The sequence below is a fragment of the Gobio gobio genome, assembly GCF_949357685.1.
Source record: "Gobio gobio genome assembly, chromosome: 7".
Lineage (NCBI taxonomy): Eukaryota > Metazoa > Chordata > Actinopteri > Cypriniformes > Gobionidae > Gobio > Gobio gobio.
Window position 1 is genome coordinate 15,245,992 of NC_137103.1, and position 144,179 is coordinate 15,390,170.

Consider the following 144,179-nt stretch of genomic DNA (forward strand, 5'->3'; position numbering starts at 1 on the left):
TTGTTTGTTTATAGTTAAGTCAGATTGTGTTTTTCTGTAATTGTCATTTAAATTGAGCTCACACCACATTTTATGAATTATCAATGCAGATTTTCAAGAGGTGGTTTCCTGGACAGGGTTTAAATTATGCCAAGAGTAGGCCTTAATCTAGTTAATCGTGAGTTAAAAAATTGTTGCCTGGAACAAAGATTAAGCACAGATTACTAACACCTGGACTATGAGTCCTGAACTAAAATAAACTGGATTCATTTACAGTTTTATCTAATTGCTTACACACAATTTCTGAAAATATGGCTCCATTTCTTGTAACTCTACACACAAAACATCAGACATCTCTTGCAAAAGCAACACTTTGTGCAAAACTATTTTAACTATTTCCAAAAATGTTGTTTTTGCATATATCTAACTACACACAATGCACAACTGAGGAATTTACAGTTGAACTGAAATCAACTGAACTGAATCAACACTGAAGTCACTTGAGCTGAATATTGACACTATATTGGCTTGTTAGAGCCGGTTTACAGCAGAATTTGTTTTGAACTTGTTACTGAAGCTGCTATGAAACAATATATTTTGTTGTATGCATATTCTTTCTTTCTCAAACCTTAGTTTTGATTTCTAAGTGATCAATTTATGTATGTGTTTTCACACATGATCATTGGCTGTATGGGTCCTCAGTAAATGAATGTGGCATTTAAATGGCAAAAGTTATTCTTGTCTCTATAACTTATGGCTTCCTAAAGACACGTTTATGGGTAAATAAAATATTAATAATATAAATAAAATGAATATCAAAACATATTTTAAATATAATGAAGTCATTTTATTATAGCACTCATCAGATGTTCCTGGAAACAAAACAGAGACAGAACAGTATAAACAAACTATACAACAAACTAAACACCAAATTACAAAAACATTATTATGTGAAAGTGAATAAAGTTGTGTGTGTTTTCAGTTATAAATATGTGCTGTGTAAATTAGCCTATACTTTTAGAAATTATATATAGCCTAACTTTAAAAAACAAACAATAACCCATATAGATAAATTATAATAATTGTATAATATTAAGCATTTACTTAATATACATTGTAACATTAGGCTACTTTACTCTAGCACAGTAGTCAGTTAAGCAATTAATTAATATCTTATATTAATCTGTATGTAGCCTAAGCTACATCTAAAGGTAAGTCTGCTTTAAAAAAAAATATTACACTTCGACATGTACAGAATGTGCGCGTTAAGAAACACGTTCAAATGTGTCTTCTTAACATGTTAAAACTGTGCGTCGACTGTGCGTGTATGCCTGTTACACGACCAGAATGTGCGTGTCTACACCATGGGTCTCAACATACAGAAGACACACGTAAAAAATTGCTGCGTTGAAGCGGAAAACAGGGCGTGTTGAAGGTTGAAACGATTATAAGTCACGCGTTTCGTATAAAGAGATTTGGCCCCGGGCGCGTTCCTTATTATAGCCCTAGTCCAATGAGGTGCGAGGTCGAGGTCATGGCCATGACGCGTAGAAGACGAGCTTTAAACTTTTTTTTATGTTTTTTGCTGCTTTCCTTTTTCGTGATCAACAATGACAGGACACCGTCTTCAACTCAATCTCTGCATGGACGCGACGAACTTTTTGGACTCATTTTCAGGAGGCTGTCTTCGTCTTCATAACTCTGAGGCAAACTGCAGTCGCTATGAACCAGAGCATGGGTATGTAACGTTACGATTTAAAGAATATGCTTTTATTCAGCTGTATAAGGAAATGGATGCGTTAATAGATCCGAGCTTAAAACTGCACATTTTGTTTACACAGACTATCCTCGCCTCATAACGAAGCCGTGAGCTCTTATCTGCTTGGAGCGATTTCCGCGAGTCCAGATTTAACCGCTGATCATGACGACATTGTGTGTAAGTAAATTCTAATGTGTTTCTCATTCCTTGTTTAATTTTAACGTGACTGTTTTTATTAATACCAGTCTCATGTAATTGTTTTCCAGCTGCCTGTAAGACGTATTATGAATCGACACGCTGGAGCTTCAGATACAAACAACCTGAACTTAACGTTACATAGCAGGCGGAAACTGCGAAGTTTAGCTCGGAGTCGATCAAGAAGAAAAAGGGTAAGATTTATTATATTAGATCCGTTTTTTGTCAATGTGAGTATTTTTCAGGTTGCTTATTGTCTTTATGGATTGTATTACAGTTGCTGGAAGCGAGAGAGTGCTGGATGAGGATGAGGTGGACGTTTGGAAGTCCGCGACCATTGAACTCATGTTTGACGAGGAAGACGGCTTTGTTGACGGGGTGTCTGGATGGATTGTGCGGCCACCGCGCTCTCGCAGCCTGGAGCACGCCGAACTCTACATTACATTACGAGACATTACTGCTGCACTGTACATAGTTGTGTGTTTAACAATAAAGCTCTTTCTTTAAGTAAACCGCTGTGTTTTATAAATGAAGCCCTTTCTCTTGAATGAACAGCTGTATGCTTATAAATGAAGCCCCTTGTTTGAATAAACGGCACGGTCCGTATAATTTTCCCATATATTCCTTGATGGTATGAATACATCATAGCACAATAACATTAATATGAAACAAATTATTACAACATAAATTATATATTTATTATTATTATTGGGGTTTACATTTATAATGAGCCAGGGGGACCAATAATGATTGGTTTGCAGTGATCTGCCAACCAATCACGAGGGATTTTTCTTTTTTAAATGTAGTGGCTTCAGCCAATAGTGAGTGAGTAAATTCAAGTCTGGCCGTTGACTCTCTGGTTTCGCTGCTATTCATATGCAAATTAGAGGCGTCGCACCTCCGCGCGGTCTCTCAGCGGGGGGCTCTCCACCTACGTCATGGTTCGTTTACGACAATTTGTGGCACAGACAAACGCGACGTTCGCTGCCTCTAAATTGTCGAAAACTGCCGAAAATTAGGGAGATTTCCAGGAGTATACAGGCGTTTACGGGGTCGAAAATCCCACTTTTCATGCAGTGTCGTTCCCTGCTGCATTTGTTTATTGTTGACAGACGCAGGAGTATTTTATCCTGGTCCTCTTTTGTAGCGTTGTTATACATTTTTGTGAAGTTGAAGGCTACATCTTCATCTGACAGTTTGTCGGCATGACACAGACCAACGTTACTCGCAGTCGCACGATGACCACAATTAATCTTTGGATGTTTTCCCTCCCCTGAATGCCTTGCCCGTTTGGTCTTCTCCCTTTGATGATTTTCTTTAGATCCCTTCCTTTTTCTCCCAACAGCAGCTGGAATGACCGGCTCCAATCCGTCATCGAAATCCATAACGCGTTTAATTAGCTAATTAGCTTGACTCTGAAGCTTTGATACTCTGACTGACAGACAGCTGTTGATCAGTGACGTAACCTACGTGACTGACAGCTCGCCTACAGTATAAACAATTAAATGGTAAACGTTTTGTAGTTAGCCTATTGAATCCTCTTTTTAAAAATATGTTTTTTGTTTTGATATTATGGTTAAATCACTGAGCAAACTCGGAGCACTTCACCGGCGGTGACTCTCTCCTCGCGTGACATCCTGAGCTCGCGCAGCGTTCTATATCGCACTTTGTAAAGAAACTGGGCTGGCGGATATCGCGTTTTGTGAAAAAATACATTTTGTAGTAGGCTTAAAATGTACATTTTTAAATCTTATTAATGGCAGCAATTCACACATAGATAAAGGTACATCTAAAGAGTGATTTCCAATAATAAAACCCAAATGTCAAAAAATGGTGTTTATCGCGTTTTGCAACCAAACTCTTCATATGTCTTCTCCTCTCGTGTGTGTTGTAAGTGCTGTGATGTCATCAATGAAATCTTTCTTCTCTGCCTGGTAAAATCTGATGTATACCACAAGCTGAGCATTGTCATTAATATCAGTCGATTCATCAACTGCCAAAGCTATGCAAGGTGCGGTCTGAATAGCAGCATCAAGTTGTGACTGCACATCCTCTGCTAACATTTCAGCTCTTCTTGTGGCTGTTGCAGCTGAAAGTGGGGTTTGTTTAATTTTTTCCTTCAGTTCATTTCTTTCTTTTCCATCTAAAAGTGTTTCACATGCAGCCTCCATGCCCTCCTTCACTATTTCCCCATCTATAGACGGCTTATGTTTGCCTAAAACCCACTGTATTCTCAGTGAACACTCTTATGCTCACTGCTGGGTGGTGAATGAGTGAGTGAGGACCCGTTTAGATCGTTCATATTGGGCTTTGAGGTAATTTATTTTCTGCGCCCTTACCTCGGACTGCTGAGGATAAGTGTCTTCAAAGTGTCTATGTTTAGCTTCGTAATAGGCATTTAATATTTCCACTTTTGACGACCGCAACAGACTCGGATCAAAGGAGACACACAGGCCTCATACAGGACGCAGGAAGAATAAAGGCACATTTTTCCACTCATTAATCACCCATTAAAAGTTTTCAGTGTCAACTTTACTTTTTTTCGAAAATGCCATCGTTTTTGCGCACCGCTTTCTGCTAAGTCTCTTCACTGCATGCGTGACTGCAAGTCTGAACGTAGCAACAGTGAGCATAGTAAGGCCCTGATCACACAGAACGCGTTTTTGCAGCACTTTTTAATAGATTTTGGTTGGCAGAGAGCGTTATGCATGTGTTTTAACCGCCTGCTGCACCTCGCATTTTAGAAGGAGGTCTCTGAGCGCCTGAAGTTGAAAAAAAAAGCGCCCGACATCATTGCGTTTTCTTTCTATTGTCCAATCGAATGAATGGAGAGGCGGGTCTTCCGTTGTGGCGACTGTTACCTTGATTACACTGACAGGACAGCTGATTCTGGGGTTGCCTAGCAACATAAAAAAAAACAGTGCACTGCTATTTTCTAAATGAAAAACGTCAACCAAAAAAGGCAGTATGGTGCGCCTCACGTTTTCGAACCTGAAAAACGCATTCTGTGTGATCGGGGCCTAACGTAACTGTCGTCGCAACCGTGGCGACATAGGACCCAAACGGTTCTACTGAGCTGCCTGATATGTGATTTTATTTATTTATTTTAAATGGCATTTGGCATTAATTTATTTCATTACGTCAAAAGGCTTCGCGGTCCGGATGGACGCATCTCGTGGTCCGGATTCGGACCAGAGTCCGCTAGTTGGCGACCCCTGGTTTAGAAGACTTAGGGCCCTATTTTAACGATCTGAAACGCAAGTGTCAAAGCGCGAAGCGCAAGTAACTTTGTGGGCGGGTCTCGGCGCTGTTGCTATTTTCCCGGCGGGATAAATGGCTCTTGCGCCCGGCGCAAATCTAAAATGGGTTGGTCTGAAGTAGCTTCATTATTCATAGGTGTGGTTTGGGCGTAACGTGAATAAACCAATCAGAGCGTCATCCAACATTCCCTGTAAAAGCAGGTGCGCAAGTTCCATTATGGATTGCTATTATTATGGCGTATTTACCAGGCGCACGCCAGGAGCGGTTCACAGCCGAGGAGACTGATGTTCTTGTAAGAGCAGTGAAAGACAGAGAAGTTGTGTTGTATGGGGATGGGAGAAACCCACCCAAAATAGCGTCGGTTAAACAGGCGTGGGAGGAAATAGCCACAATTGTTTCATCAGCTGGCATCCCCAGGACGTCGCACCAGTGCCGCAAGCGCTACAATGACATCAGAAGACGGGGAAAGTCCAAGCTTGCCAGCATCAATCAGACACGCCGTGTAACGGGAGGTGGATCTGCCTCTACTCAGGACCTGACGCCAGCAGAGGACATCGCTGCGTCCACCCTCACCGATTTTTTTTCCTGGTTCTTGACGGACAAACCAATTTGTTAGATGTCCTTATATACATATATGTCTTGCCAGAAGTTGCCACTATTGGGCAAACAGGTGTCCTTAATTATTAGACTACAATTAGCCTGAATAATTTGTAAGCTAGATTTATGCCTATTTTTTCACATCTTCGTGGCACACCACAATGATTTCCGTCATCTCATGTGTTAATATTTTTTAGTGTAACCATTTATGATTTGCAAAAATAACTGTTGCATCTGTGTAGATTACATGAGCAAAGTGTATGCGCGTTGTGCACGCTATACATTATGGTCAAGCATGCGCCCTTAAAATAGCATAATGAACAACGCGCAACGCGCCACTGACTTTAGACTAGGTTTTTTCTGGTCAGTGGCGCAATTGTTTAATGGAACAGAAAAATAGCACCAGGGATTGTTTGCGCCGGAACACGCCTCCTTTTTTGCGTTGAACCGCCCAGGGAGCGCAAGTTCATTCACTAGTTTAGCGACGTGCTTCTGTGGAGGGAAAAGCGTGCTTTGCGCGGGTGCAAAATAGGAATGACACATGCGTCGGTGTACAAAGTCAATTGCGCTGGGTGCAAGATAGGGCCCTTAGTATGTTAGTGCAGAATTCTGTTGACTATTTTATGGTGCCTTTCTAGTGGTTATAGTATTTGTCCTTTCAGGAGCTTAACATCTGTCATTTTGTGGAATAGAACTCCAATTGTTTAAAAATTATATTGGGAGTACTTAATAAAAAAAAAATTACAGAATATTATAATGATTTCTGCAGGATCATGTGACACTGAAGACTGGAGTAATGATGATAAATTCAGCTTTGATCACAGGAATAAATTAAATGTTACAATATATTCATGACAGCTATTAGAAATTGTATTAATATTTCTTAATATTGTGTTTTACTGTATTTTTAATCAAAAAAATGCAGCATTCTCCTTTCAAAAACATTTAAAAAGTCTCAATTATTTCTAACTGTTATTGCTAGTGTGTAAAATAATGCATGTGAACTAACTAGCATATTATAGCCTATATTTATTTTAGTAGGCTATATGACACGTTCCTTCTCAGGACATAGGCTACTTGAATATGAAAGTTGCCAGTTTTACCATTTAGTGAAAATAGTATTTTGAGTTTTATGAATCATTTGAATCATTGAATCACACAAATGACTGTGATATTACTGAAGAAAACCTGTAAACAGATACACAAACATTCACTCGGATATGCTGAAAACTGCTATGTTAATGTTTTGTTGTGCATTGTGTGACGAATAACGTAAATGGCATTACAATCTCAAGGTCAGCAGTAGTTTGCATCCCTGGAAATAAATGTCCATTTTTTTTTTACATTTTGACTCGTCATGTTCAGCTGTTTATCTTACCTCGGCTCGCATTCAAGCTGCTCGGTTTCTGTGGACAATAAATCCCGCCTCCTTCGATTTGATTGGATATCTCAAAAATTTTGACATTGAGTGCTTTTAGACCACTGAGACTGATAAGGCTAAATAGATTAGAGTTTTTCCCTCAAGTGGGCCGCCTGAGCCATTCGTCTGGGCTGACAGAAGGACATAGACTAGACTAGATTAATGTACTATTATTCATTCTTCATATACATTTATGTAGCAACGGGCAGGCCCACATTGTCCAGCGGCCCACGGGAAAACTCCTGGTGCTCCTGATGGCCAGTCCGCCTCGGCAAGGCTCTATCTAGTGTTGCACCAAAATACATAAATGACCTTCTGATTCCTTACACTCCCCAAAGAACTCTTAGGTCTTGTACTCAGCTTCTTTTAACCGTCCCACGTTTTCACTGTAAAACTAATGGTGGTCGGGCCTTCTCTGCTGCATCACCTAAACTCTGGAACAGTCTACCCTTCGATGTGAGATCTGCTCCTTCATTAGCCAGCTTTAAATCGGCTCCTAAATCTCATCTGTTCTCTCTGGCTTTTGATTAGATCGATGTTGGTAGATTTTATAATATTTATTCATTTGGATTGTATGGGGTCTAATGTGTATCTGCCTTCTTTCTTTTTAGGCTTTATTTTAAATGCACTTTGCCTTACTGTACAGCACTTTGGCGTAACTCTGTTGCTTTTAAATATGCTATAGAAATAAAATTTGACTTGACAAATGAAGAGGACCCTTTCCATATCTTAATCCTGTCACCTGAAATGGATGAGTGTGAAGGTTTATTTGATGTGAAAAAAAAGCAAAAGACAGAAATCCTTCTGAAATATCCTGGTGTGGAAACACAACTGAAAAACCACATGAGATGCAGATGGGAATGTTGCTGTTTTTGAAGCAGTTAAACTTGCTATTAGTAGAGATGTTGCTGCTGAACACTGTTGTATTTCATATACAATTTCCTCAAACCTCAATTACTAGCGCTAAATGTTTTGGAATTAGGTATGTGTAAGAAAGTATTTACAAGAAATGTACTTAAAATGACAAAAACTTGACAAATGTCTTGAAAGAATGTTTTAAAGGATGGACAAATTGACTCCATTGAATTATTAAGTTGGCTTAAAGCACATACTGATATACTATTTAAACTTCTGAGACTACAAGTTTGTGACTAACTCCTCCTAGAGCTCTATATCTACAATGCCCATCAACCAGAGTACTGTACCCTCTGTCAAAATTAACACATTTTTATTTTATTTTATTTTTTATATGTGGTTTACTTAAAGGGTTAGTTCACCCAAAAATGAAAATTCTGTCATTAATTACTAACCCTCATGTCGTTCGACACCCGTAAGACATCCGTTCATCTTTGGAACATAAATGAAGATATTTTAGTGTAAATCCGATGGCTCAGATAGTCCTCCATTGGCACAATGCACTGTACACTCTCAAGACCCATAAAAGGTACTAAAGACAGTGGTTCTACAATAACTTTAAGAAGCGCCGATAATAATTTTTGTGCAAAAAACAAACAAACTAAATAACGACTTATATGGTGATGACCGATTTCAAAACACAGCATCATGAAGCTTCGAAGCGTTATGAATCAGCGAGTTGAATCATGATTCGGATCGCGTGTCAAACCGGCAAACTGCTGAAATCGCGTGACTTTGGCGATCCAAACCGCTGAATCGTCGTTATTTAGGTTTTTTTTGCGCACAAAAACTATTCTCATCGCTCCATAACTGTAGTGAGATGGACTTTGTAACGATGTCTTTAGTACCTTTTATGGGTCTTGAGTGTACAGTGCATTGTGCCAATGGAGGTCTTTCTGAGCCATCGGATTTACACTAAAATATCTTCATTTATGTTCCAAAGATGAACGGATGTCTCACGGGTGTCGAACGACATGAGGGTTAGTAATTAATGACAGAATTTTCATTTTTGGGTGAACTAACCCTTTAACAAATGACAGCTTAAATTTCTGACTACATAGTAAAATAAGTAAATGAATTAAAACAAATTCATCCTTAAACTCACTTTGTGGTGAGTAATTAAATGTGCTGAATCCCAATAACAGTATGAGGTGATCTGATCTGATCAGTATAAATGACTGGACAATAATAATGACTGTAAAAAGTAGTTTACATTCATTATTATTGTAATGTTATGTGGTTTGAGACACCAGGTAAATTAACGTCGATTGGATGAATATGTTTGGTCCTTAGACTTCCTCAAAAGATATACAGTATGTGTGTTTTAACATTTACACTTCTAATATCGATTGCTATCTGGATGTGAAGAGAGTTTCAAATAGTGTAACAAAGTGTTTTAAATCAAATTGCCTACCCTACCTTTAAGGTTAACGTCAACTGGACATTGATCATGTAATTTTGACACTAACAACATGGCCACCTTGGAGAAGACCTTCAGATTTTTCTGACTTGGTGTGTAACAGGGATGCCACAATTCTCAATATAATATTGAACCGTTCGGTACGGCATTCACGGTTCAATACGCGCTTATGAATTGCGTTTTTTTAAGGTTTTGCATTGAATTAATAATTTTTCTACAAATTCTATCAATTGCCTCCATCCCAATATACTGAACAACGCGAAATACATTCCCATCACACGTTAGTGGTAGAGTTATACTTACGGAACTCTATAGATATTCACAGTCAAGAAAGTTCATTACTTGCATGCGTTTTAAATAGGGGTGTAACGATTCATCTACTACATCGATGTATCAATTTATTTTCCTACGATCTAACTACATCGATCTGTGCTCGGCAAGTTGGCCTTCCGGACGACATATATCGATCTAACATCGTTTTAAAAGGTAATCAATCGATTGTATCGATCATAGGAAATAACGCATTGGATTTAAGCACGTCAGACTTTAAATGGGTGTTTTTTCTTAGCACTTTTAATGATAAAGGCGTTAAACGTTACTCGATTCAGTCTGCCTATCTGTGACATCATCGCAACGCACGCACCAGCAGCAGCGCTAAGAAAACAAAACATAGCATGGCGTATGGCAGAGGAGAAGCCAACCAGCGAGAAATTATCAAGTCACCAGGAGAAAGAGCTAAGTTAGTAACGTGTTACCTGTACTTTCAACCCTTGCTAAATGTTACCTGTGCATTCCTGGGACCAGTGTGCCAGCAGAGCGAGTTTTTAGTACTGCTGGCAACATAGTGAACGCACAGAGAAGTGTTCTGCGGTCAGATCATGTTGATATTTTTGAAAAAGAAATATGTAGAGTCATTGAAGAGTAGTTGGTTACATTTTATCTTTTGTCAAATATTGTTTGTTTATTAAACTGAGAGTAGTAGCAGGTTCAAATGTTGGTTGCACTTTATTTTTGATATTAATATTGTATTTGTATTATTTTAATGTTGAAAAACAACAGCAAAAGTAACAGGTACACCTACTATTAATTAAACCTGAAGAGAAGTTAGTTGCATTTTATTTTTGATATTAATATTGTAATATTATTATGTTGGATAACAAAAGCAGAAGTAGCAGGTTAACCTACTGTTGAAATGTTGGTTGCACTTACTGTGCTTTTATTGAAAATGTATTGAATATTGAAAATGAGAGCAGAAAAGGTTAACTTCCTGTTAATTCAACCTAAACTGTTGGTTGCACTTTATTCAAATAAAATTTGAATGCATTTGCCATTAATTGTTGTTTACTTGTTTGTTTATATCCATAATTAATTGATACCTGATTCCCTTACAAGAAACAACAGGAATCTAGGAAACTTCACCTGCACTGACCAGTATCCAGATATTTATTTCAGTCACACAATTTTTGGCTAAAAAGTTACTGAATAGATTTCAGGTCACTGAATCGTTTCGGATCGTATTGTTCTAAATGAACCAAAATCGTCCTTGAATCGTATCGACAACCTCAAATCGTGATACGAATCGAATCGTTGTTAAAACGAATCGTTACACCCCTAGTTTTAAAGCCTTGCCGGCTCATTCGCGCGCGCGCTTTTCCGCCTGTCAAACACGTGATTACTGAACTAAGTAGTCGTCTTACTGCGCTAATACTGTCAAATACACACAAGGTTCACATAAACACAGTCGGTTATGTCTAAAGTGAAAGTAAAATCGCGTGTGTCTGTATATTAGATGCACAGAGGTCTTAAATTGACAGCAGTGCAGTAGTGACCACGGTCTCCTAAAAGGGACAGTTCACAATAATGTCATTATTTACTCACTCTAATATTGTTCCAAACCCGTATTCATTTTTCGATGACAGAATTTTCATTTTTAATGAACTATCCCTTAAATGTTAATACAACAACAAAAGACAAAGAGAAAATCACTCTTTCCTCTTGACTGAAAAACTAATACAGTATAGCTTTAATAAGAATCAATGTATATTTTATAGTGAAGTCTATGTAGTGTTTTATTTTTACATTTATTCATTCAATTTCATACTTAAATGCTGCTGTACAGCTCTGAGCTGCCAGTGTAAATCTTTATATATATATTTATTTTATATTTTACAATACACTAGGAATGTGTACAAGGGTTTTTTTTAAAGTAAAGTTTTAAGTTTAAGTAAGGGTTTACAATTCTTTTAAGTAAAATAAAGAAAGAGTATTGCAATAAATTTTTTTTTATTTTTTCTCCTTAACCTCTTGCTGTTCCTGTTGCCTAAGAATAGAATAACAAAAAACTGATGTGACAAGCCATCAGAACCGAACCGAACCGAAAACCGTGGTTAAAAACTGAGGTATGTATTGAACCGTGGACTAACTGTATTGTTGCATCCCTAGAGTGTAATATCTTTTCTAACTGATCTGACTTCGTATAAATTACAGAACTCCAAATGTTTATTACATTGGCTGTAATACTAATGCTGACCTATAGAGGGGGCCACAGGATACACTATCAGTTAAAAATGACAAATAAAGAAACATCAGTAGAGCAGAAACTACTGTCAATGCAGTTCTGTGATAAATTAATAAAATAGCTTAAAATAGTTATAGTATATGTCTTTCTGTTTTTGAAGTAACTAAAATCCGCAGCTTCACTATAAGTAGAGAGCCAACACATAAGATTAATTCACAAACACAACCATTAAAATATACGATTGAGTGAGTCTCTCAATTGTCCTCAATGTGAAAAGATGAATCTCAAAATTATAGTCACTGCTGAAAAGGGCTCAAATATGCAGAAGATGCTGGAAAACTGCAGGACCTGGAGGATTTTTCTAAGAACATTGGGCAGTTTAACTGCTCAGGACATACAAGTGACTCAAGAACAACTATCACATGGATCATGGTCGTGGATCATCCAGGGAACGACTCACAGTATTAAAGGGGTCATGAAGCTTTTGACATATAAGAGGTCATCAGACTGTGAATATCCTGTAAGTTTCAGAACTGAAAAACTTCATTGTTAGTCCAATGAAAGCTTTTATTGACACCAGGCCCAGCAAACGACAGGGTTTTCAAAGTGGGGATCAATGACGTCAAAGAGAGGCAAGCATCGTCCCTGCAGAAGAAAATCAACGCCTACTTCATCACTGCCTGTTTAGCCAGATGTTCTTTGTCTGCGTGTCAGTAAATCAAACTAGTGACCAAACGTCAACTTGCTTTGTTTCTCCTAGTAGGCTGAATCTGTTATTTAACGGTGATTAAATTCTATAAAGAAAGCGATCAAAGAAAGCTTAGTTTGCAATCGTTGGAGTAGCGCGTGCTGCAGCTGTCAATCAAACAGGAGAGTTTATCAGTGACTCCCGTTTTATTCAACATTCTCTTATCTATATCCCGTTTGCACTGTTAGTGAAGATGAAAGTATTCGTTAGTGTACAGAAACTGAGTTGCAATGATGAGATCACTGCTTTCACACGCTGCTACCTTTCATGCCACAATCTTAATATAATGCCATCGATCTAAATATAATGCTTGCCATAGATCCATAGATCTAAAAATAATGCCTGCCATAGATCTTAATATAATGCCATAGATCTAAATATAATGCCATAGATCTTAATATAATGCCATAGATCTTAATGTAAGGGATGATTCAACTTCCGAGGCACTCGGATGGTGTAGAAAAAGTTAAAAAGCCTTTAATTCATCATGGCTTATTCTTTTAAAAACAGGTGACAAGTAAAAATACACAATTACAAAATATAATGAATTGTGTATATATTTTTTTCTTCTTTTTTTCATTCTTTCTTACATTCTATATGCATATCTGAGGGGATCAGCTGACAAAAAGGTCTGTGAACCCCTGACTTGACACATCACTCACCTGAGGAGCACAGCAGCAGACAGCTTTACAGGCAAACGCTGACAGATAGATGGAGATGATAAACTCAACGAAGGCCAATAGCAACAATACAGTACCGGTTCCTGAGAAGAGAGTCTGAGAGAGACTTCAACATTAGCACAAATAATAATGAGGAAAAATAATTAATAATTAGCACTCATACAGTATAGGTCAAACTGAGTTTACAATTCATGTATAATGTCAATGTTTGCATTGTGAATGATCAGTAATAGATCTATAAACTACTTCTGAAATGTTGAAAAAAAGACTGGACAGATAAGTGCAGATTGAGGCTTGACTTTTGAAAAGTGTACTGACCACACATTGTAATTACTAAATAAATGTAAATATAAAAGTTGGTGACATACCTGATACTTTCTCATTTCAGTATGATAAGTTTGATAACAATTATAATTATAATTATAATCGTTGCAGTAACTGTTCTTGATGCCCAATGGCCCTATACCCAAATCCAGTGCAATTATGAAAAAGGAAATGCCTGCAGTTATAGCACTGAAAATGTTCATTACAAGCGAACCTTTCACCTATAGGTGGGGGGAAAAAAAACATAAAATGGATTAATAAATCAACAAAAAATAGCTTGTTAATGTATGTGGAAAAGTATATGGAGTGTGATAAAAAATACCACAACTAATATATATATATATATATATATATATATATATATATATATATATATATATATATATATATATATATACACAACTGATGAGTGAACAGACAGCAATTTACACTGAACGAAATTATAAACGCAACACTTTTGTTATTGCCCCCATTTTTCATGAGCTGAACTCAAAGATCTAAGACTTTTTCTATGTACACAAAAGGCCTAAATTCTCTCTCAAGTATTGTTCACAAATCTGTCTAAATCTGTTAGCGAGCACTTCTCCTTTACTGAGATAATCCATCCACCTCACAGGTGTGGCATATCAAGATGTTGATTAGACAGCATGATTATTGCACAGGTGTGCCTTAAGCAGGCCACAATAAAAGGCCACTCTATAGCTGTGTCTCATTTAATTTAATTTTGAAGGCTGCATCCTCTGGAGGACACATCCTGTGAAGGATGCGGTATACGGAGTGTCCTTAAACAGAATGAAACGAGACGTCCTCCGTAGGACACACAGGCAGGAAGTATCATGTTGCTATGCCAACACGTTCACAGTGGAGTTGCGCTCTCACACCAGTTATATGAATGAAAATTATTTATAACTTGAAAATGACTATGAAATGTGTCTTGCCTTGACAGCAAAGTACTGTTCTAAACGTGTACAAATAACTAAACACTTGTAATCCTGTTTACCACAACTATCTATTTGAGGTAATACAGCTTATAAACAAAAACAAGCTTGAAACTACTTAAGTTTAAACACCACATCTTCGCTTGCATGTATATCTGCCGGCGGCGCCATTTTTTCAAATAATATTTAAAAAACATGACAGTTGTTAATGGCGACGCAAAGAATTGTGGGTTATCTGCAGCAGCGAAGGATACACCTCATGCACACTCCGAATTCCTGAAAAGAAGGGCGCATTTGAAGGTCGCATTCGGAGTGTCCTACTTACTTTTCTGAAATGAGACAGCCTTGATGACGCATGCAGCCTTCAAATGCGACCTCTGGAGGACGCAACCTTTCGAAATGAGACACAGCTTATAACGTTTTCAGTTATATACTATTACATTGGAACCTAGATATAACAATTTATAAATTTGTAATCTCACACTAATCAGCATCTTGATATGCCACACCTGTGAGGTGGATGGATTATCTCGGTAAAGGAGAAGTGCTCGCTAACAGATTTAGACAGATTTGTGAACAATATTTGAGAGAAATAGGCCTATTGTGTACATAGAAAAAGTCTTTGAGTTCAGCTCATGAAAAATGGTTTGAAAAAATGTTGCGGTTATAATTTTGTTCAGTGTAAGTAGGAAGGCAAACAAACTAATGACAAACACCTGTGATTATTAATGAATCTCCATAGTAACTAATAAGTGGTTGGTACTAGACAAAGGACAACATTGTGACTGAAAATAAAAAACTAAAAGTCCATGAAAATGAAACTAAGAACAAAAAAAACAGAATGTTTGTGACACCGCGAGCATTAATTATCAGGGTCCAAGCATCAGTGAGTGCGTTTACATGCATGTTCTTAAGCCGATTATGCTTAATAAGCCGACAACGAACATGGTCATGTAAATGCGGTAACCTGTTTTCTTTTATCGGAGTAAGGTCATAAATGGCTTAGGCATAAACCGGTTGGAACAGGTAGTTTTTTGCCTCTTATCCCGATTTTGCGCGGCATGTAAACGTATTAACCTGCTTTCTGTCGGCTTATTGAAGTGCGCATGTGTGATAGGTGACAGAAACGCATACTCAGAGCAGATTTAAACACATCTAGACAGAGCGAGCATTTTGCATGAAAGAAAGAAGGAAATATATCACTAACGCAGACTCTTTTAATTGTCTTTTTAAATTGTATAAATGTGTTCTCATCTCTCGTGCAGTAGAAGTGGTTCAGTCAAAACGCTGCATCTGTAACCGCATGAGAGAGTATATGAGCCGTAAGTTTCCCGCTGACACATTTTAAGCTTTATTTAACATCACAACTGACATAACATATGGAATACTCTGAGTCAGATACGCAAATTATTATTTTTGACGTCACTACAAGGAAATTTATGAATAAAGTCATGTAAACGCGGTTTACTTGCGTTGTCAGTTTACTGGTTTGCATGTAAATGGGGAAAACTGGTTATTTCAATAAGCTGATATTTGTGAGTTATCATCTTACTGGTCAGGGCCGTGCACAGACCTTTTGAGGGGCATGTGCTGAAACTGAAAAAGGGCACCCCCTCTGTTCACCCGCCCCTAAAGGCCTTTGCACACTGAGTCCGAAATTTCCGCATGCGTTTTTTCGTATTCGTGATCCGAAAAATTCGTCACGCACAGAGACCTTGCACACTGAGTCCGATGCGTATTAATGAATGCGTTACAGAAAAAAACGCAAAACAACACAAAATGCCGTCTTCCACCTGCTTATCAAGGAGCTGCGGATTATCCAGACCGATTCAAAGTTGAATGTCAGTGGCTCCGTTTGATGCTTTGCTAGCGATACTGGAGCCACATATTAAAAAGAAGACCACCAATTACCAATCCTGAACAGAGACTGGAAGTATATCTAGGATCCGCGCGCACACACACACACACACACACACACACACGGTTTACAGGGAATTGGTGTGCTATAATTATAGCTGTGATATTGTAGTATTTTTGATACAATAATATTTGTATATTTAATTGTAGGTATCTGAGGAGCACTGGCGATTCATTCACCAGCATTGTCAGCAGTTTTAGGTTGGGCATCAGCACTGTAGATGGGAAAATGGATGCGAAAAACGCAAAAAAATCGAACCTGTTCCGATTTTTTTTTTGACGGACGAAAGTTTCGGAGGCTTTCGGAGGCAAGCGTGATTGACATAACGTGAGGTCGAATTAATTTTTTGACGTGCGAAAATTTCGCATGGGAATTTCGGACTCAGTGTGCAAAGGCTTAACACTTTATTATCAAACACACATGACATGCTTTATTTACATTTTTTGAAGATTTTCAATATTTTTATTGGGGGGAAAAATGCCTTTTTGAATTTCTGTGTGATGGGAAAATTAAGTAGAGCAAGTTCGGCAAAACGCGGATTCGAACCGTGATCAATTTGCGTCAAAACTAAAACAAGCCATGCGCTTTACCCCTGTACTATCACAGATATAATTTACATGGTGTCTTCTGCAATTCTGACTGACCCAACCAGACCTTCTGTGAAAAAGACGGCCTATTTGCACTTAATGTAACGACAACATTACTGTAACCATGTTTTACTACACATGGGAAAGTATAGAGATTCAAAAATTAGAGAATATGTGCATATATCAACAACGTAAATGAATTAAACATGCGACCATGATATTATTACATGTTAACAAATTAATTGTATTAGCAATCATAAATCCAAGAACAAATTTCTACAAAATATATTTGACCTAGATGACGAGGATCACTCAGTCACTTTGTGTAAGTTCCAGTAGGAAACAGCGCGGGCGCTCTTGGCGGTCTATGGGCGCACCTTTGCTTATTTATGATTTTTTGGTGGCAAAAACAAATTAAATGTGGTTGTATTACTTATCAATATATTATTAACATTTTACAAAAGTCAAACTCAAATGCACTTACCAAAACTATTGATTTATTGAAGCAGGAACAAAAAACACTACCACCAAAAAAAGGGCACTTCGGAGTGTAAGGGCAAAAAGGGCATGTGCTCTGACCAGGTTGAGCCCTACCTGTGCACGTGCCTGTTACTGGTGTGTATGTAAACGGGCTCAATTATCAGGGTGCCAACACCAATGGCTCATGAGGATGATAAAGGGATATTACTGAAATGTATCTTTAAATTTTTGTTTTGTTTTTACAAAGTCCAGTCAATCTTCACTAATAATTTAGGTTACAGCAAATATGCTGGTGTCAAAAGGGACAACTGGAAATCCATAATATTACATATTTGTATACATTTATATAAATTTATATATATATATATATATATATATATAATCTTTTCCTATTATAAGATATGTGATCATAAAATATATGGGGTGTATGTGGACTTGTGTTAAACATTGGCATTTAGATGAATTGCATGTCATATTACGTCATAAGTCAATTGTGAGTGTAAGGCAATGTATTGTGTCATCCTCAAGAGGCCGCTATAACGCTGTTGCGTTATAACAGATTTGAGTAACTTTAGCGTTTTTTGAGCCTTTTGATTTACCGTAGTGTTGATATGTTCTTCAGTTCATTTGATTAACTCTATAAGTAAGCCATTCTAACAGAAGTGGAAATGTAAATGTAAAATATCTTTGTTGTTTTCTCACTAAAGTTGAATTCATATATATAATTTCTGTTTTAAACTGCTTACTGCTTGTGACTTTACTGTTTAATGACCTATATGCAGAATAATAGTGAAAGTCAAAATGTTTAGTTCTTTCTTTTGAATTTGATTGATGCATGGTGGCTAATGCAAGATGGTGTATGATAATATTAAGCAGTCAGAGCTTGCTGTTGAATTGCATGTGCACTTAAAACTTAACTTGAGTTCATTTGATCAACTCTATAGATGCTGTGGAATAAATTGTCAAGCCACAATACCGAACCCCTTTGATTCCGCGTCCTCTCCCTCTACCCAGAGCCATAGAGAGAGAGAGTTGCGACAACGGAAGTTCAAAACGGTTGATAGTCACGTGATTCATGTAAACCTCGAATAGTTCCAGGAAGTGCTTTGAAGGGCAATTCAAATTGATAGTCACAGTGACAGAACTGCGCTTTTTGGTAATTAATAGTCAATAAATGCATTGATTTTCAATAATTTTATTACACATCGACATGTGTATGTAGCATGAGTATGTAGTAACAGCGATGTTGTTTTTAAAATATATATTTTTTTAATGATGAATAATCTACACAAGCAGGCTTTAATGTACAAGTTATTTTGATTAAAATGTGCTGATCATTTAAAATCTTACTGATTAAACGTCTTACCTTTTAAAAGTGCATTACAAACGGTCTGTTCTGCTGTAACTCTATGGCGCGGCTGCTACTTCCGGGAACTATTGAGAGTCTCCGCGAGCCGACATTGCTGTAAAAAAAACCGTTCCATTGGAGTCTATGGAGTTGTCGCAACTCTCTCTCTCTATGGCTCTGCCTCTACCACCATCCACGGGTGCTAGAGACCAGTAAACGTACCGGAGAGAGAGCGAGGGCTACATGAGTATGAAGTTATCATTTGCAGCTCAATTTTCTTTGTCCAAAAGTATTTATATCTTATGGTACTTTTTTTATTTATTGCAATATATGTGTGGCCTTCTAATCTTTTTAAACGGTGTATTTGTGTGAACTGTTGTGCTTTAACTCTAATATCAACACATTAATAAATACAATATCAGCTCAAAAGTTAACATTTATTTTTTTTCCCACAAAATGTGGTACACATAATTGTTTTCACACTATGTACAAATGTGTCAAATTTCATAAAGGTAGGCCACTCAGATTTTACATTATTAGACGCTGAAATTCGATTGGCTGCTAGCAGACATGTTTTTATTTATTTATTGCTGAGTCAAAGTTATGTTATGACATCCACCAAAGAAGATTCATATTCATTTTCAACTTTAGCGATCCTTCAGTTACAGTGTTAAGGAATTTCAGCTGTAGCAGATCCTACAGGTGTGACACCATTTGGTGTAAATTCTCAAAATGTTCTGTAGTCTATAAGTTTAAATAAGTTTGTGTTACGCTCAAGAGATAAATATTAGTTAATGACGTTCAATTCACTTATATTGTCACAGTGCTTCGATTAATACACACTTTTGATCACTTTTTTTCATCTGTAGCTGCGATGTGCATAATTTAGTGAATATTGGACCAACGGCCTAGGGGTTTGAAAATCATTTTATTTCAGGAAATTCAAAATGGCGAATTCGAAATCGGAGATATACATTCAAGGATTCAATGGAAAAAAAGAATATTGTTTCTGACCGCTACACCAAAATGCGAATTGTATTATTATTGCGCCACCAAGTGTTGGAGAGATGTTTGCCTGTGCACTTGAGTAGATCTGTTTGTGATCTGATCTGATATGTTTGAGTTATTCCTGACAAGTTTGGGTTCTCTACGAATTACAGTCACTAATGCCCATACACATTTATGGCAAAAAAAAAAAAAAAAACAAGGAAAAAGAAGAAATCAGTACAAACACGATAGAGTTTCAGTACAAACCAAACACAAAGTGTGTACATACCAAACACATACTGGAGGGTGAATTCATTTTGTTTTCTGCAGCAATGGAGAGTGAGCCTGCGATAATGTACTGAGAGCAGAGAAAGACAAAAATCACGACTGCTGGAATATGTAACGTGTTATAAAAGACACAACACTTAATTGTATAAATGTTTCTTACGATGATAGATCCCCAGAAAGCAATGCCACTATAGACAAAGATGGATCCTGCATAAAATGCAGACACAATGCCAAACAGTAAAGTCAAGAGGCCAATCATTATCTGGACAGTCTGTGAAGGACAAGAGAGGCTTTTATAAATAATGTAAAACAGTATTACATTTTGGGAACAATATTTCCAGTCCCAATATCTTTTTGCAGTGTTATCCATTATTTTACATTTTGATAGTCTGCAACTCCTAAAACATTCTTCTCTGTGACTGATAAACTATAAATTAATTTACTCTGTAAATGATAAACCTGCTCTTATATTGCTGTCTTTCCTGCATTGTCACCAAGGTATTGTCACATTCTTCAATAAAAAGTGTATGTTTTGTAATGATGTGTGTACCACTCCATTTTAAGAATTTGTTAATCCTAGCACTGACATACACATAAACATATGAACAATGTCTTACCCCAAGGGCTTTTGGTTGGCCTTTCAGAAATGGCTGAATCGCATGAAGAGGTGAAACTCCCGCTGGCTGTTGTCCATAAACAGTCACAGGTGCATTTGTCCCAGCTCCAGCTGCTGTTGCTTGTGTTGGTGGTTGAAACTGGATGACAAACGTCGAGGGGTTCATGGGTATGACAGTGTGGGACATTGTTGATTCAGAATCTGAAAATGACCTGTACAAAATCAGAGTAAATCATTTAACAATCAGTATATAATTTGTCGTATATGGTAGTTGAACAAACTCAACAGGGTTACAGGATTAGTTTCGAGGTGACAAAACCAAACCAATCCAGTCAGGCTTTGTTGATGATCATCAACTATCAGTAACGACCAGCCAATGCTGTGGATCAGTGAAACTGGGATTCACTTCTCTCTTCTGCAGAATATTGCGAGATTGAAAAATATAAAGAATTCAGCAAGAAGAAAAGAGCTGTCTGTGAAAGAGCACAACTAAAAGGAAAATCTTGTTAGATCAGTGCTATATCATAATTATCACTTGATATGTAGTGACCTTTAATTTGGAGTAGAAACTAGGGCTTTATTCCATCAGACATGTCACTTTGCTCACAGCTGATTGATCCAATTTCGTTTTGAGATCTCTTACCTGGAACATAATATGCCCTGGATCATGTAACCGTGGAGGGCAAGTTACTATGACAATGAACATTGTGCCTAAAAACAAGGGTTGGCGCAAACTAAACTGAAACATACTTGGTGATCCACTAAAGTCCAAGTCTAAAACCTCAAAAGACAATAAAAAACTGAAGTATTCATTAATGTGTTTATGTTGCTGAGCGCCCGCTGATCGACTGGATCTCACAACTCCGAAAACGCCAGATCAAATTTTCAAAAAGGCGCTCTCTTTATAAATAAACCACAGATTTGAGCTATAAACAAGTACAATCTCGCCTGAAAAAGTCTTAAAACCACATTTGGTGAAACATTAACAGTAGTATTTTTAAATTACGAGGGTTTCTCATCCGCTATTGACGTTTGCTGGTTGGTGCGAGATGCATTCTGGGATACCGGTCTGTCTGAAGTCCACAAGTCTCCTCTCGATGCATCCTCGATAAAAGGGGCGGATCAAGGACACATCCGGGGATTTGAACTGGACTTGGCTAGATGTGAACTTTGAATTGGAACAGTACTTGGGCAGCAACTGATGACGTTTCACCATTGACGATTGCTGACGATTCCTCCCGTCCTCTGGAGTTCGTTCTCCCGAGTCGAACTTGCAAGTCTGAACTACCAAGGACGCAAGTCAGAAGTTTGCGTACTTGGTATTGAGAAACGGCCCCCTATCCACAAGTTTCCTACGCCTTGTGTCAAAAGTGGGAGCGTCTCCCGGCTCGACGTAAACAAGCAGGACTTTATGCATTTCCATCGTAGTTTATGCGCACGTTTTCGTATCAGATAGAAAATCTGAAAATCCGACTCAAATGAGCACATACGTTTTTTATGCGCATTTATAGAATTAATGCAAATCTTAGTGTTTCCATTCAGCATTTTTTGATGCGATTTCCTAAAATGAGCATAAAAATAGGTGGATGGAAACATTCATTCAAGCTATCCAAATTTACTAACGATGTGGGAACACAACCTCAACAAACGTTCAAAAGGGTGAAACAACAGTACCTTTACCTTCTGCAATAGTTGGTTGGGAGGAGGACGTGAAGAAGTGGCCTCGTATCACGTACGGTAGCATTTTTAGCTATTTTCTAGATTCAGTAGAAAGGGGCTTTGAAACCCATTTTTAAAAGCTTGCATTTTCAGTCCTCCAAAACACCATTGTCAGGTAAATGAATGGCCAAAATGCATTAATTTTTCTGTTTTCAGTTGAAAAGGGTGTCACATAAACATACACCCATGTTCGAAATGGCCCCCTATACCCTCATTCACTATTCCCTACATTACTCCAGTAATATAGTCCACTTGAAGGAGTGAATGAAAACGAGTGAGTGATTCAGACACTGAGTGCGCCGGAAGGGCTGTTGCTTTTGCATGGTTTGTGCTTGCTGTTTAATAATTATTCGTATCAAACTGGCAGCTCCAGTAGTAATGAAAAGATGTATCTTGATCTCTGTCATGAGAGAGTCAAGACAGTGAAGTCCAAGTCAAGTTCAAGTCTTAAACAAGTCATTAGTGTTCTTTGCCCAATTTAATGTCTCAGTATTATTTACTATAGAAAATATATTTTATTTTCGCCTATATTTCATGTTTCTCTTTTAACTTTCTGTACCTATCTAATTTAAAGTACCATATGTTTTTTTAATACTGTAAATGCAAGACAATCATGCCAATTAAGAAATACCGATAAGAAATACTGTTGATAAGAATAAGAAATACAGATTTCTTATCGTACACATTTCTTATCAATACGCATGATAAGAAATACTGTTGAAGAATCACAGTCAAGATAAAACATTTAACATGTATCTGTTCTCAAGCTCCACTCGTCAAATGATGGTAACCCTACAAAAAAAAAACAATGTAACAGAAACTCTTCTAAACTAGCATAACAAAACATTATACTAAAATCTACACCTTAACATTAATCTTGCACAAAAATAAATAAATATATAACTTCATTTTAGCATTTACTCTCCCTTTTGAGTGTCATAGAAAAGCATGCTGGGAAATGGAAATCCCAGCCCAGTTTCAGTTAAACTTAAGTTTGTCTAAATTAAAAGAAACAAGTTCATAAAACTCAAAAAAAAAAAAAACAATTCAGAATACTCATACAAGTTAATTTGATAGAACTAATTTGTTTAATTTGAGTTGCTCTTCTCAAACCAATTAATTATTTTGAGTGTTAGGGTTTACAGTGCAGCTTTCTGTAATACACAAGACACTTGATCATCTGTTTGATCATGACAAAGGTTTAGATAAAATCATCAAAATGACTTCAGCGCAGAAGCACAGTTACTATTAACACTTTGTAAGATGACACACATGCATGAAAACAACTAAAGATGAAACGCTCACCTCAAATAATATTTGATAATCTTTCTTTTTCCTCGTCTGAACTGTTGTGTTGAACAGCAGCAATTTTTCACTTCTACCAGATGAGAAGAATGACAGTCAGACACTCAACTCTGATCTGCTTTGTTATTCAGTAATTTCACATGAATCCTTCATTCTCAGGAATTCTGCTGACCTTCATCAGAAGTAGTTTTACTAGTTTGTGAAAATGTGCTTTGCATGTCAAACATGTATGAAGTGTATCAAGCCCAAGATATTTATAGTGTTGTGTACGGCTAAATTGGATAGTTATGTTTTCACAGTAAAAGATGAATTTTTTAAGTTAAGAAGAGTCTTGTGATTTTTGTTTTGTACTCATACATCTTAATCGCTCTTAACTTTTAATTTAAAATGATCATGTAATCTCAGATTAAACATTTTAGTAGTGGAAATTGGCTACTTTAATTAGCTAATTCAATAAATGCAATGCTTAACAATTACACAGTGCTTAGATAGCATTAGCATAGCGCTTGCTGAATGAGGACAACAAGATAAAACATTTAACATGTATCTGTTCTCAAGCTCCACTCGTCAAATGATGGTAACCCTACAAAAAAACCCCAATGTAACAGAAACTCTTCTAAACTAGCATAACAAAACATTAAACACAACTAAATCTACACCTTAACATTAATCTTGCACAAAAATAAATAAATATATAACTTCATTTTAGCATTTACTCTCCCTTTTGAGTGTCATAGAAAAGCATGCTGGGAAATGGAAATCCCAGCCCAGTTTCAGTTAAATTTAAGTTTGTCTAAATTAAAAGAAACAAGTTCATAAAACTCAAAACAATGAAACAATTCAGAAAACTCAAAAGAAAAAGAAAGTTCAAAATACTCATAAAGTTAATTTGATAGAACTAATTTGTTTAATTTGAGTTGCTCTTCTCAAACCAATTAATTATTTTGAGTGTTAGGGTTTACAGTGCAGCTTTCTGTGATTCACTTTCAAAGACACTTGATCATCTGTTTGATCATGACAAAGGTTTAGATAAAATCATCAAAATGACTTCAGCGCAGAAGCACAGTTACTATTAACACTTTGTAAGATGACACACATGCATGAAAACAACTAAAGATGAAACGCTCACCTCAAATAATATTTGATAATCTTTCTTTTTCCTCGTCTGAACTGTTGTGTTGAACAGCAGCAATTTTTTACTTCTACCAGATGAGAAGAATGACAGTCAGACACTCAACTCTGATCTGCTTTGTTATTCAGTAATTTCACATGAATCCTTCATTCTCAGGAATTCTGCTGACCTTTATCAGAAGTAGTTTTACTAGTTTGTGAAAATGTGCTTTGCATGTCAAACATGTATGAAGTGTATCAAGCCCAAGATATTTATAGTGTTGTGTACGGCTAAATTGGATAGTTATGTTTTCACAGTAAAAGATGAATTTTTTGAGATGTAAAAACAGCTTAATTTTGTTAATATGTGACAGTTATGATTCATACAGGCAGGTATATACAAATATATTGGGATGTTAACAGAACGTTATCATACGGTTCCCTGTAAGTCAGATTTGCTTTGCAAATGAGGGTCAGAAAAAAACAGGATTTGCACAAAAGTTGCTTCTCAAAGATGGATCAATACCATCCAACTTCACATTTCAAACATTTATTTACATTTATGCATTTAGCAGACGCTTTTATCCAAAGCGACTTACAACTGAGGAGTACAGGAAGCGATCCATCATGAGGAGGCAGCGAAACACAGAAAGTGCCTGAAGTACTACGTTTTGGACATCGCACAGAGCATCACACACTAGGGCAGGGAAGAAGTAGAGGGAAATAGAAGGAAAATAAGGAAAAGGATTTTTTTTCTTAAGATAAGGTTAAGTGCTCGCGGAAGAGGTAAGTTTTCAGTTGTCGTTTGAATGCTGTCAGTGATTCTGCAATTCGGATGGAGGTGGAAAGATCGTTCCACCAGCAGGGAATGGTGAATGTGAATGTTCTGAATATTCAGAACATGTAAGTTTTGCACGTTAACTCCTAAATCAACCGCTTTGACTGCATAAACCTATGATTACTAATTACAACAACGTACACATGACAAATCAAACATTATCTTTCCTGAGTGAGTGCAGCGTGCGATCAGTGATCGAGAGCGCACACACACGGTTTGTTGTTTGTGCATCAGACACTCACACGCTTACTGTACGTCTCCTGTACGACTCCAAAATTGCTCTCTTCAGAAACAATCGCAAATTACGACAGAGCTCGTGTTTTAAAGCAAAGCACACTGGAATGAATAATTCACTAAAACGCAATGTGAGTCTCTATTCTCTCTGATATGTCGGATGTGATCAACCTAGCCTAAATCCAAACAGCATTTTTTTTTTGGCCGGGCAGTATATGTATATTAGTGCTGTCAACGTTAACTCGTTAACACATGCAATTAAATCCTTAACACGTTAAAGTAATTTAACGCAATTAACGCAAATAATTGACAGAAGTATGTGAAGCTGCGTCATTAACGTAATTTTCGTCACGCAGTTAGATGATGTTAGAAGTCGGGAGTTTATCACAATCACACTGAGTATCTACAAGCACCTGTGTAACCCTGGAGGAGGAAATTTCCATTCTAACTCTAACTCGATTCTGCTTCTCTGTTTGTGATCAGGCCATTTTAAGCCGTTAAACTCTGGCAAAGTTTTCAGTGATCCAGTTATCGAAATAATTCAAACAAACAGTCCAAAACAGCGCTAATGTAAAGAAGGCCAGGCTGATTACATCAGACATATCAGAGAGAATAGAGACTCACATCGCGTTTTTAGCGAATTGTTCATTCCAGTGTGTGCTTTGCTTTAAAACACGAGCTCTGTCGTAATCTGCGATTGTTTCTGAAGAGCGCAATTTTGGTGTCGTACAGGAAGCGCATAAGTGTCTGATGCACAAACAACAAACCATGTGTGTGCGCGCTCTCGATAACTTATCTCACACTGCATTCATGTACAGACACATAGTAAATTTGCGCTGTTTCCACACTCACTCAGGAAGGATATCATCATCATCATCAAAGCTTTTATTCAGGACACACATGGTCCAAAAAACACATACATGAAATATACCAATACAAACACAAAAACAAACAAACAATACATATCACATATTTGCATATAAACTAAAACGCCAGTGGTTCCACAATCTGGAGAAAAATCTGACTGAACTTAGTGTTGGGTTCGTCAGTGTTAAAATTATACTGTTTGCAGAGTCAGTTAGCCTACACATACATCTGTACATGATATTCCGCAACACTGCAGAGCAGGTGGGTACACCAGCACTAACAAACATCTGACTCGCACTGCTCCAACGTGGCACCTTAAGCAGCAGCCGCATTCCATCATTATATGCTACATTCAGATAATGTTTGATCTCATGTAATTGTAGGTATATGCAGTCAAAACGGTTGATTTAGGAGGGTTTTTTTGGCGTCTCCATTTGGTCCATTTCTATGCATGTGCATGCCGTCACCGTTTACACAAATTCACGTTTTTATTGTTTACATGGAGACGATAAAAGCATCGTTTTCAAAACCTTGCACTTTGAAACCCATTTTTAAAAGCTTGCATTTTCAGTCCTCCAAAACACCATTATCGTATAAATGAATGGCCAAAATGCATTAAAATGTTTCTGTTTTCAGTTGAAAATTGTGTCACATAAACATCAAAATTATCACCTATACCCTCATTCACTATTCCCTACATTACTCCACTAATATAGTCCACTTGAAGGAGTGAATGAAAACGAGTGAGTGATTCAGACACTGAGTGCGCCGGAAGGGCTGTTGCTTTTGCATGGTTTGTGCTTGCTGTTTAATAATTATTCGTATCAAACTGGCAGCTCCAGTAGTAATGAAAAGATGTATCTTGATCTCTGTCATGAGAGAGTCAAGACAGTGAAGTCCAAGTCAAGTTCAAGTCTTAAACAAGTCATTAGTGTTCTTTGCCCAATTTAGTGTCTCAGTATTATTTACTATAGAAAATATATTTTATTTTCGCCTATATTTCATGTTTCTCTTTTAACTTTCTGTACCTATCTAATTTAAAGTACCATATGTTTTTTTAATACTGTAAATGCAAGACAATCATGCCAATTAAGAAATACCGATAAGAAATACTGTTGATAAGAATAAGAAATACAGATTTCTTATCGTACACATTTCTTATCAATACGCATGATAAGAAATACTGTTGAAGAATCACAGTCACACTAATAAACAGTCAAATGAGAAACTTAGAGAATTAACACCATGTAACAACAATATCAGAATCTGCACACTGCAAACCCAAATAAATTGACAAAACTAAAAAAATTGAGGCAATCAATTGCCACAAATTTTTTAAGTTAAGAAATTTAAAATTGAAGTCAGCAGAGCTGGCAGATTTTTGTTTTGTACTCATACATCTTAATCACTCTTAACTTTTAATTGAAAATGATCATGTTATCTCAGATTAAACATTTTAGTAGTGGAAATTGGCTACTTTAAAGCAGCACTAGGTAACTTTTCAACCTTCATAATATATTTTCAAAACTCTTGTGATGATACATCGACTTACAATAGGTTGAATGACACGTCTGCCATAGCATGACGGGGTATGTATCGTTTTTAATCGTACTTTTAAACTTCGGGTTTCGGGTAGTAACCCGAGAACAAAAAGAACTACAAAATTAGACTGCTTTACGGCATATACGTCACTTCCACCACCATCCCCACTTCCTTAAATTCGGACGTGCGTGAAAAAATCGCTCGCAAATCATTTGTTTGCCGAATGTTATAGTCATGGCCGAAGCAGCACAGAAAAATAAGAAAGCAAAGGTTTTGTCTGAGGAAAGCAAAAAGAGAAAACGAGAAAATGATCGGATTAAAGGCAGGACAAGGATCAACATTGGGCCAGCGTTTGCTCGTTGGCATGAGCTGAAGGAGGAGGGGCTACATTCTTGCAAGTAAATACGTAATACATACAAAATCATATTTTAGGATACCTAACATGTCTGTGATATTGGTTTATTTGTCTTTCCTCAAGCTTTAATGCAAATCGATTTTTCGAATTTGCAGATTCATCTATGGTAGCTTGATATTATAATATTGACGATATATGGTTATTACCTACCACTCAAACATTGAATTGAAGTATCATATAGATTCTGTAAAACGGGAACCAATAGACTAGGCTACTATAATGACGCTGGCTTGTAAACGTGAGCATCGCGATCATTTGGCGTTTGAAAAAAATAAAACCCATGAAATTGTATTCATATCATATGACATGCTGAAACATATGCCACTGTACCTGGGATGAAGACATTTCACACGCGACGCAAGCAGAACACGCATGTGAACTCCATAGACATGTGAACTCCTGCAGAGTTCAGGGCTATCATAGTTGTCATGTCAACAAATGCACGTGCGATGCATCCCCTGATGTAGAGTGACCGTTTACGACAGTAGTAGAGGACAATACTGTTTCCCAACTGTAGGGGGAGCCCGAGAGCAAAAGTTACCTAGTGCGGCTTTAATAAGCTAATTCAATAAATGCAATGCTTAACAATTACACAGTGCTTAGATAGCATTAGCATAGCGCTTGCTGAATGAGGACAACAAGATAAAACATTTAACATGTATCTGTTCTCAAGCTCCTCTCGTCAAATGATGGTAACCCTACAAAAAAAAAAAACAATGTAAAATAAACTCTTCTAAACTAGCATAACAAAACATTATACTAAAATCTACACCTTAACATTAATCTTGCACAAAAATAAATAAATATATAACTTCATTTTAGCATTTACTCTCCCTTTTGAGTGTCATAGAAAAGCATGCTGGGAAATGAAAATCCCAGCCCAGTTTCAGTTAAACTTAAGTTTGTCTAAATTAAAAGAAACAAGTTCATAAAACTCAAAACAATGAAACAATTCAGAATACTCAGAAAACTCAAAAGAAAAAGAAAGTTCAAAATACTCATAAAGTTAATTTGATAGAACTAATTTGTTTAATTTGAGTTGCTCTTCTCAAACCAATTAATTATTTTGAGTGTTAGGGTTTACAGTGCAGCTTTCTGTGATTCACTTTCAAAGACACTTGATCATCTGTTTGATCATGACAAAGGTTTAGATAAAATCATCAAAATGACTTCAGCGCAGAAGCACAGTTACTATTAACACTTTGTAAGATGACACACATGCATGAAAACAACTAAAGATGAAACGCTCACCTCAAATAATATTTGATAATCTTTCTTTTTCCTCGTCTGAACTGTCGTGTTGAACAGCAGCAATTTTTCACTTCTACCAGATGAGAAGAATGATAGTCAGACACTCAACTCTGATCTGCTTTGTTATTCAGTAATTTCACATGAATCCTTCATTCTCAGGAATTCTGCTGACCTTCATCAGAAGTAGTTTTGCTAGTTTGTGAAAATGTGCTTTGCATGTCAAACATGTATGAAGTGTATCAAGCCCAAGATATTTATAGTGTTGTGTACGGCTAAATTGGATAGTTATGTTTTCACAGTAAAAGATGAATTTTTTGAGATGTAAAAACAGCTTAATTTTGTTAATATGTGACAGTTATGATTCATACAGGCAGGTATATACAAATATATTGGGATGTTAACAGAACGTTATCATACGGTTCCCTGTAAGTCAGATTTGCTTTGCAAATGAGGGTCAGAAAAAAACAGGATTTGCACAAAAGTTGCTTCTCAAAGATGGCTCAATACCATCCAACTTCACATTTCAAACATTTATTTACATTTATGCATTTAGCAGACGCTTTTATCCAAAGCAACTTACAACTGAGGAGTACAGGAAGCGATCCATCATGAGGAGGCAGCGAAACACAGAAAGTGCCTGAAGTACTACGTTTTGGACATCGCACAGAGCATCACACACTAGGGCAGGGAAGAAGTAGAGGGAAATAGAAGGAAAATAAGGAAAAGGATTTTTTTTCTTAAGATAAGGTTAAGTGCTCGCGGAAGAGGTACGTTTTCAGCTGTCGTTTGAATGCTGTCAGTGATTCTGCAATTCGGATGGAGGTGGGAAGATCGTTCCACCAGCAGGGAACGGTGAATGTGAATGTTCTGAATATTCAGAACATGTAAGTTTTGCACGTTAACTCCTAAATCAACCGCTTTGACTGCATAAACCTATGATTACTAATCACAACAACGTACACATGACAAATCAAACATTATCTTTCCTGAGTGAGTGCAGCGTGCGATCAGTGATCGAGAGCGCACACACACGGTTTGTTGTTTGTGCATCAGACACTCACACGCTTACTGTACGTCTCCTGTACGACTCCAAAATTGCTCTCTTCAGAAACAATCGCAAATTACGACAGAGCTCGTGTTTTAAAGCAAAGCACACTGGAATGAATAATTCACTAAAACGCAATGTGAGTCTCTATTCTCTCTGATATGTCGGATGTGATCAACCTAGCCTAAATCCAAACAGCATTTTTTTTTTGGCCGGGCAGTATATGTATATTAGTGCTGTCAACGTTAACTCGTTAACACATGCAATTAAATCCTTAACACGTTAAAATAATTTAACGCAATTAACTCAAATAATTGACAGAAGAATGTGAAGCTGCGTCATTAACGTAATTTTCGTCACGCAGTTAGATGATGTTAGAAGTCGGGAGTTTATCACAATCACACTGAGTATCTACAAGCACCTGTGTAACCCTGGAGGAGGAAATTTCCATTCTAACTCTAACTCGATTCTGCTTCTCTGTTTGTGATCAGGCCATTTTAAGCCGTTAAACTCTGGCAAAGTTTTCAGTGATCCAGTTATCGAAATAATTCAAACAAACAGTCCAAAACAGCGCTAATGTAAAGAAGGCCAGGCTGATTACATCAGACATATCAGAGAGAAAAGAGACTCACATCGCGTTTTTAGCTAATTGTTCATTCCAGTGTGTGCTTTGCTTTAAAACACGAGCTCTGTCGTAATCTGCGATTGTTTCTGAAGAGCGCAATTTTGGTGTTGTACAGGAAGCGCATAAGTGTCTGATGCACAAACAACAAACCATGTGTGTGCGCGCTCTCGATCACTGATCTCACACGTATTCGATCTCATGTACAGACACACAGTAAATTTGCGTTGTTTCCACACTCACTCAGGAAGGATAATGTTGATCTCATATAATTGTAGGTATATGCAGTCAAAACGGTTGATTTAGGAGAGGTTTTTTGGCGTCTCCATGTGGTCCTGTTCGGTACTGCAGCTTGACGTTTTAAAATTAAAACAATTTAGTGGTTGTTGCTCGGTACACACACTATAACAGTGAATTCTATAGGTTTTTTTTCTGTAATGTTTATTTTTTTTCATGGGTACTTAGGTGTGTATAAATTTATTATATAATATAATTATATGGACTCCTTATATTTGGTTATTTGGTGTAATTTTGGAGTCTCCGATGATCTTTTAAACTTGTAGAAAATACAGTTTTGTGAGAATCACCCTTCAATTTGATTGTTTACTTTGCTGGATATAGCAAATGATGACAAAATTGATGTGTTTAATGAGAAAAATGGCGTATCATTAATTTCCCGATAAGCGTGCAATTAAAAATGTATCGATTGACAGCCCGATCTTGATATCTTGTTTGTCTGCTCTTTATAGTTTTACTCAACAACACACAGTCTACTTTATTAAGTCAATTTGTGTATTGTCCTATATTAAAATATTAATAACAATAACATTAAAATAATAAATAATTTATCATTGGAGTGTATAACAAAATATGCATTATTGTTTCTTTATTGGTGGAGGTTAAAAAATTCCATCAATTCCTTAGCCAGTTCAACCAATGAAGAAATAATAGTATATTTGCTACGGAGAAGCAGAAGATTCTGCTTTTCATTTGTATATAAACTTGGTTGTTCTTTGAATGTCCAGTGATTGATATACCGTAAAACTTCAAATAATAGCCGAGTCCCAAATAGACGCCTGTCTCTTTTAAACGCCTGGTGTGACGACAGGTTTGGGTAAATAAAGGCTGGTCTCAAATAGAGGCCTGGTCTGTTTTTTAGTATCGGGCTGTATTTGGGCTGGGAGGTGGATTTGGTGACAGCTGATCTGTGACTGGAGTGTGCATGGTAGGAAGTGGCGTTGATTCCGGAAGCGATCCGGAAATGGAGGATGAAAATATTGGTGCGGAGAGTGGAGGGAATGGAAATAATGAATGGAGTATTGTAGAAAATCAGAAAAGGAAGAAAAATAGGAGTAATGAATCTGAAACTGAAAGTGAAAATGGATTACACATGACAAGGAGAAGGAAGGAAGAGTTTAAGGTAATGATGAAGTTTGCTACTGGGTCTTCCAGTATAATTAATCCGCTGAAATTGTCTAAAGCAATTAAGGAAAATATAGGGCTGGTGGAAAGTGTAAAGAAGTTGAGGGATGGTAGATTGATTATATATTGTAAGGACAGTAGGCAACAGAAAAAGGCGCTGGAAATGAAATCGATCATGGGACAAGGTGTGGTGTCTACAGTACAAGAAGAAAAGAAATGGGTTAAAGTAGTAATAACCGGAATCCCCACTGACGTAGTAGTGGAAACGATTAAGAAAGGTCTAACAGGAGGCGCAGTAATTGATGTGAAAAGACTAAAATGCAGTCGAAACAATGAAAGGGGAGATAGCCTTTTGGTGATGATTCATTTTGATGAGGATAAGCTGCCAGGTAAAGTCTTCTTAGGATTTATGAGCTTCTCGGTTAGGCCTTATGTACCCCCTCCTCTAAGGTGTTACAAATGCCAAAAGTTTGGGCATGTAGCGGCTGTATGCAGAGGTAAACAAAGGTGTGCGAGATGCGGTGGAGAGCATGAATATGGCAAATGTGGGCAAGGAGTTGAGCCTAAATGTTGTAATTGTGGTGGGGAACATAGTGCGGGATACGGAGGATGTGAGGTGAGGAAAAATGCAGCACAAGTTCAAAATGTAAAAATAAAGGAAGGATTGTCATACTCAGAGGCTGTTAAGAAAGTAGGAAAGACTGTGGAATCAGGGGATAGTGGAATCCATCAACAAAAGATAGAAGTGGTACAGGACAAAAAGATAAAAGAGAACTTTGGGATTAAAAATAATGTGGCATTTGTAACATTCATAGCTGAAGTGGTGAATTGTTCAGCACAAACTGAAAGCCGGACTGAGAGAATTAGAATAATAATCAAGGCAGCTGAAAAATATCTAGAAATTGAGGGTATTTCAGTAGAAATGATTAATGAGAATTTAAAGATGCAGTTATCAAATACGCAAGCAGGATGTGGTGGTTCATAATGGTGTTTTTAATATTCCAGTGGAATGCGAGAAGCTTAATAGCTAATGGCCAAGAGTTTAAGAAATGTATCTCTGATTTGGATAAAAGACCTGATATAATATGTTTACAAGAAACATGGCTCAAACCTCAGTTAAATTTTGTTTTACAAGGATATCAAGTAATTAGGAAAGATAGGAAAAAAGGTAATGGAGGTGGGGTAGCAACTTTTATAAAACAAGGGGTGGGATACAGGAATGTAGAAATGGGTAGAAATGTAGAAGTCTGGGAAGGGAATCAAAGTATTAAAGTAATACATTTTTATAATCCGTGTGAAAAGTTAAATAAGCTAGTAATGGAAAAAATAAGAGGTAATACAAATCAGAAAGTAGTATGGTGTGGTGATTTCAATGCACATAATACATTGTGGGGGAGTGTTAAAACAGATTATAATGGATTGATAGTGGAAGAAATGTTAGATTGGGGGCGGTTAGTATGTATTAATAATGGAAGTGTAACAAGAATAGATGTGAATAATGGGCGGAATTCAGCTTTAGATATCACTCTAGTATCTGAAAATGTAGCTAGGAAATGTGAATGGAATGTAAGTAAGCAAAGTACATTGGGAAGTGATCATTATCCCATATGGTGTCAAATTGATGTGGATATTGTACAAACCTTGGTGGAGAGAAGGCCAAGATGGAAATTTAAGGCAGCTAATTGGGAGCTTTTTAAAAACCTGTGTACTAATAATATGAGTGATATGGAAGATATAGAAGAAATAGAAGAGTTAAGTATGAAAATAAGTGAAGTGTTAAGGAATACGGCAGAGGAAGTAATAGGAAAAAAGAAAACTACAAGTAGTAGAAAAGCAGTCCCGTGGTGGAATGAAAAATGTAGTAAAGCAGTGAGGGAAAGAAATAAAGCGATGAAGAAAGCAAGTAAATCTGTATTGTTTAGTGATTACATTATTTATAAGAGAGCTCAGGCTATAGTAAGGAGAGAAGTAAGAATAGCAAAAAGAATGTTCTGGAGAGAATACTGTAATAGAATTGGGGAAGACATTGAAATAAATGAGGTTTGGAATATTATTAGGAAGATGGGAGGGATCCAGAGAAATAACAATATTCCAGTATTAGTAGGAAATGGAAAAATAGCGATTAAAGACAGTGATAAAGCAGAGATGTTAGTGGAAGCATTTGTAAAAGTGCATAGTAATGACAATATTACGGATAGTATGAGGAAATATAGGGAACAGAAAGTGAAAGAGAATGAGCATATATATGAAAAGAAGAATCCATCAGGAAGCAGGTTAGACTCAAAATTTACTTTATATGAGTTAAAAAGAGCACTTGTAGGGGTTAAACATACTTCCCCAGGAAAAGATAAAATATGTTATGAGATGATTGCCCGTCAGGGAATATACCCGTGGATTGGAAACTTGGAGTAATAGTTCCGATCGCCAAACCTGGAAAAGACCATTCCCAGCCAATTAACTATAGACCTATTGCTTTGACATCAAATTTATGCAAACTTATGGAACGGATGGTTATGAATAGGTTGAATTATGAAATTGAAAGTAAAAGTATTATGTCAGCATGTCAAAGTGGATTTAGAAAAGGGCGAAATACGATGGACTCAATTCTGAGTTTGGAGGCTGAAATTCGAAAAGCTCAAATTAACAAAGAAGTGTTGGTGGGAGTCTTTTTCGATGTTGAAAATGCTTATGATATGTTGTGGAAAGAAGGGCTGTTAATGAAACTGGAAAGTTTGGGAATTGATGGAAAAATGTATAACTGGGTTTCAAGCTTCTTATTTGGAAGAACGATTCAAGTAAGAGTGGGGGCTGCATATTCTCGGATTCTCCCAATTGAGAATGGAACTCCCCAGGGAAGTGTGAGCAGCCCAATTCTTTTTAACCTAATGATTAATTACATTTTTAATAACATTGAGACTGGAATAGGAAGATCATTATATGCAGACGATGGAGCATTGTGGAAAAGGGGGCGTAATATGATATTTGTAGAAAAAAAAATGCAAAATGCAGTGAAGGAGGTTGAAAAATGGGCGAACAGTTGGGGATTTCGGTTTTCTGTGGCAAAAACACAAGTAATATGCTTTTCAAATAAGAAAAATAATCCTATGGTAAATGTTAAAATGTATGGAAACCAGCTGGAACAAGTAAAAGTAGTGAGATTTCTAGGTATGTGGATGGACTCTAAATTAAATTTTGGAGTACATATTCAGAGATTGATAGAAAAGTGTAAAAAAGGAATAAATGTTTTAAGATGCTTGTCAGGTGCTGATTGGGTGCAAGTTGTCAGTCACTGAAAATAATTTACTATGCAGTGATCAGGTCAAATATAGACTATGGTAGTATGGTTTACAGCTCTGCGAATACAACTTTACTTAAAAAAATACAAGTAATACAAAATCAGGCCTTGAGGATTTGTTGTGGAGCATTTAGATCTTCTCCGGTAGTATCATTACAAGTGGAATTGGGAGAATTGCCGCTAGAACAACGTAGGCTTCAATTGAGGATGAGGTACTGGTCTGGTGTGAGTGGACATCTGGAAAGCCATCCAGTAAAACTACTCCTGAAAGACTGTTGGGAATATGAATACAAAGAAATAGCCAGTTTTGGTTGGGTAGTAAGGAAGGAGGCAAACAGCTTGGGATTGAAAGATCATTTAATAGCCCCTTCTGTTCCAATACCAGCAGTTCCCCCTTGGATGTTTCCTATGCCATTAATTGATTTACAAATACAAAAAGAAATAAGTAAACCAGGAATAAGCATACAAACTGAGTTAATAGTTCAACAATATGTAAGTCGAGAGTATTATTCAGAACTACAGGTATTTACTGATGGGTCAAAGGAGCCAGAGTCTGGTAGAACTGCAGCAGCAGTATTCATTCCTACATTTAACATAAAAATTGCAAAAAGATTATAGGATCATGTATCAGTATTTACTACTGAATTATTAGCTATTATACTAGCACTACAGTGGATTGAAGAAGTTCTACCAGAAAGAACTGTGATATGTACCGATTCAATGGCTGCGCTTAATAGCCTTTTAAGTGGAAAATCTGAGTCCCGGCAGGATTTAATATTTTAAATTTTGCAATGTTTATTTAGAACAAGGCAGTTAGGGGTATTGGTATTCTTCCTTTGGGTACCAGCGCATGTGGGTGTGGACGGTAATGAGGAGGTAGACCAGCTGGCAAAAAAGGCATTAAATCATCCACAAATAGAAATTAATGTATCTCTAAGTAAATCAGAAATCAAAGGATTGATATCAATCGAGATTAGTAAGAAATGGCAAATTATATGGAATTGTGGTTCTAAAGGAAGACATCTTTATCAGATTCAGGAACGGGTTGGAAGTGAGAGGAAAAGATATGGAAATAGGAAAAAAGATATCATTATTACAAGGTTAAGAATTGGTCACACTGCACTTAATTATAGTCTTTATAGAATAGGGAAGCATGAAACAGGAAAATGTGATAAATGTGGGGATCCTGAAACGGTGCAGCATATTCTTTTAGAGTGTGCTGCATATGAAAGGGAGAGACAACAGTTAATTCAAGAGTTACGATGGATGGGAGTTGATACAATATCTATAAAAGTATTGTTAGGAGAAGGATCAAGACAATCAATAATTCATGAATTATTATTTAAATATCTAAATAAAATAGGAATAATTAATAGAATTTAGTTATTGAATACTGTTTTTTTTTTTTTACATTTAAAATTTTATTTTTGTATTTTTTTATTTTTTTATTTTGAGTGATCGATTCTTTCATCTCTTCCAAAGCCATATAAACTCCACACTCCAGATCAGTAGGTGGCGGAAATGCACCATTCATGTTGGTTTGCCAAATCCGCCATTAAATACCAGAAGAAGAAGAAGAAGAAGAAACAGCTAGCTCACTAGCTCAAGACAACACTAGATCCAAGATGGCTGCCAGTAGTTTTCTCTGAGAATTTGGCCTCTTAGAATCTAACAAAAATCTACTGAATCCTTTCTGGTATTCTCAAATTTAGTGGTTAATTGACTCAAGTTGCATTTTATTTAAATTGTGTTTCAGTATTGAGGACCGTATTTCCACTATCTGCTGAGCTTGTGCTGTAGTCCTAGTTGATGGGCTTTCGGGCCTACTAGGACCTTGACAAACAGATCTGTCACTATCAACATTTGCAACTTTCATCGACTTACGGTACATCCTGGTAAGACACATTATGCCTCCTAAAAATGCTAAAACATCTCCTTGTGAGGAGGATGCTGTTGTCACAATGAGTGTACTCTCTCAGTTAATGGAGCAGCAGAGAGGGATATATAAAGATATGTTATTGCAGCAGCAAGATAACTTCAAATGTTTTATTCAGCTGATCATGGATGGAACTAACAAAAGATTGGACAGTGTTATCAGAGATGTACAGGAGTTGAAGACTAGCCTGGAATTTACCCAAACAAAGTTTGAAGAGGAGAAGATGGGATGCACTGAGATTGAGGCAAAGTTAAGGGCATTCGAGACAAACATCACTACTTCCAAGCAGGAATTGGATGCAATGTTCAACAAGCTTGACTACATTGAAAACCAGAGCAGGAGAACAAATATTTTAATTGATGGCATTGCTGACGAGAAAGGTGAGAATTGGTGTGAATCAGAGAAAAAGGTGCGTGAAATGTTTTCAAAAAACTTGGGCTTAGATGGAATACACATGGACATTGAGCGTGCCCAGAGACTTGGTCAGTTTCAGGAGAGGGGAAGGCCAAGGAAAATTGTTGTCAAACTTCTTCGCATTAAAGATAGAGAGCTGATTCTTTCTTCTGCCAAGAAATTAAAGGGCACTAGGATCTACATTAACGAAGATTTCTCTGAAGCTGTACAACATAAGAGGAAAGAGTTGTGGCCGAAGGTGAAAGCTGCCAGAGAGAGAGGTGATAAAGCGAGTTTGAAGTATGATAAACTGATTATCACCCCAAGGGCTGGACAAAGTCAGTTATTGGCCTAATGAGGTTATAGCTCAATTTTATATATGGTTGTGTATATTCATGTGTGTCTGTGTGTAGAACTTGTATGTAGCCTACTTGATGATGATGATAAAATAACTTAGGGTACAAAATATTCAACTACATTATATATGACTTATTTACCTTCAACTAAGATGACCAGTATAAATAAACTACCTAAAGGTTTAATCCTTGCACATATTAATATATGTAGTCTAAGGAACAAAATTCAAGACCTGTCTTTATTTTTGCAATTAAACAAAATAGACATACTTATGATTTCTGAAACTCATCTGGATCACTTTATAGATAATTCAGAGGTTGATATAGGGAGGTTTTCAATTTATAGAAATGATCGAAACCGGTTTGGAGGTGGTGTGGCCATTTATATACGGGATCATTTCCCTGTTAAACTGAGACATGATTTAATGCTTGATGAAGTTGAAGTGTTATGGTTACAGGTACAACTTCCACATTTAAAACCTTTTATTATTGGTTGTTGTTATAGGCCACCTAGTGCCAGGATAGAGTATGTAAATGGTTTATGTAGTATGCTAGACAAGGTGACTGAGGAAAACAGAGAGCTATACTTGCTGGGCGATCTAAATATTGATTGGCTGTCGGAAATTTGTCCTCTGAAGAAGAAGCTTAAAACTATGACAGACACCTGTGGTTTATCTCAATTAATGGATCAGCCAACAAGAATTTCTAGTAACAATACAGGATCTTTAACATCAAAATGTATTGATCATATTTACACTAATAATCCTGATATGTGCTCAACACCCGTTTCTGTAACAGTTGGCTTTAGTGATCACAACTGTATTTCTGTCTCTAGGAGAACTAAGCTACCTAGAGCCTGTCCTAAAATTATTGTGAAAAGATCTTATAGGAGATTTAATGAGGAGAGTTTTTTAAATGAATTGGATAATATTAAATGGAATTTGATAAGTGACATTGATGATGTGGATGCATCTCTTAATTTATTTATGGATTGTTTTATGAGAGTTGTTAACAATCATGCCCCATTAAAGAAATTAACAGTTAAAGCTAAAAGCGCTCCTTGGGTTGATACTGAGTTAAGGAGCTTAATGGCTCAAAGGGAAGAGGCTAAAAAGGTTGCGGTTCTTTCTGAATCTCTTGAGGACAGAAATTTGTATTCTATTTTAAGGAATCAGGTGACCAAGGTGAACAGAGTGAAAAAGAAAAAATATTTTCAGAAGAGAATTGACGATAGTGGTACAGATTGTTAGAGAATGTGGAATGTACTCAATGAAATTATGGGAAAAAAATCTACTTGTACTTCTTTTGTTGAATTGATTGGAGTTTATTTGACTAAGCCAATACAGATTGCAAATTATTTTAATGATTATTTTGTTGATAAGGTTTCTAATTTTAGAGAGACAATGAAATACACTGTTGATTCCAACTCAAATGAGCTAATTGAAAGGTGTATTATGAAAGATAAACTGTGTAGTTTTGAATTTCATCAGGTTAATGTTGTGCAGGTGGAAATGTTGTTGAGATCTTTGACTGTTGGTGGGTCTGCTGGTACAGACAACTTGGATAGTCGGCTGTTGAAGTTATCGGCTGGACATATTTCTAAGCCAATCTGTCACATTTTTAATAGATGTCTGATTGGTGGTGAGTGTCCAAAACTTTGGAAGGAGGGTAAGATAATTCCTTTACCCAAAGACACAAAATTAACTTTCTGTGGTCCAAAAAGTAGGCCTATAAGCATTTTGCCTATTTTAAGTAAATTATTGGAAAAGATTGTATTTAAGCAAGTGCAAGATTATTTTTCTAAAAATGATTTGACTACGATGTTTCAGCATGCTTATAGGTATGGTCATTCCACCTGCACTGCAATGACTCAAATGTCGGATAGCTGGCTAACATCAATTGATAATTCAATGCTAGTGGGTACACTACTATTGGACTTCAGTGCTGCCTTTGATGTGATCGATCATGAAATTTTGATTTCCAAACTCATTAGTTATGGTTTTACTTCCTCAGCAATCAAGTGGTTTAAGAGCTATCTGTCGGAGAGGTCGCAAAGAGTTTATTTTAATGGTGCATTATCTTGTAGCAGGTCCTTGGAATGTGGTGTTCCTCAAGGAAGTTGCCTCGGACCTTTGTTATTTTCAATTTTTACAAATGATATGCCGTATATACTCAGTAAGGCTACATTGACTATGTTTGCTGATGATACTACTCTTTATTATGCAGCCTCTACATGTTCAGAGCTTAATCAGGTTCTGTCTTGTGAGATTAGCAAATTGTATAACTGGATCAAAACAAATAAACTTGTTCTAAATATTAGCAAAACTAAGAGTATAATATTTGGTTCTAAGTATAGAGTATCTGATAATCCTAAAATTAATATACAAGTAAATGGTCAAAATATACAGCAGGTAAAAAAGGTGAAGCTTCTTGGACTTTGGCTTGATTCCACATTGTCATGGTCTGATCACATTAACACAGTTGTTGCTAAAATGGGTAGAGCGGTTGCAGTTGCGCGTAAATGTGCACCGTTTCTAAATTCACATCTGTTTAGTCGTGTTGTTTGTACATTGGTTTTGTGTCATTTGGATTACTGTTCTGTTGTATGGTCTGCTGCATCAAGTAGTCATTTAAAAAAATTACAAGTGGCTCAAAACAAGGCTGCAAGACTGGTTCTTGGTTGTTCTTCGAGAACTAGTGTTGCAGTGATGCATGAACGTCTTGACTGGCTGATGGTCAAGGATAGACTATCTGTTAATATGTTAGTATACCTTCATAGAATTATTAATACTCGGACTCCAACATTTTTTTATGATAATATAATTTACTATTCAGATATGCATTCACATTACACAAGAGGGGTGAGTAGTCGTCAGATTTCTTTACCCCTACCTAAATCTGACTCTATGAAGAGGACCATTTTTTTATAGGTCAATTGTGTTTTGGAACAATCTTCCAGTTGGGGTTCGTGAAATCAAGGGAAAAATTGGTTTTAAAAAAAGACTAAGACTGTATTTGGTTTCAATATCATAATATTGTCTGGCTTGGTTGAGTGAGGTTGTATTATGTGCTATGTTGTTTTTCATTATTTTATTTTACATATGATATATTTGGAGTAATTGTGATTGTAATTATTGGATTTTGTATGGATTGTTTGGACCCCAGGAAGACTAGCTGTCGTCTTGGCGTCAGCTAATGGGGATCCTTTTAAATAAACAAATAAACAAAAACACAAGCTGGGATCATGACAATCTCAGTAGAGCATGATTGAACAACTCGTAAATCAGCATTACAATCTTCACTAATAACAAACCAGTTTGACTTTATTTCTTTCATACGTCTACAAAAATTCTTAAGCAGTTGAGCTGGTTCACCAATCGTATTTAGTTCCGTGTTGATGCCACAAGATGCACAGCTGAAGGAGCACATCAGATTAGAAAAGAACCGAATAAGCCGGTTCAACCAGTTTTAGGAGTCGATACTATGCAAGCCTGAGGCACGTACTGGAAATATTAAATTACATTTAATTAAAACCTGCAAAAACCTTTCTATATAAATATATAAGTTAAGATAAATCGTGTACTGTAATATTTCATGTTGAGGATTACAGAGGACTTGCAATGAGTTTGTTACAGTGGTTAATAAAACATTTACAAAAATGTACAGAGGTTTTGTAACAGTTTGGTTGTGGTAAAGAAGCGCATGATGAAGATCAATGAAATAGCTTTTAATCACAAACACACAGGAGATTCAGGAGAAGGTCAACCAAACACTAGCATTAAAGTTTATAAGGACAGGCAGAAGATGTCTCCCAATGTGAAGGCCGCACTCTTCGAAGGCTGCATTTGAAGTGCGATTGCATCATAGCGGCACTACAAAAGTTGTCCCAATGTGAAGGCTGCACCCTCTGAAGACCGCATTTGAAGTGCGATTGAGTCACAGCGGCACGACGAAGGCTGCCGCAATTCGAAAGCGACTTCAAACTGCGCCCTCCATTTCTCAGGCAAAGGAAGGGTACAGCAGATGGAACCTTCGCACAAGTTCGCAGCCTACCCTATCCCAGAATTCATAGCACACTGGTGAATACAGGATTTGTATAGACTGGTCTGCATTCCCGCGGCACGAGATTCAATTTCCCAGTGAAAGACGGTAGCAGTCGGTAACTATGGTGTAGCCTGGATAGGCTAATATTGAACACAACAGCCAACTGTGCTTGAAGTAAACAAAACTTTTAGTGGTGGCATTTGCACAGTTCCCAGTTCCCTGCCCTGAGCAACCTGGCAAGATAAAGTTTAATTTCCCAATTTTAAGTTGCATAAATGTTATTTATTTCTCAACCATTCTGTCAAGAAGAGGAATCAGTCCATTCTCTCCCTTTTTGCTCTTTCTTTTTTCTGCACCTTCTTTAAATACAAGTTAGATCTGCACAGGGCTGTTTTTTTCATCCCGCTCCCGCAATATGATCTATTCCGCACCCTCCCGCTATAAATTATTTTATTCCCCACCCGACCGATCCCTCTAAATTTAGATTTTGTTTCCAGAATCTCTCTTTTAAGTTTCTTTTATAGAAAGAGAGAGACTGGGGATAACAAATGTAAAATGTTGGCCATACAATCAATTTATTTATTTTTCTGATCATACTGTCAGCACTGTAGCTAAAAAAATGTAAACGAGAAAAATAGGCAAAATCAAATGTGACATCTGTCACTCAAAATTATAAGCCAAAATACAAATAAACAAAAACTGTTGACTTACTAGCTGTACTGCAAAATGAAGTCTTTTATATGAATGAATGAATTAATGAATGAATGTCACTCACTGACAACAGTCCATTACCGAAAGTCTCCTCCAAAGGCTGAATGTAATTCTCTCTAAACTCGTGGCTGGGATGCACAGAACAATTTGTATATAAAAATTTTTTTGTAATGCAAGTTATTTGTAAATGTAACAAAGTAATTGCTGTCTATTGTTCATCTTTGTTAACTTGAAATGTGGGTAACACTTTATAATAACTACATGCTATAAAGCATTTGTAAAGCATTAGTAAATAGTTAATACTAAGCAGTTTATAAATACAGCTATAAATGCTTTATTCTTGATTTATAAGCATATCTATAATGTGTTTAATAATTGTATTTTCTTACTTTATAAATGATCAATTTATCATTTCTAAATTAAGTATTACATTATTTACAAACCAGTTATTTAGGAGTTGTCAGTGGTTCATCAGATCATTTAGAAATTGTACGATTAATAAACTATTTAAATATACATTTATACATGAATGAATGAATGAATGAATGAATGAATTAATTAATTTATTTTTATTTCGAGCAATATATAAAGACACATAACAAAGGCAATAAAGAAGCATTTTGATTAGTCTGTACAACTAGTTAAATTCATCATACTTTAACATCACAATTCCAACTGTTGCTCGAAAAGGAGTGGGTGGAAGTCAACTTATTTAAACCCACCCCGGTTACAATTTAAACAGGAAAAACAACAAAACAAGAAAAGAAAAAAAAAACAAAGAGAAACAAAGGTAGTGCTTCCTTAATTATTGACATTATCCAAACATTCAATTACAATTTAATGTATATTCATATGAGAAAAACATTAAAAAGAAAAGAAGGGGAAATCCTCCCAAAAAACTAAACAAAAAACACAACATTCCTTAGATACACACCATATATTACCGCATGTAACAATTATGATAATACCAACAATGATAATCAGAATACCTACGAGGTAAGATAACACAGACTGTGAATACATAGATCTATACTATTATAGTAATACCAACAATGGTAATCAGAATACCTACAAGGTAAGATAACACAGACTCTGTATACATGATTTTACACCACACAATTAAACCACGCACTCCTTATACATCTTATTATTTAGACATATAGTAATAGTTACTCAGTGTGTTCATAAATGTGTTCATAACACATGTATTACTCAGTTACTCAGTGTGTTCATAAATGCTTTATTAACATATATTTCCACTGTAATTCATGATTAATTCAGGTAGTTATAAAACATTTAGTAGTTGTCAGTTAACAATTTTTGTGAGCTCATCAAAGTGAGGACTATTTATGCCTCGTAAAGCTTTTACAAAGGAGATTTATTTGTAAAAGCTTTACTCATAATGAGTATTTATTTACTCATTAAAATTTTTTTTTTTAATTTCTCTTTTTCTCTCTTTTAAAATCCCCTCACAAACGTCCACTGTCAGTTGTTACACACCTGCTATAACCCATTTAACGACGCTCGGTTCAGTGTTGCCAAGTCTGGAATTGGGCTACTTTTACATGTGGGTTGTTTGTAGCCCATAGTCCACAGGTTTAAGTTGTCTTTACTTTAGCAATAGTTCTATCGCCCACCCCCCGCGTTTTGGCTGTAGCAATTGGAGAGGTTTTGTTGTGCAGACCTGGCAACCCTGTCCCTCTGTTCGGCCTTCGTGCACTTCGAAAGCCCGTTCGTCCTGGCCTTCGAAGCACGCAGCCTTCAGTTTGGGACACAGCTAATGATGTTCAGGGAGTGAGTGTTCTTATAGAGTCCTTGATGATGAAGTGCAGGGGCGGGTGATCAGTACTCAGGAGACTGTGAACGAGTGGGTGAAGCGTGGCGATCTGGTGATGATATGTTTGAGTTAGTGGGTGTTGGTTGTGACTCTGTGACAGTAACAAGCTCTTATATTTTGCAGTAGATTCATTTAAATTGATAATAATGGGTAATAGGATTGCTGCAAAAGTCTGTGTTGCCGGTGTTCAGGCGCAACAGTGGCACCACCCCCCACCTTCATTTAGATTTTTTGTAGTAATAAAATAATTTAGAGAACAGACGCTACAAATAAAAACTGAACATGTCTGCTCAGCACTGACCAGCAGCAGGAGTCAAATTTCATTCATGAGAGTGAGGAGCTGAATGACAAGATGATCTCAGAAGATTTGGTTTCAAAGCGAAATGTAAAAGCGCCTATTTAAGTGAGTTTGTTATTGTACTGTTTTGTTGTGGGGTTTTTCACTATTAACAATAGGCTAATGAACCCACCATTCAAGCAACCCGCCCCTGAACTGTTGCTAATTCTAAACCGAAAGTAAAATGCGCATGGCCACACCGTCATTCATTCAAAAAATTTCTCGTTGTCACATCCCTAACTGGTAAAAAGGCTAATACATGTTGTTTCAATTATTCTATTTTCCACAATGTCAAACCAACGCAGCTTAAAGGGGTGGTAAAACACATTCTTTTGAAGGCTTGATTGTGTTTGTGGGGTGCACTGTAACGTGTTCATGCTTCGTTTTTAAAAAAAATCATTATTTTTCATATATTTGACCTTTATTATACACTGCTCTGTCCCTCCTTGTAAAACGGTCTGATGCTTTCCGGGTTGTATGAAGCCAGTCCCTCAAAAATACGCAATGGGCTGAGATTGGTTAGCTGGCCCAGTGTGTTGTGATTCGCTAACCGCAGTGCACGTTTGTCGGGAAACGTCACGCCCCTTACCTGGAGGCTGTGCTTTGGTCAGTATTAGAAACAGTGGCGTCAATAAAACCACACCAATCTGAGCCCGAATCAGACCCAGAACATTTTAGTGAAGATGATCGAGCAGAACCTGTTCATTCCTCAAGAGTAAAGACTGCGGGTCTATAGTGATCGCTACTGAATGGCACTTTTACTTTTGTATTTTTAGAACGATTATAGCCAAATATCTGTCGCAAGAACTAACCCAAAACGAACATTAAACACTGGCTTTACTAGTAAGTTAGCCAAATCACACACAGAACCATGTTTAGCATGCCTGTAGATAAACAATACATAAAAGCTCTAATTAAAGAATCATTTACACTATTGCCAAGTTCGCTGTTGAGATTTTAACGTTAGTGTTTGTAACGTTAGGTGTTCGTCGGATAACGTTAAGTATGAATGAGCATTTAACAGACTGGTTTGCAGAATAGCGTTGTCATCTGTTTACTTCCTTGCTACAACCTATTACAAGAAAACACATTGATGAAATATAAATCAGACTTACAGGTTGTGGCCCGTAAACAGCTTCTGTTTGTAAATCCAGCTTTCAGGACAAGCCGTGGTGCATATCCTGCATTGAACTCGTGAAGATGGTGGAAGTTTTCCTCCGTGAAATGTGCAGCGCGCGCGTCGTGCATCCACACACTGGCAGTGTTTGTCTTACGCAGCTGACGTTGTTCAAATCTGGCATTGAACTCGCGAAGATGGTGGAAGTTTTCCTCCGTGAGATGTGCTGCGGGAGCCCCGCACGCGCCTGTTTCCCTCCGTCTCAAACACACGTGCATATAACATGTTGTATGTTAAACGCTCTGCAACGCACCCCCGTCCCACAAGGAAGGCTGAACAAAGCAAGTACTCCAGACCTGCAATCCGGATGAAAATAACAGCGTTTCCTTGGCATCGCGGCAACGCCACTCCAGCCTAACTATACCACAACAGCGCCGCGATACAAAATGGCCTCACCCCCCCCTATTTAATATTCTCGGAGGAGGGGTTTATGTAAATATTGAGCCTGTTGATGTCACCAACCCTGGAGGAATGTCTGTAGTCGCCTGCTGGCCGTTTGTTGTAGTCCTTAGAAACTGATTTCTTTAAAAGCAAATATCTCCCTTTGCTTTAAACTTTGAACGTTGTAACTTTGCAGATGTTGTTTATGCTCAAGCAGCAACATTACACGCTAGCTAAAGTTAGAATAGTGAAATCATGGTTTACCACCCCTTTAACCCAAAATACAAGCTCTGGGATGCGCTTCTGTCCATTCAAGCTCATGCAGTTGTGTGCTCTAGACAGAGAATACTCCAGTTGCAACACTTTAGTAGGCTAAGAAGCAAATATATTTATTAAGTATAACGAGGTTAGGTTCCTTCAACTGTCCATCCTAGCCAGATTTTATAGTGTAAACACATTCAAGCGCAAATGCAAAAAAAAATCCCCCAAAAATCCCAAAATTTTATGTTCGAGTTGGAAAATTATTTAAATCAATTGTTAAATTCAATTTAAGGGAAACAAATTATAAATCAACTCAACATCAGATTCCAAATGATCAAGCTGGGCTTAAGCTGAAACTGAAGAGAATGAACACCAGCCAGTATAACAGCAGCGCTTTGCTAGCTGGTTAATAAACTTAACCAAACGTGTCCTGTATGAGATTAATCAGATATAAACAAAAATATTAAAGTAATCTTACAACTTGCATCTGCAGAAAAGATAAGATAGTCTGCTAGTCTGATTTAACTCTCATTGTGGATTTCTTTTAAGAGCGCACTGATACACAGGGAACTAAAGCACAGCGAATTTACATTCTATCACAATTCTGTTCTCATTATAATGCTATGTATTTGACAGATTGGCACTGCACATCTTGCACTTAACTGTATTTCATGATCACAATGATTCCAGGCATCACTGCTGTGCACACTTTCAAATCCAGTTTCGCTTAATTTCACCTGGTCTTGAAGGCATGCTGTCTAACGCTAACCAATCAGACCTCGGGTACCCAGAATGCAGCAATAACCAATCAGAAAAATAGACTAATATATTTTTTAAAGTCAGGGCGATCATCGCTGTCACGTTTGAGTACTCTTGCCCATCCATTACTCAAGAAAACCATACCACTAGCTCTGAAATATAAACACTTATAACGGGCAATGAATAGTGAATTCAGGGTAAGAAAAAACACATTTTGAAAGAAGGATTAATGCATAGAATTTAACAAAAAAAGTTGTACATGGTGTACCTTTATTACAGCGTAGTGTTAACATGTTTTGCATCTTTAGTTACAGTTTCAATCTCCCTTGACATAATTTTTATTTTGTGTGTTTGTTTTTTTTTCTCTTTCAGAAATGTGGAAATGTAAAATTTGTGGACTTGCAGTTTCTGCAAGGTCTAAATTACTAAAACATCACAGACTGCAGCACAGACATTATGGTGGTAGTCAGAGATATCCTTGTACATATTCAGATTGTCCATGTACATTGAAGACATGGAATGCTCTACTGATTCATCCGAGTAGAAACCATGCTGCACACTCTGGAGTAAATGACACCTTCACTTGTCATTTGTGTGCATGCAGTAATCTTGCATCAGAAAGAGATTACTTTATTCACATAAATAGTCATTTAAAGAGCACCTATCATGGAATTTTGAAATTTACCTTTCATGTAGTGTGTAACATAGATCTAAGTGAACAAAAACATCCTGCATAGTTTGAAATATGACAGTGCACCGTATATAGTTATTTTCTTTCAAAAGTAAGAGTCGACTCTGAGTCATTTTTAAGAATCGTTAGAAGACCGAAGCTTTTTCTCTGACTAGATGACGTCAACTTGTCAAGTTATTTGAATACGATACGCCCACTTATTGCGCTCCAAGACGCCAGTGAAAACTAGAAAACATCATGGCGACGAGACGCTGTGTTCTGAAGTGCGACTCAAAAGCAAACTTCTCATCTGCCCAAGGATGAGCATTTGAAGACTAAGTGGCTTGAAGACAAACCATACATTGTCGCGATTGAGTGTTTATTAGTCGTCAAATGTATGTTTCGCGATCTCAGGAAGCTTTTATTATGGACTTCTATTATGGCACATGGTATCTTCTTCGTCTGTCTGTACATGGACTACATGTGCACAGAGCACCCTCCGGCTGCCAGTATGAATTGAAAACAACACAAAAGAGACTCAATCGCTCATGATTAGGCTATATCTGCGCATTTTGAGGAAGTATTGAATAAAAAATACTCCTCTGTTTAGAAATTTGACACAGACATATGAGAATCTATCAATATGTCTCCTCATCTGCACACTTTTGAACTAAAAGCCCTGAGGGATGTTGATTTGTCGCGAGTCTTCGTGAGGAGAATAGAGGAGTTTTTTTATGAATGAGATCAGCTGAGGCTCATATTACAATCAAATGCTACAGACGCGGTTTTCATATTCATAACTCCTGACACATATTAACAAATTACTGTCACTAAGACTTTGATGGGCGTTCCGTTTCCGAAAATATCTGCACAGACTATACCAATCACAACTGACTGGGTCATCGGACCAATCACCGCAGATTAGCGTCACGTAAAGGCGGGGTTTTGAAAAGTGAATCACTAAAGGAATCATTTGAGAATCGCTGTGAAAACAGGTCAAAATAAATGCATATTATAAGAAAACTAAAGTCTTTTTTGTCATTGCATGCATGCAAAACTGTTGTTGGGGACTTCTAAAACAATATTTGGAACATTTTAAATGCCATGATAGGTGCTCTTTAAAGATAAATTAAATCGTCCAATGCATGTGTGGCAGAGGATATATGGTGAGGAATGTTAAATCACCACTTGAATTCTACCTGACTACGCCACCCTGGTGGGAGGCCAGGGAAAATAACTCCCAATAAAAGACACACAGATAAGTTCCACCAATTGAAGGCAAGGAATTAAGAGAGACGCGAGTAGCGATACAAAATATAAACTTTATTATATTAAAATCACAAGCGCTGATTTAAAACTCCCCCAATGACGGAATCATAATACCCAGGGCCAGGATTAGTGGGAACCAGGCAGGCCAGCTGCAACTCGGAGGTCATCCAAAACCCACCTCAATTCACACAAAAGCACACACCACGCACACCCACCAAAGGGAAGTTGTATCAGCACACAGCACACTGTGAAACACCGCAAAAGGAAGCAGCTAGCCTCCCCAGTTCCACACGACCTCACTGGCCCTGAAAAAAAAGAGAGAAAGACACATTAAAGAAAACAACAATTAATAAAAAAAATAAGACAAAGTAATACAATTATGGTCACAACTCTGACACTCAGGCCTCCAGAGGACACCACATAGGCCTACAAAACCACCCAGCACCTGATTGGCGCTACAGCAGCATTAAATCAAGGAATAATAAGCAAACAAACTTTTACAACGAATGCATACCAAAAAAAGGAAAATAAACAAAACCCAAACACAAGTACAATAGAATAGAATACAAAAACAATATAATACAAAAATAATCAAAAGAAAGAAAATAACCAGAAAATAACAAAGAAACATATAACATCCAAAGTCAATTATATCCGAAAGCTTAACTGGTAAGCAGCCTTGCGGACGCACATCCGAGGCCCACTTTAACGGCCCAGACGACTCGCAATAAGCAGAGCAGTACACAGTCCAAATGACCGTCAATGACACGATCAAAATCAGAATAGTCCCATAAGCAAAACAGCAGCTGCGTCACCTGATATCACTAGCTAGGAACCGGACTTAAATGTTCACCTTTCCCTTTAACCAAAGATGATAAGAGTTAGAGAATTAGAACAAGTTTAAACGATGACAAATATGAAAGACAAAGAGCGGTGTACTTACGGTTGATGTCAAACACTGAACGCACAGCTGTATGGTTACTCACTACCGGTGCCGCAGCTCGATCTTACGCCCAGCAATCACACACAAACACCTGCCCTCGCTGCTGTTACTGAGAACAACGCGCAATAAATACAAAAACTGTGATGGTTACAAGTTGAGCATTAAAACATACCTGCAAGTGAATTCCGCCACAACTTGCCGCAATGCCAAACGCCACCAGCTCCGCTCTAAATTAAACTATAAATAGCTCGTATTAGCCTCGTGATATATACATCACTACACCAACAAACACTCGACATACCTGAATGGGAAACGGAACGGAAATGCCAAGGGGAGAGAGAGAGAGAGAAGCACCCCACGTCACACGCATACCCGTCAAAATAAGGGTCCCTAAATAGTGCAGTTACTATCACCCAATTGGTCCACTACCTACACTCCAACCAACCAATAAGATGACGTGACACCTGCCACACATGTTTTCTGGTTTTAATTTCCAGTCAAATGTTTGTGGAACCTTTAAGTCACACAAACACAGAAAACACAACCCACATTCACTGTGATTTTAAGCCTGGTGTAGTTACCATCTCTGAGCAACTACGAGAGCCTGACGAGGGTCAAGATTTTGGCAGTAGTGAGGCCAATGATGCTTCTTTGAATGATGACTGCAATGAAGCGGCTGATGCTGCAGTACAGCAGGTGTTTGAGAAACAATCTCCATGCTGATGTATCGGTCATAAAGGAAATAGCCACTACCATCTCTCTCATTACACTCAGCAATAGGCAGAGGTGGTTCCTTATGTACTACCCATTAGAACAAACAGTTTTACAAAGACAGCTTTAGACCTAGTCCACACGTACACTGGTATTTTTATAACCAGAGTTTTTCCTCCTCCGTTTACAAAAAACAATCGCGTCCACACATGCACGGTTTCAAAAAAATCTCTGTCCACATGAAAACGCAAAACCACGCTATGATTGGCTGCCTGATTTCCACATGGGTCCCATCCACGACACCGATGCACTGAGAGATGCCATGGACACCCTTCTACAAGTTTACTTTGGATTCAGTGACAGTAACTGTACACAGGGGCAGGGCCCAAGTGGACTGAAGCTTCACACACTTGCCTTACTATGTTGTATTATTGCATTCTGGCCCCTCTGTTCTGCAATACAATGAGATAACTGTGCATGTATCTGTATACATGTGATAAGCGCTGTTAGCAGAGTTATTAAAAGCTACGTCCGCCATTGCATAGACTCCACTCGTGTAAACAAAAGCGATAACGGCGCACAATCTGACGTCAAACAAGGAGAGAACGGCGCACACTTCGATTTAACAAGCCGAAATCTCCGGTTTCACCATCTACACGACAATGCTGTAACCAGAGTTTCTAAAAATCTTCACCCTGGTCGGAGTTTTAAAAAAACTCTGGTTTCAGTAACCGGATACTGCGTTTGCGTGTGGATGAACAGCCAAACCGCGTAGAAAAAGCTGTGGTCATGAAAATACCCGTGTTCGTGTGGACAGGGCCTTAGTGTTGTGAAACCTATTTAATGTTCTCTTATGAACAACAGACTAACACCTTTCAGTACGTTCCAATTTTAAAATCTTTCCAGCTGCTTTTGGCTAAGCAGGATTGTTGATAAAATTGTTGAAAACCACAGAGCAAGAACTAGTTCAGTGAGTTGTGACAGCCATTTTTACAGATCGTTTCAGCATGGTACCCACTTCAAAGAAAACAGGTTGTTGTCTGGGGAAGACTTAACAATTTCTTTGACTTTGTATGCAGATGTTTTAGAGGTGTGTAACCCACTTGGGACATCCCAAAAGAAACACTAGCTTTTTGCTATGTACTGGATTTTGAGCAATTTACCCCCCAGGCTCCAATTCATCTCTCTCCTCAATCTATTTGGCTCTCCTTTGCAAAAGTGAGGATTTGAAGCACTATGGGTATGATTAAGTCCTTGATCCTCTTCTGTGTGACCTTTCAATACTAGAAAAAGATGGCATATTCATTCATCTTCTTGGAACCTTTCTGAAAGGTAGTGTTTATTGTGTGGTGGCAGACAACTTGGCAGCAGTGCTTTTATTGGTTTTGTGTTTGTCAACCTCAGAGATAAAGATCTTCATAAAGGTCATGTGAAAACTGCACTGAAGAATGGCACAAGCTTTTGTGGAGTGAAAAGAGAATGTGTTTTTACTAAGCACCTCTCTCATTTCAACGTGCTATCTGCTTATCCACCAGATGTGCTACATGACATTTTTGAGGGTGTAGTGCCTGTAGAACTTGCACATTGCTTGGCTTTGATGATATCGAAGAAAAACTTTTCATTGGAAAGCCTCAATTAATCAAGTTTCCCTACAAGTGGGAAGACAAGAAGAACAAGCCTCATGCATTTCTTTGTACATTTTCACAGAATAACACAATTGGTGGGAATGCCCATGAAAATTGGAGTTTGATCAGATTTCTTCCATTTCTGATTAGGCATGTGGTGCCTGAATGTGAGCCTGCATGGCAGGTGCTGATGGACCTGAAGGATATTGTCGAGTTGGTGGTTTCCCCAGTACACACAGATGAATCCATATCTTACATTGAGATTAACATTTCTGAACACATGCAGAGGTACCAAGAACTTTTCCCAATGTCAAACTTCTGCCAAAGCAGAAGACCATTTTTTTTCAAAAACCATTTTTTTCAAACCATTTTTTGGAGCATTACCCTGACATGGTAAAATCGTTTGGTCCACATGTCAGTCTGTGGACTATGCGTTTTGAAGCAAAGCATAGCTTTTTTAAGCAGGTTGCACAGAACAAAAATTGCTTCAAAAATATTCCCTATTCGCTCGCTGTAAAATATCAGCTGATGATTTCCTACCACTTGAAAGGTAGTCATGAGAAACATACACTGGAAGTTTCGACTGCCTCAACTGTTCCTCTTGATGTTTTGCATACAGAGATAGCTCAGATGATCACAGATAAATACCCAAATGTATCAGAGGTCCATTTGGCTAGCAGTGTCTCTAGTAGTGTTGCTTTCGTCAACAAAAATTATGACTAGATATCATCGTCAACAAACCTTTATCACATGAGAAACATACACTGGAAGTTTCGACTGCCTCAACAGTTCCTCTTGATGTTTTGCATACAGAGGTAGCTCAGATGATCACAGATAAATACCCAAATGTATCAGAGGTCCAATTGGCTAGCAGTGTCTCTATTAGTGTTGCTTTCGTCAACAAAAACTATGACTAGATATTGTCGTCAACAAACCTTTATCACGTGACGAAAACGACACGAGACGCAACGTAAATGCTGGTCATATGACGATGACTAGAATTAATGACTAGAATAGAAAGAAAACAGAATGCGTTGTGGAAAAAGTTCGGGAGAAATGCTTAAAACTAAAATGACAGCTTGACACAAAGACTAGACTAAAACTAAAATTAGGCCGCCAAAAACAACACTAGTCTCTAGCAAGGGCTTGAAATGGGCTCTAAGCAACGAGAATTCTGATGTATTTCCGCTCATACTTTATACCGGCAAGAGCGCTTCCGGTTTGTTTGGTAACCAAGAGAAACCATCAGCTGTGTGCGAGACATGCCCCCTCACTAAAACAATAAAGAAAACAACGTAGTTTTAAACGGTTTTAAAGAGTAATACGAGTTTATATCTTCTCCATAACCATGGAAAAGACAGTTTTCCGACGTCAAAAACAAATGAAGGCAGCATCGGAGCACTGTAGTGTCCCGCTGTGCTCTGTTTCTTCGCGTTACAACTCCTGTGCTAGTTTTCATTCCTTTCCGGTGAAGGAAGAAAACAGGAAAAAATGGATAGTAAACATTAGAAGGATCGACTTCCAAATCACGAAACACACAAAGGTGTGCAGTGTACATTTTAAACCCGATGATTTTGTGGAAGGAACAAGTAGGAGGCGTCTGAAAAAAGATGCTGTTCCTTCAGTATTTGAGTGGAACCGCGAACAACAAATGCAGCCGCCGAGGTTAAGTGTTTGGGAACGACGAGATCGACCACCGGTACCGGACTCAGATATGGAGGAAAACGAAATGGAAATTGATCGTGGACATGATTATTGTTCAGTTCCGAAGCCTGCAGCTCTGGACTTATCAGTATGTGAAAATGAGGAGTTGAAGAGCGAGATAGAAGATCTGCGGAAACAGCTGGAGCAGGCCAAGGTGAATAGCCGTTTTGGTCTCCAGAGATTTGCGGGGTCTGATGAGGATATCCGCTTTTACACAAGGTAAAACCATTTTGTGATTATTATTTGCTATGTAAGCCATTAGCACAATGGTAAAGTGTTTTTTTTTTTTAGTTATTGTTGTTTAGTTTTTATGTCACACACCTCTCATATTTCTGAATAGGGTTTTATCATCCATCATTGAACATGTTCTGAATGTCTTTATAATCATCAAGTTTCATACTAAATGTGATAAATGGGACTAAAGTGCGTAGAATGCAGGGGGAACTTGTGTGTGTGTGTGTGTGTGTGTGTGTGTGTTGAGCATGTGCAAAGTCAGTGTAGTTTCATTATTTAAGAATAAGTTTAAGACTGTAGTAATAACCTAATTATTGTACCATGTGTAATGCCTTAAATGTTTTAAAATAACAAATTTATTTATTTGCAGATTTGCAACCTATAAACACATGATGGCCTTCTGGGAGCTGATTGAACCTTCAACACACAGGATGATTCGCGTCACCAGCTCCAAAGTCACCAGGGAGACTCGGGCACTTCCTGCAATCGATGAATTCTTCCTCTTTATGATGCACCTTGCTTTGGGCCTCAAGCAGAAAGATCTGGCTCATCGCTTCCATGTCCATCAGACTACAGTGAGCCGCATCATAACCACTTGGGCGAACTTCCTCTATTTTCTTTTAGGTTCCGTGCAAATTTGGTTGCCGAAAAAGAGAGTACGAGCTTACCTGCCAGAGGAATTTGAGAATTTCCGAGACACCCAGGTTATCCTGGACTGTACCGAGCTCCGCTGCCAAACGCCTTCGTCTCTGCTATTACAGAGTGAGGTCTTTTCCAGCTACAAATCTCACTGCACCTTCAAGGCTTTGATAGGATTGGCACCTCATGGTGCAGTAACTTTTGTCTCTGGACTGTATGCGGGGTCAATCAGTGACCGGGAGCTATTCAAGCAATCAGGGATCATCGACGTCCTCACTCCTGACATGGCCATAATGGTCGACAAAGGCTTCTTTATTGATAACCTGGTACCATGCAAAATCCACAGGCCTGCTTTTGCGACCAAGGGCACACAAATGTCTGCCGGAGAGGTGAGACACACTCAGTCTGTGGCCAGGCTCAGGGTGCATGTTGAACGCCTGATCCGGCGGGTGAAGGAACATAAGTTGTTTGACGCAGTAATCCCCTTGTCCATTTCTGGTAGCATTAATCAACTGTTTGCAGTGTCATGTCTTCTTATTAACTATCAGAATGGACCACTTGTCAAGGCATGGGCCCAGTGAGTCTGTACAGTGTCATTCTTACTTTATTTGGCACATTGAAATTTTGTAAATATACTTTTGTAAATATGGTCTGGAAATTTTCTTACTATGATCTTTCACATATTCTTACTATGATTGCCTTATAGATTTTTTTGCTTGTTGCTTTTGTCTCATCTGGGATGTTTTTGACGTGCCACATAATTCTGTGAACTGTCAGAATGGACCACTTGTCAAGGCATGGTTTGAAATATTGTAAATATTTTCTGCAAACTGTCTAATTTTCTTACTTTAATGGCCTGTTTTTTTGCTTGCCTTTTGACTTACCACATATAGTTCGTACCAACATTCTTTCATTATTGACACCTGATAATTAACATTCTTCTTGACCAGTTGGTTTATTAAAAACTGAATTTTACAATCCAACTTTTGACCTCCTTTCTTTGTTAGAGCAGCCATAGTTAAACCTGCAATTGCAACACAGTTCTAATTCTGTCAATCTTCTGCCACCTGCTCACATCTTTATTTACAACTATGGTGAAAGACAAGACTAAGATACAGTATTTTCAAGTGTCTTTTCTATTTATTTGAATGTTCAGTCATAAGTTATATTTATGAATTACATTTATTATGATAGTTACATTCCTTTGCAATTATTAAAGCAAACAAATAAATAAATAAATTAGATAAATACATTTGATAAATAAATAAATAAGATAAATAAATAAATAAATATGTACACAAAATCAATTTCAGAGTCAAGTAACTTGATGGTCCATGGGCACTTTGGGAAAAGCTGTACTATTGTATGCTAGTCTACATTGACGATTATGTAACAGTATAAAAATAGTAGTATACAGTGTAACAGTAAAACAATAACAGTATGTGTACTGTATACTAAGTAACAATTTACATTTTGTATAGACTCACAAAAATGGACAATAGATCAATTCAGATACTGTATAGACTTGCAAACATGAACAACAGATCAGTTCAGATACTATATAGATTTGTAAAAATAAACTAACACCTGAACTCACTGAACTGATTGAAACGGATTAAACTTATTGAAAGATACCATGCCCAAGGCCCATTGGAGTGACTTACTGCAAACACTTCTGTATGTAGTGGTAAAAGAAAAAATTATCTGCTCTGTCTCTAATGGTGTGCATTACATCAAGATCTTTATAAATTCGCTCAACTAACATGTCTTCCTGACCACAAACAACAAAATCACACCACTCTAGCCCTGTCAAGAGCATCTGACCTTGAACTTGCCAGTAGTACTTGTGCTGCCTCTTGAGTTTCAAAGCACCACCAGACATTTTTAGATAGGGGCAGTCCACATAGCTCTGGATATTGGGGCATTTGACCTCAAGGAGACCAAATGGTGGGTTCCCAGAGGGATCAAATGTGACTCCATCAGGAGAGCTACCTAGCCATGGAACATCAGGATGCACAATGAACCCGCAGGGTGAGCAGTTCACATTTTTAAGAGTGCAATACTCTTTAACAGCGAGTGGCTCCATATCAATACCTCTCCTCATGTCCGTAGTCTGACGAGTGCCCCTGAGAATTCTCTCAGCCAGATTCTCTGCAGACGTATGTCCACGAACATGGCATACCTCGTGGAAGCGAGTAGACGTCACTCTCATCTTTCTCATCGATGCCACTCCTGGCACGAACTCTGCCCTTGTGTTGCAGCTTCTATCCTGTGGGCCATGTTGAATGACACCTCCAGAGACTTCAGGTGCAGATGTTCCTGCTCTGATAGAACACAGGCACAGGATGGTGGTTCGAGCCTGTAGCTGTGGATGGGAAGGGAGGGTGAGGCAGGGGCAGATGGGATGTTGATGACTTCCCTCATTGCTGGTGGCTTATGCTGAAATGACAGCAAGCTCCCTGCCTGGACAGCTCCAAAAGCAGACTGGACTAATGGGACATCAGCTGACATGCCCATTGTTGTAACCAAGGGTGCAAGTGAAGGGGGAAAGTCTTTGTACACCTCTGATACTTGCAACATGGCAAAATCTGGCAGTTCCCCATCCAGCGCCTTGTAGAGAGAACTTCTGTAAAATATTAAAAGTAAAAAACTACACCAAACTTCTGCCACAACATACACTACCAGTCAAAAGTTTGGTAAGTTTGGTAAGAACACGGTAAGATTTTAATGTTTTAAAAAGAAGTTTCGTCTGCTCACCAAGGCTGCATTTATTTAATTAAAAATACAGTAATATTGTGAAATATTACAGTTTATAATTGTTTTCTATTTGAAAATATTTTAAAATGTAATTTATTGTTGTGTTGGCAAAGCTGAATCAGTTCAGCATCATTACTCCAGTCTTCAGTGTCACATGATCCTTCAGAAATCATTCTAATATGATGATCTGCTGCTACAGAAACCAAATATTTGTGTAAAAGTTTTCAGGATTCCTTGATGAATAGAAAATTCAAAAGAACAGCATTTATTTGCAATATAATCTTTTGTAACATTATAAATGTTTTCACTGTCACTTTTGATTGATTTAATGCAGTGTATAATGTTACAAAAGCTTTGTATTTCAGATAAATGCTGTTCTTTTGAACTTTCTATTCATCAAAGAATCCTGAAAAAGAAATAGTGTACACAGATATTTTGTACAATTGTACACAATAAATGTTTCTGTAGCAGCAGATCATCATATTAGAATGATTTCTGAAGGATCATGTGACACTGAAGACTGGAGTAATGATGCTGAACATTCAGCTTTGCCAACACAACAATAAATTACATTTTAAAATATTTTCAAATAGAAAACAATTATATATTGTAACAATATTTCACAATATTACTGTATTGTTAATTAAATAAATGCAGCCTTGGTGAGCAGACAAAACTTCTTTTTACAACATTAAACATTTTACTGTGTCCAAACTTTTGACTGGTAGTGTACATAAAATGGGTTACATCATGTAAAAACCTCACTGAGATACAAAGTAAAGATAATCTCACTTTACACAGTCTGTTGTTGAATTTCTGGGTTTTCGAAACTCCATTTCTCCAACTGGGCCTGGCCTAACACCCTAACATCAGAGACACTGCATGAAAAGTGGGATTTTCGTCAGTATGTGACACTGTAGATTGCCGTGAAACTTCAGGTTTACGACTGTGCACGGCAATTTGCAGGCAACACCGAAAACTGCCGTAAATTGTGGTAAATTGACGTGGGCCTTGCTTGGCAGTTGTCCCCCCATGACCCCCCCTCCCCTTAATTCTAGGGGAGGCTTTATCATGTAAATGAAGATGCTGTGAGCTACACAAATGCAAATCAGAGTAGCAGCAGGGGGAGTTTTATCTAGGTTCTGAATTTTTTTGACTAAAACAAGTTTAAAGTTTAAGTTAAAATGTTATCTTAAATTTAAGTAAAATGTACTCGTTTTAGTACACATTACTAAATTTTTAGGGCAACCAGTTTGCTCCAATTTTTTAAGTAGATTCAACTTGTCCGGGCTCACAGTGTAGATTAATTACTCTGTATGTCATTAGCGATAACCAATGTTATGTAAAAAAAATAAAAAAAATACAGGACAGCAGTTCATGTCTTCAACCTTTAGAGAGGTTATGTGATGCAACAAGACAATGAACCAAAGCACACAAATAAATCAAGTAAAGCATACAGTTTACATACCAACATTAATTTTTCCACCCTGCACTGTGAATGATTTTTTAAATGGCTATTAATCATAAATGTGAAAAGTACAAGTTTGTGTGTTTACCGTTAAGTCAGATTGTGTTTTTCTGTAATTGTCATTTAAATTGAGCTCACACCACATTTTATGAATTATCAATGCAGATTTTCAATAGGTGGTTTCCTGGTTTAAATTATGCCAAGAGTAGGCCTTAATCTAGTTAATCGTGAGTTAAAAAATTGTTGCCTGGAACAAAGATTAAGCACAGATTACTAACACCTGGACTATGAGTCCTGAACTAAAATAAAATGGATTCATTTACAGTTTTATCTAATTGCTTACACACAATTTCTGAAAATATGGCTCCATTTCTTGTAACTCTACACACAAAACATCAGACATCTCTTGCAAAAGCAACACTTTGTGCAAAACTATTTTAACTATTTCCAAAAATGTTGTTTTTGCATATATCTAACTACACAATGCACAACTGGGTGGCATTTATAGTGAATCGAAAGTTATCCAGGGATAATGTCATGATGTAGTGTGTGTGTGTGTGTGTGTGTGTGTGTGTGTGTGTGTGTGTGTGTGTGTGTGTGTGTGTGTGTGTGTGTGTGTGTGTGTGTGTGTGTGTGTGTGTGTGTGTGTGTGTGTGTGTCCGTGACTCTTTAGCTCTGCACGCCTGCATGAGCTCGGGTGTTTTCGAAAAGAATCGCGGTACAGCGTTATAAATATGATCAAACTAAAGACTCTACAGAGATATGACGGATGCAACACTACTCTATAGGTACTCAAGATTAACATGGAATTTACAGTTGAACTGAAATCAACTGAACTGAATCAACACTGAAGTCACTTGAGCTGAATATTGACACTATATTGGCTTGTTAGAGCCGGTTTACAGCAGAATTTGTTTTGAACTTGTTACTGAAGCTGCTATGAAACAATATATTTTGTTGTATGCATATTCTTTCTTTCTCAAACCTTAGTTTTGATTTCTAAGTGATCAATTTATGTATAAGTGTTTTCACACATGATCATTGGCTGTATGGGTCCTCAGTAAATGAATGTGGCATTTAAATGGCAAAAGTTATTCTTGTCTCTATAACTTATGGCTTCCTAAAGACACGTTTATGGGTAAATAAAATATTAATAATATAAATAAAATGAATATCAAAACATATTTTAAATATAATGAAGTCATTTTATTATAGCACTCATCAGATGTTCCTGGAAACAAAACAGAGACAGAACAGTATAAACAAACTATACAACAAACTAAACACCAAATTACAAAAACATTATTATGTGAAAGTGAATAAAGTTGTGTGTGTTTTCAGTTATAAATATGTGCTGTGTAAATTAGCCTATACTTTTAGAAATTATATATAGCCTAACTTTAAAAAACAAACAATAACCCATATAGATAAATTATAATAATTGTATAATATTAAGCATTTACTTAATATACATTGTAACATTAGGCTACTTTACTCTAGCACAGTAGTCAGTTAAGCAATTAATTAATATCTTATATTAATATGTATGTAGCCTAGGCTACATCTAAAGGTAAGTCTGCTTTAAAAAAAAAAAAAATATTACGCTTCGACATGTACAGAATGTGCGCGTTAAGAAACACGTTCAAATGTGTCTTCTTAACATGTTAAAACTGTGCGTGAAGCGGAAAACAGGGCGTGTTGAAGGTTGAAACGATCATAAGTCACGCGTTTCGTATAAAGAGATTTGGCCCCGGGCGCGTTCCATATCAGAGCCCTAGTCCAATGAGGTGCGAGGTCGAGGTCATGGCCATGACGCGTAGAAGACGAGCTTTAAACTATTTTTTTATGTTTTTTGCTGCTTTCCTTTTTCGTGATCAACAATGACAGGACACCGTCTTCAACTCAATCTCTGCATCATGGACGCGACGAACTTTTTGGACTCATTTTCAGGAGGCTGTCTTCGTCTTCATAACTCTGAGGCAAACTGCAGCCGCTATGAACCACAGCATGGGTAATGTAACGTTACGATTTAAAGAATATGCTTTTATTCAGCTGTATAAGGAAATGGATGCGTTAATAGATCCGAGCTTAAAGCTGCACATTTTGTTTACACAGACTATCCTCGCCTCATAACGAAGCCGTGAGCTCTTATCTGCTTGGAGAGATTTCCGCGAGTCCAGATTTAACCGCTGATCATGACGAAATTGTGTGTAAGTAACTTCTAATGTGTTTCTCATTCCTTGTTTAATTTTACCGTGACTGTTTTTATTAATACCAGTCTCATGTAATTGTTTTCCAGCTGCCTGTAAGACGTATTATGAATCGACACGCCGGAGCTTCAGATACAAACAACCTGAAACTGCGAAGTTTAGCTCGGAGTCGATCAAGAAGAAAAAGGGTAAGATTTATTATATTAGATCCGTTTTTTGTCAATGTGAGTATTTTTCAGGTTGCTTATTGTCTTTATGGATTGTATTACAGTTGCTGGAAGCAAGAGTGTGCTGGATGAGGTGGACGTTTGGAAGTGCGCGACCATTGAACTCATGTTTGACGAGGAAGACGGCATTGTTGACGGGGTGTCTGGATAGATTGTGCGGCCACCGCGCTCTCGCAGCCTGGAGCTCGACGAACTTTACATTACGAGACATTACTGCTGCACTGTACATAGTTGTGTGTTTAACAATAAAGCTCTTTCTTTGAGTAAACCGCTGTGTTTTATAAATGAAGCCCTTTCTTTGAATGAACAGCTGTATGCTTATAAATGAAGCCCCTTGTTTGAATAAACGGCACGGTCCGTATAATTTTCCCATATATTCCTTGATGGTATGAATACTTCATAGCACAATAACATTAATATGAAACAAATTATTACAACATAAATTATATATTTATTATTATTATTATTGGGGTTTACATTTATAATGAGCCAGGGGGACCAATAATGATTGGTTTGCAGTGATCTGCCAACCAATCACGAGGGATTTTTCTTTTTTAAATGTAGTGGCTTCAGCCAATAGTGAGTGAGTAAATTCAAGTCTGGCCGTTGACTCTCTGGTTTCGCTGCTATTCATATGCAAATTAGAGGCGTCGCACCTCCGCGCGGTCTCTCAGCGGGGGGCTCTCCACCTACGTCATGGTTCGTTTACGACAATTTGTGGCACAGACGAACGCGACGTTCGCTGCCTCTAAATTGTCGAAAACTGCCGAAAATTAGGGAGATTTCCAGGAGTATACAGGCGTTTATGGGGTCGAAAATCCCACTTTTCATGCAGTGAGACACATTCAACATGGCATCACAATAGCTACAATATGCACAGTAATAGTACAGTTAACATGTTATATGAATTACCAGTGTCCTTGGTTTATGCCAGATCTGCTCTGTGTCTGTGCAGCTGTGCACCGGGGGAACAGCAGGAATGTTTAGCTGTGAAAAATGGGCAGTCTGATAAAGAAGTGCAACCAAATGATTGCATAAGGCACAGCCCGCCACACAGGAACAATGGCTTCTCACCAAAACAACAGGTTTTGAGTGCTTTAACACCATCTAAGGAGAAATAGAAGCTTAGATGAGATATTGCTTAACAGATAAAGCATTCATTAGAAAAATAATGCTGTATTCTGAGGATCACAGACAAAATATGACAATGTATTAATTGGTAACAATTTTTAAACAATTTGCTTGGATAATGTTACTTTTGTTAAGCTGACAGGCCATTCATTAGCTTGCCTAACCATTGCCCTAACAATAACCCTACTCTCAAGTCGTGTGGCTTTTCACTTTTCTTCATGGATCTATGACAGACTGCCCTCACGCTGACCTCTCCTGTCACCTTGTCTTTCATTGACACTGTGAGAAAGGATGACGAACACACAATTTTAGACTGTAACATTACATTTTTACACAGTATCTTGACAGTATCCCTATAAAAGAAAAGTCACAATCGAAACATAGCTATTAAGTCTGTCAGTCATAGTCGAACAAAACAGCTAGCGTTAACATTGATGCTAACGTAAGCTGCTACAATAACATTTCAACGTAACGACTTACCCTCATAATTATCGATGTAGCTGGCGATATACATCTTAAATCCCTTTTCCCGTTTGCTGGAGGGAGTGGTACATGACTTCTTGACAAGTCGGTCCACATCATTGATATTCAGACAAGGTAGGTCTTGAAGACAGCGAGTGTAAAAGAGAGCCATGTTTGCCGGTTTGTCTGTCAGTCAAGTGAGTTTAGCTAGAATTTCGCGCCGCGGTCAGTGTAACCGGAAGTGTGTCAGCCGGTATAAGCCAACCCGGAAGTTCGACGTGCATTGAGCCTATTCAGAAGTGGTATGATCTTTGCACATGGAACTACAAGTGGCCTCCCTGACTTCGGAGAAATTGTTCAGATTTGTATAATTCAAAAGACATTGTGCTTCATAATGTGACAATTGTGTGGTTGGTACATAGCCTGACAAGCCAGACCCACATCAAGATGTTGGGTCTGGAAACTCACCATTGACAGGGCTCAATCCGAGGGGAGGGATAAACGGCTGTCTTTCAAATTCCCTCGGCACGCTATTGGATAGCGCCATGACCGCCACAACCAATCAGAGTGTAGCAGATTGATTGTAGTGGTGTCAATCACACCCTTTGGACCAATCAGGACGTAGCTGCATGCTATATGGGCAGAGGGTGAGCACTCGTGATACTACGGTCTTGTTGTTAGAGGCGTACTTCCGCTGTGGGTCCTCTCGCGTTCGTGGTGCAGTCGTGGTAATCGGACAGGGAATTTAGCGTGGCTAACTTTCTCACTGTTTGGAGACCTTGTTAGTGTTGCGATGGGCATTACAGGTGCAATGTCTTTTGCAGTGTTTCTCCTGTCATTAAACCCGATCTTTCCTGTGACGGAACCGGGTTGCATTGTGCTACTGGTAGGTTGAATCTGTTTCCTCTTTTAAATATTTGCATGACTGAGTTTAAAGTAATGGGTCGTTGTATTGTAGGCTTCGCGTAGCTGTACTAATGACACGATTGGGGTATATAGCCTATAGATGTGCAGCTCCCTGACGGGTATGTATGTATGCCAGTCGGCATTACGTGTATGTTTAATCGTGCACTGTTATTGAGTGTAGTTTGTTTTTGTACGTCAGGACGGTGAAGCGCTTGTTGGCGCCGGTATCTGCACGAGTCCCTTTCTCGCCACGCTGCTGTTTTGTCTCAACGGAGTGATTTGCTTTAAATCAAATCAGTTGGATTTGTGTTTAACAACTGTTAATGGGGAAAGCCCTATTGGCTCCCTCCGGGTTTTGAACGCCCCAACGCACTTACAGTGCAGGACTCGACGCGCAACTGGGCGTCTGTATTAACCCGTTTGTATTTCAGTGACTGTGTTCATTAATGTTTGTGCAAGGTTTTTGTGTTTGGTTATGATTAAGTGATGTTTGATTAGTTTATACTTCTCTTTTTTTTTCGGGTTTAGAAATACGATTTTTTTTCCTTTTTGTGTTTCTCATTGATTGATGTTTTTGTTTTATTTTTTTGGCCTTTATTAACTGAATGTTTTTCTTTTAGTGCTGAGTGCCGGAAGTGGTGGTGCCGTTGTCCTCGGTGGTGGTGTCTCCTCCTGTGTGCTGTTTTTCCCTCTTTTGGTGTATTTTGAGTTTGGTTATTTTTGTGTGTGTGTATGTGTGATCAGGGAATCCTTAACCCCAGAGCTCCCAAAACCCTTGACCCGGTTTCCTCCACTGGTAAGGCCTCAGCACTCCCCCTTTCCTTTATTTTCTTTATTTAGTGTGAATGGTACTTTATATTTGATGTTCATTTTAATGATTTAAATAAAATTATTGTTGTTTTTTACTGGAAATACTTCTCTGGCTTCATGCATGAATTAAACCTGTGTGCTTTTGTAAACTGGGAGGTTTAATTATCCAACTAATTTCATTCTATTTCCTGGGGCGAAATTCCCTGGGTGGCGTAGTCAGTATACTTAGTCGCACCCCGCCACAATCTGGCGTAGTCGGCAGGATTGTGCATTTCTGAAAGCCATAGACGTTTGTTCCTGTTTTATTGTATTTGTTTGGTGTTATTGTGTTTAACCTTGTTTTTGTTTGTTTTTTGTTTTTTTATTTAGAGACAAAACAGCCGCTGGCTTTTGACGAACTGCTGTTTTCCTTTTCGGCTCCATTGTTTCAAGCTTAGTTATGGGTGAGGAGTTACAGGAGTTAAGGGAGTTAGTTGCACGGGGGGGGGGGGGGGGGGGGCTCGGAAGTTATTCCAAGTGTTTTGGAAAGAGGTTCTCTGATTTCTTCTTGTCCATATTTGAACGTAATGATGGGAGGGGTTGAGGATCTATGGTGTCTACAGTTACAGAGAGTTTTTTTCTTCAGCATTTTGAGCCGTGGGGTGGAGAGAGACTTCAGTCGTGTCACTGGCTGCAGCTCCGGGCCATCCCTTATATCGGCTACTTGGAGTTGGATGTTAAACTTTGCAGTAAGTTAATGACAAGGTGAGGGGTGTTGGTGGTTAAAGATCCCGCTGGTGATATGGCAATCCATGTCCCTGGCGTGATGGGGATGAATATCATCCGTAGGTGCTACAAAGAGCTGTTCGGCCAGTATGGGTTGGCCTTGTTCAATTTACCCTCGGTATCTGGGGCTCCTGAACCTGTGGTGAAGGCATTGCAGCGGTGTCACCAGGCCAGCGAGCAGGCCCCTCAGGATGTTCCAGGTAGGGTGAAGATTTGAGGTAGTAAGTCCTGCCGCATCCCTGGTGGCACGATGAAGATCATCGCTGCGACCTGTTCAGGGCAGTACTCTGGTTGTCCGGTACTGTTTGAGCCCCTGGATTCTGGTTTACCGGCTGGACTGTTGGCCTCTCCGATGCTCTGAACAAAGTATTTGGATCATTTGGAAAGCCTCAAGACAGTTTGTACATTAATGTGTTGTCCATGCTCACAGCCATACAGGAACTGAAGACTGTGAAAGGAAATTTACTAACCAAAGCCAGAGGATACAAAGAGGGCCAGCCATACAGGAACTGAAGACCTTGAAAGGAAATGGACTAACCAGAGCCAGAGGATACAAAGAGGGCCTACTCAGGTATAATACAATACTGACAGCTCAGTTATTCCATCTTGTGGCGAGATGGTGAGGCAGAGAGCCAGATAAACAAAAATAAGTTTGTAACCAACTACGCCACCTAGGGGCTTTCACCCCAGAATGTACTAGTACTCTGAGAAATCTTAACCCCAGGTTTGTTGTTTCCAGAGAGGACTGACTCAGTGCAATCCTCAAACTGGAATGTAAATGGTCATTTGTCATTCTTGACCTGTATTTGCTTTTGATAATGTTCAGTGTTGAGAATGCTGACTCGCAGCTATACGTTGAACCAAACATGCTCAAGGTGTGTAGTGCCACTTTTCTAAGTCCAGGGAAAATAGTCTCTGGCACAGTCTGTATCCAGAAGGTAGCAGGGTCACAACCTCCACACTTCTCCTTTAATGCCACATGCTTGAAGATCAACAAAATCAATTTGTAACAGTCTCACAAATTGCACAAAAAAAAAAAAAAAAATTTTAATACAGATACAGGAATAAATTAAATGTTACAATATATTCGTAACAGCTATTAGAAATTGTATTAATATTTCTTAATATGGTGTTTTACTGTATTTTAATCAAATTCAGCATTCTCCTTTCAAAAACATTAAAAAAGTCTTAACTATTTCAAACTGTTATTGCTAGTGTGTAAAATAATGCATGTGATCTAACTAGCATATTATAGCCTATATTTATTTTAGTAGGCTATATGACACGTTCCTTCTCAGGACATAGGCTACTTGAATATGAAAGTTGCCAGTTTTACCATTTAGTGAAAATAATATTTTGAGTTTTTATGAATAATTTTCAAATGACTGTGATATTACTGAAGAAAGCCTGTAAACAGATAAACAAACATTCACTCTGATATGCTGAAAACGGCTATGTTAAAGGTCCCATGGCATGAAATTTTCATTTTATGAGGTATTTCAACATTAATATGAGTTCCCCTAGCCTGAATATTGTCCCCAAGTGGATAGAAATGTTGATTGGTGTAAAACCGAGTTGTGGCTGTCTTTCTCTGCCTTTGAGAAAATGACAGGCCAGACGAGCCAATCCTGAAGTCTCCTGGTTTGACGTCCAAGCAGGAACGGTTTCCTCCCTTTCCTCCGCCCAGAGAATCTGGCACACCCATTCAAGCGCTCGAGAGATCATAGCTTGTGAACGAGTGAATGCTGGCAGTTTCTCAGTGTTTGGATGTACAAATGAAAACAGAAGTCTTTTTTCAGTTCCTTCTGATCTGTGATCAGTGATTTCTTATGTGTAGCTAATTTTTTATTATTCGTGCACACGATGCGGCTTCTCTCTCTCCCGACAGAACGGTGTTTTCGTGTTTTCTATCTTGTGAGTCAGTGTTTTTGTACGTCCTCGTCGAGTCTATCTGTTCTAAAATGTGCATACAGTCTGTAATGACTGCACTATTAACACAGACTGCCATTCCTCAGAGTGCTTTATTGATCTTGCTCAGTTTACAAGCAACATAAAGAAACACAGCTATACGGCGCCCTCTGTTGGTTAACTGATACAATAGTCAGTATCTCCCTTTTTTTTTTAACTATAACTTAAATTAGGTCTGTAAACTTTAACAGCACTTACTCTTAATAACATAAAAACAAATAGATTCAACACAATCTTGCAGCATATTTCTAGCATTAGCTGCACAAAACTTTGTTGCATATAACTATGCAAATACTCAGTAAATACTAAGTAAACATTTATTTCAAACCAAACTTAACACTCTTCTATCAGTCTTTTGGGTTTCATTGCGTGACGACGTGGTCTTCCCTGACCCATCTCAGTGGAAGGTGAGTTTTCTGTGACGTTTTCAGTGACAGCTGTAGAGCTTGGTGAGTTTTCCTCTACTCGTGTTTGCTCAGTTAGTCCATCATTGATAACTACGTCTGTACTTTCAATACAGGTGTCTGGCACTTTCAGAAGATGGCGACGATTTCTTCGCAGTGTGTTACCATACTCAGTAAGTACCTCGTAGGATCTTGGTGTTGTCTCTTTGATGACCTTCGCTACAGGTCCCCATTTTCCATCGCATCTGACACGTACCGTATCCTTTTGTTCCAGTGGACATAACTGCTTGGCATTCCTGTCATAGGCTCTGCTTTGGCTGTTTATCTTTGAATAATCTCCATGTCTCTTTTGAAGCAGGTATTCTGCTGAGGGTAGCCGTGTTCTCAGCTTCCTGTTCATGAGAATTTCACCTGGAGACCGTCCACATTCAAGAGGGGATGTTCTGTAGTTTAGCAGTGCTAAATAAGGATCCTCTCCAGTCTCAGCAGCTTTCTTCAGCAGCCGCTTCACTATCTGAACTCCTTTTTCAGCCAAGCCGTTTGACTGGGGGTACAGTGGACTTGATGTTACATGTTTAAACCCATAAGTCTCTGCAAAGTCTCTGTAGTCCTGACTGCTGAACTGTGGTCCGTTGTCACTCACCAGAGTCACCGGAATTCCATGTCTTGCGAAAATTGCTTTAGTGTGTTTTATCACCTGCTGTGCTGTTGTATTAGACAGCATCGCCAGCTCTGGATAGTTTGACTTGTAGTCCATGATGACAAGGTAGTCCCTCCCTGCCAGATGAAATAAGTCTGTTCCGACTTTTCTCCATGGTTCCTCAGGTTTACTGTGGGCCATTAGGGGTTCCTTTGGTTGCTGGTACCTGTGCCGCTGACATGTCTCGCAGCGCTGCACCAGTGCTTCAATGTCCCTATTCATGTGTGGCCAATACATCAAAACTCTTGCACATCTCTTGCATTTTTCAATGCCTAAGTGTCCCTCATGCGTGAGTTTTGCCATTTGTGAGCGCATGGAGGTAGGTATGACAATCCGTTCTCAGGAGCACACCATGCACAACTGACAGCTCGTCTTTAAAGCTCTGATATGGATTTGTCAACCTCTGATCTCCTGGCAGGTGGATTTTGTCGATTACCGCTTGTAGCTCACGGTCGTCTGCTGTTGCTTTAGCAATCTCTCTCCATTTATCCTCAGACACTGGTAGGTGTTTTTGTATGCAGTCTACATGAACCTGTACATCATGTTCCGTGTTACTTGATCCTGTATGGCTCAAAGATGCTCTGCTGAGTGCATCTGCCATTACCAGGTGCTTCCCTGGAGTGAACTCAAATGTCAAACTGTACTTCTGGAGACGGAGCATTAACCGTTGGATGCGAGGAGGAGCATCTCCTAGTGCCTTTGTTGAGATCGCAATCAGTGGTTTATGATCCGTTTCTAGTACCACTTCTCTTCCATAAATATATTCATGGAACTTTTCACATCCAAAAACTGCTCCTAATGTCTCTTTCTCTATTTGGGCATAGTTTCTTTCTGCCTCAGTCATCGTTCGTGATGCATATGCCACTGGAAACCATGCCAAGTCATGTTTTTGAAGCAGAACTGCTCCAAGTCCATCCTTTGAAGCATCACTAGATACTTTCACTGGAAGCTCAGGATCAAAGAATTTCAGCACTGGTTCTTTAACTAGGCTGTTCTTGAGCATGTCCCATTCAGTCACATGTTCATGCTCCCATCGCCACTCGGTTCCACTTTCCAGCAAACTGCGCAATGCCTTTGTGTTAGCCGACAGATTTGGAATAAATCGTCCCACATAGTTGACTAAGCCTAATGCTCGTTGCAGCTCAGTCTTTTCTTTGGGTTGTGGCATTTCTTTTATAGCTCTTATTTTTTCAGGGTCTGGCTGTATTCCTTCAGCAGACAGTCTGTCTCCCAGGTAAGTAATATCTCTCACCCCAAACTGACACTTTTGTTTATTTAGTTTCAGTCCTGTTTGTCGTGCTCGTGCCATCACCTTTCTCAGTCGCTCATCATGTTCTGCCCTTGTAGCACCCCATATGACTACATCATCCAGGAAGACTCCCACACCTTCCATGCCACCGGACATTTGTTGTATAGTCCTGTGGAAAACCTCTGGAGCTGAGGCTATTCCAAAAGGCATTTGTAGGAAGCAATGTCTACCAAAGGGAGTGTTAAATGTGCACAATGCTGCACTTTCCTCATCCAATTTAACTTGGTAGAACCCTGATGATGCATCAAGCTTGGAAAAGAATTGTGCTCCAGTCATTGCGCTTGTGATGTCTGATTTAGTTGGCAACTTAAAGTGCTCTCTTTTTATCCATTTATTCAGATCTCTTGGATCGATGCACAGTCTCAGATCACCGTTCTTTTTTTCCACAATGACGAGAGAATTCACCCAGTCAGTAGGTTCTTCTACTTTTTTCACTATCCCTTTGTCTATCAAGGATTTCAATTCTTTTCTCAGTCTTTCTTTCAGGGCTAATGGCACTTTCCTTGCTGCATGGATAACTGGTTCAGCATTTTCTTTCAGCCGTATTTTGTACTGATTAGGTAGGCAACCGATACCCTGGAATACATCCTTGTACTCTCTCACTATCTCAGTGGTAGAATCTGCACATATGTCCATCTGCTTGCTATGTGCTGCGCCCCTAGTGGTCACTAGAGCGCTATCAATGACATGAACTCTCTTTATAAGCCCAAGTCCTTCACTTGCTTTCAGTCCTAAAATCGGCTGTCTATCCTCTTCAACTAGAACAAACAGTGCATTTATGGTGCGTCCTTCTCCTGAAAGACTCGCCCTGAAAACACCCATATATGGGATCGGCTGATCATTAAATGCCCTTAAGTCCAATTTCTTGGGTCTCACTTTTGGCTTAATGTTCATCTTGTTATAGTATTTTCTCGGCAGGACATTTACTTGTGCACCTGTGTCGATTTTCATTGGCACCGTTACACCATCCACTATCAAAGGTGCTATCCATTCATCATTATTACCATCCTTATAAGTCAGAATTGCTGCTTCGACATACAGTGGTTCTCCATCCTCACTGTCACTTTCTTCTTGTTTCTGACCGACGACATGTACTCTTTTCTTTGTGAAACAGGACTTGGCAAAATGATTTTTTCCTCCACACTTTCTACATTCTTTGCCATAAGCTGGACATTCTCTTGGAGCATGTTTACTTCCACATCTATCACAGTCTCTGCCCTGTGGTTTCCATTTGGATTTCTGTGGCTTTCGTTTATCAAATCTCCTTTTGTGTTTTTGCACCGTATCCACAGCGGCAGTTTCACTTTCGTTTTCAAACGACTTCAATTGTATCTTCGTACTTTCTGCAGCCTGACAAATACCAATTGCTTTCTCAATGGTAAGTTCTGTTTCTTTTAACAACAGCATCCTTACTCTCTTGTCCTGCACTCCTATTACAATCTGATCCCTGATCATGGAGTCGCACAGTGTGCCGAAATTGCAGGATTGACTCTTGAGGCGCAAATCTGTCACATACTGTTCTATTGATTCAGTCTCTTTTTGCATTCTGTTTCTGAAGACATACCGTTCATATGTTTCATTCTTTCTCGGTGTGCAGTAATCCTCAAACTTGCTCAGTACCGCGGGCAGCGTGTCTCTTTCTTCATCCGAAAACACGAACGTGTTGTATACATCCAGCGCAGCCCGTCCAGCTACAGTTAGCAACAGAGCTATCTTTCGTCGATCGTTTCCTTCGTCGAGTCCTATAGCTAACAAATAAAGCTCAAAACTTTGCCTAAAGGCTTTCCAGTTAGCGTGGACATTACCCGTCAACTTCAGCTCGTCCGGTGGGCGTATATTATTCATTACACTCATGTTTTACGAGTTTACTCCTGGTACCATGTAATGACTGCACTATTAACACAGACTGCCATTCCTCAGAGTGCTTTATTGATCTTGCTCAGTTTACAAGCAACATAAAGAAACACAGCTATACGGCGCCCTCTGTTGGTTAACTGATACAATAGTCAGTATCAGTACACAGTCGGGAGCTTCTGCTCAACATCGGCAGAGCCACATCTTTAGAGATAAACCTCACGCACGCCGAAGCTCGGCCTTCACCATCCCCGACCCCCAGTACTGCATCTGGCCCACAGCGGAGGCACCAAATGCGGCGTGAGATTAAGCAGAAGGGGGGTAAGCGTGAGGGTATCCGGCTAGGCTAGCCAGCTATCCCCACAATAAACTGGATTACATTCGATTACTGCTGGTGTGTTTTTGTTTGCGTACTCAATGCGCGTCACTGGCGCTTTTCATATGATTGGAACATATCTAGAAATAATGCTTTAATCAATACTTACTAACTCGTTCATCTCGCTGTAATGGTACATTGCATGTGTTACAAAGTTGGTAGAATAATGATGAAGACGGACTTGGCGTGACTGGGACTCGTGTTTATTCAGAACTCTCAGATACAAACACAATAAACTCGCGCTGACAAACAGCGCTCTCATAACTCAGTAGTTACTATAAATAACTTTGTTAGCAATCGCTCCGTCTCCGTGATGTCCGGTTCGCGAACGAATCATTCTTTTGAATCGGTTCTTTTTAGTGAACCAGGGTTCTAAATTAACTTTTTTTATCACCAGCCAATGTGGCTGGTAACTTTCTAAAGTTACCAGCCAATCAGAATATCCACTAGCCAATTTTTTTGCAGTGAAAATAAGAGAAATTATGAGTGCCACTGAATGCATTTGATTATTTTATTAGAATTGCTGGCATGAAAAACACAAAGTACAATACAAAAAAATATACACAGAAAGTGCAAACATTTAATTTCAAGTTTGGGATCTATCTATCTATCATTTGAATAGCATGTCTTCAAAGCTCTTCTTCTTCTTCAGAGGTGCCATCAGAATCTGAGCCACCCTCTGTTCCTTTTGTTCCATGTTTGCGCACAAAGTCAGGCCTGCGTGAGCGCAAACTGTCAGCATGCCAGATGTCAATGGCTTTGGTTGGGTCAAAGTCTTTGATGTCAGGTGAGCACTGGGTTTTAAGGAGGTCAGAGAGGGTCTCACCTTTTAGGCGTGAGCGCCAGTCACTCTTTACCTGCTTCATAGCACTGAACCCTCTTTCACAGTCAGCTGTAGTTGCAGGGATGGTGAGGAGAGCATCAAAAAGATCAAGGACATCAGGACACCGATGGCGCAGCATTCTGTTCACAGTAGGCCAGGTCTTCTCAAAGGTTCCTGTAGCAGGGTGAGACAGACAATATGCATTATGCATTTGCAAACAATTATACATTTTCAAATGCAACTTTAGTTATTAAAAGATGGCATTCAAATTGGGATCGTGCCTTTAACAAAATGTTAATTAATCTGATTCCTGATAAACAAAATAAAACTGTCTTACAATATTAGACTTTTCTATAGAGCTTGGGAACTTTTCAAGCACTTGTTTAAAAATGCTACTGATATGGTACATCAGTATGAATTTTTTTCCTCAAACATCATTCTCCAAGTACCTTGGCTGAATCCTGCTGTGTACAGTTCAGACTTGAGAATTGTCCATTGATCAGGGATCAACTCCACATCTACTCCAGCAGACAGTAAAAGAGGTCGGAAGTGACTGATGAGTTTGTTTACCTCTTCATCACCAAAATCTGAGAACAATGGGGAAAACATTAATATAAAGTTAAGCAGTTGTCTTAAAACATAAAATGCGTAAAGATTTGTTCATTACATTTGAATTGCTAACCTGAACTCGTGTCTGCCTCTGGCCAGCACTGGAAACTGGTCAGCTGCATAGCCTGCAGGACACCACTGTTCACATCACTAAATCTAACAGTGATGCACCGGCACAGAGAATCGATTAGCTCATTCTTTGCCTTGTCATGCTGGTCGGCATCAGTAGGCTTCAGGAGGACTCCCTCATAGGTGTCTGTGTCCAGCACTGCTCTCAGCTTAGGCCCAGGTCTACAGTTGTGCAGAGATGGATGGATGAGCATCTTTTTAATTATTTTTTATTTATACTGAGATGAAAACACACCAACACAACCTAAAATCAAATCATAAATTGTAGGATATATAATACATACCTTGACTTGTACTTTTCTATGACAGCCTGAGTGGAGGAAAGGCAGCTCTGAGCTTCAGCCAGGGTTGACACTGACCTCTGCAGTGACTTGGAGAGGTTGCTCAGTTGATAGATGGTGTCATGGAGAAGGCAGCAAAATCTGAGCACTCCACCATCCTTGGCTATGTTGAGGAACCCCTTGGCTTTGGCCCTCAGAACAGCATTGATGTTCGTGGCCTCCTGGGACTACAAACAAAACAACTGCATTATATCAGACAGCATTTAAAACTGATGAAGAGAAAAAGAAAGCAAACATTAAATAATCCATCTACACTGCTGGTTTTAGTAGGCTATACATTAACATACCTTCTCATCTAGGTGGTGTACAATGCCAGCATATCCCCTGAGAAAATGGTCTAGTGCTATGAAGAGATGTGGTAGCCACCGGGTTCCACCTACTCTGGTTGGCATCAAAGCCTTCATGTTCAGCTCCCTGAAGTGTTGCTTTAGGCTGGCCCTGTTCACTCCACTCTTATGATATAAGGTGTAGAGTCCACTCAACAGGTCCTCAACTTTCCTGGCCATCACATTTTTCCTTATTCCGTCTGAAAAGGCAAGCTCTAGCTTATGGGCCATGCAGTGGATCCCCAGCACATTAGATCTGTCTGCACGCAGTTTTGTAACTACACCATTTTTTACCCGTCATTACAGATGCTCCATCTGTGGTGATTGCAACTAGCTTGTCCTTCCAATCTGTGCTTACTCCATTTTCCATTATACTATACACTGCTTCAGCTATATTTGTAGCATCTGGCTTTGAGACAGCTTTTACCCCGACAAAATCAACTTTGACCTTCCCCTTACTGGCACTCCTGACGTAGACCATTTCTTCTTCCATCACTGCACTGTCCAGGGATCCATCTGACATGACCGAGATGAACTTGCCATCTGATAATCTTTCCCTCATCTTTCTTCTCTCATCCTCTGCTATGTAGTGGATGAACTCTTTTGCCTGGTAGTCATTTGTGTATGTCTCTCCTATCTTCAAGCCTTTCTTCCTGTCCACCCTGAAATTAATTTTCGTGTAACACCACTGTTAGCGCCTACAACATAGTACATTTCAGTGATATTGTTTTTTCAATATGTGTTTTCATCTGTGTCTATGGAAGCACTTTGAATCGTATTAAATGCACTGTTTCTGAAACATGTTAGTAACGTTAATTCACTTACTCACACATCCATGCGAAGTCGGTGAAAGGCCTGCCCTTCTTTCCGATGGCGTGAGCATTTCGAAAAAGTAGCTGCATCTTCTCCAACTCAGACGTCTTCAATAAAGCGAGGCTTCTCCCAGCAAGGCTCTCTTCAATACGACCTGTCTTGGCAGTTTTAACCCTTAGGCTCTCCTGATGACTTCGGGAACTCTCATGGTCCTTTACTGCCTCTACTTTAAAATTATTAGATCCTACTACGAAATTGTTTGTTTTGTTTTTTTCTTTTGCGTACATGCGGCAATCCTGACAATACATGACGACATTGTTGTGATCAAACACTAGCCATTCACGACCCGTCAGCCATTTGGCATTAAATTTTCTTTTCTTAGTTTCTCTGTCGATACCCTCCTCATCTCCTGCCTCGTTCCTCTTCTCGCCCCCAGATGTCTGTCCCAACCACCGCCGCATTTCGTTTAATATTAACCTAACGTTACTAGCCAACTCCGTTCGTCTTATTTCTTGTGTTTTCTGTCTATTCGTTTCCATGGTTTCTCGCACTGGTTTAACTGCGAACTGCGCACAGCCAATGGGCGTATGAAACGTCATCACGTAGCATTACGGCAGTGTTGTTTTTTTTTATTTTATTTTTTATTGAAAATCAAACACAAGCTACGGCACAGTGTTCATGGGAAATGTAGGAGATAAGTGACTGAGAACAGAGCGGAACAGAGCCTTATGTATCATGCATGTAATGCCTCATGCATCACCGGCCAAACTGGCTAGTAAGTTTTTATTAACACCCGCCAAAATGAATTTTAACCCGCATTTGGCGGGTTGGCGGGTGTTAATTTAGAACCCTGTAGTGAACCGAACCAGTTCACCAAATCGGACTGAATCCTTCTAAACGGTTCGCGTCTCGAGTCAGCGCTGATCCATAATTTACTAAAGTTACTAACTTTCTGACATGAGTGACAGCCCCTCCGACTAGAAATAAACTAATAACCTGAAGTATATGCTAGTAACTACAACAGTTCACCCTGAACTGAGACATGCTGAGAGAACTGATGAGAAGTGAACTCAGGTCCGTCTCTCTGGCAGGAGCTCGTGCGTCGTAGACCTCGTTAAACCACGCCCCCTCCGCTCATTTCAAATGCAAAGATGTCAGCCAATCACAACAGTGGGCGTTTTCACTGAAGTCTCACAGCAGACACACCTCTTGAAACAGGGCATTCAGCCACAGGGCAAACAGCAGTATAGAAAAAATGCCTTTTATTTCTAAATTATGACATTTTATGATGTAAAAATCATACTAACAATATAAGTACACCTCAGGAAACACTATAAAATAATAGAAAAATGCCATGCCATGGGACCTTTAATGTTTTGTTGTGCATTGTGTGACGAATAACGTAAGTGGCATTACAATCTGAGAAATTCAAAAAGGTTAGCAGTAGTTTGCATCCCTGGAAATAAATGTCAATTTTTTTTAACATTTTGACTCGTCATGTTCAGCTGTTTATCTTACCTCGGCTCGCATTCAAGCTGCTCGGTTTTTGTGGACAAAAAATCCCGCCTCCTTCGATTTGATTGGATATCTCAAACATTTTGACATTGAGCGCTTTTAGACCACTGATACTGATCAGGCTAAATAGATTAGAGTTTTTCCCTCAAGTGGGCCGCGTGAGCCATTCGTCTGGGCTGACAGAAGGACATAGACTAGGTTAATGTACTATTATTCATTCTTCATATACATTTATGTAGCAACGGGCCGGCCCACATTGTCCAGTGGCCCACCGGAAAACTCCTGGTGCTCCTGATGGCCAGTCTGCCTCGGCAAGGCTCTATCTTGTGTTGCACCAAAATACATAAGTGACCTTCTGATTCCTTACACTCCCCAAAGAACTCTTAGGTCTTGTACTCAGCTTCTTTTAACCGTCCCACGTTTTCGCTGTAAAACTAATGGTGGTCGGGCCTTCTCTGCTGCATCACCTAAACTCTGGAACAGTCTACCCTTCGATGTGAGATCTGCTCCTTCATTAGCCAGCTTTAAATCGGCTCCTAAATCTCATCTGTTCTCTCTGGCTTTTGATTAGATCGATATTGGTAGATTTTATAATATTTATTCATTTGGATTGTATGGGGTCTAATGTGTATCTGCCTTCTTTCTTTTTATGCTTTATTTTAAATGCACTTTGCCTTACTGTACAGCACTTTGGCGTAACTATGTTGCTTTTAAATATGCTATAGAAATAAAATTTGACTTGACAAATGAAGAGGACCCTTTCCATATCTTAATCCTGTCACCTGAAATGGATGAGTGTGAAGGTTTATTTGATGTAATTAAGTTTTAATGATAAATCTGTCTGTACTGTATGTCCTACAGGAGATTGATATACTTCTGCCAGGCTGTTGTTGTAAATAAGAATTCATTTTAAAGTGACTTGCCTGGTTAAATGAAGGTGAAGGGTAACAAAAAAAAAAAGACATGAATAAGTATTTTTTTTATTTGGTATACTTTATTCTTACAGATTATACTGTATTAAGTAAGCAATAGTTATTATAGCAATCCATAACAATCTATACAGTTTCCCATTAATGATTGGGCAACTTTCTTGACTTAACTAAAGAAAGTGAATCATGAAACAGTATCTAGTCTTGAGTAGTTTTTTGATTGTTTAAACATTTGTGACAGGTAATTGTTATTTTCTTTGTTTTCATGTTCTCTTGTTAATTAAAGGACATTAGAGATAATGGACAGGACATCACTGGGAAACCCATGTGTCCCACCTCAACTATGTTGACTTTTAATATTCATATTTATTTAAATTCACTGTATTGTGGAGGATTTTCTGCAGGAGGGTGATACATGGCAGGGTTGCTGACCACAGATATCTGAAAGAGAAAAATGTATAGGTTTAGTTTCCTTGCTTACAGATTACTTATTTATTGATACTATTAAACAATTCATGCACCCAATACTTAACGATTTACACACTTACAGTTCAAATATAGTGACTACATTCATTTTTCATTTTTAGTGGGGGTTGGGGGGGCTTCTCTTACCTCTCTGTTGTTAAGATCTTGGAAATTATTGGGCCTAAAATCACACGGGTGTGGAATTATAACTTGTGGAACAATCGGCACCTTTGGAAAAATACACATGTAAAGTTTTATGTCTTCTTACTGTGAAATGCCACTGTCAGACTGTTTCAGTATTACAGGTTTATAGACATCAGTGTAGTAGAAAAAAAAGCAAAAGACAGAAATCCTTCTGAAATGGCCTGGTGTGGAAACACAACTGAAAAACCACATGAGATGCAGATGGGAATGTTGCTGTTTTTGAAGCAGTTAAACTTGAAGTTTTGCTATTAGTAGAGACGTTGCTGCTGAACACTGTAATAATTCATACACAATTTCCTCAAACCTCAATTACTACTAAATGTTTTGGAATTAGGTATGTGTATGAAAGTATTTACAAGAAATGTGCTTAAAATGACAAAAACTTGACAAATGTCTTGAAATAATGTTTTAAAGGATGGACAAATTGACTCCATTGAATTATGTTGGCTTAAAGCACATACTGATAAACTATTTAAACTTCTGAGACTACAAGTTTGTGACTAACTCCTCCTAGAGCTTTATATCTACAATGCCCATCAACCAGAGTACTATACCCTCTGTCAAAATTAACAAATTTGTATTTTATTTTATTTTATTTTATAAGTGGTTTACTTAAAGGGTTAGTTCACCCAAAAATGAAAATTCTGTCATTAATTACTTACCCTCATGTCGTTCGACACCCGTAAGACATCCGTTCATCTTTGGAACATACAGTCAGGTCCATAAATATTGGGACATTGACACAATTCTAATCTTTTTGGCTCTATACACCACCACAATGGATTTGAAATTAAACGAACAAGATGTGCTTTAACTGCAGACTTTTAGCTTTAATTCGAGGGCATTTACATCCAAATCAGATGAACGGTGTAGGAATTACAATAGTTTGTATATGTGCCTCCCACTTTTTAAGGGACCAAAAGTAATGGGACAATTGGCTGCTCAGCTGTTCCATGGCCAGGTGTGTGTTATTCCCTCATTATCCCATATTATAAGGAGCATATAAAAAGTTCAGAGTTCATTTCAAGTGTGCTATTTGCATTTGGAAACTGTTGCTGTCAAACCTCTCAATGAGATCCAAAGAGCAGTCACTACCAGTGAAGCAAGCCATCATTAGGCTGAAAAAACAAAACAAACCCATCAGAGAGATGGGAAAAACTTTAGGTGTGGCCAAATCAACTGTTTGGAACATCCTTAAAAAGAAAGAATGCACCGGTGAGCTCAGCAACACCAAAAGACCCGGAAGACCACAGAAAATAACTGGTGGATGACTGAAGAATTATTTCCCTGGTGAAGAAAACACCCTTCACAACAGTTGGCCAGATCAAGAACACTCTCCAGGAGGTAGGTGTATGTGTGTCAAAGTCAACAATCAAGAGAAGACTTCACCAGAGTGAATACAGAGGGTTCACCACAAGATGCAAACCATTGGTGAGCCTCAAAAACAGGAAGGCCAGATTAGAGTTTGCCAAACGACATCTAAAAAAGCCTTCACAGTTCTGGAACAATATCCTATGGACCGATGAGACCAAGATCAACTTGTACCAGAGTGATGGGAAGAGAAGAGTATGGAGAAGGAAAGGAACTGCTCATGATCCAAAGCATACCACCTCATCAGTGAAGCATGGTGGAGGTAGTGTCATGACGTGGGCATGTATGGCTGCCAATGGAGCTGGTTCTCTTGTATTTATTGATGATGTGACTGCTGACAAAAGCAGCAGGATGAATTCTGAAGTGTTTCGGGCAATATTATCTGCTCATATTCAGCCAAATGCTTCAGAACTCATTGGACGGCGCTTCACAGAGCAGATGGACAATGAGCCGAAGCATACTGCGAAAGCAACCCAAGAGTTTTTTAAGGGAAAGAAGTGGAATGTCAAGCAATGGCCAAGTCAATCACCTGACCTGAATCCGATTGAGCATACATTTCACTTGCTGAAGACAAGACTGAAGGGAAAATGCCCCAAGAACAAGCAGGAACTGAAGACAGTTGATGTAGAGGCCTGGCAGAGCATCACCAGGGATGAAACCCAGTGTCTGGTGATGTCTATGCGTTCCAGACTTCAGGCTGTAATTGACGGCAAAGGATTTGCAACAAAGTATTAAAAAGTGAAAGTTTGATTTATGATTGTTAATCTGTCCCATTACTTTTGGTCCCTTAAAAAGTGGGAGGCACATATACAAACTATTGTAATTCCTACACCGTTCACCTGATTTGGATGTAAATACCCTCAAATGAAAGCTAAAAGTCTGCAGTTAAAGCACATCTTGTTCATTTCATTTCATATCCATTATGGTGGTGTATAGAGCCAAAAAGATTAGAATTGTGTCAATGTCCCAATATTTATGGACCTGACTGTAAATGAAGATATTTTAGTGTAAATCCGATGGCTCAGAAAGGCCTCCATTGGCACAATGCACTGTACACTCTCAAGACCCATAAAAGGTACTAAAGATGTCGTTACAAAGTCTATACAATAACTTTATGAAGTGCCGATAATAGTTTTTGTGCGAAAAAAAAAAACTAACTAAATAACGACTTATATAGTGATGACCGATTTCAAAACACTGCATCATGAAGCTTCGAAGCGTTATGAATCAGTGAGTCGAATCATGATTCGGATACCGTGTCAAACTGCCAAACTGCTGAAATCGCGTGACTTTGGCGATCCAAACCGCTGAATCGTCGTTATTTAGGGTTTTTTTGCGCACAAAAACTATTCTCATCGCTCCATAAAGTTATTGTAGAACCACTGTAGTGAGATGGACTTTTTAACGATGTCTTTAGTACCTTTTATGGGTCTTGAGTGTATTGTGCCAATGGAGGCCTTTCTGAGCCATTGGATTTCAACTAAAATATCTTCATTTGTGTTCCGAAGATGAACGGAGGTCTTATGGGTGTCGAACGACATGAGGGTAAGTAATTAATGACAGAATTTTCATTTTTGGGTGAACTAACCCTTTAACAAATGACAGCTTAAATTTCTGACTACATAGTAAAATAAGTAAATGAATTAAAACAAATTTTTGTGGTGAGTAATTAAATGTGCTGAATCCCAATAACAGTATGAGGTGATCTAATCTGATCTGATCAGTATAAATGACTGGACAATAATAATGACTGTAAAAGAAGTTTACATTCATTATTATTGTAATGTTATGTGGTTTGAGACACGAGGTAAATTAACGTCGATTGGATGAATATGTTTGGTCCTTAGACTTCCTCAAAAGATATACAGAATGTGTGTTTTAACATTTACACTTCTAATATCGATTGCTATCTGGATGTGAAGAGAGTTTCAAATAGTGTAACAAAGTGTTTTAAATCAAATTGCCTACCATACCTTTAAGGTTAACGTCAACTGAACATTGATCATGTAATTTTGACACTAACAACATGGCCACCTTGGAGAAGACCTTCAGATTTTTCTGACTTGGTGTGTAACAGGGATGCCACAATTCTCAATATAATATTGAACCGTTCGGTACGGCATTCACGGTTCAATACGCGCTTGTGAATTGCGTTTTTTTTAGGTTTTGCATTGAATTAATAATTTTTCTACAAATTCCATCAATTGCCTCCATCCCAATTTACTGAACAACGCGAAATACATTCCCATCACACGTTAGTGGTAGAGTTATACTCACAGAACTCTATAGATATTCACAGTCAAGAAAGTTCATTACTTGCATGCGTTTTAAAGCCTTGCCGGCTCATTCGCATGCGCGCTTTTCCGCCTGTCAAACACGAGATTACTGAACTAAGTAGTCGTCTTACTGCGCTAATACTGTCAAATACACACAAGGTTCACATAAACACAGTCCGTTATGTCTAAAGTGAAAGTAAAATCGCGTGTGTCTGTATATTAGATGCACAGAGGTCTTAAATTGACAGCAGTGCAGTAGTGAACACGCTCTCCTAAAAGGGACAGTTCACAATATTGTCATTATTTACTCACTCTAATAATGTTCCAAACCCGTATTCATTTCTCGATGACAGAATTTTCATTTTTGAATGAAATATCCCTTTAATGTTAATACATCAACAAAAGACAAAGAGAAAATCACTCATTGCTCTTGACTGAAAAACTAATACAGTATAGCTTTAATAAGAATCAATGTATATTTTATAGTGAAGTCTATGTAGTGTTTTAATTTTACATTTATTCATTCAATTTCATACTTAAATGCTGCTGTACAGCTCTGAGCTGCCAGTGTAAATCTTTATATATATATTTATTTTATATTTTACAATACACTAGGAATGTGTACAAGGGTTTTTTTTAAAGTAAAGTTTTAAGTTTAAGTAAGGGTTTTCAATTCTTTTAAGTAAAATAAAGAAAGAGTATTGCAATAAAAAAATAGTATTTTTTTCTCCTTAACCTCTTACTGTTCCTGTTGCCTAAGAATAGAATAACAAAAAACTGATGTGACAAGCCATCAGAACCGAACCGAACCGAAAACCGTGGTTAAAAACTGAGGTATGTATTGAACCGTGGACTAACTGTATTGTTGCATCCCTAGTGTGTAATATCTTTTCTAACTGATCTGACTTCGTATAAATTAGAGAACTCCAAATGTTTATTACATTGGCTGTAATACTAATGCTGACCTATAGAGGGGGCCACAGGATACACTATCAGTTAAAAATGACAAATAAAGAAACATCAGTAGAGCAGAAACTACTGTCAATGCAGTTCTGTGATTAATCAATAAAATAGCTTAAAAATAGTTATAGCATATGTCTTTCTGTTTGTGAAGTAACTAAAATCCACAGCTTCACTATAAGTAGAGAGCCAACACATAAGATTAATTCACAAACACAACCATTAAAATATACGATTGAGTGAGTCTCTCAATTGTCCTCAATGTGAAAAGATGAATCTCAAAATTATAGTCACTGCTGAAAAGGGCTCAAATATGCAGAAGATGCTGGAAAACTGCAGGACCTGGAGGATTTTTCTAAGAACATTGGGCAGTTTAACTGCTCAGGACATACAAGTGACTCAAGAACAACTATCACAAAACAAAACAAAAAACTGTCGTGGATAATCCAGGGAACGACTCACAGTATTAAAGGGGTCATGAAGCTTTTGACAAATAAGAGGTCATCAGACTGTGAATATCCTGTAAGTTTCAGAACTGAAAACTTCATTGTTAGTCCAATGAAAGCTTTTATTGACACCAGGCCCAGCAAACGACAGGGTTTTCAAAGTGGGGATCAATGACGTCAAAGAGAGGCAAGCATCGTCCCTGCAGAAGAAAATCAACGCCTACTTCATCACTGCCTGTTTAGCCACCCCCCACCCCCCCCCACCCCCACCCCATCACCACTGATTCATGCATGTAACATAGGCCTAGTGTTAAACCAGATCGAGCTACCAAGCAATAAACATGCCGTTGAAGATTACAAAATATTGTGCAATGCCTGGGCTTGTACAGTATTGCAACATGTAAGTAACGGTGTTCATTCTAATGCCTGATCTGAAATGTAATGTTTCATTTAGTCAGATGTTCTTAGTCTGCGTGTCAGTAAATCAAACTAGTGACTAAACGTCATCTTGCTTTGTTTCTCCTAGTAGGCTGAATCTGTTATTAAACGGTGATTAAATTCTATAAAGAAAGCGATCAAAGAAAGCTTCCTTTGCAATCGTTGGAGTAGCGCGTGCTGCAGCTGTCAATCAAACAGGAGAGTTTATCAGTGACTCCCGTTTTATTCAACATTCTCTTATCTATATCAGGTTTGCACTGTTAGTGAAGATGAAAGCATTCGTTAGTGTACAGAAACTGAGTTGCAATGATGAGATCACTGCTTTCACACGCTCAGCATGTGTGTGATTGCTACAATGTTCCTCTCTGCTACCTTTCATGCCACAATCTTAATATAATGCCATAGATCTAAATATAATGCCTGCCATAGATCTAAAAATAATGCCTGCCATAGATCTTAATATAATGCCATAGATCTAAATATAAAGCCATAGATCTTAATATAATGCCATAGATCTAAATATAATGCCATAGATCTTAATGTAAGGGATGATTCAACTTCCAAGGCACTCGAATGGTGTAGAAAAAGTTAAAAAGCCTTTAATTCACCATGGCTTATTCTTTTAAAAACAGGTGACAAGTAAAAATACACAATTACAAAATATAATGAATTGTGTATATATTTTTTTCTTCTTCTTTTTTTTCATTCTTTCTTACATTCTATATGCATATCTGAGGGGATCAGCTGACAAAAAGGTTTGTGAACCCCTGACTTGACACATCACTCACCTGAGGAGCACAGCAGCAGACAGCTTTACAGGCAAACGCTGACAGATAGATGGAGATGATAAACTCAACGAAGGCGAATAGCAACAATACAGTACCGGTTCCTGAGAAGAGAGTCTGAGAGAGACTTCAACATTAGCACAAATAATAATGAGGAAAAATAATTAATAATCAGCACTCATACAGTATAGGTCAAACTGAGTTTACAATTAATGTATAATGTCAATGTTTGCATTGTGAATGATCAGTAATAGATCTATAAACTACATCTGAAATGTTGAAAAAAAAGACTGGACAGATAAGTGCAGATTGAGGCTTGACTTTTGACAAGTGTACTGACCACACATTGTAATTACTAAATAAATGTAAATATAAAAGTTGGTGACATACCTGATACTTTCTCATTTCAGTATGATAAGTTTGATAACAATTATAATTATAATCATAATCATAATTGTTGCAGTTGTACATGATGCCCAATGGCCCTATACCCAAATCCACTGCAATTATGATAAAGGAAATGCCTGCAGTTATAGCACTGAAAATGTTCATTACAAGCGAACCTTTCACCTATAGGTGGGGGGGAAAAAAACATAAAATGGATTAATAAATTAACAAAAAATTGCTTGTTAATGTATATGGAAAGGTATATGGAGTGTGATAGAAAATACTACAACTAATATATATATATATATATATATATATACATACACAACTGTGAACAGACAGCAATTTACACTGAACGAAATTATAAACGCAACACTTTTGTTATTGCCCCCATTTTTCATGAGCTGAACTCAAAGATCTAAGACTTTTTCTATGTACACAAAAGGCCTAAATTCTCTCAAGTATTGTTCACAAATCTGTCTAAATCTGTTAGCGAGCACTTCTCCTTTACTGAGATAATCCATCCACCTCACAGGTGTGGCATATCAAGATGCTGATTAGACAGCATGATTATTGCACAGGTGTGCCTTAAGCAGGCCACAATAAAAGGCCACTCTATAACGTTTTCAGTTATATACTATTACATTGGAACCTAGATATAACAATTTATAAATTTGTAATCTCACACTAATCAGCATCTTGATATGCCACACCACAAAAGTCTTTGAGTTCAGCTCATGAAAAATGGTTTGAAAAAATGTTGCGGTTATAATTTTGTTCAGTGAAAGTAGGAAGGCAAACAAACTAATGACAAACACCTGTGATTATTAATGAATCTCCATAGTAACTAATAAGTGGTTGGAACTAGACAAAGGACAACATTGTGACTGAAAATAACAAACTAAAAGTCCATGAAAATTAAACTAAGAACAAAAAAAACAGAATGTTTGTGACACCGCAAGCATTAATTATCAGGGTCCAAGCATCAGTGAGTGCGTTTACATGCATGTTCTTAAGCCGATTATGCTTAATAAGCCGACAATGAACATGGTCATGTAAATGCGGTAACCTGTTTTCTTTTATCGGAGTAAGGTCATAAATGGCTTAGGCATAAACCGGTTGGAACAGGTAGTTTTTTGCCTCTTATCCCGATTTCGCGCGGCATGTTAACGTATTAACCTGCTTTCTGTCGGCTTATTGAAGTGCGCATGTGTGATAGGTGACAGAAACGCATACTCAGAGCAGATTTAAACACATCTAGACAGAGCGAGCATTTTGCATGAAAGAAAGAAGGAAATATATCACTAACGTAGACTCTTTTAAGACCCAGAAAATTGTAAAAATGTGTTCTCATCTCTCGTGCAGTAGAAGTGGTTCAGTCAAAATGCTGCATCTGTAACCGCATGAGAGCGTATATGAGCCGTTAGTTTCCCGCTGACACATTTTAAACTTTATTTAACATCACAACTGACATAACATATGGAATACTCTGAGTCAGATACGGAAATTATTATTTTTGACGTCACTACAAGGAAATAATCCGATTTATGAATAAAGTCATGTAAACGCGGTTTACTTGCGTTGTCAGTTTACTGGTTTGCATGTAAATGGGGAAAACTGGTTATTTCAGTAAGCTGATATTTGTGAGTTATCAGCTTACTGGTGTGCATGTAAACGTGCTCAATTATCAGGGTACCAACACCAATGGCTCATGTGGATGATAAAGGGATATTACTGAAATGTATGTAAAAATTTTTTTTAGTTTTTACAAAGTCCAGTCAATCTTCACTGATAATTTAGGTTACAGCAAATATGCTGGTGTCAAAAGGGACAACTGGAAATCCTCCCTCTTACAGTTAGTTATGGGGTGTATGTGGACTTGTGTTAAACATTGACATTTAGATGAATTGCATGTCATATTACGTCATAAGTCAATTGTGAGTATGAAGTTATCATTTGCAGCTCAATTTTCTTTGTCCAGAAGTATTTATATATTATGGTTCTTTTTATTATTTATTGCAATATATGTGTGGCCTTCTAATCTTTTTAAACGGTGTATTTGTGTGAACTGTTGTGCTTTAACTCTAATATCAACACATTAATAAATACAATATCAGCTCAAAAGTTAACATTTATTTTTTCCCCACAAAATGTGGTACACAATCGTTTTCACACTATGTACAAATGTGTCAAATTTCATAAAGGTAGGCCACTCAGATTTTACATTATTAGACGCTGAAATTATTATAAGCATATTGCTGAGTCAAAGTTATGTTATGACATCCACCAAAGAAGATTCATATTCATTTTCAACTTTAGCGATCCTTCAGTTACAGTGTTAAGGAATTTCAGCTGTAGCAGATCCTACAGGTGTGACACCATTTGGTGTAAATTCTCAAAATGTTCTGTAGTCTATAAGTTTAAATAAGTTTGTGTTACGCTCAAGAGATAAATATTAGTTAATGACGTTCAATTCACTTATATTGTCACAGTGATTCGATTAATACACACTTTTGATAACTTTTTTTCATCTGTAGCTGCAATGTGCATAATTTAGTGAATATTGGACCAACGGCCTAGGAGTTTGAAAATAATTTTATTCCAGGAAATTCAAAATGGCAGAAATTTTTATAGACAGAAATTAAATCGGAGATATACATTCAAGGATTCAATGGAAAAAAAGAATATTGTTTCTGACCGCTACACCAAAATTGCGAATTGTATTATTATTGCGCCACCGAGTGTTGGAGAGAGTGTGCCTGTGCACCTGAGTAGATCTGCACGTTTGAGTCATTCCTGACAAGTTTGGGTTCTCTACGAATTACAGTCACTAATGCCCATACACATTTATGGCACAAAAAAAAGGAAGAAGAAGAAATCAGTACAAACACAATAGAGTTTCAGTACTTCTGTTGCTTGGATCCATAAAAATGCTGTGTACAAACAAAACACAAAGTGTGTACATACCAAACACATACTGGAGGGTGAATTCAGTTTGTTTTTTGCAGCAATGGAGAGTGAGCCTGCAATAATGTACTGAGAGCAGAGAAAGACAAAAATCACGACTGCTGAATATGTAACGTGTTATAAAAGACACAACACTTAATTGTATAAATGTTTCTTACAATGATAGATCCCCAGAAAGCAATGCCACTATAGACAAAGATGGATCCTGCATAAAATGCAGACACAATGCCAAACAGTAAAGTCAAGAGGCCAATCATTATCTGGACAGTCTGTGAAGGACAAGAGAGGCTTTTATAAATAATGTAAAACAGTATTACATTTTGGGAACAATATTTCCAGTCCCAATATCTTTTTGCAGTGTTATCCATTATTTTACATTTTGATAGTCTGCAACTCCTAAAACATTCTTCTCTGTGACTGATAAACTATAAATTAATTTACTCTGTAAATGATAAACCTGCTCTTATATTGCTGTCTTTCCTGCATTGTCACCAAGGTATTATGTCACATTCTTCAATAAAAAGTGTATGTTTTGTAATGATGTGTGTACCACGCCATTTTAAGAATTTGTTAATCCTAGCACTGACATACACATAAACATATGAACAATGTCTTACCCCAAGGGCTTTTGGTTGACCTTTCAGAAATGGCTGAATTGCATGAAGAGGTGAAACTCCCGCTGGCTGTTGTCCATAAACAGTCACAGGTGCATTTGTCCCAGCTCCAGCTGCTGTTGCTTGTGTTGGTGGTTGAAACTGGATGACAAACGTCGAGGGGTTCATGGGTATGACAGTGTGGGACATTGTTGATTCAGAATCTGAAAATGACCTGTACAAAATCAGAGTAAATCATTTAACAATCAGTATATAATTTGTCGTATATGGTAGTTGAACAAACTCAACAGGGTTACAGGATTAGTTTCGAGGTGACAAAACCAAACCAATCCAGTCAGGCTTTGTTGATGATCATCAACTATCAGTAACGACCAGCCAATGCTGTGGATCAGTGAAACTGGGATTCACTTCTCTCTTCTGCAGAATATTGCGAGATTGAAAAATATAAAGAATTCAGCAAGAAGAAAAGAGCTGTCTGTGAAAGAGCACAACTAAAAGGAAAATCTTGTTAGATCAGTGCTATATCATAATTATCACTTGATATGTAGTGACCTTTAATTTGGAGTAGAAACTAGGGCTTTATTCCATCAGACATGTCACTTTGCTCACAGCTGATTGATCCAATTTCGTTTTGAGATCTCTTACCTGGAACATAATATGCCCTGGATCATGTAACCGTGGAGGGCAAGTTACTATGACAATGAACATTGTGCCTAAAAACAAGGGTTGGCGCAAACTAAACTGAAACATACTTGGTGATCCACTAAAGTCCAAGTCTAAAACCTCAAAAGACAATAAAAAACTGAAGTATTCATTAATGTGTTTATGTTGCACTTCATAGCAAAAACATTTTCATGCTGGAAAAAACTATGATCTTAATGACAATTTAAAATACCATAGTGAAAGCAGGTAACAATCTTTAGGTGATAACAGATGAAACCGTTTGTGATTAAGAAGTGTAATGAATCTGCGACTATTAGCATTCATTGTCCACTTGTCAAATGAATTTCCATAAAATAGCATTGTTGTGTTGTGACTGTACACTCACGTAAACACATTGTCACAATCACCATTGAGAGTGCCCTGTGATAACTATCCGAGGGCACACTCTTTGATGTCATTCCATCAAAGACTAAATTACCCGTAATACTCTCTTCCCGGACTCATCATCCCTGATTACATCCACCTGTGTCTCATTACCCTGTTCACCTCACCCTATCCACAAGTTTCCTACGCCAATTGTGTCAAAAGTGGGAGCGTCTCCCGGCTCGACGTAAACAAGCAGGACTTTATGTATTTCCATCGTAGTTTATGCGCACATTTTCGTATCAGATAGAAAATGTATCCGACTCAAATGAACACATACGTTTTTTATGCGCATTTATAGAATTAAAGGGTTAGTTCACCCAAAAATGAAAATTATGTCATTAATTACTTACCCTCATGTCGTTCGACACCCGTAAGACCTCTGTTCATCTTCGGAACAGAAATGAAGATATTTTAGTTGAAATCTGATGGCTCTGAAAGGCCTCCATTGGCACAATGGCACTTTACACTCTCAAGACCCTTAAAAGGTACTAAAGACGTCGTTACAAAGTCCATCTCACTACAGTGGTTCTAAAATAACTTTATGAATCGGCGAGAATAGTTTTTGTGCGCAAAAACCCTAAATAACGACTTACATAGTGATGACGATTTCAAAACAAGGCATCATGAAGCTTCGAAGCGTTATGAATCAATGAGCCGAATCATGATTCGGATCGCGTGTCAAACTGCTGAAATTTGGCGATTCAAACTGCTGATTCGACTCACTGATTCATAACACTTCGAAGCTTCATGATGCCTTGTTTTGAAATCGGCATCACTATGTAATTCGTTATTTAGGGTTTTTTTGCGCACAAAAACTATTCTCGCCGATTCATAAAGTTATTTTAGAACCACTGTAGTGAGATGGACTTTGTAACGATGTCTTTAGTACCTTTTAAGGGTCTTGAGAGTGAACCGTGCCATTGTATCAATGGAGGCCTTTCAGAGCCATCAGATTTCAACTAAAATATCTTCATTTCTGTTCCGAAGATGAACGGAGGTCTTACGGGTGTCGAACGACATGAGGGTAAGTAATTAATGACAGAATTTTCATTTTTGGGTGAACTAATCCTTTAATGCGAATCTTAGTGTTTCCATTCAGCATTTTTTGATGCGATTTCCTAAAATGAGCATAAAAATAGGTGGATGGACACATAGCTCATTGACATTCAACAGTTGACAGTCATTTAAGCTATCCAAATTTGCTAACGATGTGGGAACACAACCTCAACAAACTTTCAAAAGGGTGAAACAACAGTACCTTTACCTTCTGCAATAGTTGGTTGGGTGGATGACGTGAAGTGGCCTTGTATCGCATACGGTAGCATTTTTAGCTATTTTCTAGATTCAGTAGCCTGTGATGGTACGGCGAGGAGCAATTTGAAAAGCTCAGAGATGTATCAGTATCTGTCGGAGACGATCTAATAGCGGACATTGAGCTGAGCCTGAGCCCACACATATTCCGTCAAGTCAAGTCAACCTTATTTATATAGCGCTTTTAACAATGCAGATTGTTTCAAAGCAGCTTTACAGTGTTAAAAAGGAAAATAATGCAACAGAATTTTATTCAGCCGTATAGCCGTTTCGGCGAAAACAGTGATGTCATCAGTTCACTTCAATTATCATACAGTGACAATGTGTGGGCTTTAGATCAGAAATTAGATCTGTAATTTAGTTGGTAATTTATATGGTTCATTTATTTTAATAATAAGATTTATTTGGATATTTAGTTGAAAAATGTATTGGCCCCAACTGAGCAAGCCAAGCCAGAGGCGACAGTGGCAAAGAAACCAAAACCCCATCAGGTGACCAAATGGAGAAAAATAAACCTTGGGAGAAACCAGGCTCAGTCGGGGTGCCAGTTCTCCTCTGGCTCTCGAAGGTATCACAAGGCATCGGTGCTAGCATCAGTGACAGGTGGAGTACAGACAACGGGTTGTTCATGTATTGCAGGGTCAGGATGCTGTTGAAGTCATGCAGCAGCTTTTGTGGAAGGTCAGTAAAGTAAGTACAATTAAGGGCACGCAAATTGTATTGTTTATTGTAATATTGTGATATTATTAAATGAACTAATAAATGTACTAAACTGAAATGTTTAGTGTGTGTCATTCATGTTGCAAATGTTGCTTCACAGTAACCTTCACTTAACCCTTGTGTCACCATCTGATAAAAATTTTTTTTTGTAAAAATGATCATTTTGAAACCTTGCCAATGATCCGAAAAACACTTAGTGTGCGTCTCAATCAGCTCCCTAGTTCAGTAGTCAAGGCACTGATCAGGAAATAAGTCAATAGGCTAATTCTCTGACCAGTGCCCTGACTACTGAACCAGGGAACTGATTTAGACGCACCTCAGCCTCTTCACTAACTAGCACACAAAATACCATTGATATACTACTTCCGCCGCACCGGAAAAAGGTGGATATAAGCCTGGTTATTTCAGTCATTCATTGCGAAGTCTTTTTTGTATAACTGCATTTCTGAGCGGTTTCCCTGGTTTCTTTGCCTGTTCCGTGGATTATCCTTTTGCCTGTCTGAAAGGACCGAAGGACCGTGTAGACCCACTCTGACGGTCAAACAAAGTAGAGATAGCCCTGGTGGTTCAGTCCAGGAAGATTTGTCTGCAAGGGTACTGTTTAAACGTTACCTGACAAATATTTTTAAAGTAAACCTGACTCTCCATTTTCTGTGCTTTCAATTCTCATTCCTCTCTAGAAGTCACTCTTTTATAGCTGTTAGTATAAGCATACAGACTGTGACTATTGGAATTCATGGTTTCAATGATCCCATTATCCTTTTGGGTTTTCTGTGACTTTACTATAGCGATAATAACTACTGATGGGTGGACTTCGAGGGCTACATTACGGTCACGGCACATGTAATCACCTCTGAGTGTTGTGCTTCAGACTCGCCTGCTTTTAAAAGCACACACTTGTACACATATAGCCATAGTTTTAAAATTGAGTGGCCGCATGAAAGGGCCACTCATTAGCATCGCTATCATTACTGACAATGCACACGACGTTCACAATAGTTTACCTGTTTGAGATTAAGTGTATATCCTAATACTTTTATTTATTTATTAATTAATTCCTTTTCATATAGCTGGCTTTAACCCATGTCTAGAGAATCAGAGCATTTTCATTTCTGGGTCAATTATTGTTTAATACAAAGTACTGCAATATAAATTGTAAACATTGCTTAGAAATGTATAGAGTAGAACTGAGACTAAGTGAGAAAGCTAGTTTTCAACAGAGAAAGAATAAAATATTAATATATACCAAAACTCTTCTTACTGAGTGGAAGTATAAAATTAACTGCACTATGATCTACATTTGTATTATTTTATCAGATTTGTGAGGCCATTGCAGATATTATTGCAAAACTCTTGATTCCCATTCCTAAAGGAAATTCTGCTTTGGAGGTCAAACATGTTTTGAGTCCAAACAGGGTTCCCATTCAGTCGGTCACGTTCGACGTACGTCTCCGTTCCCTCCTTCAGGGAACGAGGGTTACCATACGTAACCGAGACGTTTTCCACATTGCTGATACATTTATTAGACAAGTAAAATGACATACGATATTATGTCTTGTTTTCTGGAGAAAAGACAAACATCAAAACTATTTGAGGTTTTGCTTTATAAAATTGTTGAAACAATTATCTGTCAATGGGGTAAGACAATTAATCTTGTTTCCAATTTAATTACTGTAAAATATTTTGTAATCTGAACTTCACTCTGAATATTTCTCACAGATCATGTGAAAACGATCTTTTCAGGCAGAGACAGAACATTTCAGACTTTTTGCCCCTTTCTAAGCATAACTTTTGTCATCTCTTCCTTTGTTTGGGCCTTCAGGCGGTGTATCCTGTTGACCTAAGGTCTGGTTACACGACGACAATGTACTTAAAACAGACGGCAACGTTGTCTTAAATGACTAAAAAGGCTTATTATACATGCCAGGCCAGTAGTTGGTGATTTCAACCAGCGAACAAATAACACGCATGCGTAAACATGTAATATGCATGTCCATGCCGTCACCGTTTACACAAATTCACGTTTTTATTGTTTACATGGAGACGATAAAAGCATCGTTTTCAAAACCTTGCACTTTGAAACCCATTTTTAAAAGCTTGCATTTTCAGTCCTCCAAAACACCATTGTCGTGTAAATGAATGGCCAAAATGCATTCATTTTTCTGTTTTCAGTTGAAAATGGTGTCACGTAAACATACACCCATGCTGTGTTCGAAATGGCCCCCTATACCCTCATTCACGATTCCCTACATTACTCCACTAATATAATCCACTTGAAGCAGTGAATGAAAACGAGTGAGTGATTCAGACACTGAGTGCGGCGGAAGGGCTGTTGCTTTTGCATGGTTTGTGCTTGCTGTTTAATAATTATTCGTATCAAACTGGCAGCTCCAGTAGTAATGAAAAGATGTATCTTGATCTCTGTCATGAGAGAGTCAAGACAGTGAAGTCCAAGTCAAGTTCAAGTCTTAAATAAGTCATTAGTGTTCTTTGCCCAATTTAGTGTCTCAGTATTATTTACTATAGAAAATATATTTTATTTTCGCCTATATTTCATGTTTCTCTTTTAACTTTCTGTACCTATCTAATTTAAAGTACCATATGTTTTTTTAATACTGTAAATGCAAGACAATCATGCCAGTTAAGAAATACCGATAAGAAATACTGTTGATAAGAATAAGAAATACAGATTTCTTATCATACACATTTCTTATCAATACGCATGATAAGAAATACTGTTACAAATGTTACAAATACAAATTTTTTAAGTTAAGAAATTTAAAATTGAAGTCAGCAGAGCTGGCAGATTTTTGTTTTGTACTCATACATCTTAATCGCTCTTAACTTTTAATTGAAAATTATCATGTTATCTCAGATTAAACATTTTAGTAGTGGAAATTGGCTACTTTAATTAGCTAATTCAATAAATGCAATGCTTAACAATTACACAGTGCTTAGATAGCATTAGCATAGCGCTTGCTGAATGAGGACAACAAGATAAAACATTTAACATGTATCTGTTCTCAAGCTCCACTCGTCAAATGATGGTAACCCTCCAAAAAAAAAAACAATTTAACAGAAACTCTTCTAAACTAGCATAACAAAACATTATACTAAAATCTACACCTTAACATTAATCTTGCACAAAAATAAATAAATATATAACTTCATTTCAGCATTTACTCTCCCTTTTGAGTGTCATAGAAAAGCATGCTGGGAAATGGAAATCCCAGCCCAGTTTCAGTTAAACTTAAGTTTGTCAACAAGTTCATAAAACTCAAAACAATGAAACAATTCAGAATACTCAGAAAACTCAAAAGAAAAAGAAAGTTCAAAATACTCGTACAAGTTAATTTGATAGAACTAATTTGTTTAATTTGAGTTGCTGTTCTCAAACCAATTAATTATTTTGAGTGTTAGGGTTTACAGTGCAGCTTTCTGTAATACACTTTCAAAGACACTTGATCATCTGTTTGATCATGACAAAGGTTTAGATAAAATCATCAAAATGACTTCAGCGCAGAAGCACAGTTACTATTAACACTTTGTAAGATGACACACATGCATGAAAACAACTAAAGATGAAACGCTCACCTTAAATAATATTTGATAATCTTTCTTTTTCCTCGTCTGAACTGTCGTGTTGAACAGCAGCAATTTTTCACTTCTACCAGATGAGAAGAATGATAGTCAGACACTCAACTCTGATCTGCTTTGTTATTCAGTAATTTCACATGAATCCTTCATTCTCAGGAATTCTGCTGACCTTTATCAGAAGTAGTTTTACTAGTTTGTGAAAATGTGCTTTGCATGTCAAACATGTATGAAGTGTATCAAGCCCAAGATATTTATAGTGTTGTGTACGGCTTAATTGGATAGTTATGTTTTCACAGTAAAAGATGAATTTTTTGAGATGTAAAAACAGCTTAATTTTGTTAATATGAGACAGTTATGATTCATACAGGCAGGTATATACAAATATATTGGGATGTTAACAGAACGTTATCATAGTTTATCACAATCACACTGAGCATCTACAGCACCTGTGTAACCCTGGAGGAGGAAATTTCCATTCTAACTCTAACTCGATTCTGCTTCTCTGTTTGTGATCAGATACAGAAACTGTATTTAAGCCGTTAAACTCTGGCAAAGTTTTCAGTCATCCAGTTATCGAAATAATTCAAACAAACAGTCCAAAACAGCGCTAATGTAAAGAAGGCCAGGCTGATTACATCAGACATATCAGAGAGAATAGAGACTCACATCGCGTTTTTAGTGAATTGTTCATTGTTCATTCCAGTGTGTGCTTTGCTTTAAAACACAAGCTCTGTCGTAATCTGCGATTGTTTCTGAAGAGCGCAATTTTGGTGTCGTACAGGAAGCGCAGAAGTGTCTGATGCACAAACAACAAACCGTGTGAGTGCGCGCTCTCGATCACTGATCTCACACTGCATTTATGTACAGACACACAGTAAATTTGCGTTGTTTCCACACTCACTCAGGAAGGATAATGTTTGATTAGTCATGTATCGTAGGTATATGCAATCAAAACGGTTGATTTAGGAGGTTTTTTTGGCGTCTCCGCGTGGTCCTGTTCGGTACCGCAGCTTGACTCGTCTAAAATTAAAACAATTTTGTTGTTGTTGCTCGGAACACACACTATACACTGTGAATTCTATAGGTTTTTTTTCTGAAATGTTTTTTTTTTTTTTCATGGGTGCTTAGGTGTGTATAAATGTATTATATAATATAATTATATGGACTCCTTATATTTGGTTATTTGGTGTAATTTTGGAGTATCCGATGATCTTTTAAGCTTGCAGAAAATACGTTTTGTGAGAATCACCCTTCAATTTGATTGTTTACTTTGCTGGATATAGCAAATGATGACAAAATTGATGTATTTAATGAGAAAAATGGCGTATCATTAATTTCAAGATAAGCGTGCAATTAAAAATGTATCGATAGACAGCCCGATCTTGATATCTTGTTTGTCTGCTCTTTATAGTTTTACTCGACAACACACGGTCTACTTTATTAAGTCAATTTGTGTATTGTCCTATATTAAAATATTAATAACAATAACATTAAAATAATAAATCATTTATCATTGGAGTGTATAACAAAATATGCATTATTGTTTCTTTATTGGTGGAGTTTAAAAAATTCCATCAATTCCCTAGCCAGTTCAACCAATGAAGAAATAATAGTATATTTGCTACGGAGAAGCAGAAGATTCTGCTTTTCATTTGTATGTAAACTTGGTTGTTCTTTGAATTTCCAGTGATTGATATAAGTTATAGCTTTGAATAAAATTATAAAATGTACTTGCCAGATCTCTCACAGTCTCAGATCCACTCGATGGTTCCCACTACACATGAACAAAACAAGAGAAACTGGTTTTCAGGATGAGTCATGATATATTAAGTATTAATGAGTCGGTCATCTATACACGTACACACAAACAACACAAATGCTACAACTGAGCCACACAGCCTTTAAGACATTAACTCTATCAATATCTCTGTAACGTGTAAGCAGGGATGAAGCAGAGTGAGAATCCAAATGCAGCACGAACATTTATTAAAAACATAAACCGAGATAATCCAGGAGTCCACAAAATCCACAGAAGGCAGGCAGAACCAATGACAGGAACACATGCAAGAACAGCGACCGACAAACAACAACTGAAGCACTGGGGTATATATACACAAAGGGAAACCAGGTTTACACGATAACAAGAGGGAGTGGCTAATAGGCAATACCTGGGGAAAAGTAATCATCCATAAAGACTACAAAGAACTACAAAACATTACAAGACAGAAAATAACAAAAGTCCTCACAAGACAGGGAAACACAAGCTGGGATCATGACAGTCTCTGTAGAGGATGATTGAACAACTCGTAAATCAGCATTACAATCTTCACTTATTACAAACCAGTTTGACTTTATTTCTTACATACGAGGAGGCTTTGGCTGATCCAGCAGTATTCCTGGCCTGTTGTTTCCGTTTCTTTGCCATCTCTGATGACCAAATCCTTGCTGCCTCACTCAGCCTTCTCTTCTTTTGTGCCTGTTCAGTTTCTTTCTTTTCCTGCAGATGTTTTTGATATGTTTGAAATGATGACAGGCAAGACCACCTCAATGGCTGGTCTATTTTCATTGTTGATGCTGTCCACCCCCTTGCTTTAATTGTGGATTTTACAATGGCAAGGCTTTCATAAGTTTCCACATTCATTGAGCATCTGTCTGCTTCAAGAATGTCATCCATGAGATTAAATGATCCCTCAACCAGGGGGCCTGTGAAAATGCCAAGTAGTGCTTTGACCAGCTGACCCAGAATGGGAAATCTCACACCTCTCTCTGGATTTTTCATGGAAACAACTCTGCTCCACCAGTCTACATCAACTCGGCCTTCCTCTTCAATGTAGTCCTGGGCACAAGTTACCAGGTCCACCTCTATTTGGTACGCCCGTATCTCTTCCTCTAGTTGACCAATCTCTTCTGGTGCAACCACATTAGGCAAGGCCTCTCCTAATGTGATAAAAGCCCCACAGATGGAGTCATCTTGTATCAGAGAGGGAGTGAGTGCAGACAGTGAGGTAATGATCTTGTTGTCCAGAGGAAGGTTTTTGAGAAGGAACTCTGATGACTTCATGTATCCTTCTCTGAGAGAGTTGTAAATGTTTTTCACCCATATCCTCCTCTCCACACGGGCCTTGTTCAGAGCAGAGTAGCAGTATCTTCCAACAGACAACATTTTGTCTGATAGTTGCAAATCTCTACTCCGGACATCAACCTTGATGATATCCTTTGCACTCAGAGGGATGGTCTCAGGCTTCATAAATTTGCTGAGGAGCTCTCTAACTAGGGCCACCATCTCCACATGCAGCAAGTGCGCCATTGGTTTTTCACGTTGCATTTTTTTCACAAATCCCTGAAAAGTTGAAAGTACACCTGCAAACATAAAACAAAATGTTACTTTGATTTTACAATATTTTAAGTGTTTTTAATAGCTTTTATTTCCATATATCAGATGTCATGGAAAGATTACTCCAAATCACATTATCAACCATTTTGACCAGGTCTGAATTTTTGTTTATATTTTACTGTAAGCAAAAAAAAGTTCTCTTTCCAACCTTAAACACTTGACATAAATGTTAAAAAAGATAGTTTCATGCAGGTGTTATCAAACAATGGTTATGCACCTCAGGGTTCAACATTAACGCTTGTCTGTGACAAGCTGATTTTTTGAAGGGACAAGAGAATTTGATCAATTTCCAAAATGCAAGAATGATTCTGCATTAATTTAGTGTGAGTGGTGATCGATGGTGGATAATAATACATAACGTATAATGAACTGACAGAAACAAGGTTGCGCTGTTGACGCTCCCGCTGTCTCTTAAGGAGAAATGGGAAACAGAGAAACTCAGTTAACACACACGGTTACAATTCTAAACAGTTTTTATATTTATAACATATGATACAGTTAAGCAACATCACACGAGCAAGAGTGCTATTTTCATGAATACCATCATGATTGAAAATGTGACACTGATTTCATACGACAGTTCCATAAATAATTAATTAGTATTAAAACACTTACATTTTGTATGGATTATCGACTGTTTTTGTTCTATATGAGCAGCGAAAATAGTTCCAAACAATAATCAGAACCATAATCTCACAGCAAGTGTGTTGCTGAATGATTCAGTGTTTGAATTAATTGGTTCCATCAAAGATTCAAAGACCTATTCGTAAATGACTGCCTTATTCTTAAATGAATCAGCCGTTTAAAGGAATCGACTCAATGACTCACTCACTTAGACGGTCACCTGCTGCCATCTACTGGTGGTTTAGTTTCATGTTTAAAAATTCTTTCCAGCATTTTTTATTTGTATATTCAAAATAAAAATACGTAAAACAATCTCATAACATTATTTAATGCAGTTGTTGTTATTCTTCAGTGTAAATTATTTATTTTTATTGGTATCAGCCTATAGTGTCTTATTCTAATTGAATTTATTGATACATTTTTTAGAATCTAAAATGAAAGCGAAGCCTAATATATAAAGTACTATATGAAAGGTCAAAATATCACAAATACGCAAATTTAAATATGTCAAAGCTGATTAAACACTGGTGAGAATATTGCTTCAGAATACATTAATAATAATAAATCAGATGTTTTACATTTTTTACAAGTGAATGACAGATTTACTTGTCACGTAAACAGGCTTAATGTCGAGCCATGCAACTACATAATATTTCAGTAAATGAAAGTGAAGTTGTCTCAAGTTTATGTCAAGTGTGTCTGAAGAGAAAAATGTCAACACTGCTATTTTTTTTCTAAAGATAAATATTCCTTTTCTTTGTTTTCTGTAAAAAAATAAAATTAAAAAAAGCAGACTTGATAAAGTATGCTAATACTTTGACTTGGAATTGAATGTCTAATCTTGTCATTACATTTGAAATATGGAAATAACATACTGATTAAAAATAATTTAACTTTATTCACTTTTTTTTTAAACAATAAACTGCCATTTATTTGAACACAACTGTATAACATCTAAAGCTGGTTATGATTGCTGTAGTAGAGACCTGGCTGTTCCCATTGTAAAATAAAACAAAAACAAAAAAACAGTAACTGTTATTACTATTAACTTTCCTTACATTTAAAGTTTTTGCCTACACAAGTTTGCCTACTACAAGATACCTCTGAACATGTCGATCATGACTTTGAATCGGTCAAACTCTGTAAAGAGCACAGAGATTCGTGCCTTCCGGTTAAGGTTGACTTGTGTTCCCATTCGGGATGCTGTGGCTTGTTCTTGTTCAAGAATTTCTACTCTGGTCTTTTCCTCAACTGTTAGTGCATATCTCATCAGCACTTGGTTAAGAAGCCTTCTGTAGCACACACACAAACACACACACACATACACACATATATATATATATATATATACATACACCTGCGCATACACACCACTGTGGCTATTTTCATTGCTGATTCCTACATAAAACCTGACCACACTCTAAACTAGCACATCACTCTACATGCAATATAATACAAGAACTGCAGAGGCAGCAAAAAAAAAAAAAAAAAAAAAAAATAGCATTACCTGTATTTGTGTTCTTCATTTGGATCCAGCACATAGTAGTAATGCACCACAAGAACATCCATGAGTTCGTTCAGCCTGGTGCACACCTCCAGCATCTGTAGAAATCTGTTGCCAATTGGTCTTATCAGGCTCTTGGGAGGAAGATGGAGCAGACTCTGAAACTCTGAGAAAATCTCCTTCTGTTTTGGTGACTTCTCAATATCATAATAGACATCGGAGCAGAAATGTTCAACTTCTGAGCTGAAAGGACTCATGAGGGCCTTGGCAGCATTGGAAACCATGTGCACTGTGTCTCCAGATACGTCAAGGAGGTATGGGTTCTCCTTCCTTGCTTGGGTTTCAAGGCCAGTCTTTTTCCCTCTCATGACTGCACAGCTGTCAAGGAGGATGCTAGTCACTTGTCTCCACTCAAGACCATTAGTCTGCAGGACATCTGTAAGTTCCAGCATAAGTGCTGAGGCATTGGCAATGTTGACTTTTCTGCTTGCCAGATGTTGTGTAATTACTCTGTTGCTTTCATCATCAAAAAAGCGAACAAGCACATTGAGCATTTTATCCATATTCAAGGTTGTTGCTTCATCAACATTGAGTGAGAACATGCATTTTTTTAGCTTCTCAGATAAACATTTTTTGAACTGTACACTGTAAAATCCAACAGTTGTTCTTACTAAGACTTTTTTAGTAAACTTTACTTAATGTCCAATAATTTGCACGATATGCCTTCGTTACTTAGAAAACTCAAGTAAACATTACTTGACTGGTTTGAGTACCATTTTGCCAAAGCAAAAAAACAAGCAGGCGGACGGTCGGGCGGGCAAAGTGTTTTTGAGGTGGTGCAATTTTGTATAGACTTATCACTCATTTCCTCCACTTCCTCTCACCACAATTGTGATTAGTGTTCCCTTTGGTTGGACACTTGGAACTTCATTCATATTATAGTAATTAACTTCCTATTAATGCAGCAATGCAACAAGAAATCATAGTTGTATGATTTCAAAAGAAGGGAAGTAATATATATATATATATATATATATATATATATATATATATATATATATATATAATATTTGTCAATTAACGATGTATAACATAACTATATTTAATGTCAAATAATGATCTTTTAACATTATTTTTGCTAATATTTATGGCATTACCATTTAATTGAGTTGATATAATCCCTCTATATTTGTCACAATATAATTCGACCATGCTTGAGTGTGTCACACACAGACTTCAACATTCAGCATGCAAAACACAACAATGGTAACAAGGATTTTTTTTTATTATTTTTTTTAAAATTGTTATTATTAATACGACCTTTACTATTTTACTTGCTGTCATTATTCGGGTTATACTGACAAAAGACAAATAGTAAAATAAAGCTAAAAATAGTAAAATGAAGCAATTAATTTATTCATGCCACAATGCACTCTGGGAGTAGGCTACACTTCCTCAGATCCCAGATAGAATTAAGTTGACAAAACTTAAACGGTTTAAGTAAGAAAGTAATGCTTACTTAATTGTTTTTAGTACCTGTAGACTATTGATAAGTAATAAATAAGTGTTGAATGGAGTTCAGTTGTTGCTTTTTGTCTTCACTTATTTTTTTAAGTTCAGCTTACTTGAGAATTTTAAGGCAATCGGTTTCCTAATATTTTCCTAGTAATGTGAGCACTAATAACAAGTTAACATAACTTATAATTTTGAGTTAAGTATACTTCATTAATAAGTTTTCTGTACAAATTTTGTTAAGTTTAGCCGACAAAAAAATAATACTCTACTTTACTTGAAAATTTTAAGGCAATCGGTTTCCTCACTTTTTCTAAGTAAAGTCAACTTATTATGTTTTACAGTGTAGAGCGATGCCATGAGTGTTCATGTAACTTGCATGTTGATTTGAAACCGACAGGCTAGTTAGCGCTTTTTTGTCTTCTGCTAGTTTTCTACACAGGGTGACCAGTGGCTGTGAAATTGTGAATGACAAGTCATGTTCAGCGATAAATGTGCACAAACGTATTTTTAAGTCGCAGACACGGTCAGTCATAGACAACGGTGTGTCAGCTGTAACAGTTGCTCCCGGCAACGTCGTTGTAAGTTTGAGTGCACGGGCAGCGGCTCTATGACCGGGGTCTAATTCATGACGAGCAAGCACTTTCTTACCGCTGCTGGCATATAGTAGCTTCCTCGAGCAAAACGTGCAGAAACAAGCACCAGACTCTCTTAGTTTCTGACACCACCTGCCAAAAGGCTCGTCGTCTCTACCTTTTTCTATAATCCACGCCCAGCGCCATTTATTTTTGAGTCCTTTATCTATGGGTAGGACATCATCCCCAGGCTTCATGAACTTGCGCTCCATGCTTTCAACGACAACGCTAACTTGACGTATGGATGGACCACACACTGTGTTGCTAAGACACGCCCTGCACTGCTTCCGATAGGCTTGTAACGTTAGTTAGAGCTGCGTTCCTCTCATATGATTGGTAGGTGAAATCAATTGACGCGTATTAACATCCCCCCCCCCCCCAAAAAAAAAATCCTCACGGCCGCACGCCGGAGATCCGGAATACTTTAAGCCCTGTGAAGTGCAGGGGCAGGTGATCAGTACTCAGGAGACTGTGAACGAGTGGGTGGAACGTGGCGATCTGGTGACGATGTGTTTGAGTTAGTGGGTGTTGGTTGTGACTCTGTGACAGTAACAAGCTCTTATATTTTGCAGTAGATTCATTTAAATTGATAATAATGGGTAATAGGATTGCTGCAAAAGTCTGTGTCGCTAATTCTAAACCGAAAGTAAAATGTGCACGGCCACACCGTCATTCATTCACGGCCCCACAGTGTACATGCACTGTCATGTGACGGTGAGGGAAAATGTTCTCGTCGTCACATCCCTAACAGGTAAAAAGGCTAATACATTTTGTTTCAATTATTCTATTTTCCACAATGTCAAACTAACGCAGCTGAACCCTAAATACAAGCTCAGGGATGCACTTCTGTCCATACAAGCTCATGCAGTTGTGCGCTCTAGACAGAGAATACTCCAGTTGCAACACTTTAGTAGGCTAAGAAGCAAATATATTTATTTAGTATAACGAGGTTAGGTTCCTTCAACTGTCCATCCTAGCCAGATTTTATAGTGTAAACACATTCAAGCGCAAATGCAAACATTATTATAAATAAATAAATATTTGAATCCCAAAATGTAATATTTGAATATTTGGGCCCAGCCCTAGACCATACATTTGAAAAAATGAAGTTGGAAAATTAAAGAAATTAAATCAATTGTTAAATTAAATTTAAGGGAAACAAATTATAAATCAACTCCACATCAGATTCCAAATGATCAAGGGCTTAAGCTGAAACTGATGAGAATGAACACCAGCCAGTATAACGGCAGCGCTTTGCTAGCTTGTTAATAAACTAAACCAAACGTGTCCTATATGAGATTAATCAGATATAGACAATATTAAAGTAATCTTACAACTTGCATCTGCAGAAAAGAACACGAATGCGCATGTAAATTCTACCGTGCTAGTCTGATTTAACTCTCCTTGTGGATTTCTTTTAAGAGCGCACTGATACACAGGGAACTAAAGCACAAAGAACTTACATTCTATCACAATTCTGTTCTCATTATAATGCTATGTATTTGACAGATTGGCACTGCACATCTTGCACTTAACTGTATTTCGCAACCTGGTCTCATTGTGAAAATGTACCTCTGGCAACGTTTTTGCAAACCGCCAAAATACGTACCAATATGTACATATCTCTGCAGTTTCAAAGTGAAATTAACACTAGAGGCAGTAAAACAGCAAGAACTTTTTATCGTTTTTTTTTTCCCATGTAAATGAATACATTTTGGAGTTTGCGTCACTTAATCTGCTCCATATGCTCGGCTTTTTTTGTATAATAAGTTTGCTCAGTAGCTCAGCTGGTACAGATTTGTACTTGTAATAATGAAAGCTCAGGTACGAATCCCGTGAAAGACAAGTCATGATAAAAGAGCTCAAAGATGAGTTCACACAAGCTTAACAAGACATGGTTACTATTGTATTTTTGTCACATTTGCTTTTGTTAACACTATCGGTTAGGTTTAGGGTTTAGTGTAGGTGTACGTTAAAAAAACAATGTCACAAAACGTCAGATTGACGCTCATCTGTTCCGGGAAAAAAACGAAGCTTTTGGCGGCACCCAGTGGACATATCACTTTGAAACTGCAGTGATATGTACATATTGGTACGTATTTTGGGGTTTGCAAAAACGTTGCCAGAGGTACATTTTCGCAATGAGACCAGGCTGGTATTTCATGATCACAATGATTCCAGGCATCACTGCTGTGCACACTTTCAAATCCAGTTTCGCTTAATTTCACCCGGTCTTGAAGGCATGCTGTCTAACGCTAACCAATCAGACTTCGGGTACCACCCGAAAATGCATCAATAACCAATCAAAAAAATAGACTAATAGATTTTTTAAAGTCAGGGTGATCATCGCTGTCACGTTCGAGTACTCTTGCCCATCAATTACTCAAGAAAACCATACCACTAGCTCTGAAATATAAACACTTATAAAGGGCAATGAATAGTGAATTCAGGGTAAGAAAAAACACATTTTGAAAGAAGGATTAATGCATGGAATTGAACAAAAAAAAAGTTGTACATGGTGTACCTTTATACAGCGTAGTGTTAACATGTTTTGCATCTTTAGTTACAGCTTCAATCTACCTTGACATAATGTTTATTATTTTGTGTGTGTTTTTTTTCTCTTTCAGAAATGTGGAAATGTAAAATTTGTGGACTTGCAGTTTCTACAAGGTCTAAATTACTAAAACACCACAGACTGCAGCACATTATGGTGGTAGTCAGAGATATCCTTGTACATATTCAGATTGTCCATGTACATTCAAGACATGGAATGCTCTACTGATTCATCCGAGTAGAAACCATGCTGCACACTCTGGAGTAAATGACAGACAAACGTCCACCTTCACTTGTCATTTGTGTGCATGCAGTAATCTTGCATCAGAAAGAGATTACTTTATTCACATAAATAGTCATTTAAAGATAAATTAAATTGTCCAATGCATGTCTGGTTGTAATTTCCAGTCAAATGTTTTGGAACCTTTAAGTCACACAAACACAGAAAACACAACCCACATTCACTCAATTATTTTAAGCCTGGTGTAGTTACCATCTCTGAACAACTACGAAAGCCTGACGAGGGTCAAGATTTTGGCAGTAGTGAGGCCAATGATGCTTCTTTGAATGATGACTGCAATGAAGCGGCTGATGCTGCAGTACAGCAGGTGTTTGAGAAACATAATCTCCATGCTGATGAATCGGTCATAAAGGAAATAGCCACTACCATCTCTCCCATTACACTCAGCAATAGGCAGAGGTGGTTCCTTATGTACTACCCTTTAGAACAAACAGTTTTACCAAGACAGCTTTAGACCTAGTCCACACGTACACTGGTATTTTTATAACCAGAGTTTTTCCTCCTCAGTTTACAAAAAACAATCGCGTCCACACATGCACGGTTTCAAAAAAATCTCTGTCCACATGAAAACGCAAAACCACGCTATGATTGGCTGCCTGATTTCCACATGGGTCCCATCCACGACACCGATGCACTGAGAGATGCCATGGACACCCTTCTACAAGTTTACTTTGGACTCAGTGACAGTAACTGTACACAGGGGCAGGGCCCAAGTGGACTTAAGCTTGACACACTTGCCTTACTATGTTGTATTATTGCATTCTGGCCCCTCTGTTCTGCAATACAATGAGATAACTGTGTATGTATCTGAATACATGTGATAAGCGCTGTTAGCAGAGTTATTAAAAGCTATGTCCGCCATTGCATAGACTCCACTCGTGTAAACAAAAGCGATAATGGCGCACAATCTGACGTCAAACAAGGAGAGAACGGCGCACACTTCGATTTAACAAGCCGAAATCTCCGGTTTCACCATCTACACGACAATGCTGTAACCAGAGTTTCTAAAAATCTTCACCCTGGTCGGAGTTTTAAAAAAACTCTGGTTTCAGTAACCGGATACTGCGTTTGCGTGTGGATGAACAGCCAAACCGCGTAGAAAAAGCTGTGGTCATGAAAATACCCGTGTTCGTGTGGACAGGGCCTTAGTGTCGTGAAACCTATTTAATGTTCTCTTATGAACAACAGACTAACACCTTTCTGTACGTTCCAATTTTAAAATCTTTCCAGCTGCTTTTGGCTAAGCAGGATTGTTGATAAAATTGTTGAAAACCACAGAGCAAGAACTAGTTCAGTGAGTTGTGACAGCCATTTTTACAGATCGTTTCAGCATGGTACCCACTTCAAAGAAAACAGGTTGTTGTCTGGGGAAGACTTAACAATTTCTTTGACTTTGTATGCAGATGTTTTAGAGGTGTGTAACCCACTTGGGACATCCCAAAAGAAACACTAGCTTTTTGCTATGTACTGGATTTTGAGCAATTTACCCCCCAGGCTCCAATTCATCTCTCTCCTCAATCTATTTGGCTCTCCTGTGTAAAAGTGAGGATTTGAAGCACTATGGGTATGAGAAAGTCCTTGATCCTCTTTTGTGCGACCTTTCAATCCTAGAAAAAGATGGCATATTCATTCATCTTCTTGGAACCTTTCTGAAAGGTAGTGTTTATTGTGTGGTGGCAGACAACTTGGCAGCAGTTCTTTTATTGGTTTTGTGTTTGTCAACCTCAGAGATAAAGATCTTCATAAAGGTCATGTGAAAACTGCACTGAAGAATGGCACAAGCTTTTGTGGAGTGAAAAGAGAATGTGTTTTTACTAAGCACCTCTCTCATTTCAACGTGCTATCTGCTTATCCACCAGATGTGCTACATGACATTTTTACAGCCCGACCTCATATGAACCACCTCAATGTGAAAATGCAAGGCATCGGAAACACAATCTTATCCCTGCAACAGGCAGTGTTTGCATTTGAAACAAAGCTGGAGCTGTTTATCAGGGACATTGAGAGTGGCCGTCTCCTGCACTTCGAAACATTGCGAGCATACAGAGAGGATTGCTTAGCGAGGGACCCCGCTCATCATTTCGATCTCAGGCAGCTCGCACGCTTCACATCAGATTTACTGATGTCATTCAAATCACGTTTTGCGGACTTCCGCAGACATGCCGATTTGTTCAAAGTGATAACTCATCCACATGTGTGCACCATGGACGCAGAAAAACTGAGTGTCATCCCTGGCATTTCCATTGGAGATTTTGAGCTGGAAGCTGCTGAACTGAAGGCGTCAGATATGTGGCTGTCAAAATTTGTAACTTTGAATTCCGAACTGGAAAGCCTTGCTCGTCAGAGGGCAGAACTGGCAAAGCAGCATAAGTGGGCAGATATGAGAAAACTCCAACGTGAAGACAATCTCATCCTGAAAACTTGGAACGAACTCCCAGCCACTTTCAGCACAATGCATCGTGTCAGTGTTGCTGTGCTTACAATGTTTGGCTCAACATACACATGTGAGCAGTCCTTCTCACATCTAAACAACATTAAAACCAACCTGCGCTCAAGGTTAACGGATGAAAGCCTGAATGCCTGCATGAAGTTGAATCTCACCAGTTACGACCCCAACTTCAAAGCACTCAGCAAAATGATGCAGCAACAAAAATCTCATTAATGCAAGTATAAGGTACAATACTTCTTGTTAATCGCGTGTTTATGCTGCCCGTTTCTCTTTTTTTGAGTGTGTAAGAAATCAGCACTATGTCAGTTAACAAAATATAGTGCTTTGTATATATTGTGTAATCGTTAGTTTGGGTTACTGAAAAAACCCCTGCATTTTTGCCACCTACTGGTGTTCTATACAACTACCAGAACTACTAACATTGCAAGTGGTATGTTAATGCTGTTGTTATTACATTAAAATGCATAAAAATTTGCAAATATTTCTAATAAACAAGTGTAAATTTCGCTGTGGCTCTATTGAAAAATTTCTCAAATTTTTTTTTTTTTTGGCTCTTCTTGGTAAAAAGGTTCCCGACCCCTGCTTTACATGAACGTCAGTAATGTTAATAGATCTACATAAAGTAACTAAACATAAGTTATCTTTTTTATTTGTCCATTATACTGTTGATGAATTGAGGAACATTAACACATCAGCAACTACCTCAACATTTAAGGCTATTGAGCACATCAACTTTTATGCTTTTATCAAGGTGTTGTTTAAGATACAGGTAACATGAATGTTGTCTGATGTTACAGGGGCAGAAGAGCACGTGTGTGTTTATCTGGTGGAGACTGGAGAGAGGGTGATGAAGGAAGGCTGTCATCAAAGGCTTTGAGTATACTGCAGAAATGAATAAAACATACATTTAAATCTTAAGTTGTGTTTTATTTTAAGTTCAAACAGAGCACTTTTCTGATTCTTGAAGTCTGTGCATTTGCTGCAGAGCTCCTGTGGATGAGCCTTGCTCAAGGAAACCTTCTGCTTATCAGTTCAGTGTTTAGCCCACTACACCACAAAAGTCATAAAGCTACAATACAAATAGCATGTAATTGTAAAAATATTAAATCAAATATGGCAAGAAATGGGATGCTAACAACATGAATTGTAAAATGTTTTCAGTAGTCATGCTGATGGAGAGCAGACACACGGATGTTTGGAGCAGACATCAGCAGTCAGAGATTGTCCCGCACATGTTCACCACTCTTGCTTCAGGGTTGTGGGGTTCAGAAGGGACAGGAGGGACATGGACGGCTGGACAGGCGAAGGTGTTCACGGTGGTCAACTGCTTCATCAAGCTGTGTTGAGATGGCAGCAGATGTGGGGTTCACCGTCTGTAAATGTGTGATGGTTTGTTAGAACAATACGTTTGAATAAAGCTTTGTTTTATGTGTTGGTGACTTATTCATTTGTGATGTTTACTTTTATTCATTCTTTTACTCATTAATTCATGTTTCCTATTGTTGTCAGTAAATAAAATATTTTATTAACTCATGCATTTATTCATTGCTTGACTGAAAATTGGTATTCACATCGGCTGCATTTGTCTAGTGTGTATTCATGCATCGCTATATCATATGACAACAAGTTGCATTTTGCTTGTTTTACTAAAACAATATAATTTTCAGTAAAAAAAAAAAAAGTAATATAATTAAGTATTGGTCAGCATTTGTTATTATTATTATTGTAAGTGTTTTAGTGGGCTAGCAATGCAATTCATTCTGAGGTAATCTTAATTTTGAATAGTGATAACTTACATTTTAAGAGTATAAAATCAACAGTGTTCTCCCAAGGTGAGATCCTCGAGCAGCTGAAAGACGTCCTCGTTGCAGACTCTGAGGGAAACCGCACAGGTCGGGCTGTGGAGTTACTGATGCTTTGAGCTGTTACTACACCTGTCACACATAGGCCTATCTTTTATTTTATAATTACATGGTTGTATCTTTAACAATCCTAATAATAAAACAAATATCATGGGTTTGCATACATTAGATATATACAAAGAAAAAACAATAACAAGGTTAGATATCTTTGAATAATTCATCATAATGCAATTAAATTTTATTTCATAAGCTTGAGGGATAAAACAGGAGTTAAATTTAAAAAGAAAAAGGAAAGTATAAATATATAGGAAATATAAAGGAGATTTAGGCCAATTTTGCTTGTGGATGAAATATTTTGCATATAAAATAAAGAAATTAACAACATATTTTAGAGATCACGATTGTGGGTTTTGGTAAGGATAAAACTGGGTCAGATTAGTAGGGTTAATATCACAAAATAAATGGGCAGCTGTTTCTTCAACAAGCCCACAAAAATAGCAAGTTTAATCAATATTAAGATATTTATAGATCGGTGAATTAAACCTGTCACTCGTCTTTCAAGTTGTTGCGCTTGAGATAACGTCGTAGGTCACATGATAACGTCAACATGGCGCATAAAGTGTGGATCGCATTCATACTTAACGAGATCAGGCAATATAGTACCTACTCTTTTAGAGCTCGTTAAGTAAGTACTTATTGAAAATGAGTACCTACTCAATGAGTATGCGGTTTCGAACGCAGCCATGGTAAAATCGTTTGGTCCACTTGTCAGCCTGTGGACTATGCGTTTTGAAGCAAAGCATAAGCAGGTTGCACAGAACAAAAATTGCTTCAAAAATATTCCCTATTCGCTCGCTGTAAAACATCAGCTGATGATTTCCTACCACTTGAAAGGTAGTCATGAGAAACATACACTGGAAGTTTCGACTGCCTCAACTGTTCCTCTTGATGTTTTGCAGGGCTCCAGACTAACTTTTTTCACTAGGAGCACAGTGGCCCCCAACTGAAAATTTTAGGGGCACAACCAGAAATTTTAGGGGCGCACACCGTAAATCAACATGTTAACCAAATCTACTAATATCCACTGTATTACAAATAGGGATTGGTATCGTTAAGGTTTTAATGGTATTACTACTCTTACCGATACTGCTTATCGATCCGGTACTTTAACAGTATTCTTACCGGTTCTTTTTATTATACTTTATTTTATTTTTTTTTACATAAAAAAAAACATAATTAAGAACATAATTAACATGGCTTTATAATCTGAAAAGTAAAATATCTATAGCAAAAGAAACCGCAAAGTTTGAACAAAAATATAAAACATCTATTTGTAAATGGACCAGTGTGCAGGCATTCGGAAGGTCTGCTAACATTAATATTACAGTAAAGAACAAACCTACAAAGACATCTAATAAAGTAATGAAATGTAAAATAACACTGCATAGTTTTCACTGTATAAATTGATAGATTAATGCTTATAAAAGCTAAAGTTATTAATTCAAGAGATGTGAATATTTTCTATTTGCCTTTTGTTCGATTTGAATTAATGGCTCAATCGTCAGCAGGTTTATTAGACGCTGCCCCTTTAAGACCGATCGAATGTAGAACTAATAATATCATATTCTCCTATTTCTCCAAACTATTTACGCCCATTTAAGATATAAACTGTTAAAATAACTACTCTCCAATCCGGTCATTTTGACACCGGCTATTTGTTGTTTATTTGATGGTTTAGACGCGCACACGAAGCCTAAAATATAAAGTGCAAGCCGGTCCATTTCGCAGCACAAACACATAAGCCGCCTTGAAGTTGGAAACAGCGTCTCTTGCGCGGATTATTGTGCATTTAATAGCTCTTTATTATCAAACACATCCCGCAGTTTAGCAACAGTAGATACTGCAGTTTACAACAATCACTGAATCTGACGTTTAGTTTAGGTTTAAGGAAAAATGACAGCGCAGCTGTGAAGGGAAGGATGAGCTCGACGAACACGGCTATAGGAATAGTTTTACCTCATACCATCTTTTTATAATACTTGGAAGCCAAAATCGAAAATAAAATTAGATTAATATCACAGCACATCCCTAAAGTTTAAGCAGACTAAACTTTTGTTTAGTTCTTGGCCATCGTCACTTATTAAAGCTGACTGTGGTGTTGTGTTCGCTGTAGCTCCACGTGAGAGCTCGCTCGCTTTCTCTCTCTTCTGGATTGCGAATAGCAAAAATGCATCACGGACAAATGGTTTAATATTATCTCATATAGAAACGGCTGGCAAAGATAGAATTTGCTTAATTTTTTTTATGTATTTGCATAACGTCTATCAATTATAATTAGTAAGTGTATTTTCTTAATTTCTCCAGTACAGACAGCAGGCAAATTTACTGGTCGCACATGTTCGACTGGATGTAAAATTCAGTCGCACACTCTCAAATTTTAGTCGCAAAATGCGACCATTTAGTCGCACTCTGGAGCCCTGTTTTGCATACAGAGATAGCTCAGATGATCACAGATAAATACCCAAATGTATCAGAGGTCCATTTGGCTAGCAGTGTCTCTAGTAGTGTTGCTTTCGTCAACAAAAATTATGACTAGATATTGTCATCAACAAACCTTTATCACGTGACGAAAACGACACGAGACACAACGTAAATGCTGGTCATATGACGATGACTAGAATTAATGACTAGAATAGAAAGAAAACAGAATGCGTTGTGGAAAAAGTTTGGGAGAAATGCTTAAAACTAAAATGACAGCTTGACACAAAGACTAGATTAAAACTAAAATTAGGCCGCCAAAAACAACACTAGTCTCTAGCAAGGGCTTGAAATTCAGAAGTGGTATGATCCTTGCACATGGAACTACAAGTGGCCTCCCTGACTTCGGAGAAATTGTTCAGATTTGTATAATTCAAAAGACATTGTGCTTCATAATGAGACAATTGTGTGGTTGGTACATAGCCTGACAAGCCAGACCCACATCAAGAACTCACCATTGACAGGGCTCAATCCGAGGGGAGGGATAAACGGCTGTCTTTCAAATTCCCTCTGCACGCAATTGGATAGCGCCATGACCACCACAACCAATCAGAGCGAAGAAAAAGGTGAAGCCGAGCTAACGTTAGTTGATAGACTTTCGCCGTATACGGTAGGCAAAACTTCGAACATATCTTCCTTTCTTAAGAATGACTTCAGTGCCGTTCTTTGTTCTTTTCTCAAAGAAAAGCTTAACTCCAAGTATTCCAGAGTCGTGCCCAAAGCCGATTCAAAAGACCGCTGTTCGTCAGCTTTGTTTACGAGTAGCACACAGAACCTCCGCAACTGTGCCGTGACGTGCCGTCATTATGTTAAGCCCGCCCACCGACTCTACACACGCTGTGATTGGCCTGACCAGAGTTTGGTTTTTCCAGCTCTCAGGTCTACCGAGAATTGCTAGACTACACTCGCTGCAAAATAAATGTTCTGCCGCTAGGCAGAAGATTTCTAGGCTAGTTGGTACAGGGAACACTTCAGGGCTTTTGAGCTTAGTGTATCACCAACAAGAGAGATGTTCTTTGTTGAACATGATGATGTAACTGACGATTATCCTTTGGCTGACTACATGGTTGGTCCTTTGCATTTGGTGACTTTGAAAAGACAAGTACATACATAAAAGGTGAAGTGTTGTATTTACATGTTGTTGTAGAGTTTTTTTTTACTTATCATGTTTCTGTTTTCTTTGAAGCATTAATTTTGTTGAACTATTCATTTTGTTAGATTTTATAACAAATTGATCCCCCTTGTTTTCACAGACTTACCACAATGACGATTTCAATCCGGCTAAGAATTATTCTTGGAGACAACAACTCTCAGAGGGTTATGTTGGTGAACTGACAAAGGAAATTGCAAAGCAGTGAAATCTCCAGCGAAGTTTTATATTGAGTTTATGAATCTCATGTGCACATCAGAAATTCAAGACAAAAGTACCCTGAAAGTGGTATTTTTTACAGCATTCAGTGACCGTAATGACTCACCCATACCACATATGGACTCATCTCAAAGTGGAAGTGTGTGCACCTCACCAGCTCTGTCACTATCATCCAGTGACGCATACATAATTTCATCTCCTCTATCTACTTCAACAAACTCTGATTTTTCTGCAAGTTTTTCTCTTGAGTCGCCCTTTTGCATGACGTCAGTCCTGACCCGAAACTGAAAATCTCAATGGCAGAAGAAATTGTGAAGCACAAACTGTACCCTTCTGATGCCGAATATGAACAGGTAGCTGCAGCACTCGTTGCACCCTTGCTTGAAAGAGAGAGGTTCTTTAACTGGATACAGTAGATGGAAAGCCAGTTTAAAATATAAACTTGTCAATTATAGAACAAAACTGAGAAATCTTGGCTGCACAGAAATCACCGTAAACTCTGTCAAGCACAAGCCAGATGGTATATCCAGATTATTTGCCAAGCTGTATGGATACTCTGGAAAACTGATGGAGATGTTTGCAAACCGAGGAAGAGTCCTTGGACAAAGAATTAAAAACCTCTTGGTGTCCACTACACAGGTATGAACAACTGCACTCAACAAAACCTATAAACTCTATAAAACATTAATCTCTCACTTGCCACTTTTGGTTTTGGGGTTATGGTCATGAGCATGCATAAACAGATGCAATAAAATTAGGTTTATTACAGTGATATATACAATAAATGCAAAGTATTGCTGTAAAAACGGACAGATGATATATATATATATATATATACACAACCCCAAATCAGAAAAAGTTGGGACAGTATGGAAAACGCAAATAAATAAAAAAAAGAAGTGATTTCTAAATTTACTTTGACTTGTATTTCATTGCAGACAATATGAACAAAAAATATTTCATGTTTTGTCTGCTCAACTTCATGTCATTTGTAAATATGCATCCTTTCCTGTCATTCAGACCTGCAACACATTTAAAAAAAAGTTGGGACAGTAAAGCATTTACCACTTTGTAATGTTGCCATTCCTTTTCACAACACTTAAAAGACGTTTAGGGACTGAAGACACCAAGTGATGAAGTGTTTCAGGTGTAATTTTGTCCCATTCTTCCTGCAAACAAGTCTTAAGGTGGGCAACATTGAATGTGAAATATCCAAATCTCTTCCTATCTTTCTTTGAGGATTGTTTTTAAACATTTCAATAATTTTCTCACGTATTTGTTGGCAAACTGGCGATCCTCTGCCCATCTTTGCTCCTAAAGGATTTGACCTTCCTTGGATGCTGCTTTTGTACCAAATCATAATTACAATCACCTGTTGACATCACCTGTTTCAAATCACATCATTATTTAAAGGGTTAGTTCACCCAAAAATGAAAATTCTGTCATTAATTACTTACCCTCATGTCGTTCGACACCCGTCAGACCTCCGTTCATCTTTGGAACAGAAATGAAGATATTTTAGTTGAAATCTGATGGCTCTGAAAGGCCTCCATTGGCTCAATTCATAATTTGCATAATCCCCACCCATGAGTTATAACTACGCAAATGACATGTCCAGGAACACTGTGGAATCTTCTGGGCTTCCTTCTGGTTTGGCTCCAGTATATTGCATAAATGCTTAAGAGACCACTTGGCCATATGCATAGCAATACATATTAAATTATTGTGTGTCCACCAAAGTATTTTAGTCAGCCAATAAAATGTCTGGTGCTCTTCTGAAAATGGCCAGCTGGTGGCACTTGAAAGCATTACATTAACATTACATTTACATTTATGCATTTGGCAGACGCTTTTATCCAAAGCGACTTACATTGCATTCAAGGTACACATTTTGTCAGTGCATGCTTTCCCTGGGAATCGAACTCATGACCTTGGCATTGCTAGCGCCATGCTCTACTGTTTGAGCTACAGGAAAGCACTTTGCAAGTGCTGCGTTTTTCCAGCTAAGATACTTTGGTTGCTATGATACAGAATATCCATGGCAGTAATGTGTTACTAGCATCTCATTTTGAAGAATATTGCTGAATATAATGCAGTAACTAGCAATATTAACTTCTCCATTGTTGTTCAGTCGTTGTACAAGTAGGATGATTGATCGGTGTAGTATTCACGCCCCTCCTCCACTGTGATTGGACGGCTGGGTAAAAAGTGATTGTGACAAGCGCCTATTGCTATTACCCAAAATTTAACAGTTTATATAAAATAAAAAAATAAAAAATCACTTTGTGAAATATTATTATGAGTAAATATTATTATTATTATTATAAGAATTTAAGAGTACTGTATTCTTTTTAAATATCCCCTCCAGGATGCATACATTGCCAGCACTCAGGCGATCCAGAAGACTGTGATGGGAATTTATGTCATTAGACTTGAAGGTGCAGACATAGAAGAAAGCCCAGCAGATGTCGGAGTGGTGTTTTTCAGGACATTAGCAGTGTCCCATATGCAACAACCATGTTGCTGGGACTGATATATGGACTGAACTTGAGCTACCCTCCTGAACTCAGGTACACATTCGAGGCACTGCAAAAGTTAATTCTGGAACTAGATGGCAAAATGTTATTTAATAAAGTGCAAACACTGAAGACCAAGCTCTTCTCTGATAAGTTTGCGCAAGGAGTGTTCCTGGGATGCCAAAATGTTCATGTTTAAAAAAAATGGCAATATTTAAATTTTTATTGCAGGTTTCACTTGTTTTTGTATTTATCCATGCTGCCTATTTGGTGCTCAGTGCATCTGTTATTTTCTGTAAAAGAGGTATAGTACATTTTAGCAGTGATATGTCATTTGCAATTAGTTAGACATTGGTTACACATAGTTAGAAACACTGCCATCTGGACATTTCTTTTTTTAATTGTGTACATTTTGTAAAAAAATAAATAAATAAATACAAAAAATCATTTAATTTAATTGTATTTATTCTTAACCAACTTTTATAGTTTAATTTTTTTACTTTCAGTGAGTTTGCAGAAGAGTGACTCTTGACTCTTAAAAGTATGATGTTGTAAAAGTAATTTAGCTAATGTTAACGCATTTGCACAAGTTTAAAGACTCTTGAATGTAATGACTGATCAGGCCGTTTAAAATACTGTTTATTGCAATCTTGACTTTTTATGACTCTACAAGACAATCACACACAAACAAAATGCTAACCTAGAAATCCAGACGCACCCTAGCGGCAACAAATCTAATTTGCAGCCAGGGTAGTCTGGCAACTCTCCGTTGGCTTGCGAGCTGGAAAAAACAAACTTTGGTCAGGCCAATCACATTGGGTATAGAGTCGGTGGGCGGGCTTAACATAATGATGGCAGAGTTGCGGAACAGCGGCCTTTCGAAACGGCTTTGGCCGTGACTCTGGAAGACTTTGAGTTAAAGCTACACTGTGTGATATTTTCCCCCATCTAGCGGTTAAAAGGTATATGACCATCCAGTGAATATTAGTTCCCTTTCGTTCAGTCACTACGACGTAACGTTAGTGACTTACGAATGGGGGTTTCGCTTAGAAGCCTATCATCTTCGAGCTTAGAGAAAAGGCCCAATGGCGTGCCAATGCCATGGGGCATGCGGAATTTGCATACGTAACTCCGCCTCACCGTGTGAGTATATAAGGAAGTACGTGGCAATATCGCATTATGTTTCTGCTTTCAGAGCCAAGAGGACCTCTTCACTCCTACAGCCTTCTGAGACTTGTCAGCTTCTTCGAGACGAGCAGCTTTCCAGTCGGTGTTGGTGTGACGGCGCGTTCCAGTGATCGCATACTTCCTGCCTGCTGATCTGCACAGTGGTCTGTCTGACAGCTGGTGTGTGTTTCCCTGGGCGCTTCGGCATCGACTGCAAAGTTTCCTCTCACAAAAGAGCTTGCACGTGACACGTCCTTTTCAGGATGTTTCGTCCGTGCACTTCTGGGTGCGGTAGATCTCTTCTATCTTTCGACGGGCATGAGCACTGCGTGACGTGTTTGGGCTTTCAGCACGCTCAGGCAGCGCTCGTGGATGACTCATGTTCTCTCTGCGGGAACCTGGCCATCTCGGTGCTACGATCAAGACTCCGTGCTGATGCCGGAATGAGAGTCCCCTATGCCACCCCCCAATCTGCGGTCTCCCCTGGAGGCGGCACTTTGGCTGGTGGCCAGGGTGATCTGAGGGTGACGGTGTGGAACAAAGCTCCGACGCTAGTTCCTCGGCCCACACCCCCCTCTCATGCTCCTGACCCGGCCCGTGCTCAATCGTCTACATCGGGGCCGGCTCCTGCTGTCCCGACTGTGGCGTTTGGCGCGGCGGAGGACGAAGAGATGTCTATCGCCGCATCACAAGGTGGGCTGGAGTCATCTGAGGATGATGATTCGGCTGTGCTGCCACCCTCGGGTGCGCCAGCATTGCCCGAGTCGGACCCAGAATTGACAGCCATGCTGTCTCGGGCCGCCGCAGCGCTTGGGTTGGAGTGGAACCCTCCGCCTCAGCCTGAGCGTTCGCGGTTGGACGATTGGTTTTTGGGGGCGGCGTGCTCGGACACCCGTCCGACCGCTCCTCCAAATCCTTTCTTCCCCGAGGTGCATGAAGAGATCGCGCGTTCCTGGAAGTCCCCGTTGTCTTCCCGCGAACGTTTGGCGAACTCTTCCGCCTTCACCTCCCTCGATGGAGCCGCGGCTCATGGGTACACTGGGGTCCCCCCAGTCGAACGTTCTGTTGCGATGCAACTGTGTCCTCAGAGCGCTTCGTCCTGGCGTGGTGACCCAAAGCACCCCTCCAAAGCCTGTAGGTTTTTGTCATCCCTGGTGGCGAAGTCCTATAGAGCTGCGGGGCAGGCCGCTGCTTCTTTGCATACCATGGCAACTCTTCAGGCTTACCAAGCCAAGTTGCTGTGTGATATGCACGAGGGGGGGGATGACCCAGGACTCAGCAATGAGTTGCGTGCCGCCACCGACCTCGCTCTCCGGGCGACGAAGGTGACCGCACGCTCCCTGGGTCAGGTGATGTCCACAAATGTGGTCCAGGAGCGACACCTATGGCTCACCCTGGCCGATATGCGTGACGCTGAGCGAACCCGTTTCCTCAACGCCCCCATATCCCAGGATGGGCTATTCGGCGGAGCGGTCGAGAGCTTCGCCCAACAGTTCTCGGCCGCTCAGAAGCAGACTGAGGCTATAAAATACATACTGCCCCGGCGGTCAGCTGCTGCCTCCACCCCACCGCCCGCGCAGTTGCCTCAGCCTGCTCGCCGCCGAGGGCGCCCTCCTGCGGCTCCCTCTACCTCTGCGCCACCCAAGCAGCAGCCTCCACCCGGGCCGCGCAGAGGCAGCCGCAGGAAGGCGTCCCAGTCCGCTCCAGCCCCGCAGCCCGCAAAAAAACGCCAGGCTAAGCGGCGCTCCTGATGCGGACGGCTCAGGGATGGGCAGTTCTTTCCAGGAGACGGCAGCAGGGCCGCTCCTTCCCCCGGTGGAGGGCCGAGGGAGAATTTTTTGTTCAGCTGCTGGCCCCCGGGTCAGCAGCACCCTAATGTGGTTTAAGAAAGAACTGACAACCCCATCCCTGAGCCCCCAGAGATCGGTGACGGCAGTGCGCGCCACCCTCTGGTCTCGCCACTCTCGTCCCTCTCTGTCGCCAGCCCCCTGGCAGAGCAGACCCCAGTGGAACGTGCGTCCTTCCCTGGTCTCCTCTGTCAGGGCGCAGCCGTTAACCGTGCCCCGACCCCGGGACGCCCAACAGCCTCCCCTGTCCGGGCCGGTAACGCTGCCTCGCTGCCCCACCCTGGGTACGTCTGCCGTCCGTATGACCCCGTTGGTGCAGTCTCTGGAAGCGTGGCTTCAGCTTCCGGGGCTGTCCCGCTGGGTTGCGTGGACCGTCAGGCTCGGCTACGCGATTCAGTTCGCGCAGGCTCCTCCCCGTTACAGGGGGAGTCGGGGAGTCCGCTATACCGTGACCGGGGCCCATGCCCCCGTCATGCGTGCGGAGATTGCCACTCTACTGGCGAAGGGTGCGATCGAGCCTGTCCCTCCGGCCGAAATGAAGTCGGGGTTCTACAGCCCCTACTTCATTGTACCCAAGAAAACCGGTGGGTTACGACCAATCATGGACCTTCGCATCTTGAACCGATCCCTTCACCGGCTTCCGTTCAAGACTGCGAAACGCCTTTTCGAATGCGTTCGTCCTCACGATTGGTTTGCAGCGATCGACCTGAAGGACGCCTACTTCCATGTCTCCATCCTTTCTCGACACAGACCGTTCCTACGGTTTGCTTTCGAGGGGCGGGCATATCAGTACGCAGTTCTCCCATTCGGGCTATCTCTGTCCCCTTGCGTCTTCACGAAGATTGCCGAGGCAGCCCTTGCGCCCCTTCGGCAGCACGGGGTCCGCATCCTGAACTACCTCGACGACTGGCTCATACTGGGCCACTCTCGAGAGCAGGTGTGCGGACACAGAGATCTGGTTCTCCACCACTTAGCCCGTCTGGGCCTTCGGGTCAACTGGGAAAAGAGCAAACTTTGCCCCATGCAGAGGATCTCTTTTCTCGGTATGGAGATCGACTCGGTCGCCATGTGTGCGCAGCTTACGAGCGAGCGCGCGCAGTCTCTGCTGACTTGCCTCCGTCAAATCGAGAGCAAGAGTGCGATTCCACTGAAACTATTTCAGAGGCTCCTGGGGCATATGGCATCTGCAGCCGCGGTAACGCCGCTCGGATTGCTTCATATGAGACCACTTCAGCACTGGCTTCGCGATCGAGTCCCGAGATGGGCATGGCAGTCTGGCACGCTCCGGGTCCAAGTGACTCGGGCCTGCTTACAGACGCTCACCCCGTGGTCGAACCTCAGTTTTCTACGGGCCGGTGTGCCCTTAGAACGAGTTTCCAGGCATGTTGTCGTATCGACGGATGCCTCTGCCACGGGCTGGGGTGCCATGTGCAATGGACAAGCAGCCGCGGGCTCCTGGACAGGACCCCAGCGCCTCCTGCATGTCAATTGCCTCGAGTTGCTGGCAGTACGGTTCGCCCTGCACCGCTTCCGAGCACTGCTGAAGGGTCAACATGTGCTTGTCCGGTCAGACAACACGGCCGTAGTAGCGTACATCAACCACCAGGGCGGTCTACGCTCCCGCCGTGTGTCTCAACTCGCCCGCCATCTCATCCTATGGAGTCAGAAGCGCCTGAAGTCCCTTCGTGCTGTCCATATTCCGGGAGTCCTGAACCACGCAGCCGACGAGCTCTCGCGGTTTCAGCCTCTCCCGGGAGAATGGAGACTCCATCCCCAGACGGTTCAGCTGATTTGGGAACAGTTCGGCGACGCACAGGTAGATCTGTTTGCCTCCCACGACTCTTCCCACTGCAGCCTGTACTATTCCCTGACCGAGGGCACGCTCGGCACGGATGCACTGGCGCACAGCTGGCAGCGGGGCCTACGCAAATATGCGTTCCCCCCAGTGAGCCTACTCGCACAGCTCCTGTGCAAGATCAGGGAGGACAAGGAGCAGGTCCTTTTGGTCACCCCGTACTGGCACGGCCGGACCTGGTTCCCCGAACTCATACTCCTTGCGACAGCCCCTCCCTGGCCTATTCCTCTGAGACCGGACCTCCTTACTCAGAGACGGGGCACCCTATGGCACCCGCGTCCCGACCTCTGGAGCCTCCACGTGTGGCTCCTAGACGGGACGCGGCAGGTTTGAGTGGCCTGCCACCTACGGTGGTCACCACCATCACTTCCGCTAGGGCAGAGTCCACTCGGCATGCCTATGCGTTGAAGTGGAACCTCTTCGTCACCTGGTGCTCTTCCCGCCAAGAAGACCCCTGGAAATGCCCGATCGGGTCCGTGCTTGAGTTTCTCCAAGGGGGGCTGGAGCGAAGGCTGTCTCCCTCCACCCTCAAAGTATATGTGGCCGCAATATCTGCCCACCACGATCTCTTGGAGAACAAGAAGGTAAGTCAGCACGACCTGGTCATCAGGTTCCTGAGGGGAGCGAGGAGACTGAATCCTCCTCGCTCTCCTCTCGTACCCTCTTGGGACCTCGCAGTAGTGTTAAGTGCTCTGCAGAGACCTCCCTTTGAGCCTTTGCGGTCGGTTGATATTAAGTTCCTGTCTATGAAGACGGCTCTGCTGACCGCATTGGCCTCAGTTAAGAGGGTCGGGGACCTGCAGGCATTTTCGTTGACGAAGCGTGCCTGGAGTTCGGGCCGGCTAACTCTCACGTGATCCTGAGACCCCGGCCTGGATATGTGCCCAAGGTTCCCACCACTCCGTTTAAGGACCAGGTGGTGAACCTGCAAGCGCTGCCTTTGGAGGAGGCAGACCCAGCCTTGGCATTGCTCTGTCCAGTACGCGCCCTCCGCGCCTACGTAGACATGACGCAGTGTTTCAGGACCTCAGACCAGCTCTTTGTCTGTTATGGTGGAGAGCGGAAGGGAAGTGCTCTCTCAAAGCAAAGGCTGTCTCACTGGATAGTGGACACCATTGTTTTGGCTTACCAGCAGCAAGGTCGACCATGTCCCCTTGGTGTGAGGGCACACTCCACTAGGAGTGTGGCCTCCTCTTGGGCTTTAGCGCATGGCGCCTCGCTAGCAGACATCTGCAGAGCTGCTGGCTGGGCGACACCTAACACATTCGCCAGATTCTACAATCTCCGAGTGGAGCCAGTGTCCGACTATGTACTCGCCCCCCCCGAGGGGCCGGTAATGGACCAGGCTCAGGTGTCTTCGCTTGCTCGCCATTCCACTCCTCGGACTGGATACGTGCGATTTTTTCCTCAGGTGAGCTCCCCGAGAGCCCTGAGCTCCTCCAGCACTGTCGACGCCGACATCAGTTCAGTCTGCCCTTTTGAGCCCAGACCCTCATGTCCGGCCAGGTGCCCCATGTGCATGGTTCCCCTCCGGCGACCCCCACATGTGTATTTCACCGTAAGCCTCTGCAGTGAGCGGGTTTCTTCCCTTGGCGTGTCCCCGCCACCCCTAGGGTTAAAAATCCACCTTCGGCTGGTACCCTAGTGATCTTCCATATGCAGCCCTTAGCGGGTCATATGTGTCTCTTAAGTCCTCCCCACGGGTAGGCATCTTGGCATTCCCTCACTGGGATATGCTTCCCAGTGTACCTTGGTATTCCTGTGTTAAGTGGGAGTCCTTCGTCCGTATTAGTCTTACGACAGGGTACTCACACTTACGCAGGGCGCTGGAAGACAGCTGAGTGGCGGGATTATATTGGGACCCCCATTCGTTAGTCACTAACGTTACGTCGTAGTGACTGAACGAAAGGGAACGTCTCGGTTACGGATGTAACCCTCGTTCCCTGAGGAGGGAACGGAGACGTAACGTCCCGTTGCCACATCAGCTGTGCTACCTGGAACGCAGGAGTTCAGTCTTGGCTCCTCAAGCAGGTAACATAATGCGATATTGCCACGTACTTCCTTATATACTCACGCGGTGAGGTGGAGTTACGTATGCAAATTCCGCATGCCCCATGGCATTGGCACGCCATTGGGCGTTTTCTCTAAGCTCGAAGATGATAGGCTTCTAAGCGAAACCCCCATTCGTTAGTCACTAACGCTACGTCTCCGTTCCCTCCTCAGGGAACGAGGGTTACATTCGTAACCAAGACGTTTCTCTTCCTCTCAATTCCGATTTCGTTTTAACTCCTACGGTGGCGGATGTAGTCCAAGATTAATATGGCTTCCAGTTCGACCTCGTCCACATTCGACACTGTGCCATCGAGTGTTAAAACGCGAAAGGCGAAGCTTGAATTCACGGGTATGTCCCTCTTTGGCTAATGTACTTTCAAGATGGAGGGGCAACATGGCGACCGGCATTCGAATCCCCCACCCGTATGTATTTTCAATGGCATATTATAAACTTACGAGAATACTTCATTACTTGAAAGAAGTAAATATAGATTAATGAGCACATATATTTTTGAAAGAACTAAGTGTTTTTAGCTAAGAATAAACTAAAAAAGTTACACAGTGTAGCTTTAATGTAAATAGTGTAAAAAAATTCTACATTCCAATAGATTTTAGTATAGGGTAAATATTTTAGCCTGGTATATACCCGATATCCCATTGATGCATGCCTAATTTGTATTTATTGTTCAAATTCTTCAGCTATAGACTATAGCTTACTTTGTAAGTTATAATATTGGCCAAAACAGTAAAAAAATAGTAACCTAATAAGTTAAATTAACCCTGTTGGATTTGTCTACATGTTTTCTGTAACATTTAAACAAAAAACATGTACAAAGATGTGTTCTAATGTTAAACAACATGGTTCATTTCAGTTATGAAATTGACAGACATAGTTACTCCACCTTTTTGCCTTAGTTTTGTCACATGCCTGTCCTGTCTTGTGCTGCACATGGGTGTTTTGTTATTTTGGGCCATGTGCTCGTGTCACATGTGTTGTCTGATTCCTCCCCCTTGTTATCTAATTATTAGGCTTGTTCGACTTCACCCAGCGATGCGCAGACCGATCGGCGGCTGACTTGAAGCAGTGCATGCCGGTTAGAAATTTTGTCCGACTTGAGGCAGCGCCGACGCCACGTGACAGTGACGTATGTCAACAAAGTGCCGCGAGAGCGATTCGAGAGCAGACGGCGAATACAGCCGGTGCAGTTTCTTCAGAGCAGCTGCTCGAGGCTGCACGGACTCTGATGACGACACAGCCATTCCACGATTGGCCAGATTCACCGCATGACAGCGATCACGTGTGTTTCGTGTTTATTCTAAAACCTTCAGCTCCACTAATGCGCACAAATCTGTTTTTTATAACAGTAAAACCTCCTTTCATGTAGTCGCGATGTTATATTGTCATGTTTATCAAAATATAACTGATTAAAAACATAGACCCCACTTCATTGATAGTGTAGGCTTATATGTTGAACCTTATTCTTGTACAAACACACCCTGTATTAAACAGTTCATAAAGTATTACATGACAATAATGTCTCTGAAACATCTGTGTATGGCCAAATATTGCATTTATTTCACTTCAGCTGATAAAGTGTGCAAACACAGCGCGAGCGTCACTGCGGGAAGCAGAAAGTGTCCGACCTCACGTCTGTGTTTGCAGCTCCTCCCCGCCTGCACGCGGCTACTCTCGCCGATCAGTTGCATCAAGCCGCAGCCGATGTCGAACACACCTTGCGTTTGATTTCATCCACCTGTTCCCTCCTGATTATTTTCCCTTTATAAGTCCCCTCGTGTTTGTGTCGGTACGTTGTCTAAAGTCTCCTGTTCCCTGTGATCCTGTTTTCGCCGGTATGGTTTATTGTCTGTTTGGTTTTGTATTTAGTGGTTATGTTTTCCCCCTCGTGGGTTTTGTTTTGTGTTCATGTTTATTTTAGTAATAAATATCATTATCTCCTGCATTTGAGTCCTCAACTCAGTTTTTTCTTGACTTTCCCTGACAAGTTTTCTGTGGATTTCTGTTTTTCTTTAGATATTAGAGGCCAACAGAACAATCTGTTAAGGGACTCTGCGGCATCAGACATGATAACACTCACTCTCACACCAGTGTCTTCTTTAAAAGCCTCTTCGAGCATGCAGTTCTCAGTACCACCTCAGCACTCTACCCCTGTGCAGCACAGTACCTGGCCTTCAACATTTCAAGTACCTTGCACTGTAAAAAAAAGTCCATAAAAAATACAGTAAAATGTACCCTATTAATTTGAAGGAATTTTCCGTATTTGGGTTTTACAGGTCTTTATCCGTATTTTGAATTACGCATTGCATTGTTGGAGCAAGAACCTCAGTCGGTGCGAAACGCGTGAGAGACAAACTCCATTACAAACAAATCACCATTACACACACTAATCGCCATTACATGTGTGGCATACGGTACACATCTGACTAGCGTTGCCACCCGCCCCGGTTTTCCCGGGATTGTTCTCTTTTTTTAGCGTCTGTCCCGGAAAATGTATGTTCTTTCCCGGGACACAAATTGTCCCGTTTTTTTGTGAAAATGTACTTCTAAAGTAGAATTTCCTGGCTTCAAATTAAACCGTTTCCTTATACTGTTACTGTGTTTTCTTCATGGTTATGTATCCAATCCTGTGTGCTGTCGGTCGGTCGCACGCACGCATCCATCCACGCACATGCAGGATAAAACAGTGTTCAGTTGCTAGCTTTTTTAAAACTTTATATTAACTCAGTTTTGTGAAATGGGGGGAAAGACGGACTAGGAGGATAACGCAACAAAATCGGATGAGCCGCCGCCAGTGTCAAAGATAAAATGATTTACAACCTACAACTCAGACTGGGCGAAAAGAGAAAACTTTTCTGAATGGGTAAGGCCCTCCCCCAAGGAGTCCCATTCTCCGCTACCTGTGTTTTGTGTCCTGCCAAAATTTCAGTTAAATATGAAGGAAAAAAAGCGCTGGAAAATCATGCAAAAACAAAGAAGCACCCGAGTTTTGCATTAAGCAAACGCAAAAATCTATAGCCATTGCAACGTTTATGACAAAGAAAGGGAGTTCTACAACTGTTAAAGGTGGAGTAGGTAAGTCTGATCTAAAACACTTTTGTCCAAATTTGTTTAAACTGTCTTTATATGTCAATACATAATTAAAATTTAAGTACTCTGAAAAAGAGAGTATACAAATCGAGTGACTCTAGACTTTTTAATCTGCAATAAACACCGCTCATAATTTTCGTTCGGGCCGAATCAAGTGATTGGCTTGGGCGACTGTCACTCTCTCTCGCTACCATGGCTACCGCCGCTTTTGCTACAGGATCTGCCCACATGCGCGCGCCCCACTGTTGCCAAGTCGGGCTACTTCAAAAACTGTTGCCGCGGGCTGTTTTTCATGTCCGCGGGTTGAAGCGACCCCAATTATGTGATGTTTTGCCCCGGGATTTGCGAATTTTAGCAGGCAGCCCTACCAAAAAGACACATATTTTACCCCCCAAATGCGATTTTTACCGGAGAAACACGATCGGGCTTGTTTTGGGCTAGTTTTGAGTAGCAATTGGGCGGATTTTGTTGTGAAAACCTGGCAACCCTGGCGCACCCGTTTGAGTTCAAGAGGCTGTATTTCTGCTGGACAGGAAATCTTTCATTTTGATTATACATTTTTTTGGTTTATGTTTTCATGAAGAATGTCTCACTAGCACACGTAGCTGCCTAATATAGCTAACATAACATTACTTAGCATAAAGTTACAATGTTATACACTTAGCGAGCCATTAGTAGAGATGATAAATACTCAATATGCTTAGCTCAAGTTAATCGCTGTCGTGTTGAATTTCGCAAAATGTAACTTTAGATAACAAAATGCATGTGTAAAAGCTAGTACACCGCTTCCAGGAACTTTTTTTAGAACTAAGTTAGCTTTAGCTACTACCCTCTGTCTAAACTCTTCTACCATGTTCACCGGGAACTTTACCTGCACGTTTATTTCGGCCCTTGGTTTGTTTTTATATACTCTACCAATATTTTTATCTTGTATCTGTGTGTGTCGTAGATACTGTGTTGTGTGTGTATTTTAAACTTTACCAGTATCGTTATTCTAGCTTGAGAGTGAGTACTAAAAGACATCTTATTTGTTTATATTCATAATGATAAAGTTAGATTTTTATTACATGTGATTCTGACATGATGTCACTACATGCACTTCTTCTCCGCTCGCCTCAGGTAAATAATGCGTCTTCCTCCAGCTGAGCTGAGCGGTCGGCGTGGCGCGTTCATGTGTTTTTGGGGCGTGGCTTTGGAAAGAGCCCAGAAGCCATTTTGAGGTATGCGACTGATGTTGTAAATGAGAGGCTTGTCGCAGTGGTCTGGTACAGCGCATCCACTGGACAGTCCTTTGTCGAGGTGTTAACAGAGGTCCTTGAGGATCTGAAACTGGACACAAGTCTGTGTATTGGAAATGCAACAGATGGAGCTTCAAATATGCAGGGGCAGTACAGAGGCTTCTCTGCCCTGCTGGCATCACAGTCCCCCAACCATGACATGTTGCTCCAATTGGAGAGACACATTGGTTGGCTAAGCACGATGCTCTGGACAAAGTATTTGGATCATTTGGAAAGCCTCAAGATAGTTTGTACATTGATGTGTTGTCCATGCTCACAGCCATACAGGAACTGAAGACTGTGAAAGGAAATGTACTAACCAAAGCCAGAGGATACAAAGAGGGCCAGCCATTCAGGAACTGAAGACTGTGAAAGGAAATGTACTAACCAGAGCCAGAGGATACAAAGAGGGCCTACTCAGGTATTATACAATACTGACAGCTCAGTTATTCCTTAGGATATTTGAGCATACATCACCATTGTCAAAGTACCTGTAGACCGAAGGGATAGACATCCTCTCTGCCCATAGGATGGTCATGTCAACACAAGATGCCGTAAAAAAGATAGCGAGAGATTTCCAGGCTGTCAAGGCTGTTGCCTATGACTTTGTTAAATGGGCAAATGAACAACTTGAGCAGAAAGATGAGGAGACAGACATGGAAGTGGAGGCTGCACTGCCACAGAAAAGAAGAAGGAAGAAGTAAGCCATGCCGAGTAAGATATCTCAGGATGACACCATAATTGATGCTGAGAGAGCCTACGAGGTAAAGGTCCATAACCAAGTTGTTGATACAGCTATTGAGGCCATCCACCAAAGATTTCTGACACATGGCACTCTATATGCAGATTTGTCAGTTCTGGATCCCAAAAACTTCTCCCTGATCAGAAACAGTGCTCTCCCTAAATCTGCTCTGGAAGACCTCAGCAAGTGCCAGGCTAAATTTGATAGCAGGGCAACGGTTGACAACCTGCAGTATGAGCTGAAAAGCTTAGCGGTGCAATGGGACAAGCTGAAAGAGTCCCCACTGGATGAACATGTGACCAGGACAATGGAGTATGGACCTGATGAAAAGGAAGAGGACATGGAAATCTTTCATTTTGATTATACATTTTTTTGGTTTATGTTTTCATGAAGAATGTCTCACTAGCACACGTAGCTGCCTAATATAGCTAACATAACATTACTTAGCATAAAGTTACAATGTTATACACTTAGCGAGCCATTAGTAGAGATGATAAATACTCAATATGCTTAGCTCAAGTTAATCGCTGTCGTGTTGAATTTCGCAAAATGTAACTTTAGATAACAAAATGCATGTGTAAAAGCTAGTACACCGCTTCCAGGAACTTTTTTTAGAACTAAGTTAGCTTTAGCTACTACCCTCTGTCTAAACTCTTCTACCATGTTCACCGGGAACTTTACCTGCACGTTTATTTCGGCCCTTGGTTTGTTTTTATATACTCTACCAATATTTTTATCTTGTATCTGTGTGTGTCGTAGATACTGTGTTGTGTGTGTATTTTAAACTTTACCAGTATCGTTATTCTAGCTTGAGAGTGAGTACTAAAAGACATCTTATTTGTTTATATTCATAATGATAAAGTTAGATTTTTATTACATGTGATTCTGACATGATGTCACTACATGCACTTCTTCTCCGCTCGCCTCAGGTAAATAATGCGTCTTCCTCCAGCTGAGCTGAGCGGTCGGCGTGGCGCGTTCATGTGTTTTTGGGGCGTGGCTTTGGAAAGAGCCCAGAAGGGAGAAGGTGGATTGAATAGAAATAATGAGCTGTCTTTAAAGCAGTCGTGAGAGGTCTACAGGCACTCAATTTTCATACTTTCTTTTTCAGAGTACTTACATTTTAATTATGTATTGATATATAAAGAAAGTTTAAACGAATTTGGAAAAAAAGTTTTTTAACCAAATCCTACCTACCCTACCTTTAACATAGTATATTTGCAAAATATACTATTTTATATACTATTATATACTAAATTATATACTAAAATATACTATTTGCTAAATATACCCCCCTAAAAAAAAAAAACCCATATATTATCTGAGTGTCCCGGTTTTTCACAAATCAAAGGTGGCAACCCTACACCTGACACGAGTAACACTGTTAACCGTTTAAAGTCCCGTAAGTTTGAGCAACAAATCACAAACAGTCACCACACTCACCTCCAGCCAGAACGACAGTAGAAAAATGACACACTAGAAAGGCAGTCACACATTAACGCCATATTTGGGTGACAATACAGCCACCTTAATATACCCGTATGAATGAGACGCTGATTAACTACAGCCTCTAGGGTGGAGTCACATGCAGGGAAGATGCCACCCAACTGCAGCACTTCACTACACACGCACGTATCACCATCACGTTTCAGTCAGATTTTGGAGTAGGATAAACCTCACGCTTCTATGGTAAATATTAAGAATTGTATTTAGTTTTTATTTTTTTTATTTTGTCACATAACCTGGTTAAGAGCATTAATTTAGTATTGTATTTTAGGTGCTCTCTGGCTCGCCTGTCAGACCCGGATTTTTTCTTTGTTTGGTCATCCACTATGTTACCCATGAAGTTGATCTTTTTGACAGTGCAGCACTACTAGTGAATTTTAATAGATTGTTCCATTTGTTTAAAAAAAGTGTATGAAATCTTAACTTAACTTAATTTTAACAGTGCAACACGTGTACACATACATGTATGTTTACCCCAAACAGGATTCTAAAAACCCTTTGGTGAAGGTGTTCACCAGTAGAGATTGCAAAAGCAGAATTTTAATGAACATCATGCTTTGTTTTGTTTTTTATGTCTGGCCTTCAGCAAGCCAACTGACTCCACAATTTTCGTAACTGGAATGTCAGACTGGAGACATGTGCACCAGAGAGCGGAAGAGCATAAAAAAAAGCATGGCACACAGAAATTGTGCCGAAGCTTATTTTTTAAACTGCTCAAATGCTGACATCAAAAATCTACAGGGGGGCAGACAGCTGACAGAGAACAGAAATCAGGTCAAGAAGAGGCGTCAGGTTTTGGAACGAGTAGTGGAGGTTGTAAAAGTGATAGGAAAGAGGGGCCTACGCTACAGACAGGAGGAGAATTAGGCTGCATATACCCTGGACAACAATAGCATCGACCATAGACATTTTTTGGAGCTGGTCATTTTATTGGGAAAATATGATGTGTGTTTAAAAGAGCATCTAAGTAATGTGATTGAGAAGAGCAAACATTGCGTGTGTCACCAGGATCAAGAGACAGAGGTTCCCTCATCTCGCTACTGTCTAAAACGACCGTCAACTCTGTGATTGATACCATTCGGAACTTAATTCAGCAAAACATCTCTACTGAAATCCACAAAGCTGGAATGTTTTCTGTCCAGCTGGTTACAACACCGGATATAACAGCGCAAGACCAATGCTCAGCCATTTTGAGGTATGCGACTGATGTTGTAAATGAGAGGCTTGTCGCAGTGGTCTGGTACAGCGCATCCACTGGACAGTCCTTTGTCGAGGTGTTAACAGAGGTCCTTGAGGATCTGAAACTGGACACAAGTCTGTGTATTGGAAATGCAACAGATGGAGCTTCAAATATGCAGGGGCAGTACAGAGGCTTCTCTGCCCTGCTGGCATCACAGTCCCCCAACCATGACATGTTGCTCCAATTGGAGAGACACATTGGTTGGCTAAGCACGATGCTCTGGACAAAGTATTTGGATCATTTGGAAAGCCTCAAGATAGTTTGTACATTGATGTGTTGTCCATGCTCACAGCCATACAGGAACTGAAGACTGTGAAAGGAAATGTACTAACCAAAGCCAGAGGATACAAAGAGGGCCAGCCATTCAGGAACTGAAGACTGTGAAAGGAAATGTACTAACCAGAGCCAGAGGATACAAAGAGGGCCTACTCAGGTATTATACAATACTGACAGCTCAGTTATTCCTTAGGATATTTGAGCATACATCACCATTGTCAAAGTACCTGTAGACCGAAGGGATAGACATCCTCTCTGCCCATAGGATGGTCATGTCAACACAAGATGCCGTAAAAAAGATAGCGAGAGATTTCCAGGCTGTCAAGGCTGTTGCCTATGACTTTGTTAAATGGGCAAATGAACAACTTGAGCAGAAAGATGAGGAGACAGACATGGAAGTGGAGGCTGCACTGCCACAGAAAAGAAGAAGGAAGAAGTAAGCCATGCCGAGTAAGATATCTCAGGATGACACCATAATTGATGCTGAGAGAGCCTACGAGGTAAAGGTCCATAACCAAGTTGTTGATACAGCTATTGAGGCCATCCACCAAAGATTTCTGACACATGGCACTCTATATGCAGATTTGTCAGTTCTGGATCCCAAAAACTTCTCCCTGATCAGAAACAGTGCTCTCCCTAAATCTGCTCTGGAAGACCTCAGCAAGTGCCAGGCTAAATTTGATAGCAGGGCAACGGTTGACAACCTGCAGTATGAGCTGAAAAGCTTAGCGGTGCAATGGGACAAGCTGAAAGAGTCCCCACTGGATGAACATGTGACCAGGACAATGGAGTATGGACCTGATGAAAAGGAAGAGGACATGGAAATCTTCAACAAAAGCTGTGCCTCCTGCAAAGAGTGGCCGCTGTGCTGCAATCAGATTCTCCAGAGATTCAAAATGCTCACTGATGCATATCCCCTGCTTGGACATGCGTACACGTTTTTGCTGACTCTTTCAATAACCCAGATGGCCTGCGAATGATAATTTTCAACCATAAAATATATCAAAAGCAGACTGCCAGCAAATTGGAAGCCTTAATGTTGATGGCCACTGAAAAGGACGTCCTCGTGGCTTTGGACACCGACACCGTATAGACAGAGTTGCAGAGAAGAGCCAGCTACTGAGGAAACTGCTGTTATTGTAAGGTGAGATGAGATTATTGATATTATAAACATATTAATAATATTGTAGACTAAAAATGTGACTCATTATTCCCTTTACCCCCTCTCTCTCAGGATACCCTCACTTTTGTAGTTCATTGCTTTTGAGGGTGTTCAGAGAGCCATGCAGCCATTTCCACTAAGTAAGTATAAAATATGTGCATCTAGCTCTCTACATTGTTATAGATTAAAGATTCTGGTATGGTGATCACTTAACTCATTCAGCTATCATTCTCATCCCTCTCTCCCTTTCTCTCTCAGCATGCCGTCATTATTGTGGTTCATTGTTCATTGTTTTTGAGGGTGTTCAGAGGGCCATGCATGTAAGTATAAAATATGTACATATATCTCTCTACATTGTTATAGATTAAAGATACTGGCACTGTGATAATTTAGAGGATTAGTTAACTTTTAAATAAACTTTTGCTGATAATTTACTCACCCCCATGTCATCCAAGATGTACATCTCTTTCTTTCTGCAGTCGAAATGAAATTAAGGTTTTTGATGAAAACATTCCAGGATTTTTCTCCATATAATGGATTTCAATGGGCTCCAAACAGTTCACGGTCCAAATGACAGTTTCGGTACAGCTTCAAAGGGCTTTAAACAATAGCAAACGATACAAGACGACGAATAAGGGTCTTATCTAGCGAAACGAGCAGTATTTATGCTATTATTTTACCTCTAATCAGACGAACATGATAATCTCTGAGCTGCGCCATAACTTCCGCTAAGTGAGGTCAAAATACGAGGGTGGTCATAGATATATCGATCGTAGATGCCTCATTCTACTGATCCGTGCAGGCGCTACTGAGGACTCTACGTATACATCTATGACCATGCTCGTATTTTGACCTCACGCGGATATGCAATTAGGTCAAATCGGCTCTTGAATCACAATAATCATCCAATAATGGGAAATTATATACTCCCATGTAGAGCAGTATGGAAAGAAACTCTTGGATCTCCTTTGGATTTGTCTGGATGGGATATCCATTCACTTGAGCAGAACAAATATTGGTTTGCTCACTTATATAATTTACCATTTCATCAGTAAAAAGCCTGCTGAAGTAAGTGAAAGGAGAACCAAGCTCACTGATTCCTGGGGGAGCAATGTCGGGGGTGGTGAATTGTGTAATATCCACCTTCTTCCATAGTTTATGATTACTGGAGGTGCTTGTCAGAGTATTTGGATTCTGATCTGAGTCATACATGAGCTGTGTTTTACCTCCTGTCTTCCTGTGGCTACTAGCAATATCTGTGTCACTACGCTCTAGCATCTGTGTATCTTCAGGTTCAGTGTCATCATCAGTAGGGATGCACCGATATGAACATTTTGGCCGATACCGATAACCGATAATTCTTAATATTTGAAAGCCGATAACCGATATATTGGCCGATAAATCTAAATACAAATTTTAATAAACTCTGAGAGCCTGATTACAAAAACAAAAGGCTCACCATTAAAAGCCATGTCCCAAACACTTCAACATAAATCAAACCTATACACTACAGTAGCCTATTTGAACCAGTGTGAGATTCCTTACCTTTTCAAATTAATTTTACACTCCTATGGCCAACATTTTTTTTAACACTTTACAATAAGGTTTAATTTTTGTTAGTATTAGTTAACCAACAATGAATGAACAATACTTCAACAGGATTTATTAATTTTAGTTCATGTTAATCTCAACATATTCAGACCCAAAGCTGTGTCTTTTAACATTAGTAATGAACTGTGAATGGACTGTTACAAAACACAAACATTTTATTACTAAAAGAAACAAAGGTTATTGCTCTCTGTTTGTTCATGATAGTTAATGCATTAATAAAATGAGACCTTATTTGTAAAATGTTACCAAAAATTATATTGTCTAAAAAATAAAAATAATATACCTAAATAATGCAAACAAGTAATTGAACAGCATTACTTAGGCTGCATAATAAAGAATCAGAATGCAAGTGCATGAAATAACCTCCGCACAGACGATAAAGAAATGGTTTTAATCAAACCATATTGTTGATGGAAATGATACGAGAACAATAAAAGTGCTAATTATAAAAAATAATGCTTCTGTGTTTTTGAAAAAAAAAATATGTTTAATATTACAGTAATAGTAAACATCTGTAATATTAGTCTAGTCTATTAGGAATAATGTTGCTGTTTGAGAGCGCGCTGAAGCTGGAGAGAATGAACGAACAACCATAAACTGAAGCGCTTAGAAGTTTAATTAACAACTAAACGCATCATATATGAGAACAATCAGATATTTATACAAAATAAATATAATATTACAACTTATATTAGCACAAAATCACGCATAGGTGAAGGGTTATAACTCATGTGGATGCTCTTCCCCTGTTTGAGAGCGTGCTGAAACTTAAGATGATCACCGGTTCAGTGAAGCACTGCGGGTTATTGACTTAACGAAACACATCCTATATGACTTTAATCAGATGTTTATACTACAAAAACGTAATATTACGACTTACATATGCTTAAAATGACGCGAATGCACAAGCGAACTTGACTGTGCTGGTCAGAATGCGTTGTTGACGCTTCCCACAACAGCGCGCTGAAACACAACAACTAAACCCAGAGAATTCACTACGTTTTATAACAGAAATATTCTCATTGCAGTGTTATGTATAGGACAGTCCCAGTAGTTATTAATGCTGTGCATTCCCAGACAGCACGTTCAGTCTTACCAACGTTGGCAATTGGAGGGCACCAGCGGCAAAGTATCGGAAGGGGTTTTTCCCCTGCACACCAAAAAAACTTAGGTGGGTAAACCATCGGCGCGATGGTATACAGCCATCCAATCCATGCTCACTCCGGAGATCGGCGGAGGAACCGTGAAGAACCATTTTGCCGATCCCGCTTCTTTTTTTTATCTTCCCCACAACTGCTGCTGCCTAGCAACAGGTCCACATCAAGCTGGCGGTGTAAGCGCGAAGGTATGTTGAGCTTGTCCGTATGCCACAATTTATATATGATGATAATACCCAACAAACATACGTCCCAAACAGGTTCAGAAAAAAGATTTTTAAAAAATTATGCAATTTAAACGACACAATGAGTTCTAAACGTAAACATCACGGTTTTTTTTTTAGACATTTTGTTTAGGTTTATGTTATCTTTTTATAAATGAATTTTCAAGCACGGACCAAAATCTACTGCATCTCTTTTGAGTATAATTTGCAAATGTAAATATTGTCATTTTTTTAACCAAGGGGGCGTTTAGGTCAGGTGGCGCGTGCACATTTTTATGCGCGTGATTTAACTTAAACAGAAGCATATCGCCTCGGTAGTACTGGACTCTCTTGTGGTATGTTTATCCATTTCAAACACACAATTTTCAGGCCAGTATGTGTTTATTTTGTTTTGTGTACTTCTTTTTTTATTGAAAAATATTATTTTGTTAGAAAAACGTCGAGTTTCCTGAGAAATGTTTTCGATAAACGGGTGACAGAAATTGGCGCCAGACGTAACTTAACGTTACGTGTTTTTAGACTTGGTTAGTTGTTAACTGTTGACTTGGTATTAACTGGTTTATATTCGCGTGTTAAATATTTTCAATGAGTTATTTTAGACAGTATTTTTAGGGGAACTCGTTTTTCTCTTTCAGCCTGAGGAGAATCGTTTGGTAAACAGCCAGGTTAAACTAATAAACGGTCATAAATTAAAAGACTGTCTTTTGTCCACACAAAAATTACTGTCCTTTTATAATATTAACCCCTTACACTCTGAAGGCATTTTTTTATGATTTTGTCTAAGTGACATGTTTAAAATTAAAGGCTGCTCTTTTGTTGTGCGCTTCTATGGTAACGTTAAAAGTAGACCTGTCAATCAAAGAGCTCAGTTCAGTACAAGCGCGCAGCCACTGTAGATCAGTGTTTCCCAACCGGGGTGCCGCATTTTTCAAATAATTCTCTATTTGTAAACTTTGTTCAATGCTAGTGCTGTGGTATGTTCGAATATGACCAGTCCTTTTCGCCGTCATCATCCGGGTTTAGTGCCAGAAGACGCGAATGAGAAGTCGCGCGCTGTGAGAAAATTTGTCTCTGTGCGCTCATCCGAAGCGCGCACACGTCTCACAGCGCGCCAATATTGAGTTCTCTTTCAAGGCTAGCTCTTGAACGGACAAACTCACGCAAAAAGTATGTCAACATGTCCATCTTGATGAGTATTCTAGCAGACATAGTCTGTATATGCCTTAAGTAAACTTTTTAGAGTCTTGAAAGACGACGCATATCCGAGCATTAGGTCTCAAAAGGGTCTGTTTAATGTCAAACAACAAAAGACAAGGACATCACTCGCTGCTCTTGATTGAATAGCTTTTGTAAGCTTCATAGGATTAATCTTTAATTTATACAGTCAAACATGCAATGTTATTTTATTTTGATCAATTTCTGTACCTCAAAACTATTATAATAACATTATAATTTTAGACCTACCAGAAAAACCTGAAAAGCATAGTTTACTTTATAAGTATCTTTGCTCAATATTATTTATTTGTGCTGCTGCTTGTATTTAAGTTATTTGTTCTTATTATTTTCTTTATTTTTATTTGACAGTAACTTAGTCCTTTTTTCCCTGAACATAGCAAATACTGAACCATACCGAAACCGTGAACCTAAAACCGTGATACAAACCGAACCGTGAGCAATATGTACCGTTACACCCCTAGTGTAACGTATGCGAGGGGGGGCCACAAAATGGAGAACATTTTCATAGGGTACCATGACTGAAAAAAGGTTGGGAAACACTGCTGTAGAGACAAGTGGTTATGAAGTAGTTAAAGCTACACTGTGTGATATTTTCCCCCATCTAGTGGTGAAAAGGTATATGACCATCCAGTGAATATTAGTTTCTGTTTCTCTAAATTCTGATTTCGTTTTAACTCCTACGATGGCCGATTTAGTCCAAGATTAACATTGCTTCCAGCTCGACCTCGTCCACATTCGTCACGGTGCCATCGAGTGTTAAAACGCGAAAGGCGAAGCTTGAACTTACGGGTATGTCCCTCTTTGGCTAATGTACTTTCAAGATGGAGGGGCAACATGGCGACCCGCATTCAAACCCCTCACCCGTATGTATTTTCAATGGCATATTATAAACTTACGAGAATACTTTAATACTTGAAAGAAGTAAATATACATTAATGAGCACATATATTTTTGAAAGAACTAAGTGTTTTTAGCTAAGAATAAACTAAAAAAGTTACACAGTGTAGCTTTAAGTGAAGTAAGTGTTTTTTTGGACACACACCTATTCATAAAATAGAGCCTTTATTAACCTTTCTCATTTAAATTTAAACAAAATAGAATAATTGTCTTTTCTGTTTTTTTCAGTGATCGATTTTCATCTGATTTTTGTAAGTGATCAATCTAGAAGTCATCCCACAATTCTGATTTGCTATGTTCTTAACATACTGTTTTAGTCAATAAAGATAAATTAAAACTGAGTGCATAGTAATTCACAAAGGCATTTGCAATATAGTTGACTCCTTTTCATGTTTCTTTTTTCTCAACAGGAACTACATACACCCCAAAGGCTCTTTTCAGAGCCATATTACTCAACGTCTTTGCCTTTGCCTTCGTAAGTATGTTTTAATTAACCTCAAAGACTTCACAAAGACTTCTTTTAATGATGTAAATTCCCAATTGTCGACTTTTGAGCACTATCGGACATTTTTCAATCGTTATTGATAAAGATGTATCTAGTTAAAGTTATTTTGCACATATATATCGATACACACATGTAATAACTTGCTCCTGTTTGCTTGTCTTGATTATTGGCATCCTAAGAGTTTTTTTTTTTTACTGCCTGGCACATTCTTGGAGTTTGACTTTTGATCTGTCTTATGGTGCGTTCACACCGGCCGCGATTCGTGCAAGTGATTTACATGTTAAGTCAATGCAGAGATGCGAAATGGCATTCTGCGGCGCAAATTGAGCGTTTTGAACGCGTGATTCGCGCGAATCGCTCAAGTTGAAAAATCTAAACTTTGGCGGATATTTAACCAATCAGGAGCTTGCTCTAGTAGTGACAACAATGAGGAGAAAATCTGTATATTAATATCTGGTTCAGACAATATGATTATCACTGTGATAACATTAAATGACATGAAACACAACCCAGTCTCTTTTTGTTAAATGCAAGTTTATGTATGATCAATAATACAAAAGTACAAGTAAAAGATATAGGCTACACATGAAATAAAGCAAACAATTCAGTCAAACATTCAAAGTCAGTGCTAGTAGGCTAATGTTACAACAGTAACGTACAGTTATAGCCTAAAAATAAAAAAGTAATGAAACTTCACTTTGCATTTGACATTATTCGTGTCAATCGCGTCCGGTGTGAACGCCACATTAGATATTCATAATAACATAATTCTCAACATTTGGCAATGACTGTACTGTAATATTGTGTGTCAACAATTGTGAGTAACATATTAATGTTCTTTCTTTAATATATTAGATTTTTCTTCGTCCTCCACTGCCTCCAGAGTTGTTTCCTGGCATCTCTTGTTTTAAGGTTAGTCATTTAGGCCTGCCTCTGGTATAATCACAGCCGTGATGGTATAGAGCTCTATCACACTCCTACTCGAGCGATATTGCTTAAATAACATGATGTTTGTAAAAGGCTTTGGTAACGCTTTAGATTTTCATTGTATTTCCCTCTAAACACAGATAACCACATTAAATCAGCTGGGGCCTCATTTATAAAGTGTGCATACACACAAAACGGGGCTGAAAACATGCGTACGCCACTTCCCACTCAAAGGTTGTGATCTATAAAAAAAAACTTGAGAATGTGCGCACCTGTAAGTAAACTCTGACCCATATGATATGATATTTGGTAGAATGCATAATCCAGTGTAGGCTTACGTTTTGGAGATAGTAACATTAACGGTTAAGTTACACAAGATGTTTCTCAAGCTATCTGGTTAACTTGGCTGCTAACTTACTGTAACGTTATATATCTATGGCTAACTTAGAGGATAAAACATAAGTAAAAGTGTTTTAAATCAGATATTGTATCCTATGACGTCTGTTGTGGTTAGAAAATGCTTTAACGGGATGTGTTTTTAGCAAGCGTTAACGTTAGATTAAAAACCCTTCTCATTCATTTGGTGAGGAACATGGCGTTTTGAGCAGCGTTTGCACACCCTGTCATGCGGTCGGCTATTAGCCACTGCTGTAGACGCATATGCAGTGTTAAGGCTAACGATTAATTGATCATTAATTTAAACGACGATCGATCATGGAAATTTGTGTAAATTGACATCCCTACTCCCTACATATAATATGATTATCTGTTCTACAGGCAATGTTCAGCCCCACTCATATTCCAGATCCTGTCCAGTTTACAGCTCCAACACAGGTACACAGTGACCATCATCACCTTAACATTTAATTCTTAGCTGAAGTTCACTTTGGTCTCAGTCATGTGAAGTTTGTCATCAGGAACACAATATATGAGCAGATAGATCGAACTAGCCTACTACTCGAACATTACCTTACATACTGAAATCCACTGCTTCAGCTGTTTTTACTGAATGTATTGTACACCTCAGCTGTGCTTCACTGCCGTTTTCGTTGCTGTGCTGCTCAATAATGGAATAATAACCTAAGTAGTTTATGGTGACCGTTACGACCCTGAGGGTCGTTTCTGTGTATTCTTTGTTTCTGTTCCCTTGTTGTGTGTCTTATAGGCCGATTGGTGCAGCTGATTGGTGTGGTGATCCAATTGGACATCACGACAGCCTGCCCCTTTAAAAGTGTCTGGCTGACGTCATTCGAGAGCTTCGTTCTTGCTCGTTTTGGGGATCACTTTCCATTGTCATTCAGCTTTCGATCCTGCAAAAACGGCTGATTGATGCACAACAAGCTGCCTTTATTTGCCAATCAAACTCCAGCAGGACTTGGGCGTGATTTGGACTTGGGAGGAAGATTCTGATTTCTTCTCTTTTTGTTTTCTTTCTTTCTTTTTGTTTACTTTTCTTTTTATATCTGAAGCATGGCAAGTGAACCATCATACTGGACGTGGAAACGTAAATCCAGGGCAAGAGTAAAAGAGCAATTGGATTCCATTCAGTCTGAATTTGATGTTCTGGATGGAGATAATGTAATTGAGGAAGATGGAGTCATTGAGGAAGATGGAGTCATTGAAGGTTTTCCATGTGATGACGAAGAGATAGATTTAGAGGCAATTTTGTCTGATGAGTATTTGATCCTTGATTCTGATTCTGATTCTGAGAGTGAAACAAAGATAAATGATTTAGAAGATAAATTGACAACATGGGCACTCGAAGAAAATGTTACACACAGTGCTTTGAACAAATTATTGCGAATTCTTAAGTGCCATCACCCATCGCTGCCATTAGATGCTCGTACTCTTTTGAAGACCACACGATCTGAAGTAATGGCTCTCCAAGAGAAGGCTGGCGGAACATATCACTACTTTGGGATCCTGCCATCGATGAGGTCGACCCTAGAGGCATATCGCAGTAACTTGACCAGTGGAATGTGCCTTAAACTTCAGATCAATGTCGATGGCTTGCCATTGTTTAGAAGTTCTTCAACTCAATTTTGGCCAATACTTGGGTTTGTCCAAAACCTCCCCAACCATAAGCCATTTGTGATTGCCCTTTTTGCTGGAAATGGGAAACCTGAACTGTATGAGTACATGGAGGATTTTGTTGAGGACATCAACAATTTGGAGAAGGGCTTCTTCTTCAAAGAAATTCCCTTGTCTCTTAAGTTGGAGGCCATGGTTTGTGATGCACCAGCACGTGCGTTCTTGAAGTGTGTTAAAGGCCACACTGGTTATTCATCGTGTGAAAAGTGCACCCAAGAAGGTGAATACTTGAATAACCGTGTGGTTTTCCCCATCACTGATGCACCCCTCCGACGAGATGAGGACTTCATCGACATGACTGATGAAGCTCATCACCTTGGGTCCTCACCCCTTCTTGCCACCTCTTTAGGCTTGGTCAGTGGTTTCCCTCTTGACTTCATGCACCTTGTCTGCTTGGGAGTCATGAGACGTCTAGTTTTCCTCTGGCTTAAGGGTCCATTGTCATGTAGGCTCTCAAGTGGACAGGTGAATATGCTCTCTGAACAATTAGAGAACGTAAGGAGATCCACACCAGTAGAATTTAACCGGCGGCCAAGAACACTGAAAGAGATAGACAGGTGGAAGGCGTCCGAGTTCCGGCAGCTCCTGCTTTACACTGGGCCTGTGCTCCTGAAGTCCTTTCTGCATGCTGCAGTTTACAAGCACTTCCTGCTTTTTTTTGTGGGAATATTGATCCTCTCTAGCAAAAAGCTGTTTGCCACCTACACAGACTATGCGAACAATGCCCTTGTGCTCTTTGTGCAGCACTTCAGGGAGATGTATGGTGATACCTACATTTCTTACAATGTACACAATCTTGTGCACCTTGCCCAAGATGCCAAGGTGCATGGAACACTGGATTGTTTCAGTGCGTTCAAGTTTGAGAATTTCATGAGGACTCTAAAGAAAATGGTTCGAAAGCCACAATCTCCCTGCTCCCAGGTAGTGAAGCGGATCCTCGAGAGGGGTACCA

At 39.1% G+C, this 144,179-nt stretch overlaps 3 protein-coding genes and 1 long non-coding RNA gene across 6 annotated transcripts; 3 read left to right on the forward strand and 1 right to left on the reverse strand.

Moving 5' to 3' along the window:
- The first annotated feature begins 1,486 nt into the window (after positions 1-1,486).
- On the forward strand, positions 1,487-2,442 carry LOC307129267. The gene is made up of 4 exons (XR_013816864.1): positions 1,487-1,717; positions 1,821-1,915; positions 2,005-2,127; positions 2,211-2,442. It is a non-coding gene; the product is annotated as an uncharacterized lncRNA (long non-coding RNA).
- A 53,118-nt stretch (positions 2,443-55,560) lies between these two features.
- On the forward strand, positions 55,561-57,610 carry LOC307129471 (uncharacterized protein). Its single transcript, XM_079821910.1, has 2 exons — positions 55,561-55,976; positions 56,362-57,610. The coding sequence occupies exons 1-2, from the start codon at positions 55,705-55,707 to the stop codon at positions 57,209-57,211; spliced, it is 1,122 nt and encodes a 373-aa protein (XP_079678036.1). The 5' UTR covers positions 55,561-55,704; the 3' UTR covers positions 57,212-57,610.
- Positions 57,611-62,735: 5,125 nt separating this feature from the next.
- Positions 62,736-63,443, forward strand: LOC307128709 (uncharacterized protein; the record flags this gene model as incomplete). Its single annotated transcript, XM_079820651.1, has 4 exons — positions 62,736-62,866; positions 62,971-63,065; positions 63,155-63,253; positions 63,337-63,443. 4 exons carry the CDS (start codon positions 62,736-62,738, stop codon positions 63,441-63,443), a joined length of 432 nt encoding a protein of 143 aa, XP_079676777.1.
- A 16,055-nt stretch (positions 63,444-79,498) lies between these two features.
- LOC307129835 (membrane-spanning 4-domains subfamily A member 4A-like) lies at positions 79,499-99,199 on the reverse strand. 3 transcript variants are annotated; one of them, XM_079822600.1, is made up of 10 exons: positions 99,074-99,199; positions 98,828-98,866; positions 97,090-97,162; positions 90,379-90,589; positions 89,920-90,030; positions 89,762-89,830; positions 86,798-86,977; positions 86,411-86,524; positions 80,075-80,155; positions 79,499-79,903 (listed from the first exon to the last, which is right to left on the reverse strand). In XM_079822600.1, exons 4-10 carry the CDS (start codon positions 90,562-90,564, stop codon positions 79,829-79,831), a joined length of 816 nt encoding a protein of 271 aa, XP_079678726.1. In that variant the 5' UTR covers positions 90,565-90,589; positions 97,090-97,162; positions 98,828-98,866; positions 99,074-99,199; the 3' UTR covers positions 79,499-79,828. The 3 variants fall into 3 exon arrangements, with proteins under 3 accessions (XP_079678726.1, XP_079678727.1, XP_079678728.1); XM_079822601.1 differs by lacking the exons at positions 98,828-98,866; positions 99,074-99,199 and having other exon boundaries at positions 79,500-79,903; positions 90,379-90,657; positions 97,084-97,216; XM_079822602.1 differs by lacking the exons at positions 98,828-98,866; positions 99,074-99,199 and having other exon boundaries at positions 79,520-79,903; positions 97,090-97,206.
- Positions 99,200-144,179: the final 44,980 nt, after the last annotated feature.

Bases quoted from the DNA above. Each gene is read 5' to 3' on its own strand.
- LOC307129835 (XM_079822600.1), bottom strand. From the start codon at position 90,564: ATGTCCCACACTGTCATACCCATGAACCCCTCGACGTTTGTCATCCAG. The intron at 89,831-89,919 runs GTAAGAAACATT...CTCTGCTCTCAG, and splicing joins CTTTCTGGGGATCTATCATT to TACATTATTGCAGGCTCACT. The intron at 86,525-86,797 runs GTATGTCACCAA...AGTCTCTCTCAG, and splicing joins CTGAAATGAGAAAGTATCAG to ACTCTCTTCTCAGGAACCGG.
- LOC307129471 (XM_079821910.1), top strand. From the start codon at position 55,705: ATGCAGCCGCCGAGGTTAAGTGTTTGGGAACGACGAGATCGACCACCG. The intron at 55,977-56,361 runs GTAAAACCATTT...ATTTATTTGCAG, and splicing joins GATATCCGCTTTTACACAAG to ATTTGCAACCTATAAACACA.